A 144179-nucleotide genomic window follows, 5' to 3' on the forward strand; every position below is an offset into this window, starting at 1 on the left:
GCATAGGCAAGAGCTAAGGAGGCTTCCAAATTTCCAAGGGAGGGCTGGGATTCACAAGGCACAGAACGGTTTAAAAAAACCTCTGGAAATGAAGCGGAAGCATCAGCAGAAATAGCAAGGAATAACCTACGGGTTATTATTCCCATGTATATCTCCCAAGGAAAGCCACATGCAGTGACCAGGACAAGTGGCCATGTTGGCTACACCTGACAAGGCTTTAGGGATGGGGTAGCCTAAGTATCTGGAACTTGATCATGATGACATGGGTCCTGCTGTTCAACACTGAACAATACGATTTAGTGTTTGGTCTCAGTCTGCTCCTTCCTCTCCTCCCTGAAGCTGTTTCTCTGTCCATTTCACGTTGGAAGCCTGGGATTATAACAATTTGCCTTGGGTCTCAGAGAGGCCTTCTTTGGACTTGGCAGTGTTGAGAACTGTTGGACTGTTTGAGTTCCTTTCCCTGTTGTTGTGATAAACTACTGTGGGAAAACCAGCCTAAGGCAGAAAGGCTTTGTCTTAGATCCCAGTTTGGGGAAGATGTTGTTTATGGTGGAGAAATCCTGGCAGCAGGACCTGAGTGAGCAGTTTACACTGCATTCACAGCCAGCAGGCAGAGAGGGATGCGGCTCGCACCCAGCTAGTTTTCTCTTTTGTATGCAGTCCAGAGCCCAAGTTCAAGGAATGGCTCCATGCACTGTTGTGTCTTTCAACTCCAATTAACTTAATCAGGACATCCTCCAAAGGCATGGTCAGAGGCCAACGTAATCTAAATCGAAGCTAATCCTTCACAGGTGTGCCTGGAGACTTACAGCCTAGGGGATGCTAGAAGCTGTCATGGGACAACACTAGCCATCAGAGAACACCTGGGGAAGGAGTAAATGCATTCTTCACTATGAGATTAAAGTCAGTGGGATGAGGTTATGGTTCTTGCTGGTGGTCCTGTTTTATGAGTTTGTAGAATCTTTGGGAAGTAATGTCTATATGACATTGGTGGCCCACAAAGGGGCAGGCCTTAAAGGTGATAGGGTAGCTAATCCTGGCTTGAACTCCTTGTGTCATGGCCGTGAAGATACAATTATGCCACAAGCTCCCACTTCCACGTTGAGCTGTGCCAGCTCAGTGTCTTCTGAGTGGTGAAGCTGTGTGCCAAAGTAAACCTCTCATTTCTTATGTCACCTCTGCCACGTGTTGTCATAGCAACAAGACACCAGCCAATTCAAGTCCCCCTGACAGGAGGATCCTGTGTTGAAGGTTTGGTTTGATGCTGGTAGCACTTTAGTGACAGCTCTGTGAGAGCACTAAAGACATCAATGGAAGAAGCAAAGCATTCAAAGCTGAATGGTTGTTAGGGTTGGGAGGGGAGCAGCTTTAGGAAGTGGGTCCCCGGAGAATGCCTTTGAAGAGTACAGCCTGAGCTTGGTCCTTTCTCACTGCTCTGCCCTGGCTCTCCCAAGATGAGCAGCTTTTCTACAGTGTGTCCGTCCACCCTGCTCTTTCCACTCTGCTGCCACAGGACTAAGCAATGGCGCAGCTAAACCAACCCTGGGCTGAAAGCTCTGAGATGAACACGGAGCCTCTTTCAGTGTTTACCGCAGTGGTGAGAAGCTCACATACCTCACCCAGTGACTTGTATTAAGATGGTGGTTTCAGGTGCTCAGCATAGGCATCAGATGTTGAGGTTATACTGTTTTTAACAGTACATTCACATATCCCTTTATGATAATTTCACTTTAATTTATGTAATTAACTACCACGAAATACAATATCCACCCTTTAGTAAAATCCTACTGACCTTAAACAGCTTTTCCAAACTTCTCATTCTTCATACTGGAAACTAAAAGTTAATACAATCATCGTAAGACCTTAAACAGGGGACTTTACTGGTCCTATGATCTCGTTTGAAACAGGGATAACAGTCTGTGGCCATACCACCCTGAACAACCCCCACATCATCTGAAATCGGGGGTCAGGATACTGGGAACAAACCTTACATCATCAGGATACTGGGTCAAGTATTGTGGTCCACCCTGGTCATGAGCTTGGCTCATTCAGTAAAATGTAGAGGAGGGTGTGCTTGGCAAATTAGAACAAGAACATCGTCGGTGTCTCAGACAACATGGTGAAGGGTTCCAGAGGGAAAGCGACAGTGAGAAGTGGATAGATTAGGGGATAAAAAAGTTGCTATAACGTGAAAGGAGGAAGCCAAAGAAAGGAGTGAACAACTTAGATCTGAGGAAAATGGTGGAGGGAGTGGACATATGTGGCAAGGTGGATCTGCAAGACAAGGGCCATCACAGAGAGACCTTAGTTTGATTTGGTTTGCTTTTAAGAAAGCCCTGAATAGAGAGAACAGGAAGATGGTGGTAGGTAATTGCTTCCAGGGGGAGATTGGCACATGCTGGAGACAGCAGCAATTTCTGGAGACGTCTTAGAAGGTAAGTTAGCATTTGTTCCTGCCATCCCACTAACACGAAGCACGTCATTCTCTGCAGGATGCTTCCTTAGACTGGCGCTAAAGTGAGGAGGAATTTTGACTCTGGAGTTTATGAGTGGTGGAATGAAGCAGATACCTTGTAATAATAAAAAAAAAATGAAAACAAACAAACAAAAGAACAAACAAACAAAAGCGGTACATGGCTCAGTGCCTAGTGGAAGTGAGGTCTTGATAGCATAGCTGCAGATTATTGGAACACTTCCCTTGTTCACATCAGCACATGAGCTCTAAGACAAAACTCACAGCATAAGGGAATGAATTAAAGCATATTTGTTTCCTTGAAGCACACCTCACACACGTCATTAGTTTTAAGTTCATTATCGGTATAGAATGTGTTATCCTCATCCCAAGTGAAGAAGTGTAGGGCTAAGGAAAGTCACTTATTTAAGGTTTGAAAACCATTCTACTAAGTTTTCAATATGGCGAATGTAATGTGGATAAAATTTCACTGAAGGCTAAATGTGGCTTTTTGTGGCTTTTCGCTCCAACACAAATGGGAATCACTGTCAGGGCACATGTGACCATAAGGCTAAGAATGACAACGGAAGGCAGGCAGCTGAGCACTGTCAGGACCAGACTCCTGGCCTAGCAAGTTATTCCACGTGAACAATGCGTTGTTGAAGGAGGTACTGTGGCTGTCTTGGGCAGGTGAAGAGTTGGCTAGACCGACAGAGTGCCATTACCATAATAAGTAGAAGCACAGACAGGCATCATACAGATTCACTGACCAGTAGTTTATTTAGTTGAGAATGGAGCATTAGCCTAGGGAAGGAGAGAGAGGGGAAATACGTTAATTTTCAAGATTTATATATACTTTTTGCTACTGGTGCAATTTCACAGACTTGGGAGAGTGTCTTAGGGTTTCTACTGCTGTGACAAAACACCATGAACAAAAAACAAGTTGGGGAGGGGAGAGTTTATTTGGCTTTTACTTCCACACTGTAGTCCAGAAGGCAGGAATCTGGAGGTAGGAGCTGATATAGTGGCCATGGAGGGTGTTGCTTACTGGCTTGCTCCCCCTGGCTTGCTTAGCCTAATTTCTTATAGAACCCAGGACCACCAGCCCAGGGATGGCACCACCCACAATGGGATGGGCCCTCTGCCATCAATCACTAATTAAGAAAATACCCCACAGCCAACTCTTATGAGGCATTTTCTCAATTGAAGTCCCCTCCTCTCTGATATTGACACACAACCACCCAGCACAGAGAGATAAATTTGCTTCCTGGTTCTGGAGTGCTAGGCACATGCTGATGGCTCTGGCTAGCAGAGTTTAAAGGCAGAACAGGACATTATATTGCAAGGTGCTGTGTGTGTGTGTCTGTCTCGGGTCTCTCACTTACTATAAATCCTTCACAGTCTAATCATGCGGATTCCACCCTAATGAGCTGTCTCTCCAGTTCTAAATAGCCATTTCTACAAAACTCCATTTTCTTAATCTTGTTATTTTATGGTAAAATTTCTAGTCATTGTTTATACTTTCCCATAAAAATACAAAGGGAGACATTATTTCCTCTCTGTTTCCTTTCTTGCATAACTTGTTTCTTGGGATCAATACTTGCTTCATTTTGTGTGCTAGCCTGGCTTTCTGTGCTTGCAACAGCTTCTGCATGACGGTACTACTGTCCCTTGTATGTTCAGATACCCTATTGCTTCACTCCTCTAACCCTTGGAGATCTTTCTTTGATTTTAAGTTCCGCCCCACAGTTACCTGGCAACAGCCAGGAGTGCCTGACTCACTATAAAAGGGCTGCTTGCCACTCCTCTCTCTCTTGGTCTTACTTTCCCCTTCTTGCTCCCGCTCTGTCCCCTCTTCCCCTTCCTCTCTCTCTCCCCATTCCCTTCCCACCTCCACCCCCCATGTGTTCATGGCTAGACTCTACTTCTCTACTCTATCTATCTCTCTCTCTCCCTCCCTCCCTTTCTCTGCCTCTACTACCCTCTTAACTCCACTCCCCATGCCTTGAATAAACTCTATTCTATACTATACTGTTTGTGGCTGGTCGCTCAGGGGGAAGGGATGCCTTAGCATGGGCCTGCCAAAGCACCTCCTTCCCTCATACCTGACTACATCTCCACCAAAACATATCCCCCCTCTCTTTATTTTTTATAAACACATCATTGGATTTGACTTTGGGCATACTATGATGGACTGAGAATGGAATTCCTCCAAAGTTCTACATGGTGAAGGCTCAGCAGCCTATGCGAGATGGTAGAGCCTTTATGACTTGGGGTCTATTGGGATGAAGTCAGATCATTGGAGACATTCTATTGAAAACTGAGACACAATAGGCCATCCCTTCTAATGGCTTAGTCACAAAATGTATTTTGTCAGAACAATAGAGATCTGACACATGGACATTTGTGATCGTCCTTCTGACTGTGCTTGCTTGCATACGCGCGTGCATATGTCTATGTGCATGTATGTTGCTATTTTCTCTTTTCATTCAGGACCTGAAGAGGTGGTGCATTGTGGGATCTCAGAAAGGAGTAATGATAAACATGTGGCCAATCTATTGTAAATAATCAGTAGCAAAGAATTGAAATTTCCAAGGAAAAATGCCCAATATATTTATCATTCTTCCTCAGACACCTGTGACCCCTTGCTGTGATTGCCTGGTCCCCGTTAAGTCTTTCTAAACTTCCCGCAGCTCTCTGACCCAGAACTCTTTCATTAGCTTCTCACAATCCATTTTCCCATAGGTCATGTACTTTCCCACTGTTGTGGGATGCAGATTTTCTCACTAGATTCCACAGAGCTAATGTGGGCCAGTTTGTCTGCTCATTTAATAAAGTCTTACTAGCCACACCAAGCTCACTTGTGAGCCTCCTTTCAGCCTCTGGAGTAGTGGGCATATACAGTGAAGTAGCCGTTGTACTTGGATGGGCCTTTTACTTTGATTAAAATGTTTTATTATTTATATTTTAAGTATAAAACACATTAAAACAATTAAAAATTGAAAATGCTACACAAGTATATGCTATAAAGTTTCCACTGCTATCTCCTTTCTCTTAGCTACCTATAAGTTTTTCCGAGATGTAACCAATGCTATTGTTTCCTTGATAGTTTTGGTGGGTTTTCAAAGATAGTACTCATATAGAAGCAAGTGCATCTGGCATGCATGGGGCCCTGGGCTCCATTCCCAGCATGGCATAAAAATTGGTGCGTTAGCACAGACATCTTCTAATTCCTATCCTTGAGGCAGGAGGATCAGAAGTTCAAGGTCATCTGCAGCTACATAGTATGTTCTCAAAGGCAAAACCAAAAGAAAACGCAAATACACTTAGTACCCTCCATCAGGTTTTCATTTTCATTCTGAATTTGTGTATTCATGTAGGATCTTTGTTAGGGTTTCTATTGCTGTGAAGAGACACCATGACTGTGACAACTGTTATAAAGAAAAATATTTAGTTGGGGGCTGCCTTCCAGTTTCAGACTTTTATTAGTTTATTACACTATCATGGCAGAAAGCATGGCAGGCTGCAGGTAGCTGTGGTGCTGGAGAAGGAACTGAAAGTTCTACATTGAGATTGGCAGGCAGCAGGAAGAGAAAATGCCACACGGGGCCTGGCTTGGGCATCTGAGACCTCAAAGCGTGGCCCAATGACACATTTTCTCCAACAAGGCCACATCTCCATATAGTCCTTCCCCGAGGGCCTGTGGGGTCATTTTCTTTACAATGTCTGCATGCAGGCTGAGCTGATGTTCCTTTTCTTTTTCAAGATGTTTACTTTTTTATTTATGCTTATGTGAGTGTGTGCATGTATGTCTGTGTATCACATGCATGCAGTGCCTGCAAAGGCCAGATAAGGGCATCCAGCTACCCAGAACTGGAGTTACAAATGGTTGTGAACCACGGTGTGGGTGCTAGAAATCAAAGCCTGTCCTCTTATGCTCTTAACCACAGAGCCATGTCTTCAGTCTCCAGGAAGAACTGATTTCTTGGTTAGCGCTCCAAATTTTGTAGTGTTTTCCCAACTAAAAGAAAACATCCCAACACTATAAGAGCTGGAGTTTGGTAGAAAGACTGCTAACAATAAGGATTTTACTATTCTGACATTGCCTAGAAGCAGGTAGAAAGTTTCATTCTAGTTCGTCCCTCTGACTAGCATGTAGACGTGTGAAGGAGGGGGTAGTGGTAACTGAAAGGATTCAGAATCTTTGCACATGCATCTTCCCTCATTTCTTTCAGGATTCCAGTTTTCCACTATTAGCCATTTCACAGACTTCCTGAAGTGGCAACCTAGATAGAAAAATGCTCAAAGTTCCCCAGAAGAGTAGGTTTGCAGAGGCAGGCACCGTGATGTACACTTGTAGTTTCAGGACTCAGAGTCTGAGTGAGGCCTGAGGGTCAGTTTCAGGCCAGCCTCGGCCTGAACTTGGAGAGTTAAGGTCAGCTTGCATTAAAAAATGACCATGTCTTAGGAAAGACTCGGGGTGCCTAGTCACTGTGCTGCAGCGAACCACTGACCTGTGAAGCATCGTTCACACAGGCAGAAAGGAAGCCTGTGCAGTAAGCACTGTTTTTGGGAGTGTGTGTCTGCACTCTAGTTGCAAGGCTAGGCGGGACACTAACATGGGACCTGTTCTCTTGGCCTCATGCGCTGGCCTGAAGAATGAGTAGTAAGCCTGTATAAACCACGGAATCCTTTCCATAAGACTGTTGCATACCGAAGCTAGAAAAGCCAGTTAGTTGTTCCTACTGGGCAGGGTGCCCACAGCCAACTCCCCCATCTTGTGCATAAGCCCATTGAAGTCTTTGATATGTAAATTAGAAGGGAAGCGGAGACTCTGGTCTTCAGCCTGGCCCCCTCTCATCCTTGATGGTCAGTTTGCCATCCGTTTCTATGTTCTAAATGCTCATGCAGCCTCATGCCAGGTGCTTCCATGCACGTCGGACTTGGATCTGTAGTGAAATTCATCTTGCCTCTCTTCCCCACAGTGTGCAGCAGAACCTGTTCTGAACAGCCTCTCACTGTGTATCAGCAGAGTCAGACCTCAGCTGCAGCTTCCTCACGCTTCTTTCTACCTGGCTCCCGCTTTCAAAGATCAAACAGGTGTTTGGGTACTATTTCTTTCTTTTTTTCAGTTCTATTTCTTTTCTCCCCCCCCAACCCCCTCCCCCACCGCTTCCCCTGAAATGTACATGGGGTTGCCTGACCATGTGGCAGCTAGAGGTTGGTACTGGGCACCCCTCCCCTCTATCTCTTCTCCATCTTAATTCTCAGACATGGTTGCTCATGGAGCCCCAAACTGTATAGACCTGCTAGACAGTGGACTTAAAAGAGCCTCCTGCCTTTCTGTCTTCTCCAATGCTGGGATTATAGGTATACACCACCATGACTGCCTTTTTCCATAGGTGCTGGAGATCCAAATTCCAGGTTTCATGGTTTCCAATTGAGCCGTGCTGCTACTTCATCTGGTGTTTTTATCTCTCCTTTTAAGTAGCATTCATGTCTGCAGTCCTCTATTCCTTTGAAACCCCTCTCTGCTTTTGTCTTTCCCATTTTGCACTGCAAAATCACTGTAAAACATCACCATGCCCAGTGCTCCTGTTTATAAGATTCTGGGCAGATGGCTGTTCAGAACAACTATCACAAGGGCTGGTCAATAGCACAAGAGAACATGGCAAAAACTTAGGGTAATTATCTGCTTAGCTATTCCTTTCAGTTCTGTGCCAGACACAAAAAAGCTACTCAGTTACAAACAATCTGAGGTTTCTAATAGAGAGAAGGCAGAGGTGCTGGAAGGTGCTGGACTGTATAAAATCCCGAGTAAACAGAAAATGAGTAATTCAGAGCTACTGGGTATATTGAATGCAGGAGTGAGGTTCTTGAAACAGAGGGCCAGCACTTCTATAATGGCAGGAGACAAACATTTGCTTCAGAGACAAAGTAATCCTAGATAATTCTATTCATGGTGCTAGGCCCTGGAACCTGAATTGCATGCTGTTCTGAGTAATGAGGTGACACTGCATATGGTCCTGTTCTGAGCAACTCAGAGCATGAGTGTGCTATTTAATGTGTCATGACTGTTAGTCACTCAGGAGCCCTGTGGTTTATCAGCACTTCAAGACTGTGGTCAGTGTTTGTATGCAGGTAACCTTGGTTTTACTTAGCACGTTCAAAGCACAAATGTAGTTATGTCAGCAACTCAGATATGCCCAAGAGCAGCTGGAGAGTGCATCTCTTCAGAGAACATATGGTAAGATACTTGGAGGAAGAGACCAGAGTACTTATTTTTTCTTCTTCTGAATGGGGCCTAATTATGTAGCCCTAGCTGGCATGGAACGCAGTGGTGGCATCAAGCACACAGAGATCCGTGTACTATTATGCCCAAGTGCTGGGATCAAATGCATGTGTCATCACAGCTGGCTGTGCACATATCTTTATTATCCTACATGGGATTAGAGATGTATTGCTATCATTGCTAATGTCTTACTGTGTCTTTTATAAATCAAACTATTATAGGTATGTGTTGGGGCTGGCCTGCGGCTCTCATGTCCGGGTTTGAGCCTGGGAGGCATCTTGGAGCTGAAAGAAAAGGAATCTAGGTGGAAGAGAGAGAGAGAAATGGAACCAAGACAGGATTCTGATCAGGGCTCAACTTTAATAGCGGCAGACATGCTTTATAAGGGAGATGGGTGGCCCATTCCCAGTCAAGCCAAGTTTCTTGTGAAGTTGTCAGAATTGCCTTTTAGCAGGAACTCGCAAAATTCACAGTTCAGTGTTAACTCCAGAAAATCTTGGAGAACCGGCCTCAGGCAGGTAGCAGGCAGTGGCACATCAAAGGAGAGGGATGAGAAGCAGCACAGCGGGTGGCTCCGCCTCAGTGGCAGATGGTCTAAACCAGACTGTCTAGGCTGAAGGAGGTTACATTCCTCCCCCCTTTAAATAATATTAAACAAAACTGGACTGAGGCATAAAATTTATTTATGCTCTATAGTCCTGCCTGGGAGTTATGGTGGCTGGCGGCTCTGCCTGTCTTAGGAAATCTTAGATCCTCTCGAATCATCCATATCTGTCATAGGAGTGTACGTGCAGCTTGTTTGTGTTTATTTTACACAAAACATGGCTCTGTGGTGTATTATTAACAGCCACGGCCTCTTGGCATATACCCTTGTCTTAGATTGGTATGATTCTGAGATCCGTGTGCCCATCATTGACTGTCAGGCTCTCATAGCACACCATACTCCCAATTCAGATCAAAGCCACAATATGTACTTAGAATGCTTCTTGATGGAGATTAATAACTGCCACCTGCACTGTTGGAGGCAAGGTTTTACTCCTGCTGCAGTCAGGCTGAACGATGGCTGACCTGCTTGAGAAACAAAGGTGGGACAGTGAAAAGCAACAGTATAAAAGCTGCTTTGAAGAAGTCCAGGTACTCCATTCAGTTGCAAATTAGCAACAATCAAGCTCAGGCTCTGGCCTCCTGGTGTGGGGGAGCTGGCTTTGAGAATTAGCAGAAAGGCCAGAGATTCTCTGGAAGTGGAGGCTGAGCCCCAAATTAACTTGCTAGGTAATTAAGAATGTTAGCTATCTTCAATAGGAATCTCTAATATTGGAATTATTACTAGACCAGTCTAAGATTGAGTTAGACTAACTGGTCACATTGAAGAAAAGAGGAGAATCATTATAACTCTATTAAATGACTAATCTTTCTAAGTCAGAATACACAGTCTCTGACGCTCTTTTTACCATAAAGTTAAAAAGCTTGAAGCAAGGCATCTTCGTTTGTCCAAACTGGAAAAATGTCAAGCAAGAATGGGTCGAAAACATGTACCCAATTTAGTTTCCTTGTTACTAAAGTCAGGGCACAGAGCGAACTTACCTGCCAGCCTGTCACACGGATTAGCCATCATGCTTCTGCAGCATTTTGTGAAGAGAACCTATGCTTTTCCCTTTCCTAATAAGTTAGCTGTTCAGGATCAAGCCATATGCTAATAAGTAGATCCTTTTAAGATACTATAAGGCATTTATTAAATTCTTTGACATCTAAATTTGAAAATTCTAAAAGTATGATTTAAATAATGTACACGGGAATGCACTAAATAATATGCACGAGGATATAATTTTCCCCTTCTTTGTCTTTTAAGAAGCTAAACTTTTAAAGTTCCACAATACCTTGTCCTTGAGAATTAATAATATGTTGACAAAACATCTCAAATACTTGACTGTTATAGTCAGTATTTATGTAACATGGGCAGTGACTAATAGCACTTTCAATTGTTTCTCTTGAAGATCGGTTGTAACTAGAAAGCTTGAAAAGTTATTAATAGTCACATGTGCATAATTTATATATTTATTAATCAGAAATAGGAGCATTTATCTGCAGCAATTTATTAAGTATAAGTCCTCAAGAATTAACACTATTATGTGGAAACAAGTAGTAACTGAGGACACTAATAGCACAGAATTTTTTATAATTTGATATGCACAATTTCTAAGAATATTAAAATATTATCTTAAACCATAACTATTTTGAATATATAAAGAATGAGATTATATATCTAATCTATCTTATATGTAGGACCTATAGACTGCCTGAGATATAAATCTAGCATGGCATTGCTTTAAGATGTCCAGGCAATCTAGAACAATTTATTAAAAGGACAGCATTTTTTCTTATGAGTTGTATATGCATAAGAAATTGCAAATTTGAGAATTAATAGCATCCGAGGGATGAACAATCTTAAGCGATTGGAGCTCGAAGATATAATATTGACTATTAATCCACAAATTAAGGTTTGATTGTTCAACATTTTAAAACACCATCCACAGCACACAACTTAATTATCTGTGCTGAAGCAGGGGGAAGATCAAAAGAATAAACGTGTGATCTAATTCACATCTACTTATTTCCCATAGAGGGGTTGTTTTTAAACACAATAATTTATAGAAGATACAAAAGCATGCATAAAAACAATTTTTAACTTATCTTTGGGATATTGATTGCCAATTTTATTTAAAATGATGGTATGCAATAGATCAATTATTAATATTCTTTAATAACCAAATTAATAGCTGTTTGGAACAAGGAACAGACACTTTGTCAGGTTCCTAAGACACAATTTTTGTTATAGGTTTTCTAAAATACCCGAATATATCTTAAAATTCTTTATTAGCACCACAGTAGTTTTAATAGGGTGCTGAAACTGTGCTTTGAGGTGAGCGCCACCTTGGCCCCGCCCACCTGCCTTGTCCCGGCTCTACCGTCTGGGCCCCATACCCACTGGGCACCTCGGGAGGACCGTTTGCCATCATCCTTTTCATCCCTGCCCTAGCCGAACCTTGGTTGCTCCCATCATGGTGTGTGGAACCACTCTGAAAAGAACTCTGGATTTCAACCTGCTGCTGAGCCCCACATCTCGGTGCATGCCTTACACAGCGCCGCCTTTGGCTGCCTCCGAAAGGTGTTTGTGTGCTGAGCAGGGCCAGGGCCCTGTCCACCAAGTGTGCTGCTGTGATGTCAAGTGGCAGTGCCGCGGCCCTGGCCCTGGCAGGGGAGCACCCCGAGTCTTAGCAGGGGGGAAAATACGACTACCCTGACGGGGACAGGAGGAGTCTCATGGGGCAATGGCGAGCAAGGCCCTCCCCTGAGTTCCCTACGCACACTTTCTGGCGGCCTCCCATGTCACCATGTTCAGGGAAAGCTGTGTTCCCAAAGGCCCCGCCTGTAGCAGTCAGCAGCCCGCTGGCCAGGAGCCAAAGAATACAGAAAATAAAGGGGGTAGGAAGTTACAGCAGGCAAAGTACCTAAAAGTTACCTGACAGGAAACAAAGGAATGACTTCAAAAGGATTAACAGGAACCAGATACATGTTTACAGTAAGGATAAAGCGGCTCTGCTTAGGGTCAGCTTGATGACAGCTAAGGTTTTAAGTAAACTTCCCTTGAGAGGCATTAGCTAATAAAATACTTTCCACTTAGAAAACAATATACACTGAAAGATTCAAACTCTTGGCTTCTTGTATAGCAGCAGAAATGATAAAAATTTCTTACATAATGTAGACCTATATTTAGCCATACCTAGAGGCAACATTTCCAAGTGGTTACAAACTCACTAGAAGCAAACCCTTTACAATTATTAAGATGCGAAGGAAAAAACAAACTTTTAGATCTATAATAACTATATAAAAGGTAGGCAAGCCAGATTGTAATGCCTTTATAAATTTTACAGTCTGATTGACCCTTTATAAACTTTGAATTTGAACTTTATAAGAACAGCATCTGGCTAGATCTGCAAAAGTGCTCCTTTAGCTAAAAGAAAATTCCCCTGGAGGCAAGGAAAGCTTCTTTAGGCACCGTTTGCAAGACCAAAGAAAGTCACACAAACCTCACTGAGGCTGCTCGGAGCTTAGTTCCTCCTGCCATGAGGACAGATTTTAGAACTACTAAGTTTCTTTTGCAATATTAGACCATAACTACAACTTTGGGAAAGCAAAACCCAATTTCAAAACAATTTATCATCTTTAGAATCAATATTAGAAGCATTACTATCATGTTATGAAGTTTGGCTGCCAACTTATACCTGTGAATGCATGACAGTGTAAGGTTTAATGATTCATTAAAGAGACATGGCTGTAAAACTTATCTTTAAATTTACTTTCTAGAATAAGAATCACATTAAATATTATCTCAGCTAGAAGTATCTTAGGAGGCCCAGTTTTTTGGCCCGCTTATGCCACGTGTTTGAAAAACTCCTGAGTTGCCAATTTAAGGCTAACCTTCTGTTACCAATGTAACAGTTATTTAATCTTAACCTATAACTTATGAGCTGATTGTGAAGACACACAGAGCACATTACCAGTAAAAAAAACCAAATGAAGCAGCTACACTTAGACCAATCAGAGAATATTAATTTTTCTAGCTATAATTATAAAAGAAAAAGCACTTTGTCATTAGCTAAACGCAATAATCACGATTGCAGAGAATTTTCTTAGGAAAAAAACCATCTAACAGCTGTTTCATCCCCAAACCATGAGGCTGCAGACTTGCTTTAAAAAAAAAAAAAACAACAACAACAAAAAAAACCCCCAGCAATTCCAGCAGGGCCCCTCCTGCTGTGCCTGATCCTGGCTAAAGCATGTGGCTTTGCTTATACCAGCCATCTTTTGTTTTCTAACATGAACACAGAACATTCAGTCATTCAGACTAGACACGAACACACATGAATTGAACACGTGGACAGACCGGCACACCAGACATTAGAGAAGACCTTAGACAAAAACACAAAGAGGGCAGAGAATTTCTGCTGTAGGGCCCAGAGAGAATAAAGCAGGGCGTCCCTGATTCTCTCTGTCTCTGGGAGAGTTTTCCTTCTGCCTGATGCAGTTCTTAGACTGCGGCCAATCCGCCTGATTATTAAATCCAATCCCTTTTATCTCTTTCACCTAAAAAGCAGCTCTGGAAGCTGTGGCTGACTGCCTGTTACGTTCCTAGATCCTGATATCACTGCTGCACCTAAGCAAATCCAGCACGTGGGTTTAGCACTGTTCCAGCTTAGCCCGTACTACACCTAGCAACCTTTCTGCTTGTTGCTTCTCGTGTTCTGGTATGAATTTTCTTTAATTCTTTTCTTCTTCCATGGAACCCCAAACCAGCAGTGTTTCTTCCAAATGTCTTCTGCCATTCCCAGGCCCCGCCCACGTGGGACGCCAATTTGTTGGGGCCGGCCTGTGGCTCTCATGTCCAAGTTCAAACCTGGGAGGCATCTTGGAGCTGAAAGAAAAGGAATCTAGGCGGAAGAGAGAGAGAAATGGAACCAAGACAGGATTCTGATCAAGGCTCAACTTTAATAGCGGCAGACACGCTTTATAAAGGAGAGGGGAGGCCCATTCCCAGTCAAGCCAAGTTTCTTGTGAAGTTGTCAGAATTGCCTTTTAGCAGGAACTCGTCAAATTCACAGTTTGGTGTTAACTCCAGAAAATCTTGGAGAACCGGTTCAGCCTCAGGCAGGTAGCAGGCAGTGGCACATCAAAGGAGAGGGATGAGAAGCAGCACAGCGGGTGGCTCCGCCTCAGTGGCAGATGGTCTAAACCAGACTGTCTAGGCTGAAGGAGGTTACTGGTGTGTGTGTGTAGGATTTAATATCATCTGTGGAATCAGGTATCCAGTGAAGGTAATATATTCCCTACAGATAAATATTATTCCATTGTGCAAAGCATGGGAGAAATTAATATACACATAATGTCTGTCTGTCTGCCTGCTTATCTGTCTGTCTGTCTGTCTATCTATCTATCTATCTATCTATCTATCTATCTATCTATCTATCTATCTATCTATCCTGGTTGCTTTTGTGTGCCAACTTTGACACAGGCTGGAGTTATCACAGAGAAAGGAGCTTCAGTTGAGGAAACGCCTCCATGAGATCCAGCTGTGGGGCATTTTCTCAATTAGTGATCAAGGCAGGAGAGCCTATTGTGGGTGGTGCCATCCCTGGGCTGGTAGTCTTGGGTCAATAAGAAACCAAGTTGAGCAAGCCAGGGGAAGCAAGCCAGTAAGAAACATACCTCCAAGGCCTCTGCATCAGCTCCTGCTTCCTGACCTGCTTGAGTTCCAGTCCTGACGTCCTTTGGTGATAAACAGCAATGTGGAAGTGTAAACTGAATAAACCCTTTCCTTCTCAACTTAATTCTTGGTCATGATGTTTGTGCAGGAATAGAAACCCTAAGACTCTGTCTGTCTGTCTATCCATCCTCACTTATTTTTGACATAGGGAATTCACTATATGCCCCAGGATGGCCTTGAAGTAGAAATCCTGTAGCTTCATACTCCTGAGTACCACTGGGTTTATAGTTAGGACCCCTTGTTTGTGACTCTAGTACACTGGTTCCAGTGTGATGTTAATGCTCTCATGAGATTCTGATTAACTGTGACTCAATTACAAATACCATAGATTTTGATAGAAATTAGTTCACACACAGGATGCTTTTCTCTGTTTAGGAACACAGATACAGTTTATTCCAATAGGAATAATTTTCCTCATTTAAACAAATCCTGCATTTCCTTCTGGCTACCACTCTCTTTGTAAGACTGAGCTCACATTTCTGTCAGCAGCCTATTATAGACCACTGGCTTACATATTCTTCTTTACTCTCAACAAACATAACTATATATATATATATATATATATCATCTTGATAACAAGCGCTACAGTATCTGGCACAGTCCCCAGTGAAAAGCATTTAATAGATGTCACAGCTTTTATAGCTCTGTTGCTAGAATTTTAAAATGACTAATAGATTTAGTAGTTCCCCATCCTTCCCCTTTGAAAAGATCTTCTTGCAATGTGCACTATCTGAAGTGTGCTGTGGCAATGTGATGACCACATGACTTTTTTTTTTTTTAAAGATTTATTTATTTATTATATGTAAGTTCACTGTAGCTATCTTCAGACACTCCAGAAGAGGGCGCCAGATCTTGTTACGGATGATTGTGAGCCACCATGTGGTTGCTGGGATTTGAACTCTGGACCTTCGGAAGAGCAGTCGGGTGCTCTTACCCACTGAGCCATCTCACCAGCCCATGACTTTTTACTAAAAGAAAAAAATTTTTTTTTCAAGTTTCAAGTCCTGAAATTTGCTCTGTTGACCAGGCTGGCCTCTAACTCAGAGATCTGCCTGCCTCAGCCTCCGAGTGCTGGGATTAAAAAGGCGTGTGCTGGCACCACTTGGCTTTTCACAGATTTTTAGCTCAAAATGTCCCTTTCATTTTCTTCCCCAACATGAGGTAACAGGCATGTCACTGGTTCAGTACGGATGATGACGGCTAGGACTAAGACTGGCTAGGGGTAATGAACTCTGGAGGTAGAACAGGGACCATTTGGACATGTGGGATGGACGCAAACCAAGAAGGATTTTTTTTTTTTTTTTAATTTTCTAATTTGATGAACTGAATGGTGTTTGTAGTCAACCCTCTGGGAAAGAAGAGGAGCTAAGAGGTAAATCTATTCATATACCAATGAAACTAAATTCTCTGTCTAAATTTTATTGATGTGTTACCATTTTTAGTTTTTGCTGGTGGCACTGTGGAAGGCAGTTATTACTGATCACTTTAGGGACACCACTTGGCACTGACTATGCTTTCAGGTTTACAGTGTTTTTGTGGTCAGTGTCACCATTCATGCCCAGAACTTTTTACACTCTTACTGAACCTTGAGTAAGTCTCTGTCCCTTTTCCTCCAAATCACAGCATTCACAATTCTTTCCTTCTATAAATTTTCCTGCTTCATGTAAGCGGAATCCTGATGTTTGCCTTTGGTGTCTTATCTCATGTTCCATTGTGTCTTTGGAATTCATGGACCATCTGTCAGGCATCTCTGTTTTTAAGGTGTTTTTCTATCAGCCCTGCAGATACTGGCTTTGGGAATGATTCTCAGAGTCAGGCTTTGGGAATGATTCTCAGAAGCTGCTCTATCAACTGATTGTAAAGGTCCCAGTTTCTTTGTACCTCAGTGGCTGCTCTCTTTATTTTCAGAAAAAAACAAAATACAACAAAAAACAAAAAACAACAAAAAAACCCCCCAGCTATCCAAATGGGCAGAAAGCTGGAACCTGTTCCGATTTGTGTTTGGCTTTGTATTGGTTAAAGATGAGAAAGTTTTTTTTTAAAGATTTATTTATTTAATTTATGTATGTGAATTTATGTGAATCCATTGTTGCTCTCTTCAGACACACCAGAAGAGGGCATCAGATCCCATTACAGATGGTTGTGAGCCACCATGTGGTTGCTGGGATTTGAATTCCGGACCTCTGGAAGAGCAGTCAGTGTTCTCAACCGCAGAGCCATCTCTCTAGCCCGAGAAACAATTTTTCCTCTTAGGCATCTTCTTTGGAGAAACATTTGTTGTCCATTTGTGAATTGACTGGGCCACTGGCTTTTCATTGCTGAGTTTATAGTTATTTTGTAGTATGGAACACTTCTGGGTATATGACATATTTCCATGGAACAAGAAACAATGTATTCCTGAAAAGCGCACTTCAGTGGGGCTGCTGCCTCAGGAAAGGCATCTCCCTGGAGCTCCCCTCTATTACCTGCAGACAGCTCAGGAGGTTAAAGTCTCTTCTCTCCAGCAATCAGTACTGCTGAGATAACCTTGGGGAGGACCTGCTGAATTATTCAAGTTTCAGAAACTTTTTAAGGCTTGTGAGTTATTTATTTCCTTAGCCCCATTAAGTTTCATTTATTTCCCAAGTGTTAGGAGTCTCCCTCCAGGACGGAATGTTTGGATTTGGAGGAAATTACTATGCAGTACCACTATTCTAACCATTATTTAAGAATGTTATTTATATATTTAAAAGACCTATCTTGCCGTCTTCTAATTAAAAGAAAACACTTTCTAGTATATAATTCATATATAAACGGATGACTATTTCTATACTAAAATATAAAATTGCAAAGCATGCTGTCGTGGGCTGGAGAGATGAGATGGCTCAGCAGTTCTGAGCAATGGCTGTTCTTCTAGAGGACCCAGTTTGATTCTGTGGACAAACATGGTGACTAACACCTGTAACTGCAGTCCCAGGGGATCCAGTGCCCCCTTCTGGCCTCTGTGCACACTGCATGCATGGAGTGCACAGATACTCATGTAGGCAAAATATCCATACACATCAAATAAAAACAAAATTTTAAGGATTACTTATTATTAATCACATAATATTTTAAATTAGTATATTTAGTATTTGTTAATGATCAACTTATGAATTGCTTATGGGATACCGTTATAAGACAATAAACATAGCATAAAACTGTAGAAACAATACTTAAATGATATAATTGATAGAAAAGTGAAATAAACTTGGTATGTAAAAGGCATAGACAAGGGCTGAAGAAAAGAAATGCGTATGCAGATATGTGTGCTGTTGATTGAAGTAGCTAAAGAAAGCAGTATTACTGGCAAATGCTAACAAACAACTGTGGTGGTTTGAATAGAAACGGCCCCCATAGACTCATGTGTTTGAATGCTTGGCCCATAGGGAGTAGCACTATTAGGAGGTGTGGCCTTGTTGGAGGAAGTGTGTCACTGTGGGGGTGGGAGAGTCTCCTCCAGGCTGCCTGCAGAAGATAGTCTCTTTCTGGCTGCCTTCAGATCAAGATGTAGAACTCTCAGCTCCTTTTTCAGCACCATGTCTGTCTGCAGGCTGCCATACTTCCCACCATGATGATACTGGACTGAACCTCTGAACTGTAAGCCAGCCCTAATTAAATGTCTTCCTTTATTGGAGCTGCCTTGGTCATTTTTGTTTTTTACAGCAATAGAAACCCTAATTAAGACAACAATCAAACTCTAAAGTATTAACTGGTTTGAATTGTTCAAAATCTATTATTCTTAATAACCACTTTACTTAATCCATAGAAAATTGAAAAAGTGCTAGATTCTGAATGTCTGGTAAAACCTTCCAAGACCAAGGTTAGGTCAGTAACCTGTCCTCCAGATATAAAATGTAATTTACATATTTTACAAATATCAAGGATTACAAGTATCAAGCGTTATTTTCAAAGTTGTGCATTTGATATTTTCTATAAATATATAATCTATAGTTAAAAGAAAATACCATCTTCTAAAAGCAAGACAACTTCACTGATCTGAAACTAAAGGACGGCTTTCCATTTCTTGACAGGAGTTGTTGTGTAGACTAGAAAAAAAAACAGAAAGTAAAAACAAGAGATGAGTACATCACTGGATTCCACATTTTTTTATAGTAAGGAAAAGTGCACCTTCCTTAGGGGAATTCTGTTGATGACTAGGTAAGCAATATAGCCGAGGCTTCTACACAAAATTCAAGCTTGGGCTCACTTCTTGATTTTAAGGACTAGACTTTTATAACAATGCCTGATTTGACAAGTTCATCTATCAGCAGGAAAAAGTTACAGAACTCCCACTTTACCATCTCTGACTTCACTTAAAAGCTGTGCCTGTTCTCCACATGCCAGCACCCTTGGTCCCCCCAGGCACTGCGTGCCACTATGGCAGAAGACTTGGACCTACTTCACTGAAGGGGAGACTTAAGGGAGACTTCAGGTGAGCTCCTGCAAAACTGTTTAGGTGCCAGGAGAAAAGGCATTAATATTCAGAAGGATACATACATATCTTCCCATCTTTCTCTAGTTTTTTCAAATGAAGCAAGAGATTACGCTCTGCCATCTTATGTAAATTCTCTGGAACACCCTGAAAGAAAAACAGGATAAAAGGAGTCCCATTTAAAAAAAATACTTAATTGTTTAGAGCCTTTTCCAGCTTTCCTAGCACACACAACAGCCAAGTCCCCCTCCAGCACACATGAAGTGGGTGAGCAGCACACAGGCAGTCTCAGGCTCAGGAGGCAGAGGCAGGATGCGCAGACGGCCAAGCTCATCCTTGGCCACTGCGAGTTAGAAACCAGCTTGTCTCAATGAGACCCTGCTCAGATAATACCAACTTCAACAATTTCTACCTTGCAAATGGTCTTGTTTTAGAATACTAGTCTCTTATATTTCTATAGATAAAATAATTAAATGCCACAAATTTTGTTCACTATAGAATTCCTAGTGTTTAGCATAATGACACACAGTAGAATCTCAATATTTATAAACAAGGGAGTGAGTATAAAGATTTCTTCTCAGTTTTCAGTAATCTTAAATTGGCTTTATGCTCTTTTGGGTGTTATGATGATATATTTGCCTCTGACTCACAGCTCTCCTTTACTCTTGCTAAAATAATGTAATATTGACATGTCGTTTCAATAAAGAGAAATTTTATTATTTAAATAAGGATTATAATTCTGAAACCAATTTTCTTGACTAAACTCACTTTGTCTGTGTCCTACTTAACTTTAATTGTCATGGTGACACAGTCCTCAGACGTGTGACAGGAGAGCATCGGTTGAGGAACTGCCTAAATCAGACTGTCCCGTGGGTGTGTCTGTGGGGATTGCCTTGATTGTTAATTGACCTAGAAGGGATCAGCCTACTATGGGAGGCACGGTGTCTAGGCAGCTGGGTTCTGGGCTGTATAAATAAGAATGTTAGCTACAGCAGTTGTGCCATGGTTTCCACCCTGTGTTCTTGCCCTGATTTGCCTCAGTGATGGACTGTGACCCGCAGCTATTCACCAGCTAAGTCCTTCCCTACACAAGTGGCTTTCAGCCAGAGTGATTTACCACAGCAGTGGATGTAACCAGAATACTGTGTTTCTCAGCTTTCTGGAAATATTCTGCCAGGATTTTCAAGTTATATCAGTCAAAGGTCAGTGGATTTGTCTGTTCCATTGTACATGAAGTCAGCTGGCTCAATCCTCTTTTTTGAAGACCCATTTTTCTGTATTTATCCCACTTCATTAGCATTCACAGTTTTCTTGAATATTCTCCCTTAGGTTTACCTTAAAACATTAATATTTGCAAAGAGACACTGATGTTTACAAAGGGTTGTTTCATTGGTTCATGCTCTCTTTTAAGACAGTTCAATCTGTGTATTCACTGTTTGCAAGGCTGGCCTCAGACTCACTCTGCCTCCTGAGTTCCAGGATTGTATGTGTCTCCCTTACACACATGGGAATAATAAGCAGCGGTGATTACCAAACTGTCCTGTAAGCAGCACGACCACTGTAAGGTTTGAGATCTCACCACTTAAGATCTGTGAGTGACCATTCCCAGACCACGGGATACCATCTAAGAGTTTTAGCCGGCAGTGAGGTCTCCTTGTGATCTGATCACATGTCCTCTTCCTACCTCACTTCCGGAGACTTTCTTCCTGTCTCCCCTCACCTGTGGCATACACGCTCCTGTTACATGTCTTCTTTGTGGATTTCCAAACGCACATGGGTTTATGGCTCCTCCTAGTGTTTGAAGGCTATTCCTTTTCCCTTTTACACTTGCCTGGACAGTGCGTACTCTCCCTTTAGAGACAGCCCATCACTCTGTATCCTCACTAGGTAAAACTAACTTCAAATTTTGTGTTACCGTATGGTGTATAGAACTGAAGTTCAGCCTGAAGAAAATATGACTTGAATATTCCAAATGCCCCAACATGTGAAGCCTTTGAGGTACTGGAGTATTTTGGATTAAGAGTACTCAATCTATATAATCCATGTATTGTGTGTGGAGGCAACTGTTATGGCAGCCTGTCTTCACTAATCCTTGGCCCTGTGGAAGGCAAAGGGCTGTCTGTGGTTATGGATGTATTTCTGCACCCACTGTAGCACGTGGCATTTAACAAGTGCTGAATGACTAATTTACTCTAGGCTGTCTCATGCCAGTCCACATGCAGGAAGTGTTTCACACACGTGCATGGTGACTGCCTCTGTTATGTACACGCCCAGGGGCCACACTGAGTCTGGAGTCCCTCCTATAGAAAGTATTCTATTCATGTTCGGATGCACATTTCCCCAGTATTAGGCTAACAGTTTCCACTGCCATTACCCTTGGGTGTTTTTTGTTTTATTTTGTTTTTTCTTAGAGGGTCACACTCTGTCACCAGGTAACCAAGATGGCTAGAATAGACAGTGTCATTACTTACATTGCAGAGTTAGTAAGGGTTACAGTGGCTCAGGATGGCTATGATTGCTCTCCATGGACACATTTTTTTTCTTAACGTAAACTGTTGGTCTCAGGTGTAGACAACTGGCATTACTTAGAGAATGAAAACCCCTGGGTTGTCTTAAGTTTACCCTACAGCTTAATGAATGCTACTGTAATAGCGAGTGGCCATGTACAGAGAAGTGAAGTCACCTTGTAAATCATTGTCCTAAGTTCAGTTATTGTAAATGATTTCTCAAAGTTATCACGCAAAAATGAAATAATCTGTTCTTCTCGGTTATTTCTGTGAGAAATGTATTCCAGAATTTTAGCTTCAGCATTATGGATGACTGGGCCATGTCCTGAATTAAAAGAATAATACAAATTAGTGCAACCAAGTAAGAAACACTAAGTACAAAGCTCTATTTAGAAATAATTCATATGCTGTACTGAAGAGCACTAAGTACATACATATTCATTGCTTGGAAAGCTCACAGGTCTAAGATGGAAAGACTGCACACAGGACCTTCAGAAGTGGCCTGTCAACAGTCTGTGATGGGAGGAGGTCTCTCCAGATTCCTGCCTCTCCCTGAGGATCTGCTGTCTGTCACCAGTTGCAGGAGAGGAAGAGGCAGTTCATCTCAGTAGTGTAGCCACTGGTAAACTGCCAGTGCTCCTCCTGGGAGCAACCCTGATAAACTCATTGGCTGGCCGCAGAGAGACATTAAAGTAGAAAGGGGGGGAGGGGCATTTGGGAAGAAGAAAGGGATTAGTGGGAATGGGAGGGGGGCAAGAAATGTATTAGGTAAAAATCACCAAAACGGAATTTTTAAATCTCTCTCCATTCCACGTGTATGTGTGTCTGTGATGTATGTGGGTGCTATGGGGCTACAAGTTATACTGCCTCTTCTGGAGATGGTGCCACAGGTCCTTGGGAGCCACTGGTCATGAGAACAGAACGTCCATCCTCTGAAAGAGCAGCACACACTTAACCACTGCGCCCTCTCTCAGCCCCTCAAAGTACATTATGAACTGTCATAAGGAGACTGTTAGTTATATATAATTAATGTTTGCTAATAAAAAGCACTACATTACAGATAGCCTGGGGGGAAAATTAAGCTTTGATGGCAACGATAAAACATTCTGTATAATGCCAAAAACCTTTAGCAAATTCTATCAAATGAAAATATGTAATGCTATTATGTACCTTAAAATATAAGATTGATTTTAGCAATAACATATGCACTAACATGGCAGCCACAATAATAGTAGGTAGCATGTAAAGTGCTCTCTGGGTGCTCGGCGTTATTCCACACACTTGAAGTACCCTGTGCTTACAAGGACCCCATGAGGTAGGTACTATTACTATCCACAGGAAAGGAACATAAGCTGCCCACAGCGATGGAGCTAACAAGGGGTGGGGCTGAGATTCCCACTAGGCAGTTCTTAACCACTAAGTTCTCACTGCTACAGTGAGCTTACTAACAAAAGACTGAAAAAGTGTACAAAAGTAGGCTAAGACCCACAGTAGAACTAAAATCTTATAGCCAATGTAGCAACTCAGAATTTGTGACAAGCCAAATGCAGTTACCCTGAAATTGCCTGCTCTTTGAACAATGTGGCATGGGACAGAAGTCCACAAAAGGGATTTTTAAAATCTTTGAGAACAAAACACCCAGAAACAGGCTAAGCTAGGGTCACATAAAGAGCACTGGACTTTGTTTTGTGACAGGTTGTTCCTTTTTAGCCCTGTGAGGAAAAGTGAGTCTCTCTGAGCCTGTTTCTGCAGCTGTGTAGTGATACCAATCACCTACTTCATAGGGCTTTGTTGAGCACAGACTATATAAAGGACCCTCGATGATAGCCAAAGGGACGTAGTCTTTATTATATGGTAACTATGGTGATAGAGCATAATTTACATAAAGACAACTTCCTTGCTAATAATAGAAGAGGTTCACGGATGCAAACACTAGAGGCCCTTTGTAGGTAGCCTCTCTTGGTCTTTAGCTCGGGAGTGTCCCAGCAGCTGCTCCTTGTATCACAGAGAGCCATCAGTACCTACTCCGCCCATGTCATGGCAACCCACACGCCCAGCCAGGTGGTGCCTTTACTATTTCCTGAGCAAGGAGAGCTTATGGGAGAATGTAGGTGAACTGACAGGTCTGCCCAGGGCTGTTTTGTTAGGAGCAAGTTAGAAAATTAAACAAGTCCCCTTTCCCTTCTGGGACTCTTGCTGGATTCTTCCTTAGCTTCCGTGACAGAGAGAACATTCTTACTGTAACCAGCGCAGTGACATCTGACATATGACAGTTTCTTCTTCTGGAGATTGGATATGTACCATTTTATAGTTGCTATGGAAACCTGACATATCAACATTGGGAGTTAACAAAAAAAAGTTCAGAGGACAGGTGTTACCCAAGTTTTGACTGCTAAAATGTTGTATATGAGAGAATTCAGAGTCAGTTAACAGAAACAACAGCGACTGAGGCACTTTCGTCAATGGCTGTGTGGATGTTGAAGAAAACTCCTTACAGAAAATGCTATGGATATGCCTTTCAGCCAGGAAAGAGCCAGAGGTGGAACTTAAAGACATAGGGTGGGGTGGCTATTAGGAACTCCCTCTGTTGAGCTTTGTGGGTGAGAAGAGTCAAGGTAAAGGATCAAACTGTCCTGAGGGAGAAGAAAGGGAGGAACCCGGGAAACCAGAGAAAGGTAAGGACTTCTAAGAAGCATGGATGGACACACACAAAGGTGACACAGAGGTGGGTGCTCTTGAAACCATCTCAGTTCCACCCCAACTCCTGAGGAGAGAAGCTGATGCTGCAGCCACAGGGAAGGGAGACAGTCCTGATGGCCGCAGCCTGGTAGTCTCGGCTGGAGGAAAGGAGACCCACAGTTTTGGAAGGCCTTAAATCTGCCTTAGGGATCTGGTGTGACCAAGGCTTCTATGTCATAGCAGATGGAGAAGCACTGACCTGTTAGTCTGCTCCCTCATCTTGGAGTGCTACAGCCCAGGGCAATCTTGAGAGGGGCGTATTGCTTGAGATTGAGCTATACTGGACATGAAATCAAGAAATAACCCCAAGTTAGCAAGCTGGGGGACAGGCTACCATGGTGTCTGCCTGTGTGGAAGAAGACTGAAAGAAGCAACAGTGAAGGCAGGTATAAACTTGGATTTGCCTGGACGTTCAGAGAATAGGAAGAGACTGTTGGAGTGACTGGTGGTCCTGCTCTGTGGGGATGAGGAACTTATCGTTCATAGAAAGCTGTGGTCCCTTGGCCTTAAGAGCTGCATTTGTGCGTGTGTCCAGGCAGGACTGACAGCTCTAAGCCTGGGTCCCTCACACCTTCTCCCTGCAAGGTGCTCTAGTACTTGGCAGCATCTGGAGGCACTGAGTTGCTGAGTTCCCTAAGGTTTTCATGTCCACTGAGGGACTCTGTGGATAAGTCTTGGCTTGGAAACTTGCCATTGCTGGGTATAAAAATTGGGGGACCTCTGAAAGAAGTGAGAACCCACTTAGCTGAGACCTCGGGGCTAGCAGTGGCTCCTGAACATAAGCAGGGAAACCCCAATGGAAGAAGCAGTGCTAGCAGGAAAGAACATCAAGGACTGAAGACATTGAGAAATTATTACATTTGAATATCAGTAAGACTGAAAACAAAAACCAGAACCACAACACTCAAAAGTCTGGACCAGATGAAGACAGCAAACCTATGCATGTGTAGTGTTGAAAGGAAACTAAGACACATATAATCTACCTTAGGGATGTTACAGCAGAGGAATTCCCAAATGTAGGGAAAGAAATGGACATTCAAGGACAGGAGACATTTAGAATCCCCTCCCACCCCCCAACCCCCCCAAAAAACCAAACCATGACCAGAAAACAGCCTTTCCATGTCATACTATATTGAAAATGCCCAGAGTATGGACCAATTAAAGGATGCTGGACCTGTGTAGGTCATGTCAAGTCACAAAGGAAAATGTTAGAATAAGAGCAGACCCGTCAGCAGAAACGCGAAGGCCTGGGAACACAAACTGATGCACTTCAAGCCAGAAGACTAAGACACTGTCGACCACCTGGGTTATCACACACCCAGCGCAGAGATCCTTTACAGAGTCGGCATCGCACTGCAAGCATGACCAAAAGTAATCTGCATCTCTTCAGGGGACGCCACACAACAGGCATCAAAGTTCTACATTAACAAATCAGACAGGAGCTGGTAAGATGGCTCAGTGGACAACAGCACTTGCCATTGAGCCTGATGACCTACCTGAGTGTGAGCTCCAGAACCCACACAGTGCAAGGAGAACCAACTCCTGAGAGTGGTCCCCTGACCGCCACGTGTGTGACACACACACACACACACACACACACACGAATGTAAATAAACATTAAAAATCCAGAGATTTAGATCAAATAAACAAGTTAAGTAGCCCAACATCTTAAAATAACTCAGACTCAAGATTAATAAATAGAAATAACAGTTCAGAGGATAATGATTAAGAACTAGGGACAAAGAATACAAAATATCAACCAAAGAACTGCTTTTTTGTTTTTTAAAGGATAAGATTCCCAAACTCTTAGCCAAAAGGAGGAGAAAAAAATTTAACAAAATTGAACGTGAAAAAGAATACTGTTGGAGACCCCCGAACTTCAGATCACTGCACAGTATTCTGTAAACCCAATGTTAAATTGGAACATTGAAAAGAAATTCTAGTATATGTGACATACCACAATTGAAACGAGAAGATAGAAACAAGCAAAGCTCTGTAGTGAGAAATAGGACTGAAGTACCACTGTGGGCCCTTGACAAAGAAGAGCCCAGGACAATGACTCAACAACAAAGGCAAAAAAGGCCCATATATGTAATGAATGTCACATCAGAAGAAAAAAAAGTTGACAAATTCAGCACCCCTCCATGATAAAAGCCCTGCAGAAAGCAGGCTAGGAGTGTGGGACTTGAGAATAATAAAGGTGATGTATGACAAGTTTAGTGGCTAACACACAAACTGGGGAAAACCAAAGCATTTCCTCTACACTCAATAACAAGACAAGGATGCCCACTGTCTGTACTCTATTTCAATATAGTATTGAATTCTTTTGTTTGTTTGCTTGTTTTTAGAGAGACAGGGTGTCTCTGTGTAGCTTTGGCTGTCCTGATACTCCTACTATGGACCAGGCTGGCCTTGAACTCACAGAGATCTATCAGCCTGCCTCTGCTTCTCCAGTGCTGGGATTGAAGGCATAGCACCACCAGCGCCTGGCTACAGTGTTTGAATTCTTAGCTCGGTCAATAAGCAAAGAGAAAGAGATGCAGGTGTGATCTGAATGTGACCATTCCCACAGGCTTAGCTTGTCTGCAGCTAGTGGTGCTTCCTTGGGCGAACATAGGATCTTTCAGAGGTGAGCCATAGAGCAGAAGTCAGTCACCAGGAGTGCACCTTTCCAAGTCATTTATGGCTCCTGGTTCTTGTCACCTTTTGCTTTCCAGGTGTGAATATTCTCTGCTGTACTGTCTGGCTGCCACGGACGGAGCCGGCCCACTAGGTCTTCCCTGCCATGATGGCCTAAAACCCTCTATGGCTCTGAGTCAAAATCTTTATCTGTTGTTGTTACTGTGAGGAACTGTGGTCTCCGTGCAACATATAAGCATATGAAAGAAGATGCAAATGTAAAGAAGGACTCAGCGTACCCTTCCTTGAAGACAACATGATCCAATGCTAAGACCTAAAGGAGAAAGCCCAGTCAGATAAACAACAGGAAAATAATCTCACTCACAGTAACCTTTTCCTTGCTCTTGATCATCATCATCATCATCAGCAGCAGCAGCAACAACAACAAAGCCAACAAAACCACACCAAACCTTAGGAATGAACCTAATGAAAGATATGAAAGACCTCTATAATAAAAACTATAAAGCACTGTAGAAATAACTGGAAGAAGACATGAATCTGTGTTTATGAATTGGCAGAGGTGATATTGTGAAGACAGCCATATTACCCAAAATGATAAACAGATTCAGTGCAAATCCCTATTAAAATTCTGGCAACATCCTTTATCTATCCAGAAAGAGCAGTTATCAAGTTTATTAACAAAAGACCCCAAATAACCAAAGCACTTGAGCAGTGCTGGATGGTATCATAGTATCTGATTTCAAACTATACTACAGAGCTACTGCAGCCAAAACAGTTTGGTTCTAGCACAAAACTTGATACCCAGCCTGATGAAGGACCCCAAAGTAAATCCCATAGCTATGCTACTGAGCCAACAGAATGTTGGAAAGACAGATGCTCAGTAAACAGTGAGGGAACCTGGATACACACATGCTGAAGAAGAAAACAAAAGTGGTCTTTCACTTTGTACCAAAAAACAAAACAAAAAGGCAAAAAAACAAACCATAACACCCCAAACGGATCAAGAATCTTGTTGTACGACATGGATCTTTGAAACCACTCGAGCTAAATGTGGCGTAAATACTCTAAAAAGAAAACATGGAAAGACTTCTGAAAAGGACTCTACAGCTCAAGGAAATGGGCAAAAACTAATGAAGAGGTGCGATTAAAGCCCTCTGTGCCAGCTGGGCGGTGGTGGCACATGCCTTTAATCCCAGCACTTGGGAGGCAGAGGCAGGTGGATCTCTGAGTTTGAGGCCAGCCTGGTCTATAGAGTGAGTTCCAGGACAGCCAGAGCTACAGAGAGAAACCCTGTCTCAAAAATAAACTCTGTGCCAAGAAGAAAACACTCAGCAGTGTGAAGAAAGCCTATAGACTGAGAGGAACTCTGACAGCCACTGATCCAGCACGGGTTGGTTGGTCAATTTCTCAATCTCTCTCTCTCATATGTACACGCACAAACCCACAATAACAAAACACCAAAAGAACAAATAATGCAGTCAGTAAGTGGGAAAATGAATAGACAGGATCTTATCACATTGTCCTGCCTGGCTTAGTATCTGCTGGGTTACTGAAGCTAGCCTTGAATTTATAGTAATTTATCATGTATCTTCCTGCCTTAAGTACTAGGGTTGCAGCATGCATCATCATACCCAAAATTGCTTTAAAGGAGCAATTTTCAAAAGAGGCACAAGTAGCTAATACTTGAAAAGAATATGTAATACCATCAGCCACCAGAGAAATGAAAATCTAGACTCTACTGAGACTTTACTTCATTCCAGTCAGAAGAGCTATCTTCAGAAAAGAAAAAAACCAAGAAATGTTAGTTAGGGTATAAGGAAAGAGAACCTTTAAATGCTGCTAATGAAACTGTAAATTGGTGTGGTAAATACAGAAGTAAGATGGTCCCCGTGAACTGAAAAATGGAGCTGGGGTAGAGATTGGAGGCAGTGTACTTGCTTATCATGTGCAAGTCCCTGGGTTCCATCCTCAATACTATAAAAAACAAAACCAACCAACCCAACTGAACTCAAACCAACCAACCAACCAACCCAATATAACCAACCAACCAACCAACCAACCAAAAAAGTAAATATTTGCAACTATTTACTTGCAAATAGTATTATCACATGATCTAGTTGTACCATTGTTGGGTATATATACCCAACAAAACCAACAGTTTCATGCCAAGAGAAATACCTAAATGTCCATGTTATCTTGGCACTAATTGCAATAGCAAGTTCTAGAATCAGCATAGGTGCTTGTCAGTGGATGAAAGAAAGTGAAAGAAGTATTGATATACAGTAGAATATTACTATACTATAAAGAATGAAATCATATTATCTGCTGGGAAATGGGTGGATTGCATTATGTCAATCTCTGAAAGTTAACCATCATGTTTCACTCATATGCAGAATCTAGATTAAAAAAAAAAAAGAGCACTGAGGAGCTGGAGAGATGGTTTACAGGTTAAGAACATATAGATGCTACCATTACAGAAGACTTGGGTTCTATTTCCTGCACCCGCCTGCAGCTCCAGCTCCAGGGCATCTGACACCCTCTTCCCATTTCCATGGGCACTGCACTAATATGCATGCCCAATACACATAGTATTAAAACATAAAATCTTCAAGTAAATTAAAGTTGCAGAGAGGGATGTAGAAGAGAGTAATGTAAGCCAAATGGACATTCCTTAGCATGGTAAAAGAATGGTTTTCTAGATCAAAAGACATCACTCACCTGGATATATAATGTCAGCTTTGATTTTTAGTAAGTTGTTTAGGGAGTTCATATAATCATAGAGGTCTTCAAATATTGTCGTCCCTTCTCCTAGGATGCAGTCCCCAGAAAATATGGCATTTTCCTCTTCCAGGAGTAAAGCCATGTGATCATCAGTGTGGCCAGGAGTGTACAAAACTCTAGGTAAGAACACAAGTTATGAACAATAAATCAACAAGTATGAATTCTTACGCTTGGGCAAAATGTTGAGAAGTGAACAATTCTATCACCTGTAGACAAGACGTCAACACATGCTGCCAAGGAGGGGATTTCATTTTTTCCCAGGGGTTGCTTGTGAAAAACTGACCCCACACAAATATCTCCTATTCTTAGATCATGTTTCTTATCCAAAAGTACACATTTAATAACATATTTCCTTCTTATTTTATAAATAAGATGATTACAACACATTTGGACAACATTAAAGTATAAAAAGGATGAAAATCAAGATTACTCAGAAACAGGATTTTAGATAAGAACATAACTTTTCAGTTTTGCATGGTAACAATTAAAAAACAAAACTGTGCGCTTGAAAGTTTTCATTGACTTCATTGCATTTCTGTACATTATTAAATTTCTATAGGTAAATCCCGAAGCTCTCTACATAATAGCTGGGACAATGCTACATGTTCCACAAATAAAATTTTACTCTAATAGTATTTATATAAAAAATTTAGAGAAATAAGTGTACATACATACATGAAAGTAAAGGTAAAACACTCAAACAGATGAAACAGCATTAAATAAGGAGCCAATTAATGTCAAGAGTATTTGTAAGCCATATAAATATTTAAAACTATGTGCCTCAGAAACAAAGACAAACAAGCCTTTAGAATCAAATAAAAACCTTAACCAAGACTAACTATGGATATTAAGAACTTGATTTATGCTATTCTTTGGTAGTGCAGCCACTAATTTAGTTGCCCAAACTCTAACTCCATCACCCATGCTCCTGTAAACAATCCTAACCACCGGCCCGCCCGCACACCCACTGGGACGGGGAGAAAGGATGAGGAAGGAGGGGACTAGCTGGGGGAAGGAAAGGAGCAGCAGAGTGGGGCGACAGTGAAGGAAGGATGGAGGATGTAAGACGGTGTAAACGCCATGGTGAAACCCAGGGTGGCCTATGACTAATACTTGCTATCAAAAAGCCCTTAAACTATGAACAGATTATGATGCCTTTACATAACAAGAAATGTGTCTTTAAGAGCCTTTTATTTATATTCACATTAAGTTTTATAGCTATACCAATAGTAAATGAAGAGCTAAGTCTAGTTTGTTCTGAAAAGCACCTCTTCATGTCTCAGCTGGTGCACTCTTCTTGTTTTCCTGGTGCACTGGGAGTCACACTTGCTCTCTATGTGGTGCACCATGAGTCACACTTACTCTCCATGTGGTGCACCATGAATCACACTTGCTCTCTATGTGGTGCACCATGAGTCACACTTGCTCTCTATGTGGTGCACTGTGAGTCACACTTGCTCTCCACGTGGTGCACGGTGAGTCACACTTGTACTTTACAGCTTGCACCCTGTTTTCCTGTTTACTATTCAGGCTCCCGATGAGCAGGGCCCTTGTTATTCTCCACTGTCTCCTTGCAGTTCGCAGCTCTTAGTGACATCTGGTTTTACAACCCAGCTTTCCTCGTCTTGGCGCTGACCCAGCTGCTTGTGGGTAATGCACACCTAAGCCTGACACGGCTCCAGGGTGGGTTCCACTAACCTTCCCACTGTCCATGAGTGAATCACAGAAGACAGCAGTAAATTCTGACTAATACTGCTCAAACTTCATTTTATTTAGCTCAATTTTATTTACAAGAGACTAACTCAATTACCTTTCTCTGTCTGATTTACATAGACTGATTTGTATATTCTTGAAATATTTTAAATAAAACTCTCAATAATGACCTATTTAGGGGAATAGGGCAAATATAACTGCATATTTATATTTAATACTTAGGGACTCAATGTGGGTTCTTGATTAGAGACAGTAGAGTGCATATCTACATATGTTTTCCTTCTAAAACCCCCAGAAAAGGTGTTTGTTTTGCTTTGGTTTTTTTTTTTTTTTTTTTTTTTTTTTTTTGGTAAAGATGTAATCCCAACAGGGATGAAAAGAATGGGCAGGACAAGCACAGCTGAATGAGAGCAGTTGACAGTATTAGCAGTCACCAGAAAGCTGAGGGCTAAGCAGGCAGAGAAAGCCGGGGATCACCTAGCAGAAGCCCCTGAAAGCTGAGCATTTGGCGTATCAGGAACCTGGAAGATGAGGGGACATTAGGGGAAAGGTGGTTAAAAAATATTGGAAATGTGTTTAACAAATATTCAGGCCGTGGCTGGAGCTCAGAGGCAGAACACCTGAACACGTGAGGTCCTGGATTCAATCCTCCACACCCCAAATCCCAAACAGACAAACCCCAAGCAGAATTGAAACCTGCCACATACACAAGTTGTATTCTTCTATGAGCTGTGTGACAAGCACCCTAGGTCTGCTGATGGAACAGGCTCAGGTGGAGCAGAGATGACACGGAGAAATGGAGATTCCTGAACACAGGCCAATGCCATTTGGACGTCATTTTTCATGTAATGTTATTGAGGTCTTTACCCTTACCAAGATGTCAAAAAAAGTCTTTTCTAAGTTATTTAGTAAAATGACTTAGAAAATAACCTTAGCAAAAGCCTAAGTTGTCAAAAATGGGTCCCCAATAAAGTTCACCTTGATTATGATACCATGAGGCTCATGCCAACCACTCTCTGTCCTCCCAGTTCTCAGGACTCACAAATAGCTCTACAGTTTTCATCAGAAGAAAATCAGGAAACATGAGAGGGTAATTAAGATAATTAAAAGAAATATCTCTCACATTGCAGATGGTGGATAAGAAAAAGCAAAGAAATCTAGAAGCAACAAACCATAAATATGTAAAACAAACCTCACTGATCATAAAACCGTCAGCAAGAAAAAAGAGAAATGTCAACTAAACTCCCAAACTAGGCTGGTGTGGGAGGAACGCTGGGACGAGTGTGCGGACACAGAGTCTGCACACGGCCCAGGTGTAGTCACGAGAACCACAGACGGAAACTGGGAGGTGGACCTAAGCGATGAGCACGGCGTCTGAACAAACAACAGACTGTGAGCAAATCAACCAACCATGGAACAGGAGAGAATGCGATTACATGCAGCCTCAAGACAAGTTTTAGAACGTAAAGCCCTATTTCCAGACTAAAATGTCCTACTTGGGGTTGACCAAGGTCCTATGGTGAAAACCTTGGTCAGGGTCCCATGAATTCTTTTTCTTTAAGGAATTGTACTAGCGCCTACAGCATTCAAAACAAACAGTAGGATCCCCTAGAACTTGATGTGCAGGTGGGTGAGCTATTCTGTGGGTGCTGGGAACCTAACCGGGGTCTGCTGCAAGAGCAGCAGGTGCTCTCATGACTGAGCTACCTCCAGCATCCTGAGTAGGTAAAGCAGAGGGCATGAGGGAGAAGAGAAGAAGCAGGGAGCTTTCTCTGACCCCCCAATGCCTTCTCCCCTTAACTCGTTTTCAAACCTAGGGATGCTCTGCCTTTCCTGAGGACACCAGCTTTATACTCAGGTAAAGGTAGCCTCACTTCTGATGGGAAGTCTGAGCAGACGCTGAGCAGAACTCCCTAGGCTGACGCCCTAGCTCAGTCTTCTGTCCAGTTACACTTCCCTCTGACGATTCCACCGAACAGCATGGGAACAGGTAGTTTCTCAGCAAGCTGGGTCTTTATTTCAGAAGCCTCCACTGCCTCATCAAAACATTAACTCTGTCTTTGTCAATTCTATTTTCCAATCTAGCCGGGGACCTTACGAAGATGGAGGAGGACACCTCTCTGCTATGCTGACTTGGCCTGACTCTGAGTTTTCCTGAGTCCTGGTGGAAGCTCATGTGAACAAGACAGGTGAGAAGAAATGCTTTGCTGTTGACAGTGGACCCCCCTGTATCTCATCATTGCCATTAGCAATAATCCTGTCAAGCTGGGTTAGTTGGAAATCTCCTTATGCCTGCTTTCTTCTTAGTTACCTCCCATGTGCCGATCCTTAGCTCATGCCCCACTCAGCCTTACTAAGCTGTGGTGAAGCCCAGTCCCTCTATTCCATAGTGAGACCCCAAGAGGAATGGTCCCTGTTTCTATTTTCATGGCTTCCTTCAGTTAACGTTTGTCCACATTAACAAAGGTCATGAGTGACTTTCTCTTTATCAGGACATAGAACTACAAACTCATTAAGCATAACTGAACGTTTAGGAAAAGATGGGTAAAAAGGAACCCCCCATCCCTAAACCCCAGCACAGAAAAGACGAGGTAACAAGAAAGTTCAGGATTCAGAAAGGCTTGTATTTATCAAATATATGTATAATAGTTAAGATTAAACATCTCATTCCATCAACATGATCATTTATGGTAAAAGCATTTAAAATCCTTTCAAACACAAAGTACATTACTGCCTGTATCCATCCTGCTGAGCAACACAGCAAAACTTCATACTTCTACCTATAATGTGGAACTCATCTAGCATTCCTTAAGCCTAATTAGGTTTTAATTTCCCAAGGCCTTATGCATGCTAGCCACACCACTGACATCCCAGCCTAGAGCTGCACTTTCAAAGACATGCTTAGACATGGAAGGGATCAACAATTCACTCCATTTTTAGAAGTCAGTGAGCATGAGTTTTCTAAAGGAAGGGGTGCAGTAAAGTCGGGGATCCCAGGAAATTGAAGATCCAGCACTGTTCCCAATGTGCCGGAAGTCTGCAGTGACCTCGCAGGAGGCCTGCAGGAAAGCTGTCCAGATGACATGAAACGTACCAGAAGTCAGGAGGCTCAGAGGGAAGGCTTGTCTGGAAGCTATGACTGAGGAAATCTCTGACTCATTATACACCCTGAAAGACCTGTGTAACCAGAATTCAATTACTGGAAAGTACACAGAAAACTACTCGAGAGGGACCATGGGTAACTGCAGGAAAGAAAAGGGCAGGTCAGCATAGTTTATCAGCTCGTTCAGTTATAGTCAGTGCCTATTCTTGTAATGATTTAACCACTGAAAAAATAGCCCCTCTATCCCTCCCTCTTCTGCTTCTATTCCCCACCCCCGTCTTTATTATTTTTTTTTTTTTTTCAAGACAAGGTTTCTCTGCATAGCCCTGGCTGTCCTGGAACTTACTCTGTAGACCAGGCTGGCCTCAAACTCAAAGATCCAAATGTGCACTCCCTTCACCCCCCCCCCCTCCCCCACCCCAGTTCAAGGATTAAAAGCATGCCTCACCACCCCCTGGCTCCTCTCCCTTTCTTAAAGCATCAGGAATTTCCTCAATTTCTTTTTCCAGGAGGAAAAAGAAATTGGTGGTCTACCTTCTAACAAGCTCTATCCTGTCTGGACTGGCTTTTCCCTGATCACAGTCAACCTTGCTTCTGTTACTCTCACTTGGGGCTTCCCTCTCCACTGTTGACTTTTAAATAAATTGTATTCTAACAAATTGTTATTCTGTGTCTTTGAAGAATCTTGACTAGTATATTACCCAACTCACTAGTACTATTAGAAAGCAGTAACAGATAGATTAGCAAACAGAATAAGAAACACATTGAACCAATAAAATATAGAATAGTCCAACTGTGTCTCAGTACTGTAAAAATGCAGAAACACATTGAAGCTATGGACAAAACCAACAAACTTATCTCTCTAGAATTTGTAGGACATTTGACAAATTCACTTTTAAATACCAGTATTTAAGAAAATGAAATAAGCTGGAATTTCCCCTTTGCCAAAAAATAAAAATTAACCAAAGCACTAATATTAAATATTGAAACTATGAAGGCTTTTAAAAAGCCGGGCATGGTAGTTCACACCTTTAATCCCAGCATGTGGGAGGCACAGGCAGAGGGATCTCTGAGTTAGAGGCCAGCCTGGTCTATAGAGTGAGCTGCAGGACAGCCATGGCTACACTGAGAAACTCTTGTCTCCAAAAACAAAAACAAGACTCAGCTTAGGAGACATACTGGCCGAGCCATTTCTGCTTTCTGTTTGCAGACCAAGATGCAGGCTCTCTGTTGTCCCGGCCTCCATGCCTTTGCTCTGCCATCATAGACTCTAAACCCCTGAAAACATAAGCTGAATTACATGTTTTCTTCTACAACTTGCCTTGGTCATACTGTTTGTCACAGCAAGAGAAAAAGACAATATTTATTTCCCTTTACTATTATGAGAAAATTCACTCAATTACCTACCTATCTGTTATGCATTTTGTTGCTATTGTTTTTGTTTTTCCTGCAGCACTAGGAATTAAAACCAGAGGCATCTTAGATGATCAGCAAATACCATGCTACTGAGTCCATCCCTCTGTGTGTGCATATTTGTTATTTTTAAGAAACCTACCCCAAGCTAGCTGGTATATAAATTATAGCAGTGAGCTTTAAAACCCACTGGCACCTTGGCACAAAGAAGACACAAGTTTAGAAGAGTGCAGTGGACACTCGTTTCATTTTCCTTTCACGTTCAACAGTGCGCCACTTACCTATTTAAAGACACTACTTGTAGGATGCTCAGTGCCTTCCATGTGCTAGGGACCTCATGAGGATACAAAGGTGAATTTGGAATATGCCTGTTCTCTTTGTTTGGGCTTTATTGCTGTGAAGAGACACCATGACCTAGACAACTCTTATAAAGGCAAACATTTAATTGGGGCTGGCTTAAAGCTTCTTAGGTTTAATCTATTATTATCCTGGTGGGAAGCATGGCAGAATGTATGCAGATATGGTGCTGGAGGAGCCAAGGCTTCTATATCTTCATCCAAAGGCAGCCAAGAGGAGACTGTCACACCGGTCACTCTTGAGCATATTTGAGACCTCAAAGCCCTGCCTCCATAGTGATATACTTCCTCTAACAAGGCCACACCCACTCCAGAAAGGCCACACCTCCTAATTTGTGCCACTTCCCATGGGCCAAGGATATTCAAACTACCACACCTGTGTAAGAAGATGACTAGCTAATTATCAATCCTATTTATTTCTTCTTTCTCTTGGGCATGAAGTTAAACTACACATCCCTGAATCTCTACAGTCAGGTATGAAACATGACTGACTGTATAGCTAATGTAACAGAAAGCTTGGCCCATGAAACCTCCTACAGAAAACTTTCTCCTTGTTCTTTTCTATGTGCTGTACGTGTGTGGACCTTGGAAGCCAAGAGCATAGGAGTGTAGAATCACAAGATCAAAGCAACCAACAACCCACTCCTGCTGAGCACCTGAAGGACACTCACAAATCAGGAAGGTTTTGTTTTTTGTATTTTGTTTTTTTGACCTACTATGCCTGAGAAACGTTTTTGATATTTGATCCATTGTATTTCCTTCCTTCCTTCTTTTTTTTTTGTTTTGTTTTGTTTTGTTTTGTTTTTCAAGACAGGGTTTCTCTGTATAGCCCTGGCTGTCCTGGAACTCACTCTGTAGACCAGGCTGGCCTTGAACTCAGAAATTCGCCTGCCTCCGCCTCCCAAGTGCTGGGATTAAAGGCGTGTTCCACCACGCCCAGCTGAACCACTGCATTTCTAAGCTATCTAGCTGTGACAACTGGCATTAACTACTACTGTGACTTGTGAGAGAAGATACCTACTCACAGACACAAAGCGCTTTAATGAAACAGCAAGAATGGTAAGAGAGCTGAAGAAAGGAGGAATTCTGCTCAGAAAGGGTATTCAAAGTAACTGGTGAACCGGGAAAACAGTAGTTTACCAGGGAGAAAAGCCTGTGCAAAGGGAAGATATAAACAAAGGCAAGTGAGAACATGCCACAGGAATTTACATACACTTCTTCGGGTCTGTGAGGGGTGTAGATGGAGTTAAAACCAGAAATGATGTTTTGGGCTAGACCATGGAACTAAACATCTTGTGGCTAGTGGGAATCATCACAGGTTCTAGTGACAGGGATAGAGGGAGACTAGAAAGGGGAAAGGCTGCAGACTGCCTGTTAGCGAGGATGTAACAGCAGGAGACAGGGAAAGGAACAACTCCAGCAAGAGCTTCATTTTAATTGTTCATAATTACATGTTTATTTATATGTGGGTGCTGGGTGGGGGCATGGTGTCTGTGGAGGTGGGAGGACATCTTCTGATAGTTGGTTGCTCCTCCCATTATGTAGCCAGAGTGACTGAACGCAGGTCATCAAGCTTGGCAGCAAACATTTTACCCACTGAGCATCTTGCTGCCCTTGACAAATACTTCTGGGGCAAAATCTAACCGAGTTTAATGAGAGATCAGGGAAATGGAAAAGGTGAAACACAGTTAAAGTTTAAAAGTAATTCTGAATAACATCCCAGTGCAGAGCACAGTGGGCGCTCGGAGATCGGAAGGCGAGGCCAGACTAGGAGACTGGGGACTGTCTCAAAAAATCAGAGCAGGAAAGACCTTATCTCTGAAACACGTCGACCCCAAGAGTATTCACGTATTTTTTTTTTTCTAAAATGAGAACACTGGGAAAGGCCCTACATTGAGGTTCAGGTAGTTAGTTCCTTGATTCACCCAAGGAGGAACGTTAAGCTTTAAAATAATTTGCTTCTTTGAGACAGGATCTTCTGCTGCGACCAAGCCAACCTGGGACTTATTAGGTAATAGAGACTGACCTTGAAGTCATGGCACACGCTGACTCCGCCTCCCATGTCTATGAGCATTCACACCTGCACCCAGTCTTCTCAAGTCTGTATTTCTCAATAGAGGTATGAATTTAAACAACACCAAGAACAATTAAATAGAGAGCAGAAGGATGAAGGGTATTTGTTCCCTGGTTTTGCACACAAGCCCTTTCTTTCTCTTTCCTGAGAGCACTAAATGTGTCAGATTTCTTCTGTATTCATGATTCTTCACGCGTGCAGGCAAACATACCGACCTGTCTTCATCCTTCTTTATAACACATATACACAGGCTGTAAGTTAGGGCTCTTTAGTTACCTGAGAGTGGCTCCCTCGGTCTTAACCACGTCTCCGTTTTCTATATAAATAAATTGCTGTTCTCCATTTCCTATAATTTCTTCTCTCTGAGGATTCCGTCGAAGTTTTTTAATGCAATAGGTGGTGTCTAGTCATAAAACATGTAAATATATTAAGTCATACTCTGAATGGTTTATCTGTTTAAGAGACCAGCCCTCACACAGGTGACACCCCCAATGGCGGCATAAAACCCTAGCATCCAGATGACAGGACAACAGAATTAAAGCACTGTCCCTCTGCAATGGAACGAGTTCACATGTTCCCAGAGTGTCGTCTTCTCCATGCCCCTTTAGGTCACATAAAAGCTGCTGTGACTTTTTAGTCATTTCTATTCTGTGTACCCTGGGAGGTGACGGGGAGACAGTGTGATGGAGCGCTGAGCACCTTTCTCTAGGTGCCTGTTTAGCAGTGAACGAGTCACGGCAGCAGTTAAAACTAAGACCACCTGGCTGGTAGTGCTCAAAGGGCTCCCAGAGACTCTAACCCTGACAGCTGACATACATAAGCCTGACTCCTCACTGACAGAAAGAAACCCAATGCTTTACCACTTAGCAGTATCAGTCGTTTAACCAGGACAGTAGCTACTGTGGATAAAAGCAGAAGTCAGACATAGCTGGGGAGATGAGACTCAGAAGAAGAGCTCAGCTGGGATGAGAGGACTGGGTGTGGGGCAGAAGCTAAGACGTGACTGACTGACTGACTGGATAAGCAGTGGGTAGGTACCCGGTGAGGGCTGGCAGGGAGCAGAGCAGCATTACATTAGGAGAGGCCTGGAAGCGAGTGCATGTACGCTGTGGCTGTGACAAGGCGTCATCTTGTCTAATGAAAATGCTGTCTGTCTGGGAAGAGACACTTGGATAGGTAAGATGACTCGGCTGACAGGGGAGCGGGTGTTAAACTTGGCCACTGTGGCCTCTAGACAGTTTTTTTTCTTTCCAATTTTTTATTAGGTATTTACTTCATTTACATTTTAAATGCTATCCCAAAAGTCCCCTATACCCTCCCCGCCCCTGCTCCCATACCCACAATTCCCACTTCTTGGCCCTACTGTTCCCCTATACTGGGGCATATAAAGTTTGCAAGACCAAGGGGCCTCTCTTCCCAATGATGGTCGACTAGGATATCTTTTGCTACGTATGCAGCTAGAGACATGAGCTCTAGGGGGTACTGGTTAGTTCATCATGTTGTTCCACCTATAGGGTTGCAGACCCCTTCAGCTCCTTGGGAACTTTCTCTAGCTCCTCCATTGGGGGCCCTGTGTTCCATCTGACTGTGAGCATCCACTTCTGTATTTGCCAGGCACCGGCATAGTCTCACAAGAGACAGCTATATCTGGGTCCTTTCAGCAAAATCTTGCTGGCGTATGCAATGGTGTCTGCATTTGGTGGCTGATTATGGAATGGACCCCCGGGGTGGGGCAGTCTCTGGATGGTCCATCCTTTCATCTCAGCATCAAACTTTGTCTCTGTAACTCCTTCCATGGGTGTTTTGTTCCCAATTCTAAGAAGGGGCGAAGTGTCCACACTTTGCTCTAGACAGTTTTTAGCAAGATCAGTGACAGTATTAACAGGACCGTCAATATGGCAGCTATACATTGTGGAAGTGGGGGTGGGTGGGGGAAGGGATGACTGCCAACAGTTCGTCCAACTGGACTTTATAAAGGCTAGGGCAGTGGCACTGAGAACAGAGGGAGAAATAACATTTATCCTGACCTTTTCCTCTCCTCTGAGGCAGGGCAGCCCTGGCTGTCTTAGAACTCCCTCTGTAGACCAGGCTGGCCTTGAACTCTGAGATCCATCTGCCTCTGCCTTCCGAGTGCTGGGATTAAAGGCGTGCTTCATCCTGACTGTTTTTAATTTAGAGGTTTTGTTTTTTCTCCTATGTTTCTGTGTGAATGTACGCCACATGCGTGTGGTGCCCACAGGAGTGTCTGATGCCCAAGACACCATCTGATCCTGGAACCAGAGTTACATATGGTTGTGAACTGCCTGACATGGGTGCTGTAAACCAAACTCCTGTTCTTTGCAAGGGTAAGACACACTTTTAACCGCTGAGTAAAATTTCCAGACCTAAACTGGTTGGTTTTGAAAAAGAGTCTCTTATCAGCTGCTTCAAATTCACTCTGTATTGCCAAAGCAACTGTACAAATGGCAATTATATATTTTAGTATGGCCTTTCAAATACATGTAGCTTAAAAAAATACAGGTAGCCAGCACTGAATATTACTTGAGCCACGCTGCCCTCGCAGCAACTAAACAGAAGTACTACAAAGCAGCAGGGCTACAGTGCAACGGAAAGGAGAAGAGCGCAGCTCCCGGGACGCAGGGGAGATGCGATGCAGAAGCAGAGCGCCGTGGAACTGGATTCCTGCCAAACCAAGTCTGCACACAGCTTGTGTGGCTTCAGTCAGGCCCAGGAGGGCAGACAGCAAAAGCTTTCTCAAGAAAAGCACTAAAATTTTAGTAGCTATACAGAGCTGTGTCAAATTTCTCTTCTAATTTCTTTGTATTATCTGAATGGTAATTATACAAATATTTGCTCTTTTGTATAGAACCTACAACTGTTTTTCTCTCGGGAAACCCCAAAGGTAATTTTATACTGTTCTTCCAGGGTGTTTGTGCTTTGCCTGCCATCTGTAGCACAGGGTCCCTTCCCACCTGTGGCATCAGGCTGCGGGCTTTGCTTTAGGGGTGTTCCTCTGCTTTTGTTCACTGCTGTTGTCTTTGTGCCACACCCAGTACCTGACACACAGAAGGTGCCTGAATGATTGTTCAGTGGCTTTCTCAATCTAGAACTGTGATGGCAGAATAAAGGATTTAAAAGAATAGGAAAGATGTTAGTACTAAGTAGGTTTCAGGGGAGAAAACTGTCGATATTACTGAGACATAGCTTGGATTGTCATACGTCTTAGCAGCTGCCTTAAAGTTACCTTAAGGCTTCAGGTAATCGGCTTGGGAAGAGACCCCAACAGCATCAACCTTCCCGCACCCTTGGGAAGTGCCAGGCACAGTGCCTGGCAAACAGGAAATGCTCAACAGCTATTAAAGGCTGAAGGTGGTCGTCACAGAGCATAAAGCTTAGCTTTATCACTGGCAGAAGGAAGAAAGGATTTGAAAGAAAAGTTTCCCATGCCACCTCTGCTAAAATTGACAGTATTCATGTTGTATCAGTTAAGAAATATCAATATAGTTGAAAGCTTAAATGATAAATGATTTCTCAAGCATGCTAATTGGTTTTCTGCTTACCATTATTGATGTTTTTACAAATGTCTACTATGCCTCCAGAATGATCAGAATGCCAGTGTGTCACCAGGATTTCCTGGATTGCTGTGTCAAACTCAACCAAGGCTTGCTTTAAACAGCTGATATATTCCGGAACTGATGGCTCTCCAGTGTCAATGAGGATTCTCCTACAAACGATAGGGAAGACAATCCCAGTTAGAACCGGGAGTTCACATGAGCAGACCTTTACAGAGATAACTTGCATTAAATTAAAGAAAAAGTAAACTTTGTCTCTGAACATATTACTCCAGTTTAAAGCAATATTTTAAGGAAGTTCTTGGAAAGAAATTATAGTTAACTGTAAATGTGAACTATGGCTGTCGGGGATCTAAAGCACCTGAGTAGCAATTAACGTTGTTAAACACAGCACCATTTGAGACTATCTCCAAGGCGGGTCTTTCGTCCTTATGCTCAGAGGTTAAATAACTTGCCTAGGGTCACTCTGCAGTAAAATGGTAGGATCAGCATCCACTCTGATACACTGATGCCAGAGTATGTGCTCTTATATGCTCTGCCTTCCAGATGGATTATAAAGTCAAGGATCAGAATTTAACACATCGACAAAACACTCGTAAACTTAAGGCTCAGGGAACACTGTGGAAGACGTAGCAGAAAGACTGTAAGAGCCAGAGGACATGGGAGTTTCCTGTGAGAATTTATCTCCTAGTAACATCAGAAGCTACACCCCCACAAAGTCTCACCCACATAACCACCCAAACACGGGCTGAACAACAGCCATAAAAAACTGGATGAGAAAAGCCCATGGGCTTCAACCCAACAAAACCCAACAAAACAAGTACAGGCAAGTGAAGGAAGCTGGGAACAGAGAGATGGTCTTCTCGAGGGGAGAAAACATCAATTGGTTGTCCAGTGCCAAGCAGCCTGAAAACACACATACAAGTACAATATACAAACTGAACAGTTATATTTAGGAATACCTAGGTGTGTATACATACATATATGCATGCTGAAACAATTAGTGAAAAAAAGAGGCCACAAATTTGAAGGATAGCAAGAACGGATGTGTGGAAAGGTTTAGGGGAAGGAAAGGGAGGGGAGCAATAGAAGGAGGAGGAGGAGGAAGGAGAAGGGGAAGGAAGGAGGAGGAGGGGACGGGGAGAGAAGGAGGAGGAGAAGGAGCAGCAGCAGCTACAAAAGATGGCAAATCAGAGACAAAAACGGTGCTCTCCTGTGTCCCCACAAATCTGAAAGAAAACACCAAGCCATGACTGAAGAGCAAGATGCAAACTGTGGAAAGCCAAAAGAGGGCCACAAAAAAGTTAGAAAACAGGGAAGTCCAGAAATTATTAAACTTTAGCTTTCTAGGGGAAATGACAGGCTCTAGTGTGAGAATGAAGATCCCCCCCCCCCCCCGCCCCCTTCACTGGCTCTAGGGCTGCAAACAAGAGGAAGTTAGGCTGGAGATCTGCTTGTGAGCAGCAGACACTCTGACTGGAGATCTGTGCATGCGCAGCAGGCACTCCAAGGGCTTTGCTGTCACTGTGCCTCCTTCCCTCCTAAGTTGAGATGAAGAATCGCATCTTTCATTGCTCTTCCAGGGGAAGCAGAAAATTTGGCACTATTGCATAGTTCAAGTTCCAGAGGTGCCACCATTTACCAGACAAGCAAGGACAATCTCCATAAACTAAGGACGTTCATGACTGCCACGCCAGCTCTGCAGAAAATACAAAAAGGGAGTCCTCAACAGAGGAGGAAGGAGTTTCAATTATGAAAGTGCAGAAAATAATGAACATCATGAATAAAGTAGACTCTAATAAAATCCAGAGAATCATCAGAAATAACTTTGAAACTTGACAGAACAACACAAACCAAATTAAACCAAACAAAAAACTACCCCCAAAGCCCCCCAAAACTAAACCAACACTGTATTGGCTGGTTTGTGTCAACTTGGCACTGGCTGGAGTTTTCACAGAGAAAGGAGCTTCAGTTGAGGAAACGCCTCCATGAGATCCAACTGTAAGGCATTTTCTCAATTAGTGATCAAGGTGGGAGAGGCCCCTTGTGGGTGGTGCCATCCCTGGGCTGGTAGTCTTGGTTCTAAGAGAGCAGGCTGAGCAAGCCAGGGGAAGCAAGCCAGTAAAGAACATCCCTCCATGGCCTCTGTATCAGCTCCTGCTTCCTGACCTGCTTGAGTTCCAGTCCTGACTTCCTTTGGTGATGAACAGCAGTATGGAAGTGTAAGCTGAATAAACCCTTTCCTCCCCAACTTGCTTCTTGGTCATGATGTTTGTGCAGGAATAGAAACCCTGACTAAGACACACACACCCATGGTTAATCTACAACTACAACAAATAGATACATTCCTACACAAAGAAACTTCAGCCTAGCCATGGATACACTTAGTAGCTGAATTCTACCAAACTTTTCGAGTACAGCTAACATCAGCTGTACTCGAAAACTGAACTCCAAACTGAAAGGAAGAAGCAAACTCATGCAGAAAACCACGGTTCCTCTGGCATCAAAATCAGACACTAAACACAGTTTCTGATGTGGGAACCTAGATTTAAGTAAAAATATAAATGAATAGAGAAATATTTAATTGGGCATGAAAGCAGATGGACAACTATCTAGGGGTGATAGAGGAATGAGGGGTGAGCCAGATAGATTAATGGGGGAACGGCACACCTTTCACACACCAACGCACCAGACCCAGATGCCCCCAGGTGACTACAGAGTGGGAAGGAACTACGTGGGGAGAGATAGAGATCATCAGGAAGGCCAGAGGCGGGATAGATCCAATGGGGGAGAAATCACCCCACGGTGCAGTAAGAGCCAAGGCAATGCAGACACTGCAGTACTGGGCAGCCGACCTAACAGTAAACTATTACACTGTGCCCTTCGCTGGGAAGGACTGGAGGGAGCATGGAAAAAACACACAAGCCCGTCTGTTTCTGAGACACACCTATGGCTGCCATTTTTCAGTTTTGTATTGCTAGCCTGTGACTGTGTTCTTTTGTTATCTTTCTTCAGCAGCGAAAGGACTGACTTTTCTCTATGTTTTTCTGGAATGAAGGAATGAGGATACCGTTCTCCTCAAGGCCAGCTCACAAACTGTTTGCTTGTTGTTTGCTTGCTTGTTGTTTTTTCGAAGCTAGGTTTCTCTGTGTAGACCAGGCTGACCTTAAACTCAGAGATCACCTGCCTCAGCCTCCTGATTGCTGGGATTAAAGGCGTGCGCCACCAGTACCCAACCTCGGACTTCTTAACTCTTGGTACTTCATAGCAATGCCTCACTTATTTAGGCTGAGGAAGACTAGCCTTAGCTAGCATGACCCATTCATTATTCATCTATAACTGTCTCTAGATTAACTCCTACAGGTCATGCCTTTCATTCTTTTGGGAATATAAACAACTGCCTGCTTCCCAATGATGGGTGGAAGGGTAGCTGTGGGGGACCAAAACAAAGAAACAACATAACGTTAGCTCAGGACATTTGAATTGAGTACATGGGGAGCTGGTGGGAGCTTCAGAGGGTACCATGCTTGGTTTTCAACCATGAGGCCCTGAATCAGGATGCCCAGCACCCAAGACAAAGGCAGGCATATGGTGATTTGACCTATAACTCCATGCTAGAAGGAGGAAATAGGGGTAAGGGGAGGAGGGTAGGGGTGGATGTAGGAGTGGATCGGGAGTCCATAGATGTCAGATAGGAGGATCTCAGATCCTAGGGTTCACTGGCCAGCTAGGGGACAGACGGATGATGGGGCCTACCTGGCTAGATAGCAGAGCCAAAAAGTAGGTTCCAGGTGAGAGGCCATGCCTTAACAAAGTAAGGTGAAGAGCAATAGAAAAACACACCTGCCACACTTACATATGTGCACACCCCCAGGAGCATAGACAACATCATACACACCCTGAAAAATTGTACACTCACTGAATGACGATATATTACATTCGATGGGTTTGTCTCTAATATCTATAGCCAATACAAAAACACATCTTGTATTGCTACAGTTAGAAAGTTGGGAGCAAGAAGTTCCATGTGTTCTTATATAGCTGAGTGACTTTTAGGAACAATGGTATATGTATTTTAAAAGCCAAAAGGATTTCGAAAGTTTTCATAAGGGCTGGGGAGATGGCTCAGTGGGTAAGAGCACTGACTGCTCTTCTGAAGGTCCTGAGTTCAAATCCCAGCAACCACCCGTAATATGATCTGATGCCTTTTCTGGTGTGTCTGAAGACAGTAACAGTGTACTTATTTGTAATAATAAATAAATCTTTGGGCCAGAGTAAGCAGGGACTGAGCAAGCAGGGCTGATACACACACACACACACACACACACACACACACACACATGTGTATGTGTGTGTGTGTGTGTGTGTATATATATATATATATATATATATATATATATATATGTGTGTGTGTGTGTGTGTGTGTGTGTGTGTATATATATATATATATATATATATATGTGTGTGTGTGTGTGTGTGTGTATTTGTGTATCAAAATATGTGCTTCCTAATTTGTGTGAGCTTAATTTGTATAATTTTAAAAATAAAATTAAAAAAAATCTTGGGTGTGCAAAGTGTTTCAGCTGGTAAAAGCCCTTGCAACTGAGCCTGAGAGCCTGAGTTCAATCCTTGTCCTCACACGATAGAAGGGAAACTGACTCCTTTACGTTATCCTCTGACCCCCACACGCATGTGGTGGTACACACTCACACCATTACATACAGGAATGTGATAATCAATTAAATATATTGGGGAGGAGGAGAGTGACATTGTGATGAATCTTTACTGAGGAGACAGCTGGATAGACTTCAGAAATATACTGTAAACTCCTCTGCAAGTGGGCACACTGGCTGGAGGGAGCGGATGGTCCTACCAAGTGAATCCTTAGGGCCTGCAATGGCTTAAAGGACTTTTAGAAGGCATAAGTAATAGGACCTGCAGGAAAGGGAAAAGGTCAATCATTCGGAGCCTTCTAGGTGGAGCACTGGGTATGCCATTAGACAGGAGACAGAGAGGTTGGAGACCTTACTGTCGAAAGGGCAAGCCCTTCACTGCCTCCCACCCAAATAAAAAAAAGCCAAGAGAGGTTAGAGACCTTACAGTCGAAAGGGCAAGCCCTTCACTGCCTCCCACCCAAATAAAAAAAAAAGCCAACTGGCCTTGTACTAAGAGCCAGCCAGTCTTACCCCTTCTCCCTGTTTCCCTGCCTGTCATCCAAAATTGCAGAAAAATATCAACTCAGTGTTATTCTAAATTTGTTTAGTCAAACTTAGCCAAGGTTCCAACGCCCTACTTAAAATACAAACAGGTAGTTACCTATTCAACACTAATTAACATTATAAAGTCAGAGCCTATTCTGTTAGTGGTTTACTAAGATAATAAAGGCAGTTTTAGCCAGATACAGTAGCTTGACTTGGGCTGCAGTGAATTTGACATTCCGCATTATTTACATAACATACAGGAATACATCAATTTCCTTTCAGCACTATACAAACATGAGCCCCTGGAGGGCAGGAAGCTTGCTTGTTTGGCTAGAGGAGCTCATCGATGTATTTCTACATTTGGAAAGCTTGGCCCACTGTACATTTAGTCACACTAAAGTTAAAACACACAGAACTAGATCATGAAACACCCCCTAGGCCATGATTCTAATTTTTTTTTTCTGTCTCTGTGTGTTTTAAAATGTTATTCCAAATTCTTAGTGTTCTTTAACTAGCTTGGACTACTTTTGGTCTCTGAAGGCCTTAAGGTCTTTAAAAAGGAACCTTTCCATGCCTTGTATCATGGTCCCTTATCAACATATTTAAACCACTGCTTTGTCCTCCTCCTAAGAAGTAGCTTTGAAACATCTGACAATCTAACATTGAATTTAAAATGTTATAGTCCAGACTATATCATAGTGATCAAAAGTTATAACAAAATCAACAGAGCTAATAAACAGGTTTACACTCTAGTTAACACAGAACACAGACATTTTGGAGTGCCTGTGTTGTCTCTCTACAGATCAAAGTCTGAGTAAAAAGCCTCTGGGAGTTGAGAAAGTGGCTCCCAGGCCTTTGCAGTTTTTTGTTTGTTTGTTTTCGGTAGCCTAACCAGCTCTAGCAAAGGAAGGGCTCTTGGATAGAGGCTAACAGGACTTCTCCAAGGCCTGGCACAAACACAGCCTGCTCAGAATGGAGCAGTAACCAGAGGTTATAAATTGGAGGAAAAAAAAGGAAGAGTTTGAACAACTATTAAGGAGGAAAATATAACACAGCATTTCAGAACTAAACTCATACTTATTATAACTTACTCTTCATATCAACTCCAGGGAGTTTATTGCAATATTTTGTAGAGAACCATGGCTTGAGACAGGCTAAGTGATTTATCCCAGGTCTTTCAGGCTTATACAAGGTCCAACGATGGCTGGTATGAGAGTTACTCACTGGGACTCTGGGGGACAGCACTACTTTAGCTAGCACTGAAATCATTCCTCCTGGCATAATGCTTCAGTTCTAGATAGGAAAACTAGTTCTGGTCATTCGCTGTGTAATGTCCAAGCACAGTTACTGTGAGGTCCAGTCATCTCTGAGTGTGTGGATCATTCCACTACCTACAGTCATCGACGGCAGCCCTACCTCAGGAGGTCTCTTTGCAAATACAAGCTGTATTCATAAAGAGCTCAAGAGAACACTGTAGATGGAGCTGCAGAACTCAGTGCCTGGAACAATTCAGACACATGATCTGTTATATGAATAGAGAAATACTCAACTGAGTTAGTAGAAGCAATTGTTTTATAGGAATTTTATATTAATGAAATATTATATCAATATTCAGAGAGCTATTAACTGCCCTTTGTCCATTTTGCTGTCACTCACCCCAAATCATCCGCACTGTTGACCACCTTACACTATGAGCCTAGTGTTAATGTATTACAAGGAAGCAGAAGCTATAATCAACACTGTAATGCGCTTTCCTCAGGATTAATTTTTGTTTTTAATACTTTTATTGAGATTTCACTGTGTCTGCATAATATTCCTATGAAAAAGATCTTATGTAATTCATTGTATAGATAAAAGACCATGTTAGTGAGATAATTATCTCACTCCAAGTCTCACAAGCGAGGAAACAGCCAAGATTCTAAAGCAGGCAAAGGTGGTTGACTGGAGTGTCCAACCCTAGCTGATACATCTACAATACAACCCCAACATGTAGGGTTGGAGAATACTGAGGAAGGTGGCTGGGGAGACTTGTAAAAGCAAGAGAATCAGGATGTCTGCTCCAAGACAGTGTTTTCCACATACAACACTCATTAAATTTCAACCATATGATTTCTGGCTAAACAAGACCTGAAAAATGACAATAGCAGCTGACATGCTAACGTGGATGGAAGAAGTCTCACAAGGCTGCAGCCCTAGAGAAAGAGCTACAGGCAGTCAATGGTGCTGGGAAGAATCAGTGAATCCTCCAGGGAGCCCCCCACCCCACCCCCATAGTAAGTGGTCAGTCCTAAACAGATGCATAGGAGCAATAAAGAAAGCACTCGGCAGGTTGTGTTTATATAATTATATAGGTAACAATGACACGTACATAAAAGAGTCCACGATCGGAGAGAAGTTGGAGGAAGGACAGGGAGGAGCAAATCCTGCAAATGCAGTACTCAAAATACAAAGTTCTCAAAGTAATATCCACACCGAAAATTCTATGGCCTTTTTTTCTGCTATAGTATACAAAATTTGTCCTCAAAGTCATTTTGACAGGGAAGGTTAGAATTTCAGCTATCAGTGGTTCTTGAACAGAGAAAGACTGTTATATACTCTGGAAAAGACTTATTGAGTAAGGGCATTTTAATTGTTAGGGTAGGTCTACCAGGGATTTAGTGAACTGTGATGTCTACAAATTGACCAAAACAAAGGACAAAGAACAGCTAAAGCTGTCAGTACTCCAAGAATCAAACAAAAGCAAAAATTAAGAGAAAAAGTGTAAGCAAATATTCAGTAAGGATTCACTATGCCACTTCTGCTGTCCAAGACTTGGGGCTGGGAATACGAAAATAAACCTTGGCTCATCTTCCATTACAGTGGGATAACCAAGTAGGGAGAGATTTCATACATTACAGACCTTAAACTTAAAAACAAAAATCAGAGCTGAGACGAAAGGACGGACCATCTAGAGACTGCCATATCCGGGGATCCATCCCATAATCAGCCTCCAAACGCTGACACCATTGCATACACTAGCAAGATTTTGCTGAAAGGACCCTGATATAGCTGTCTCTTGTGAGACTATGCCGGGGCCTAGCAAACACAGAAGTGGATGCTCACAGTCAGCTATTGGATGGAACACAGGGCCCCCAATGGAGGAGCTAGAGAAAGTAACCAAGGAGCTAAAGGGATCTGCAACCCTATAGGTGGAACAACATTATGAACTAACCAGTACCCCCCGGAGCTCGTGTCTCTAGCTGCATATGTATCAGAAGATGGCCTAGTCGGCTATCACTGGAAAGAGAGGCCCATTGGTCGTGCAAACTTTATATGCTTCAGTATAGGGGAACGCCAGGGCCAAGAAGTGGGAGTGGGTGGGTAGGGGAGTGGGTTGGGGAGGGTATGGGGGACTTTTGGGATAGCACTGAAAATGTAAATGAAGAAAATACCTGATTTAAAAAAAAAGAAAATAATGATTAAAAAAACCCCAAAACCAAAAAAAGCTACAGTTGAGATAAACACCACAAAACCTACAGTGCATTATAATATTGTCTAAGAGGTCAGGGCTAACTTCCACAAGGAACTGACATTTTACGTGAGCTCTAAAGAGTGAGTGAAGTGGAAAAATCAGAAGAGAACTTAAATCAAAGTTTGGAGGGAGAAATATGCCTCATCTGGGACACTAGGAAGGCTGGCATGGCTGGACCAGAGGGTGAACAAGATGGCTACCTTTGGGAGAATGGACTGAGGGACAAAAGCAGAGGCAGGTAACCCAGATAGGAGGCTAGTGCAGACATCTATGCAAGAACTGAATGGGTTAATAGAAGTCAAAACCACATTGCCAAGATGGCTTGGATGTGTGCCAGGAGGAGAGAAATGTTAAGGAGTGTTTAAGCGTTTTGTTTGCTCAAATACAGTGATAGTTCTGTTTATAAGATCAACTCAGGAAGGCCTGTGCTTCACTTTAGTAGGGTTCAGTCTGAAGAGCACAGGTAATGGAGGAGAGTTAAGAAAACAAACACACACACACACTCGCACACATACATACGCATGCATGACACACATCTGTAACTGAATAGCATGAAGTTAGGATTGCATTTAGAGAAGTACAAAACTCTGATAAAGATGGAGAATGAGAGACCAGCAGCTAGAGAGGATGTTGTGTCAGCAAGGAGGGATTGGCCAATGAGCCCAAAGTTAGCAGAAAGAGAAGTGTAGAAATGAGTTCAATGATATAGTGCCACCTATATATCATCTTAGACCTTTTTGTGATGTGGAGCAGTGGACACAAGTCTTGAACATCTGATTTGGACCCAGTTAATATTTGTTTCTAATCACCCTTTAGTTTGAGTAGCATCATCTGCACATTAATTATTTTACCATTACTTACTACTTAAATAGCCTATAAAACTATTACTTAAGTACAATATATGATTCCATTGAACATTCGTGCTTAGTAACTGTTCATCTTAGTAACTTTTTCATCCAGTTTTCATAGAAACCAGCCATCTATTTTAACCCTCGAAGAAAAGCAGGCTGTGTTGAATTTCCTGGAACCATACAGCAAACTCCAGCAGGGCATTCTCCAGGGTTATTCAGACTATTTGCAATTTCCGGCTTAGGTGCTGACTTCAGAATGGGTTTACGAAGAGATTGTCCTGGGCTGAGGAAGTGCAGCTCAGACCATATGCTAGAGGTTAGGCACTCTGCTGCTAAAAGTGTGCCGGAAGCCTAAAGGTCCAGTACTTTCCCCTGGCCTGATTCACTCTGGGCTTAACCTTTTATGTCTACTTGGAATACTCCCATTTCCTCAGAGTCCGATGCCTGTAAATATCCTTTACTCTAGAAGGGTTAATATAATAGAGACTTTAAACGCAAACAAGATATGCTTGTCATACACGATTAGTAGTAAAAAGCAAGAGTTAGTTTCTCCTACCCACAGGCTGGGTTGCTCTGGCGGGTTTAGACTCGGGTTGAACTGGAAGCAAATTCTGCCCTCTACTGTAAGAGACTGGATTTAGTATAGTCAATTGCTTACTGTAAACTTTTGAGGGCCTGGGTGTAAGGGCCTAGTTATATGACCCAACCAAGCCTGAAAGTGGCTATGTAGCCTAGGATGGCCTCGTACTGGGGGCGACCTCCTGCCTCTGCATTCCAAACACTGGATTTCAAGTGTGCACTACCACACAGGCTAGGGTAAACTCACTCGGTCACCACCTGCGGGCAGCGAGACAGCAAGTAAACTGTGAGTCACTCGTGGGAAGCCTGTGCTTTTCTTACACCCTCTGTCCTCCGCAGAGCTCGGGGACGCGCTGGGGGCTAGCCTGGCCTCTCGCTGCCTCCCCGCCACGCGACTGCGTGAGCTGCGGGGGTTCGGGGGTGGCGTTTACCTGCTGCCGGTCCCCACCAGGTACGTGTTGGTGCCTTGCAGGGTCATGGGACCCGGGTTGCAGCCCAACACGCGCACCACCCGACTGGACAGCTGCTCGATGCGCTGCAGAGCGGCAGCCATCTCTATCTACCTCGGTGACCGCCGGCGCCCGAGTCACTCCGCATGCTGCGACCTCAGGCTCGGAGGGCAGGGCGGCGGTCTCGTGACGTCATGCCCGGCGCGGATCACGTGAGACTTCGCTCAGTGGCCCGGAGCGGATTGGCGGCCACTATCTTACGACTTGCCGGCCCGCCGGTCAGCCAAGTGACCCGGGTTGGGGGAGGGATGAGTTCGCGGTGACTGTGGCGTGAGGTGGCCTGACCGGCCCGCACTGGCCTCAGCCAGCTCCGTCGCTGAGCCTCTTGTGTCTCTCGGCCTTGTTTCCAAGTAGCTTTGCATATCCATAAAGAAGAATGGCGTTACTTCATTGAAGCTAACCTCCAGAAGTGGGGGAGGGAAGGTCATAAGCTAGGCAGGTATGGGGAGTAATTACTGAGTCACCAATTTAGGAAGAAATGGCAGGCTGGCGATTTGAAGAATAGCTTACCTTTTACAATAAATGATGCAATCAATGCCTACTTGAACCTGTGTGCGTCTAACCAAGGGCCACCTCCGAACATTACTTTTTAATCCTCAACAACAGAAAAAAAAAAAAAGTAAAGAAAAGAAAGAAAGGAAAAAGTGACTGTGCATATCTGCAGAGGCCAGAAGACAATTTGACAATTTCAGGTGACTCAGGAACTGTGCATACCCTTCACCAGTGTTGACTCGCCACCCAGGCCAGACTGGCCAGCGGTTGACAGCCCCAGAGATTCCCATGTCTCCATCTCCCCAGTACAGGCATTATAAAAATGAGACACCATGCCCCACATTTTTACATAGGTTCTGGGGGATCAGCCTCTGCTTGTCATGTTTATAAGGCAATCACTTTAATAACTGATCTATCGCCCCCAAACCCCATTAATTATCTACTCTTAAAATCCCATGTAGTTCTTAACTCTTAACAGGCACAATTTCCCCCCATTTTATAAATGTAAAGTGGAGTTTGGTAGAGCCATGCTCTGCTTCCATTTGTTTTACATGAGCACATGGTGCTATCTGTGCAGACTGGAGGGACTTGTTTATCTCCTCTCTATCCTACCCTTGCCAAGGGAAATAGGTTGATTTAGTGTCCAAGGTGAAAGTGATGTAATTGCTCTGTCTTTTCCAATTTTCTCTGTCTTTCCCAATCAGCAAGTATTAACCATTGCTTCCTACTTTAAAATTTTGAGTTATAAGATACTTATAAGAAAATGCACAGATCCTAAGATATCCATCAAATTATGATGAATATATACCACAAAAGATATGTAGAGTGTATTCACCACCTTAGCCTACTCCTTTTAGGAATGTGGCTCCTCCAGCAAATGCTGAGGCACACAACCAAGACTGAATTCGCTATGTAGAAGAAAAATCTGGGTGGACAGTCTGGGAGGACCCAGTAAGGCTGTCTTTCTCTGTGAAGTATGCAATTGCATGCTTACTTGAGTGGAGTCTAGTGCATGGATATATGTCGGTCTGCATCCACTGGGCATGGCCTCTAGGAGAGTTTGACTGTGCCTATAGCTGGTGGGATGGGTACAGTGCTGTAGGGAAGCACCAAGACACAGCTTCAGGGGTGGGAAACCACAGTCTGAGATGTGGGAAAGCTGGAACTGGTTCTGGGGTCCCTGGGCCTGTGATGAGGCCAGTGCTGTGGGTTTCTCAGACTCTTGGACATACATCCAGGCACAGCTGGGAATCAATCACAGAAGAGCCAAGAACAGATTTGGAGGCCCACAGAGTTGGGAACAGTGTCTAATGCAGGGGTGGGGGTGGGGGAGGAGAAAGGGGAGCTCTGGCTTGTTCCATGGGTGATTGTCCTCAGATTGGCAGAGGCAGGCTTCATAATGGTGGTTGTTGGAAGTGCAGAGAGGCTTTTTGCAGGAGAATTAAGTTGTGTCTCTGTAGTTGAATGCCTTTTTCATGGCTTACTATGGTAGATCTTGATAAAAGAAACAGTTCATGGTTCTAAATAGTTTATTGTCATGGAAGAAAATGAATGCACAAAACCATATCCTACTACTCAGAGTGGAACTGAGATTAAATACCTTTTCCAGGGAGGAATGTTTGGGAAGGAAAGCTTATTGGTGAAGCCTTCTGGGCCTCTAGGTACCTCATTAGCATGGAGAACTCTGCTTTGGGCCTATGTGACCATAGGACAAGTTTCTTTTAAGTGAGAAGCATGGTGGGTGTTCCAGGCCAGGGGTCTGGCAGGGGCAGGAAGTTGCTTAAGTCTCAGGTGTGTCCACTGAGTCTCTGGGTCTCAACCTGCATAGGTCTCAAACTTCCTGGCATGGTTTTATGTCCCACAGATATTAAGGTCATAAAAATTTGAAAGATTTAGAACAAAAATTGAGGTCTCTAAGAGCAATATGTAAAGAATAAGCAAACCAACACGCTGGCACAGTTATGGACCCACTGCTGTGTAGAGTAAAAACTATGCTTCCAGTCACTTGGTGGGACTATTAGTGGAGGATTAGGAGGTGTGGCCTTGCTGGGGGAGGCATGTCACTGGGCTTGAGCCTTGAGGTTCCAGAAGACTTGTGCCATTTTGAGTTAGTTTCTTTCTGCTTGTTGTGAGTTCCCATTCTGCCTCTTCCTTGTGTGTTGACTTGTGAGTTCTCAGCTGCTGCCGCAGCCACTTGCCACTATGCTTTTGGTCCACCATCATGGGCTCTAACCCTCTGGAATTGTAACTCAAATAAACATTTTATAAGTTGCTTTGGTCATGGTGTTTTATCATAGCAATAGAAATGTAACTTATGTAAAGGTTGATACTGAAAGTAAGCTCTTGCTCTGACAAACCTGGCTATGTTGCTTTTCAGAGGACTGTGGAATGCTATGGGACTCTGGGATAGAAAACTGGTTGAATACTGTAAGCAGAGCTTAGTGGGCAACTTGGTAGGAGTTTAGAAGACAGTGATGAGGGTTAAACATGGAGCTCTAGCTTAAAATGGGAAGGGAGCAATATTAGAGACTGGGCTATCAATTCTTGTGATTTTTGGCAAAGAATCTGGCTGATTTCTGCCCCCTTCCTAAGAATGAAACTAAATTGAATAGTGGACTAATTTCCTTGATGAGAGAGATTTCAAGAGATCCAAATATTGGCTCTCCCACTTGGTTATTTGTAATCACTCCAATGTCTTAGGGTTTTACTGCTGTGAACAGACACAATGATTAAGGCAAGTCTTATAAGGACAACATTTAATTGGGGCTGGCTTACAGGTTCAGGGGTTCAGTCCATTATTATCAATGCAGGAACATGGCAGCAAACAGGCAGGCATGGGACAGGAGGAGTTGAGAGTTCTACATTTTCATCTGAAGGCTGCTAGCAGAGTACTGACTTCCAGGCATCTAGGATGAGGGCCTTAAAGATCACACCCAGTGGCACACCTACTCCAACAAGGCCATACCTACTCCAACAGGACCATACCCTCTAATATTGCCACTCCTTGGGCCGAGCATATGCAAACCATCACAGTAGGTCTATGATGCAAAAAGAAAGTGAGGCAAAAAGACACACAAAATATACAGTTTGAAGAGAAAATGAGCACTTCAATTCAACGTTGGACCCAAGGTTTGTGCTAAAAGAGATAAGATTAAGGAGAGGCCTGATCCCTATTAGAAGAAAGGGAGGGTCCCCTCAGGGCAAGAAGACCCAGCTAAGACTCATTTGTTAAAGGAAAAGGCCTAAGGAATTTTCTTCTCCTAAAAACTAACAACAGACCAAAGTTGCTGCAAACTTGATTCCAGGGAACCAAGGGTTCTCCCCAGTTTGGCAGCCAACCTTGACAGTGTCAGCCAAGTGATGTTGCCGTTAGAGTCTTGAAGAATATACTAGTAAAGGGGTCATGGAATTTTCCTTCATGTTTTCAGAGAGATGCTGAGGCCAAGCTAGTAACATGGAGGGTCTGAAAGGCAGTTGAGTGGAGCCTTGGATATCCTTAATTCATCCTCATAATGGTGAAGATGCCTGAGTCACAAGACATCTGCCAAAGCAGCTGGAGCCAGGGAGTGGAACCAGCCTAAGAGAGAAAAGTATATTGCTAATAACAAAGCTGCAGTAACGTGATCTAAACCCCTTGACATTAGACATACTGCTACAGGGTGCGAAGTGTTCCCTTCTAAGGTTTGGTCTTCCTTTGATCGAGTACTTCCTCACTGTGCCCCAGCCCCTCCCTTTTCATATAATAATGTGTATTTTAATCTGTATGTAATTTGCTTTTTGACCTTACAGAGTCTCAGAAGAGATGTTAGACTTTGGATTTTGACTTTTAAGCAGTATTTGAGACTATGAAAGACTATGGGGATTTTTCATGTTGGCCTAAATACATTTTGCATTAAGATATGATAGGAGCCTATGAGGTTCAGGAAGTAGAATGTGGTGATTTGAATGAAAACTGCCTTCATAGACTTGTATGTTTGAATACCTGGCCCCTGGTTGGTGGAACTGTTTGTGAAGGATTAGAAGGTGTGGCCTTATTGGTGTAGATGTGTCACTGGGGTTGGACTTTGAAGGTCAAAGGACTCATATCTTTCTCAGTTTCTCTGTCTCCTATTTGTGGACTGAGATGTGAACTCTTAGCTGCTGCTCCCGCCACCTGCCGCCATGCCTTCACTCTGCCATCATAGACTCTAACCTTCTGAAACTGTAAGCCCAATTAAGTACCTTCTTTTTATTAAGACGCCATGATGTCTTAATGCAGCGATATAATAATAATTATATTGTAACTAATAAAAACATGAAAATATGTCTGTGGTGTGTGGACTTAGATACCTTCGGTTGAAATACCTGACAGTTGCATGCCTGAGACATATGGTAGTTTTATTTTCAGTTTTTGAGGAGCTTCTATACTGATTTCCATTGTGGCTGGACAACTTCATATATCCACTAGGGACAAGTAAGAGACCCCCTTTCCTCACATCTTCCCCAGAATTTGTTGTTATTTGTTTTCTTGGTGTGGCCAGTTCTGACTGGACTGAAGTGAAATCTTACAACATTTTAATTTGTATTTCCATGATGGATGACTAAAGCTGTTAAACATGTTTGAAATGTTTATTAGCAAGTTGCATTTTTTCTCTTGAGAAGATTCTGTTAAATTCATTAGCACATTAGATGATTGCATGATTTGGTGTGTGTATGTGTGTGTGATGTATAGTTGGTAGATTTTCTTCTTCCCTACTCAGTATTTTTTAATTTGGTGATTATTTTCTTTGCTGTGCAGAAGACCCTTAATGTCATGGAACCTAATTTGTGAATTCTTGGATTTATTTCTCGTGTAGTTCAGTTCCGAAAATCCTTACCTCTGCTTAAATCTTGAAGTGTATTATATATGATTTCCTCTAGCAGTTTAAAGGTTTCAAGTCTTATATTAAGATCTTTAATCTACTTTTAATTAGCTTTAGTGCAGAGTGAAAAATATGGGTCTAGCTTTTGAATGAAAAGAAATGATAAGGAAAGGAAAGGACATGGCTGCTTCTAGGTATGGTAGAGGAGAAAGTTTATCATAGATATGTGAGCGCATAGCCACAGGCAGATCAGACTGACTGGGCCATGTGGGGAGAAGGTGGGGGGAGGGGGGAGGGGGAGGGGAAGGGAAGAGAGGAGAACCAGCTGAGCACTCAGAAGGCCAAAAGTACAAAAGAGGGCAGGTAACCAAAATGGCTGGGATGTGTGTGTGTGTGTGTGTGTGTGTGTGTGTGTGTAAGAGCCTCTGGGGGAAGGGCAGCCCAGTCCTTGATCTGGAATGTTCAGGGAAGAATGCAAGATATGCTAGCCATACCCTGTAATTGATTGGGACTAAGGGGGACTAGGTCAAATAGGCACCTCAGCTGTTTGTCTCAGAGTTCCAGAGTTGATGAATTAATAGTTTCATCCATCTACTTGTGGAAAACCAATTTTCTCAGCACCATTTTTTCCCCCAAGACAGAGTTTCTCTGTGTAGTTCTGACTGTCCTGCGCCTCACTCTGTGGACCAGGCTGGCCTTGAATTCAGAGATCTGTCTGCCTTAGCCTCCTGAGTGCTGGGATTAGAGGTGTTATACCACCAATGCCTGGCTCAGCATCATTGTTAGAGAGACTGTCTTTTCTCCAAGTTATGTTATAACATGCTTGCTCCAGCTAGGCTCTCCTATTAGCAGTGGCCAGTCTATTCAGCCCTCATGGCTACCTAACGCTTTTCCCATAAATGCTGGGAAATGATCGCTATACACTGACCACCCCCATGGCAGGCTCTGCCGACCGCCAACGACTGCCACATGGCATCATCTCTCTTGCCCATCTGAATTGTTGTAGATGGAAAACACCAGATAATCTTAATATTTAAAATCAGTCAAATGACGCAACCTGCTGGACCCAGTCAGAATCTACTGCTTAAACTCATCAGCTATTCCGTATTAGAATACATCTGTGGTGGAGGCCAGCACCGGATCTAACATCCCCCAGGCCTACAAGGTGTCTGTGCTTCTCCCTCCAAAGCCTGGCCCAAAAACTTTCTCTATCTCGTCTCCTCCTCTTCCTCCTGGGACCGCCTCTATGTCTTCACTCAGCGATTGACTTCTGCCATCTTTACTGACATATCACTTCTTCCCCCTACAAAGTTATGCTTTTACTGTGGGTTTATTTCGAAGTTTCTACTCAATCATTGGTCTGAGTGCCTATTTTTGTGCTCACACCACACTGTTATGCCTCTGATATAATTTGAGATCAGATTTTGTGATACCTTTAGTAGTATTCTTTTTGCTTTAACTATATGCTGCCCTTTGGGCTTCTATGTGAATTTTAGGACTTTAACCTAATTCTGTGAAGAGACCATTGGGCCTTGGATGGGAGTACAGATTTTTGGTTAATATAGCCATTTTCAAATTTAGATGTTCCTATCTGTGAGCATGAACACTCTGTCCATCTTCCACTGTCTTCATGTCTTTATTGTAGAGTTCATTCAGTTTTAGTTCCTTGGTCAGGTTTGCTTCCAGGTATTTTATTTTATTTTATTCTATTTTATTTTATTTTATTTTATTTTATTTTATTTTATAGCTGTTATGAATAGGACATACTTCCTCAAGTTATATTTCCTTAACTATTAAATGGTAACTATGTTAAAGGCTGGTTATAAAGAAGGACGCATGCTTTGTCTTCTCAGTGAGGGTTGTAAGAGGTGCACTGTCATCGAGTTATACAGACTCCTATCAACAGATAGAGTGGCACACGTGACTAACAGGTGACTTCGGTTTCACTTTAGTACCTGATCCTAAAGAGTTAGACAGTGAAGAAATAAAACTCATAAGCTGAAGATTTCCAAGAAGAGACATTGAGTTAAAGAAGGCTTTTATATTTGTCACAAGTAAGTCTAGTTTTACATGAATTGTTTGTTTGATTAAGTGAAACTTTCCCAGTTTTAATTCTTTTAAATATCTGCTTTATTGAAGAACGATCGTGTACTAGGGCAAAGATTATATATTTTGGCTGGCAGCCAGCTAGCCATACAGCTGGGCTGTTCTCTCAATGAAATACATTGAACTGTCTTAATAAGTCCGTGAGTAGAAGCCACATTTTGTAAGCGGTGTTATTTTCACTCGGGTGGTATTGGAACAGTGATCAACTGTGGAGGTAAAAATGTGTAATACAAGTTATAAAACTGTAATTATTCAGAGAGTTGTGTGGTATCTGTATGCTGGCTACATTGTTTATTGTGTAGACTTACTTCCTGTTGGAATTATGTCTGTCTAACCAAATCAAGAATATGGACATTGTTATGTTAATCTATTAAGTCAAATGTTCTGGTTATAATATAGTTTCTGTTTCTTAGAAATGGCTCTACCTCGTGAAATATTAATGAAAAACTGCTGGGGTTTTACTTAATCAAGTCAGGCAAAGCAAGTTTTCTTTATGGATGGATTAATAAGTATATACACAGACTCCTTGGGTATAATAGCTTATAAGCTTGAGTAAGTTACTTACATTAAAAGTTCTGTGTGAAATTTCAGCTCAACTATTGTATTTTGATTTGATTATTTTGAAATCACCTGATTATAGTTTTGCTAGAAGAGTCTGGGAAATGAATTAAAGATTTTTACTCATGTTTCATAGGCAGAGAAAAATACCGTCCAGGATTATTCTGTAGACTCTTAAACAAAATGCTTAGAAGTGGAAAAAGTACATAGAACAGTAGGCAGTAGTTTGCATGTGTGTGTTTTTTGCAATTCTTCCCTCCCGGGCTTTTAGAGACTGAGTGTTCTTTATAGAGAACAGCGTGCCAGCTCCTGTGGTTCACAGGTAGAACACCACAGACTCATCAGATTACAGTTCATTTTATAACAGCTTTAGAGACCGAAGTCCAGGGTCAAGGTGCTGGCGAGGGTGCTTTCTGGAGATGTTCTCTCTCCTCCAATTGCAGATGGCGGTTTCTTGGCTACATTCTCTATCCTAATATCTCAAACGAAGTTACTGTTCTTTAAGATTGCATCATTTGACTATAAATAAGTGCCACAGTTCTTGAACCAGGCCTCTCATCTAGATAGCTTTCTGTTTTTTTTTTTTTTTTGATTATACAAGAGTACATATCTCTCTGCCTATTTATAAACATAAACCTAGGTTGGAATCCTGTGTGCAATTTCTAGGTAAAATGGATATTATGAATTTATATAGCTATTATTCTGTCGTTAAGTGTATTTTGATACCTTTAAATAGTCTTATATGTATTATATTATGTATCACATATTATAAATTTATTATATTTATTATTTTATATTTATTATAAAGAAATGAGGGGATTATATTTAAAAAGAGGAAGAATGAAAATATATGATGCCCTGTCTTCCAGTCTACTTATTTCAGATATGTACATGTGGGAATAAAAATGACCTCGTGAGATTAGAAATAAATAGTTGTCTCTAATTTACAAAAAACATTAGTGCTGTTCTTATGCATGCATATCATATATGCCAATCTAATTCACTCCTTTTTCTGCCTCGCCTTTCCAATTGTCCTTTTCTTGAGTATCATTTTAAAGTCTGGATTCTGCACATGAGCGAAAACATGCAATGTTTGTCTTTCTGAGGCTGCTTTAATTTAACATGATAATCTGCAACTTCACTCATTTTCTTGCAAGTAGTAAATAGTGAATAGTTATTGCACACCTTCTTTTCCCATTCACTCATTGGTAAACATCTAGACTGCTACCTAGACGAGGAACTTCCATACTGTAGTGACTACAGAAATGTATATTCACAGTCACAGTACATAAAGGGTTCTTTCATGCCACAGCCTGATGATTTAATGTTCAGATTGAGTGAGATGGACTCTCAGCATAGTTAGTTAGTTATTTCAGATCTATTCTTTATTTTAAATCGTGTGTGTGTGTGTGTGTGTGTGTGTGTGTGATGTTTGCACAAATCAGAATGTATGCCATGAAATAAGAATATGACATCCCTGGAACTGAAGTTGATAAGCAGTTGCCAGTTGCCTGATATTAGTGTCGGGAACTGGTGGGTACTGGGAATCAAACTCAGATCTTTTTTTTTTTTATGGTTTTTCGAGACAGGGTTTCTCTGTGCAGCCCTGGCCGTCCTGGAACTCACTCTGTAGACCAGGCTGGCCTCGAACTCAGAAATCCGCCTGCCTCTGCCTCCCGAGTGCTGGGATTAAAGGTGTGCACCACCACGCCTGGCTCAAACTCAAATCTGCCAGAGCAGCAATACTTGTTCTTTCTGGCTGAATTCTCTCTCTAGCCAGTCAATATAGTTTTACTGAATGTTTCTTAGTGTTTCCATAAATAAACATATTTAAATTGTTTATTGACTAGTTTTATTTGTTATTTTTGAGAGCTACCTGTTCAATTCACTTGTCCATTAGTTAGAATATTTGTTGTTTCAGTGTTTAGAGGTGTGTGTGTGTGTGTGTATGTGTGTGTTTGTGTGTGTGTGTATAATCTAGGTAACAATTGAATGACTATTTGTCAATTCTTGATATTATTTCCTGAGTTGTCGGAATCCTTTCTACAGAGTTCTTGCCTGTGCCTGTATTTTCAGTTTTTCTTCCTAAGTTCTATTTATTTTAAAGTTTCAAGCCTTACATTAAGGTCTTTGATTAATTCTGAACTGATTGTTGTAGGTGAGAGATAGGAATCTAATTTCATTCTTCTGTGTGTGGATATCCAGAGCCCCTGCGCCATGGCTCAAACAGGCCGTCTTTTCCCTCGTGCATGCTTTGGCACTTGTGAAGGATCCAACCGCTGTGTCTGAGTGGGCTTAGTTCTGGTCCTCTAATCTGACCCATTGGTATACATGTATGCGTTTGCTATTATGGCTCTGTAGTGTGATTTGGAATCAAGTAACATTCAGGTTGTTTGCATGTATATTTTTTGGCCAATAGAAATGGTCCTGTCATAAATATCCCATGAGAAGACAGAGTTTTAAATTTAAATGGTAAGTACTTGAGTTTGAGATGACATTATCAACAATGATTATATTTTTGAGACTTTTCCAAATATAAGAAGTATATTTAGTGCAGATATTATATTTAGAAACACAGGACCTTGATAACACCGTGGGCCAGGCTTTATAGTTAAGAGTTAACGACATGGTTTTTCTCTGTTTTAGACATTGTTATCTGTAATGAAGATCACAGCAGAGGAGAAGATACAGCAAGGCCTTCTTGTACCACTTGATCTGGAGTAGAGATTTTTTTTTTTTAAAGGAAGTTAAAGTTATTCACTTTTGTTTTAGTGTTCCAATTTCATAATATTTATTTATTTATTTTTGGTACTAGGTACTGAATATAGGACTGAATATAGGAATGTATGAATGTTAGATAAACACTCTATCACTGAACTATATCACCATATTCTTTTTACTAGTTAGACTCAGAGTATAAATTACAATTCAATGCTAACCCAAAAGATACACTAGTATTCATTGTGGCATTTTCCCCTATTTTTGTATCTGAAAAGGAGTAACTAGGCAATAGCCACAGTCCTTCATAATGAAATATACCAAGTGTAATTTTATGATGTCCGTTTTGGGCATTATAATCTATGTAACTGATTTAGTTGCGGACATTGTCCTATCTGTTAGGTACTTCCATGATGGACAATATGTTCTTGGTGTTTTAACCTTGAGCTTTGTGCTTTGTGGAACACTCATAGTCCATTGTTTTAGCTACTCATGGTTGAAGGCTGACTTAGAGAAAGCAGGACAAGAAAATGAACATTATTTTCTTCTACTTCATTGCTTGCAAGGAGGAGTTTTCACAAGGTGAGTACAAATCCCCAGCACCGCCATTTTATCCAAGCAGAAGGTCTGTTTTTAAATTTAGACAGTCAAGTGTGAAGGGTTCCTTATTTGGAAGAAGTGCACATAATAATTGTTTCTCAAGCATTTAGTTTTAATGTAAATCATTACTGAAGTCAAAGACCTTTTCTAGATTCTTTAACAGAGCCTTCTCTTTTCATCACTACACCCTATACCCCATTCCTCTCTGTAGTGGTTTGAATGACAGGGTTAAATATCTCTGATGTGGGATGAAGCATTCTTTGGGTATATGCCCAAGAGTGATATAGGTAGACTTATGCCCAGCTTCCTGAGGAACCACCACACCACTGGTTTCCATAATGGCATACATGTTTGTACTCCCTCTGGTAATGGAGAAGGAGATCTCTTTTCCCACATCCTTGGCAGCATGTGCAGTCATTTGTTTTGCTGATATCAGCCATTCTGACTGGTGAAAAGTGAAATTTCCATGTACATTTCCTTGACAGCTAAGAAGGCTCACCATGTCATTAAGTGCTTCTCAGCCACTTGTGTTTCATCTTTGAGAGCTGGTTACTTCTCCCCCTTATTTTTATCTTTGGTTATTTGTTTTCTTGAGGGTTGGTTTTTAGTTTTTTATACAATTTATTTTTTAACCTTCTATCAGGTGTGCATAATTTGTAAAAACCTTTTCCTTTTGTGTAGCCTCCCACTTTGCCTGAAAGGTGGTGTCCACTATTTGCCATGCAGAGTTTTAGCATCCTGAGGTCCCATTTATTAGTTGTTGATCTTAGTGCTTTGTGTTGTGTCCTGTTCAGAAAGACCTTCCCTGTGCAAATGAGTTCAAGACTGTGTCCCTCGTTCTTTCCTATGAGATTCAGAGTACCATGGTCTTCGGTTTGGGTTCTTGGTCCATTTGGAGTTGAATTTTGTGCAGGGTGACAAACATGGAAATCTTTGCATTCTTTCACATACAGCCATCCAGTCTGACAAGCACCATCTGTTTAAGATGCTGCTTTTCCTTCAGTGTGCTTTTTGGCTTCTTTGTCAAAAATCATAGGTCTGTGGATTTGTATTTGGGTCTTCAATTTGATTCCATTGATCAACATGTCTGTCTTTATCCCAATACCATGTTGTTTTTTAATTACTTGTAGCTCTGTACTACAATTTGAAATCTTGGATAGTGATACCTGCAGACATTATTTTATTATTCAGGATTGTCCTAGCTGTCTTTATGTGTGTGTGTGTTTCCATATAAAGCTAAAAATGGTTTAATTTCTGCGAAGAGTTGGACTATTTGATGGGGATTATGGTGAAACTGTAGAATGCATTTGGTAGAATGGTCATTTTCACAATATTAATCCTACCAATCCATGAACATGGGAGACCTTTCTATATTATGATGTCTTCTTCAATTTCTTTCTTCAATGTCCTAAAGTTTCTATTATACAAGTCTTTTGCTTGTTTTCTTAATGTTATTTCAAGGTATATATATATATATATATATATATATATATATATATATATATATATTGAGGCTATTGTAAAATGTACTGCTCCTCAGATTTCTTTCTCTGTTTTTTGGTCATTTGTATATAGTAAGGCTACTGAGTTTCGTGTATTAACTCTATATCCAGCTACTTTGCTGAAAGTGTTTATCAGCTGTAAAAAATTTCCTGATAGAATTTTTAGTTTTTTGTTGTTGTTGTTTTATCATGAAGGTTTTTTCCCCCCCAAAGGCCCTTTCTGCATCTAGTGAAATAATCATATTATTTACCTTTCAGGCTGTTTCTGTAATCGATTATGTTAATTGATTTAGGAATGCTGACTCTCCCTGTGTCTCTTGGAAGACAATCTTTCTGATGTTTTCAATTTGAAGGAAGTTCCATGAGGTGCTGAAAAGAAGATAGTTGTGTCTGGGTGAAATGTTCTGTAATATCTATTAGGGCTATTTGATTTATGATGTCCGCTATCTCCAGCATTTTTCTGTTTAGTGATGTCTGGATGACCTTCCTGTTGGTGAGAATGGGGTACTGCTGTTTTCCACTATCAGCAGGTGAAGGTCCATATGTGATTAAAGCTGTAGTAGTTTCTTTTATCAACTTTGGTGCCCCATGTTTGATGTGTACATGTTTATTACCACATTATCCTCTAGGGGAATTTTTCTGTTTATGAGTATGTAGTGTCCTTTCCTATCTCTTATGATTAGTTTTGTTTGAAGTCAGTTTTGTCTATTAAAATGGCTATGCCTACCCTGAGGTGATGTCTATCCTTGATGTTAAGGTGTATATATTGTCTGTAGCAGAAGGATAAATCCCGTTTTTAAATCCAATCTATTTATCTGTGTTTTTTGTTTGAGGAATTATCAGTGTTTATTGGTTCCTGCCATTCTGATGTTATGGCATGTGTTTCTTTCTCCCTGCTTTTATTTCTGTCCTGGCATTTGTCAATTCTGTTGTTATCCTCACCAGGCTAAAGTTTTCCTTTTAGTGCCTTCCATAGAGCTGGATTGGTAGATAGATACTGCTTAAATATGGTTTTATTGTGGAATGTTTTTATTTCTCTGTCAATTGTGATTGCTAGTTTTTGTGGGTATAATAGTCTTGATTGATAGACGTCTCTCAGAATTTGTAGAAAATCTTTACAGGCCCTTCCTCCTCTGCCACTGGGTGATGGGCTTTAGGGAAGCATCAATACTCCACTCATTGGGTGGAAAATCACAGTCTAGGATATGGGAGGCTGAAGCTGAGGTTCCCAAGCTCCTAGGAGTTCAGCTGACACTGGAAACTGCATGGATTTGGGAACAAAGGGTCTGGAGTCCATGGAACTCTGTCCCGAACTCCTGGACATCTAGATGCCACTGAGTCTCAGAGAGTTGGGAATGGAGTGGGCCAGTAGGCTAAGGATGAGCCCCAGGCCAGGCAGGGAACTCCAGTTTAACCCATTGATGAAAGTCCTTAGCTTAGCAGTGGTTGTCTTGGAGTGCAGAAGGGTCTTCTGCAGGAGACTTAGGCTGTGGTTCTGTAGGTGAAGACCTTCTCCATGCTCCCCAGGGTAGTTCTTGATAAAAGAGACAGTCCATGTTTATCCATACCATTTATTGACTCCTCATCGTGGAAAATGGGTGCATACCACCTTCTCAGAGTAGACTTTTACAGGAAGGAATGTCAGGGAAGGGAAGCTTATTGGCTAAACCCTCAGGGCCTCTAGATAATATTATTAAAATAGAGAACTCTGATCTGGGCTAAGTGACCAGTGTGGGTAGTGGGTAGTGGGGTCATATGTTCTGGGCTAGAAATCTGGTAGGGAACAGGGAGATGCCTACCATTTCAAGTGGGTGCCTGGGTTTCTGGGGAGAGTTCTCTGAACCCACTTAACCGTACCAAGTTTCCTGGTACAGTCCACTGTTCCACAGCCCTTCGGGCTTTTAGAGTTTCTATTGAGAAGCCAGGTGTTATTCTAGTTGTTCTGCCTTTATATATTACTTGTTCTTTCCCCTTAGAGATTTTAATCTCCTTTTCGGTGCTGTTGTTCTGTATAGTTAGTGTTTTAATTATTACATGTCATGGGAAATTTCTTTTCTGGTCCTGTCTATTTGGTGCTCTGTGTACATCTTGTACCTTAATAAGCATTTTCTTGTTTTGTTTGGGGAAATGTTCTTCTATGATTTTGTTAGAATTTTTTCCTTTGATGGGATTCTTTTCCTTACTTTGTGCCTCACCACTCCCTTTATTCGTAGATTTTGTCTTTTTATAGTGTTCCAGATTTCCTGGAGTTTTTGAGCCTGCATATATATTTTTTTTTAGATTACTATTCAGATTTCATTGATTGAGCCCTCAGTATCCTTTAACTTGTCTTCAACACTCAAGACTCTTTTCTATGTCTTGTACTTTGTTGGTGTCTTATCTAGTGTTCTATTTTTGTGAAGAGACACCAAGATCATGACAACTGTTATAAACAAAAGCATTTCACTGGGGTTTGCTTACAATTTCAGAGGTTTAGTCTATTATCTTCATGGTGGGGAACATGGCAGCACACAGGCTGATCTGGTAGCTGAGGGTTCTACATGCTTAAAGGTAGCAGGAAAGAGAGCGAAAGCGAGAGCGAGAGTGAGCCAGCGAGCGAGTGAGAGAGGTGAGAGAGAGAGAGAGCGAGAGAGAGAGAGAGAGCGGGAGAGAGAGAGAGAGAGAGAGAGAGCGAGAGAGAGAGAGAGAGAGCGGGAGAGAGAGAGAGAGAGAGAGAGAGAGTGCAGAGAGAGAGAGAGAGAGAGAGAGAGAGAGAGAGAGAGAGAGAGAGAGAGAGAGAGAGAGAACCGGGACTAGCTTGGGTTTTTGATACAACAAAGCTCACCCCAAGTGACACATCTTCTCCAACAAGGCCACACCTCTGAATCACCCTCAGGTAGCATCACTCCCCAGTGACCAAGCATTCATATATACGAGCCTATGCTGGTCACTCTTATTCAAATCATTACAGCTGGTCAGATTAATTTTGGGGGTTTTATTTGAAATCCTAACATTCTGATTTCTGGTTTTATTTCAGTTTGGTTTCTTTAGTGACTCTATTTCTTTGTCTAATTCTACTCTCAGGTCTTGCATTGATTTCATTCTTTTATTCAACTGTTGTGTTTTCACAGACATCATGAAGGAATTTAGTCATATCCTTGCTAAGTTCCTTAATCATAGTCATAATTGCTATTTTGAAGTCCTTGTCTTGTACTTCAGGTATATTGCATTTCTCAGGGCCTGCAGTAATGTTACTGTCTTCTGGTGGAGGCATCTCATCATGCTGTTTATACTGTGTTTTACATCAGATCTAGGCATCTTGAGTGTTTGAGGTATTTCTTGATGTTGATGTCTGGTTTTGTTATTGTTCAGTGGGGTTTTCAGTTGCTGTTGCTGTCTCTGGATCTTAGGCAGATGCTGTAGCTGTCTGGTCCCTGGAAGATAGTGCTTTGGCAAGTTGGTAGGTGACTGAAAGGAGCTAAAATGGAAGGAACTATAGGAAAGTGTGTGTGTGTGTGTAGACTGAGTCAGCACCAAGAGGGATTCTCAGGGAATGGAGGTGTTGTGGAGGAGAGGCTCTTGCTGGTAGGCTGGAGAGACAGGAGTGAGAGGTGCAGGGTCAGTCTGGGCCAGCATCAAGAGGTGGAGTTTTGAGTGAATAGAGTTCGGGGGATAGGTGGGTGGGGGCTCCTACAAGCTGGCTGCTATGTGAGACTGGAGAGATTTTAACCAACATTATTATTCTTTAATCCAAACAGACAGGGCCATATTTTGGAGCTGAGTACTCAAATGAGCAAGGGTACAAAGGTTCTTATTTGAAGACAGTACAAAGCTCTAGCAAAGGTGTTATTGCTGTTTCTTTGAGTCATTGCTGTACTGCCAGAATTTTCCAGATTCACTACCACAGTAGTTTAATTTAATAGGGCATTTTACTTTTTAAAAGAAAGACAAAATGTGAAATGAGAAAGAAGTTTTTTGGCTTTAGGGGACCTGGGAAAACAGTACTCCAGTCAGTTTTGGAAGTTCACATTCTCAATTAGGTGAAAAGAAATGGAGTAGAGGTTGGTGCTGATCTGCAAATAGCAGATAAGATGGGATGTGAAGCAAGAGGATCAATGAGTCATGTAGTCATATGAGGTCAAAAGACACCAGCATTGGGTTTTTTTGTTTGTTTGTTTGTTTGTTTTGTTTTTGTTTTAGAGGCTTCTTTTTAATGTCGCTCTTTTTCAACAGCTTGTAATCTAGTGCATTCCATTAGGATGTATTCATCCATGTATATTGTTGTAGTTTACTCACATACATCCTCCCTCTGCCACCCTCTCTTGTATTTCTTACTTTTCTCCTTCTACTGAGGTAGTATTATTTCTGTTTTTATGACTTTTATATGCTTTGAATTTTCACACATAGGAGAACATATTTGCCTTTCCCCACTTTTTAAATCTTTTTTCTTTCCACCCTTTTTACCTTTGACCCTTTTCTTTACCCCTTCTAACTTTATATCATATATATCTAGGATTTTGTATATTAGACAAAATATGATATTTTTTCTTTCTTGAGTTTGGTTTCTTTTGCTTACTTTATGGTCTCAAATTCCATCTATTTTCATGTAAATGGATGGTACAATTTTATTCTTTATGGCTGCTAATATATACTACATTTTCTTTTGTGTGTCTATGTAATTGTGTGTCTGTGTTTGTGGTGTTTGTATGTGTATGTGTGCTGTGTGTGCACTTGCACACTTAAGCAGCTGCATACACATGAGTTCATGCATGTAAGGGTCAGAGGAAGGTGTTGAATATCATTTTCTATCTTATTCTTTTGAGACAGGATTTCTCCCTGCATGGGAGTCCAGTCTGGGAGCCAGGAAGCCACAGTGATTCTCCTGTCTCTATCCCCGACAACCTTGGGGCTACCAGCACTCACTTGGCCATGCTTGGTTTTTTATATGGGTGCTGGAATCCACACATCAAATACTCTTATCCTCTGAGCCATCTCCCCAGGGCCCTACATTTTCTTTACCCACTTGCTTGTTAAAAGACATCTGGAGTGATGTGGTAGTTCAATCATTAATGTTTTGTGACCTCCCCATAAAGGTTTGCTCAGTGGCTACAGTGAGTTAACGATTTCCAGGGCTTTGCAGGTGTCCGTGAACCCTGCTATCTTCACCAGCATATTTAGTTTTTTGTTTTTTGTTTTTTTGTTTTTTTGTTTTTTTAAATTTTCCTGACAATAGACATTCTGACTGGTTTGAGAGGGAATATCCATGAGTTTTGAGTTACATGTACTTGATTGGCCCTTTGAGAACTGTCTAATTAATGCGTTTACTGGTTAGATGATCAATTGTTTTAGTATTCAGTTCTTTGTATGTTCTAGATATTACTCTCCTGTCAGACCAGTATTTGGCAAAGATCTCCATTCTGCATGCTGCTTTCCATTCTAGTGCTTGTCTTCTTTGTATTACAGAAGCTCTGCATCCCATGCAATCCTGTTTCTCAATCCTTGTTAGTATTTCATGAGCTGATGGAGTCCTTTTCAGAAAGTCCTTGCTTATTCTTATGTGTGGAAGCAATTTCCCTGTGCATTGAAGTCAAAAGTCTCAGGTCTACATGATTATCTATCTTGAGTGCATTTTCATATAGGGTGAGAGGTAACAGTTTTATTTCAGCCTTCTCCATTCAGATATCTGGTTTTCCCAACACCACTTGTTTGAAGAGGTTCTTTTCTCTTGGGTATGAGCCTTTGTGAGAAGTCCTATGGCTTAATTTTGACTCTTCTCGTCTATTCTTTTGTCTTTGTGTTTGTTCTTGTGTCAGCACCAATACTACTTTTGTTACTATGGCTCTGTTAAATTATTAGGTTATTATGACCTTCCCCCACCATTTTTCTGTTTAAAGTTGTTTTTGATGTCAGGGCCTTTGTGTTTCCATATGAACTTGAGGATTGTCTTTTATTTTCTTTGAGGAATGTCACTAGAATTTTTATGAAGTTGACTTTGATTTGGAGATCACTTTTAGTAATATGACTATTTCTTTTTAACATTATTAATTCTGTAAGGCCATGGATAGGGAAAGTTGCCATGGTAGTCTTCATTGTCAAACATTATGAGCTTTAGAGAATCATGGAACAAGCCTATGGGTATGTCAGGAGGGAACTTATAGGTTTGCTTAGTTGAGATGGGAAGATCTTAGGTATGAGTGGTACCATTCCCTGAGTTGGATTAAGATGAGAAGGCAATAGCATTCATAGACCTTGACTGTTGTTACAATGTGACTTGTTGCCTTAAGATCCTGTCTTGATGCCTTTCCCACTGTGAAGGGCTGCATCCCCAAACTGGAAGACAAAATATACTCTTCCTTTATTAGGTTGTATTTTTAGGTGTTTAATCACAGCACTGAGAAAAGCAACTAATATAGAAAAGTTGTCCCTGGAAATGTAGTTGTTGCTCTGATAAATCTGCCCGTGTGGCTCATAGCATGTTGGGACTGGTCTGTCGGAGGTATACGGAAGAGTTTGGAACTTTGGACTAGAACAGCATTAGAATGCTATAGGTAGAGCTTAGTGGGATTTCATGATGGGAGTTTAAGAGAAAGAATGCAGAGAGAAGTGTGGACAGTCTTGACTTGATTTCTGGGTTTGTAGGGGAGAACAGCCTTAGAGGAAATTGTGTGTAGAATGAGACGAGTAAGGGTTTGGATTCATCTGGAATTGGTAGAGCTAAAATAGCATGTTAGAAGCTGTATTTCTAGGTAGGACGCTAGACATCAGGATACACTTTATTGAAACAAACATTTAATATGTATAAAGCATTAAAAAACTAAGAAAATGAGAGGATTCCTTTATAATGTTGGAAATAGAGAAGGCCTATGGCTCAAAATCTCGGTGCTTTCAGGATACACTTTAAGTGTTAGGATGGGTAGTGCAGATTCAGCCATAAACAAGGGAAAATGCTTAGAGAGACACCTCCAAAACAACAAACAAAACAAAAGAAGAACACAAAGAAGAGGAACACTAAGAACAGCACTTTAATTTATAGCCTGAATTTTAGGGATGTGGGTTAGTAGGACAGAGCTTACCCATCATGCAAAAGGCTCTGGATTCTATCCTCAGTACCACAGGAAGTGTGGGTGTCAAGGGAAGAGCAAGAAGTGTCTAGAAGAAAGTAAAAGATATTTGATAGGAAAATAGCCAAAAATGGATAGTCTCGACTCATGAAACTCCTTGGATCTGTAAATTACTGTTTTTGATAATATGGAAAATGTGTTTCACTAATGTTTTGTTAAATTGACTTTCCTTCTACACAATGTTTTGAACTTATCTCATAGGTCCCCACCATGCTTTTTCTATGTGCTTTAGTTTGGTTTCTGTTGAGCTGTTATTACCTTAGTCTGGTGAGGCTTCTATAACATTTAAAACATACCACAGACCAGGTGGCTTTTAAGCAAAAGTAACTTCCATCTCACAGTTCTAGAGCCAGTTAAGGTCCTGGGAGGATAAGGCTTAGTAAAATTGTCTTAATCAGTGTTCCATTGCTGTGAAGAGACACCATGTCCACAAAAACTCTTTAAAGGAAATCATTTAATTGGGGTTGGCTTACAGTTTCAGAGGTTCAGTCCAATATTATCATAATATAAACACAGTGGCACACAGGCAGACATGGTGCTGGAGAAGCAGTTGAGAGTTCTAAATCCAGGTCATCAGGCAGCAGGAGAGAGAGAAAGCACTTGGCTTGTGTTTTTGAAACCTCCCAGCTCATCCTCCAGTGACACACTTCCTTCAACAAGGCCACACCTCCTAATACTTTCTTTTTTTTTTATTTTTAATATTTTTATTACATATTTTCCTCAATTACATTTCCAATGCTATCCCAAAAGTCCCCCATAGCGCCCCCCACTTCCCTACCCACCCATTCCCATTCTTTTGGCCCTGGCATTCCCCTATATTGGGGCATATAAAGTTTGCAAGTCCAATGGGCCTCTCTTTCCATTGATGGCCGACTAGGCCATCTTTCGATACATATGCAGCTAGAGACAAGAGCTCCGGGGTTCTGGTTAGTACATCATGTTGTTCCAACAATAGGGTTGCAGATCCCTTTAGCTCCTTGGGTACTTTCTCTAGCTTCTCCATTGGGAGCCCTGTGATACATCCAATAGCTGACTGTGAACATCCACTCCTGTGTTTGCTAGGCCCCGGCATCGTCTCACAAGAGACAGCTATATTTGGGTCCTTTCAGCAAAATCTTGCTAGTGTATGCAATGGTGTCAGCGTTTAGAAGCTGATTATGGGATGGATCCCTGGATACGGCAGTCTCTAGATGGTCCATCCTTTCATCACAGCTACGAACTTTGTCTCTGTAACTCCTTCCCTGGGTGTTTTGTTCCCAATTCTAAGAAGGTGCACAGTGTCCACACTTTGGTCTTCATTCTTCTTGAGTTTCATGCGTTTAGCAAATTGTATCTTATATCTTGGGTATCCTAAGTTTTGGGCTAATATCCACTTATCAGTGAATACATATTGTGTGAGTTCTTTTGTGATTGTGTTACTTCACTCAAGATGATGCCCTCCAGGTCCATCCATTTGGCTAGGAATTTCATAAATTCATTCTTTTTAATAGCTGAGTAGTACTCCATTGTGTAAATGTACCATAATTTCTGTATCCATTCCTCTGCTGAGGGACATCTGGATTCTTTCCAGCTTCTGGCTATTATAAATAGGGCTGCTATGAACATAGTGGAGCATGTGTCCTTTTTACCGGTTGGGACATCTTCTGGATATATGCCCAGGAGAGGTATTGCTGGATCCTCCGGTAGTACTATGTCCAATTTTCTGAGGAAACGCCAGACTGATTTCCAGAGTGGTTGTACAAGCTTGCAATCCCACCAACAATGGAGGAGTGTTCCTCTTTCTCCACATCCTCGCCAGCATCTGCTGTCACCTGAATTTTTGATCTTAGCCATTCTGACTGGTGTGAGGTGGAATCTCAGGGTTGTTTTGATTTGCATTTCCCTGATGATTAAGGATGTTGAACATTTTTTCAGGTGTTTCTCTGCCATTCGGTATTCCTCAGGTGAGAATTCTTTGTTCAGTTCTGAGCCCCATTTTTTAATGGGGTTATTTGACTTTCTGGAGTCCACCTTCTTGAGTTCTTTATATATATTGGATATTAGTCCCTTATCTGATTTAGGATAGGTGAAGATCCTTTCCCAATCTGTTGGTGGTTTTTTTGTCTTATTGATGGTGTCTTTAGCCTTGCAGAAGCTTTGTAGTTTCATGAGGTCCCACTTGTCAATTCTCGATCTTACAGCACAAGCCATTACTGTTCGATTCAGGAATTTTTCCCCTGTGCCCATATCTTCAAGGCTTTTCCCCACTTTCTCCTCTATAAGTTTCAGTGTCTCTGGTTTTATGTGAAGTTCCTTGATCCACTTAGACTTGACCTTAGTACAAGGAGATAGGAATGGATCGATTCGCATTCTTCTACATGTTAACAACCAGTTGTGCCAGCACCATTTGTTGAAAATGCTGTCTTTCTTCCACTGGATGTTTTTAGCTCCCTTGTCGAAGATCAAGTGACCGTAGGTGTGTGGGTTCATTTCTGGGTCTTCAATTCTATTCCATTGGTCTATTTGTCTGTCACTATACCAGTGCCATGCAGTTTTTATCACAATTGCTCTGTAGTAGAGCTTTAGGTCCGGCATGGTGATTCCACCAGAGGTTCTTTTATCCTTGAGAAGAGTTTTTGCTATCCTAGGTTTTTTGTTATTCCAGATGAATTTGCAGATTGCACTTTCTAATTCGTTGAAGAATTGATTTGGAATTTTGATGGGGATTGCATTGAATCTGTAGATTGCTTTTGGCAAGATAGCCATTTTTACAATGTTGATCCTGCCAATCCATGAGCATGGGAGATCTTTCCATCTTCTGAGATCTTCTATAATTTCTTTCTTCAGAGACTTGAAGTTTTTATCATACAGATCTTTCACTTCCTTAGTTAGAGTCACGCCAAGATATTTTATATTATTTGTGACTATTGAGAAGGGTGTTGTTTCCCTAATTTCTTTCTCAGCCTGTTTATTCTTTGTGTAGAGAAAGGCCATTGATTTGTTTGAGTTAATTTTATATCCAGCTACTTCACCGAAGCTGTTTATCAGGCTTAGGAGTTCTCTGGTGGAATTTTTAGGGTCACTTATATATACTATCATATCATCTGCAAAAAGTGATATTTTGACTTCATCTTTTCCAATTTGTATCCCTTTGATCTCCTTTTGTTGTCGAATTGCTCTGGCTAGGACTTCAAGTACAATGTTGAATAGGTATGGAGAAAGTGGACAGCCTTGTCTAGTCCCTGATTTTAGAGGGATTGCTTCAAGCTTTTCACCATTTACTTTGATGTTGGCTACTGGTTTGCTGTAGATTGCTTTTATCATGTTTAGGTATGGGCCTTGAATTCCTGATCTTTCCAAGACTTTTATCATGAATGGGTGTTGGATCTTGTCAAATGCTTTCTCAGCATCTAACGAGATGACCATGTGGTTTTTGTCTTTGAGTTTGTTTATATACTGGATTACGTTAATGGATTTCCGTATATTGAACCATCCCTGCATCCCTGGGATGAAACCTACTTGGTCAGGATGGATGATTGTTTTGATGTGTTCTTGGATTCGGTTAGCAAGAACTTTATTGAGGATTTTTGCATCAATATTCATAAGGGATATTGGTCTGAAGTTTTCTATCTTTGTTGGGTCTTTTTGTGGTTTAGGTATCAGAGTAATTGTGGCTTCATAGAATGAGTTGGGTAGAGTACCTTCTGTTTCTATTTTGTGGAATAGTTTGTGAAGAACTGGGATTAGATCTTCTTTGAAGGTCTGATAGAACTCTGCACTAAACCCATCTGGTCCTGGGCTTTTTTTAGTTGGGAGACTATTAATGACTGCTTCTATTTCTTTGGGGGATATAGGGCTGTTTAGATCATTAACCTGATCTTGATTCAACTTTGGTACCTGGTATCTGTCTAGGAACTTCTCCATTTCATCCAGGTTCTCCAGTTTTGTTGAGTATAGCCTTTGGTAGAAGGATCTGATGGTGTTTTGGATGTCTTCAGGATCTGTTGTTATGTCTCCTTTTTCATTTCTGATTTTGTTAATTAGGATGCTTTCCCTGTGCCCTCTAGTGAGTCTGGCTAAGGGTTTATCTATCTTGTTGATTTTCTCAAAGAACCAGCTCCTTGATTGGTTGATTCTTTGAATAGTTTTTCTTGTTTCCACTTGGTTGATTTCACCCCTGAGTTTGATTATTTCCTGCCGTCTACTCCTCTTGGGTGAATTTGCTTCCTTTTGTTCTAGTGCTTTTAGGTGTGTTGTCAAGCTGCTAATGTGTGCTCTCTCTAGTTTCCTTTTGGAGGCACTCAGAGCTATGAGTTTTCCTCTTAGAAATGCTTTCATTGCGTCCCATAAGTTTGGGTATGTTGTGGCTTCATTTTCATTGAACTCTAAAAAGTCCTTAATTTCTTTCTTTATTCCTTCCTTGACCAAGGTATCATTGAGAAGAGTGTTGTTCAGTTTCCACGTGAAGGTTGGCTTTCTATTATTTATTTTGTTATTGAAGATCAGCTTTAGTCCATGGTGATCTGATAGGATGCATGGGACAATTTCAATGTTTTTGTATCTGTTGAGTCCTGTTTTGTGCCCAATTATGTGGTCAATTTTGGAGAAGGTACCATGAGGTGCTGAGAAGAAGGTGTATCCTTTTGTTTTAGGTTAAAATGTTCTGTAGATATCTGCCAGATCCATTTGATCCATAACTTCTGTTAGTTTCACTGTGTCCCTGTTTAGTTTCTGTTTCCATGATCTGTCCATTGGTGAAAGTGGTGTGTTGAAGTCTCCCACTATTATTGTATGAGGTGCAATGTGTGCTTTGAGATTTACTAAAGTTTCTTTAATGAATGTGGCTGCCTTTGTATTTAGAGCATAGATATTCAGGATTGATAGTTCCTCTTGGAGGATTTTACCTTTGATGAGTATGAAGTGTCCCTCCCTGTCTTTTTTAATGACTTTGGGTTGGAAGTCAATCTTATCAGATATTAGAATGGCTAGTCCAGCTTGTTTCTTCATACCATTTGCTTGGAAAATTGTTTTCCAGCCTTTCATTCTGAGGTAGTGTCTATCTTTTTCTCTGAGATGAGTTTCCTGTAAGCAGCAAAATGTTGGGTCTTGTTTGTGTAGCCAGTTTGTTAGTCTATGTCTTTTTATCGGGGAGTTGAGTCCATTGATATTAAGAGATATTAAGGAAAAGTAATTGTTGTTTCCTGTTATTTTTGTTGTTAAAGTTGGCATTCTGTTCTTGTGGCTGTCTTCTTTTAGGTTTGTTGAGGGATTACCTTCTTGTTGTTTCTAGGGCGTGGTTCCTGTCCTTGTATTGGTTTTTTTCTGTTATTATCCTTTGAAGGGCTGGATTCGTGGAGAGATAATGTGTGAATTTGGTTTTGTCGTGGAATACTTTGGTTTCTCCATCTATGTTAATTGAGAGTTTGACTGGGTATAGTAGCCTGGGCTGGAATTTGTGTTCTTTTAGTGTCTGTATAACATCCGTCCAGGATCTTCTGGCTTTCATAGTCTCTGGTGAAAAATCTGGTGTAATTCTGATAGGCTTGCCTTTATATGTTACTTGGCCTTTTTCTCTTACTGCTTTTAGTATTCTATCTTTATTTAGAGCATTTGTTGTTCTGATTATTATGTGTCGGGAGGTATTTCTTTTCTGGTCCAGTCTATTTGGAGTTCTGTAGGCTTCTTGTATGTTCACCGGCATCTCTTTCTTTAGATTTGGGAAGTTTTCTTCTATAATTTTGTTGAAGATGTTTGCTGATCCTTTGAGTTGAAAATCTTCATTCTCATCCACTCCTATTATCCGTAGGTTTGGTCTTCTCATTGTGTCCTGTATTTCTTGGATGTTTTGAGTTAGGATCTTTTTGCATTTTACATTTTCCTTGATTGTTGTGCCGATGTTCTCTATGGAATCTTCTGCACCTGAGATTCTCTCTTCCATCTCTTGTATTCTGTTGCTGATGCTTGTATCTATGGTTCCTGATTTCTTTCCTAGGGTTTCTATCTCCAGTGTTGCCTCATTTTGGGTTTTCTTTATTGTGTCTACTTCCCTTTTTAGGTCTAGTATGGTTTTGTTCATTTCCATTATCTGTTTGGATGTGTTTTCCTGTTTTTCTTTAAGGACTTCTACCTGTTTGATTGTGTTATCCTGTTTTTCTTTAAGGACTTCTACCTGTTTGATTGTGTTATCCTGTTTTTCTTTAAGGACTTGTAACTCTTTAGCCATGTTCTCCTGTATTTCTTTAAGTGAGTTATTAAAGTCCTTCTTGATGTCCTCTACCATCATCATGAGATATGCTTTTAGATCCATGTCTAGCTTTTCCGGTGTGTTGGGGTGCCCTGGACTGGGCGAAGTGGGGGTGCTGGGTTCTGATGATGGTGAGTGGTCTTGGTTTCTGTTAGTAAGATTATTACGTTTACCTTTCACCATCTGGTAATCTCTGGGGTTAGTTGTTATCGTTGTCAGTGTTTAAAGATTGGAGCAGAAGCTGTGTTCCACTCACCAGCAGTCTCAAAATCCTGTGGCGGGGGTCGTGGGTAGCTGGCGGTACCCCGGTGTTGGTCCAGCCGGAAGAGGCCTGTAGTCCTACTCAGGCCGGTTTTCTGCTTCCCTAACTAATGCAGTCTCTGGTCCCGCGCGCAATTGGATTGGAGCAGAAGCTGTGTTCCGCTCACCAGAAGTCTTAAGATCCTGTGGCGGGTGTTGTGGGTAGCTGGCGAGTGTCAGCCGACCCTGCGCCCTAGCTACCCCGTGCTTTTCTGACCGGAAGAGGCTTGTGGCCCTACGTAGGCCGGATTTCTGCCTCCCCAACCAAAGCAGTCTCAGGTCCCGCGTGATTGGACTGGAGCAGAAGCTGTGTTCCACTCACCAGCAGTCTCAAAATCCTGTGGCGGGGGTCGTGGGTAGCTGGCGGGTGTCAGGCGACCCTGTGCTCAAGCTACCCCTGTGCTGATCCGGCCGGATGAGGCCTGTGGCCCTACTCAGGCCGGTTTCTGCTTCCCTAACTAATGCAGTCTCAGGTCCCGCGTGCAATTGGATTGGAGCAGAAGCTGTGTTCCGCTCACCAGAAGTCTTAAGATCCTGTGGCGGGTGTTGTGGGTAGCTGGCGAGTGTCAGCCGACCCTGCGCCCTAGCTGCCCCGGTGCTTTTCTGACCGGAAGAGGCTTGTGGCCCTATGTAGGCCGGATTTCTCTCTCCCCAACCAGAGCAGTCTCAGGTCCCGTGTGATTGGACTGGAGCCGAAGCTGTGTTCCACTCACCAGCAGTCCCAAAATCCTGTGGCGGGGGTCGTGGGTAGCTGGCGGGTGTCAGGCAACCCTGCGCTCTAGCTACCCCAGCGCTGATCCGGCCGGATGAGGCCTGTGGCCCTACTCAGGCCGGTTTCTGCTTCCCTAACTAATGCAGTCTCAGGTCCCGCGCGCAATTGGATTGGAGCAGAAGCTGTGTTCCACTCACCAGAAGTCTTAAGATCCTGTGGCGGGTGTTGTGGGTAGCTGGCGAGTGTCAGCCGACCCTGCGCCCCAGCTGCCCCTCCTAATACTTTCAAATAGTGCCATGCCCTGTGCATTTAAATGTTTGAACCTATGGGGGCCATTCTTATTCTGAGCACCACGTAAGTCCTGGTTTCTCATTCTCAGGGGTTTCCTAGTTGTCATCTTGTTGGTGAGAGGGTAAATACTCTTGGGGTCTTATTTATAGGGCACGAATCCCATTATTTATCTCTGAAACCCCTTGCCAACACCACAATGGAAATTAGTTTCAATATTTGAATTTGGGGAAACACAAACATTCAATCTATAGCATTCATCTTTAGTTCAATAATCTGTTTGGCTTTGGCTAAATTTGTGTTAATTCTGTCCATTGAATTTTGATTTTGTATGTTTTACTTGTGTAAGAATTCAATGTTTTATTCTCGTTTACATACCTTTTCTGTAATTTCCTACTTTCACCCATTATATCATGCCTTTCATAGAATCCTCAGCATAGTTTACTTTAGTGTTGAAGACCATGAACTGAGGTGTAGTGACTGATCACTCAGCAGACTTTGCTTTTTTTCCCTAAGGGAACACAACTTGATTCACTAGGGCGGTCAAAATACTTCCTGAGGGGCTGGCAAGAAACTTTTAAAGCCCGGTGAAAGACTCCTTGGAGGATAGTGAAATGGGGGAGGCACACACACACACACACATACACACACACTCACAGAATGGATGAGGCAAGTTTAAAGGAGCTCCAACAACTTTACACACTCCTATCCATCCATCCATCCATCCATCCATCCATCCATCCATCCATACATACATACATACATACATACACATTCACACACTGGGTTGTTGGCTTATATTTTTCTCAACCTACTTTAAAAACAGGTTCAAGCTCCCCTCTAGCCCACCACACACGAGAGGTAGCAGAAAAGAAAGGTTACTAGGATATGGGGGAAGTAGAAATAGATCTTTGGGGCAATTCCAATATTTGTTGTTCTCAGTCCAATCCAATAGCAAACACCAGGCATGAATTTGCAGCTGCAGACCAGTTCACTCCACAGGCACCACACATGAGTCAGCAAATCCAGAAGAAACTTAAAGGCTCACCACTGTCCTGAGTCCTAAGAAGCTGCAGGAACCTCACGAGAAGTTCTTTGGCAAGTTTCTCTCTATCAAGTCACTCCCAGTGAAGCTCAGCAAAGAAGTATAAAGCAAAGCAATCATGCGTGTCATCAGCAAAGAGTAGTGAGGTGGAGCAATGCAAACCAATGCTCGAGCCCCACTGTCTGTGGGATCACACTTATGTTCCATCTAAACATCACCTGTCCTTTCACATATCTGCTAGAGCAAAACATCCTTTCACCTGTGTCTGTTTCAGCAAAACATTCTTTCATGTATTTGCTTTAGCAAAACATCCTTTTACATGTATGCCCCAGCAAAACACTATTTGACATAACTGACTTTCCAGAGAAATCAGAAATTTCCATTTCATTGCGTGGATGGAGCAAAGGTCCAATCCCTTTACATACATACACATACATACATTTGGTGGATGCAGGCTCCAGTAAGCACGCTCCAACAACTTTATTTTTCTCTCACAGCTTATATATCCCACCAAAATCTTTCAAGCAGTATAAAATTACAATGTGATTACAATCTATTTTTCTCTTAGAGTGAAAAATAGATTATCACTCTTATTATCACTCTTAGTGAGTGATTATAAAAAAGCAGTATGCTCCTCAAATACCTTTACATGAAAAACCTTTTACATACTGCAGGTGAAGAAAAAACAGATCATCCCCAAGGACCAGCATAGATCCATAACTAAGCAACGGGTTATAGATTAACACAGCGTGAGCAAGCAAGGCAGTTTTCTCAGCCGGCCTCTCTTTCCCAGTAGGCTGCAGTTTGTGGTTACTGAAAGGATCAATTATTTACTATTTATCTTAAAAAGCAATCCTATAAAAATCTTAAAAGAATTAGAAACTTTTATATAAAAAACAATCAGTCATTTTTACTTTAAATCCTCAGAATGCACATCTATTCATCATCAAATTTTCAGTAACTCATATCAGGAGGCTGATGGCAAAAACAGGTACAAGAAATTAATCACACCTTGATCCCCAGTCCAGCTTCAGCAAAAGAGTCATGTCTGTCAGTGCTGTTCGGGCTGCCATTATTCTTGCTCCCTGACCTCAAAACTCCCTAGTTTAAGAGTGTGCCTTCCTGAGCTTTAAATTGTTCTCTAAGATTTTGAACATCAGAGCCACTGACAAAAACAACGTAACCTAACCACTAACAATCTACGTCTGCAAATGCTTTCTAAGGGTGGTGGCCACTGCACGATCCACAGCGTTACGTTCTTTTCAAGGGTGGTGATTCAATCACTAACCTGCTCCAGCAGCAATGCTTGAAGAAGATCAAACACTATTATTGTAAGTGCCAATTGCACTGCCCGGGGAGGGGCTGTAACCCCCTTAGAGTTTCCATACAACTCATAGATTGTGAGGGAGATGGTACGAAGGCAGGAAGCGGAGCAGAACTGTACAACAGCACGGAGTCCTCAGGACCCATAGTCCTCCAGGCTCTCCCTCCACAAGGCATGCCCATAATAATCTAGTAATCTTGCTAACTGGTGGGCTGCATCCATGAGTTCTAAAACTGTTTGCTGTTCCTCTTGTGTGGCTCATGACAGTTTCAGTCTTTGCCAATCTCAGGATCAGTGCCATGTGTTGCCGTGTGTGTGTGTGTGTGTGTGTTTCTGATATATTTCTTTTACCTGCTTTTCTTCTTTGTTTTGAGTCACATTTCCTTGTTGACTGTACGTCAAGTAATTTTCCCCCATTGTGCTGTGAATAAAAGGAGACTGATATCCTGTAAGTCTTGATTCCTTTCAAAGCAACAGGCAAATTTCCTTGATATTTTACAGAAGGTTGGTTGAAGATTACATAGAGAAAGTCTTATTTGCTCTCCCCCATGACAAACTCTCTTAGTTTTGAGATACACTTTATATTTCCATATTGTGACATTTTCTGGAACTTGGAGGGCTTCTCAGATACTTGCCTGTCACTTTTCCTTTGATGAGGTTTAAATCTGAGCTCATCTCTGATGAGATCCACTGGTGAGATAGCTGGGATTTCCTTCACTTGAGTTTTCCTCAACTTGATTTTTCAGAACAGAAGAGCAGGCAAGGGCTGGAGAAAAGATACGTCCTCTTTTCTGAAATTCCCTGAACTTCTAACTACTCTGGTTAGCTCTCACCCTGTCCTGTCATCAGGAAGACGCCAACAGATCTTGAGCTGTATTGTGTTCTTTGAACTGTGGGCCTTCAGAGGGAAGGACGAGTAAGTGCTGTTCAGGTCACACAGAGTCTCTCTCTGTCTCTCTCTCTGTCTCTCTCTCTCTCTCTCTGTCTCTGTCTCTGTCTCTCTCTCTCTCTGTCTCTGTCTCTTTCTCCAACTACCTACCTGTCGTCTATCTGTAGATACAGATATGTCTTCACAGTCACCCAGTCTAGGCTTATGTGCACACTACTAACTACATCAGGCTGAGTTTCTACTCATAACACTGGCATCTGCTTCCTCTTGCAGTCTTTGCTGCCTGTTCTAATTAGGCTCTCTATGTGCAGTTGATAATATTTCTGCAATTTTCATGTTTATAGATAGTATCTAACCTACTGGTTTATAAACAATTTCAGGAATAGCAACTGGACATTTTCTGTTATGCTAGATACCCAGAACAGAAACAGATTCAAGTAAAGTTTTCTATTATAAAGTAGTCCCAGGCAGTGTTAACTTTTCTTCTACACTATACTTTCACAGTGTGGTCTTTATATTTCTAATAATTGCTTATTTCTTTCTGCTTTATTTTGCAGCTAGTAGTATAATGACTTGGCACACCTGTTGAGTTATAAGGTCATTGAGGATAGAGTTGTCCTTGTGGTTGGCATTTCCTCTACCTTGGCATCTAGCTCAAACTGAATCCAATTTATAGATGTGAAAGTCAAGTAGAAACTTAAGTAAGTCTAAAGAGCCAACTATTAACATATTGTGTTTAGGAAAGTTCCATGTAGACTTAGTAGTGAAGACCTAGTCCTTTAAGCTGTGAAGAGTAGCAAGGAGGCACACCAGAATTGGGAGAAGATGAGAAGGTAGTGGCGGTAGTTTGTGTGGAGGCAGGTTCTGGGAAATCTTAGAAGATAAGGTAAGAATTTGGGATTTGGGGATGGATCTCTGGGTATGGCAGTCTCTAGATGGTCCATCCTATCGTCTCAGCTCCAAACTTTGTCTCTGTAACTCTTTCCATGGGTGTCTTCCAAACGCTGACACCATTGCACACACTAGCAAGATTTTGCTGAAGGGACCCTGATATAGCCTCTTGTGAGACTATGCCGGGCCTAGCAAACACAGAAGTGGACGCTCACAGTCAGCTATTGGATGGATCACAGGGCCCCCAATGGAGGAGCTAGAGAAAGTACCCAAGGAGCTAAAGGGGTTTGCAACCCTATAGGTAGAACAACAATATGAACTAAACAGTACCCCCCGGAGCTCCTGTCTCTAGCTGCATATGTATCAGAAGATGACTTAGTCGGCTATCAGTGGAAAGAGAGGCCCATTGGTCTTGCAAACTTTATATGCCTCAGTACAGGGGAACCCCAGGGCCAAGAAGTGGGAGTGGGGGGCGGGTAGGAGAGTGTAGGGGGGAAGGGTATGGGGGACTTTTGGGATAGCATTGGAAATGTAAATGAGAAAATACCTAATTAAAATAAAATAAAATAAAATAAAAAATTTTAAAAAAGAATTTGGGATTTTAAATTTGATGGAAACCATTGGAGCATGTTGGCTAGAGCGATGATGTATGGGTTATATTTAAGGAGTTCGATCTGATTGTGAAGGGAGTGGGTTATTTGAGGGACATGAATAAAATCAGAGGTGGACAAGATGGCTCAGAAGCTGGTTTAGGGTTTCAGTTGCTGTGAAGAGACACAATGACCAAGGCTACTTTTATAAACCCAAACATTGAATTGGGGCCAACTTACAGTTTCAGTTCATTATCATCATGGAGAGAAGCATGGCAGCAGACATGGTGCTAGAGGAGAAATTGAGAGTTCTACATCTTGATCTGAAGGCAGCCAGAAGAAATTGACTTCCAGGGAGCTAGGAGAAGGGTCTCAAATCCCACCCACAGTGACACGCTTTCGCCAACAAGGTCACACCTCCTAATAGTGCCGCTTCTCATGGGCCAAGCATATTCAAACCACCACAGAAGGTAGAGGTGATTGCTGCAAGCTAGATGACAACTTGATCCTTGGATCATATATGGTGGAAGGAGAGAACCCACTCCCCAAAAACTTTCTCTGAACTCCACTTATATGCTGTGTCACACTCCTGCCCCAAAGAATAGAATCAGGAAGAACAATTATGGGCTAGTGAGATAATCTGGGTCAGGTGTCACCTGATTAACTTGGGGATAGAGTGGTAGGAAGTGTTTAGAGTCTGGAAATATTTGATGTTTGAATCCAGGAAATTTGGAAAGAACTGTCACCGGGTCGGCAAATGTCTGTCTGTCTGTCTATCTATCTATCTATCTATCTATCTATCTATCTATCTATCTATCTATCTTCCACCACCTGTCTAGCTGTCTAGATTCTATGTGTGAAGAAACTGAGGGTAGATAAGGAGTTCTGGTATGTTCTGAAGTAGTGTCCTGGTTATCTTTCTATTAGCCTCAATTGCTTCTAAGTAAGAGTCAACTATTTTAAAATTATCACTTTTATCCGGAGGCTGTAGCTAGTATTTATTTAAAAGTTCTTTCAGAAGAAGGGCCTTGGCAGGGTTCTTTAAGAGTCTTTGAGAGTTTTTTGTTTTGTTTTCCTTTTATATTTCTACTATGAAAAATTCCTAGAGAACCCTTGTTGATATTAGAGATTTACTAAATTAAATAGGAAAGACTGAATCTCTTCTTGAGCCTTCACATTCTGCAATTTTCTGAGTTGTAGTTAAGAGAAGCTGATGAACACTAAATTGGAGTTGTTTTTTGGAATACAGTAGGTGAGGATCAGAATCTGGTGTGGTGCAGTGGACTGTGAGAGGAAGCCTAATAAGGCTGAGTTGGGCTTGAAACACCAGAGATCCAGAAGAGCTGGTAGGAACTTTGTCTGCTCCAGACTCCAGGCACCTGTCATATAGCCACAGTGCCTATGAGAAAATTGTGGCCTTTAGTCACATAGAGACAGCACCCATAAATCCCTCTTCATGGAGATGAGGCATCTTAGGAAGCCAATAGGAAGCACCTACTGTCAGACCCACCCCACCCCAAACTGTATATAAGATCCTATCCAGAAGGAATAAACTTGTGTGAGAATTACTCTGGCGTCCGAGAGCACCTGTCACAGAGCTGGAACACTGCCTGGGAAGAGAATGCTCTCCCAAAGCTTTTACTAGCAGAAGCTTCCCTGCAGTCCACTTGCTCACTAGCAGCCCTCTACCAGCTCAGCTCTGCTAGGCTTAGCTCTGCACCAGCAGTACAGTGTCTTGCAGCAACACTGGCTGCCTGAGCAGCAGCACGAGAGCAGCAGCGGGGGCAGCAGCAGTGGCAGAGGCATTTCCTTTTCCTGCTCTCGTCCTTTCCATTTGCTAGAACCCTCCCGCCAGGCAGGGCCAGAAGTCTCCACAGATAGCTTCAGGGACACAGATAATCTGGGTTTGGGCTTTAGGCTGGTCCACTACTCTCTGTAAAGTGTTAGTGAATCATTTAACCCTTTGAGCCTTAGCTTTTCCAACTGTGAAATGAAACCAGCTCCTAACTATCTCATGATTATTGTAAAAATGAGGTATTATCATATTTTCTTAGTAGACACATCACACAGACATTAAAATGTCATGAAGTCGAAATCTTAGTGAAGTCTCTGAAGTGATTATAAAGCAATGTACTGGAAAATATGTGTGCAAAAATTCTGTATTTATATATTACTTCAATATATACACAAATATATACCATAAAATGTCTAAGTTCTATAGATGCTAAAGAATAGTAAGAAAAAATTATTAAGGTCTGTAGTGTGCTAGGATGCATATAGATAAAAATATTGTTATCTATTGTATATTTAAAAAATCTAGAAGGATTTTTGTATATTTTCACTATAAAGAAACTAATAAATATTGCAGGTGATAGACATGTTTAACCTGATTTAAACATTGAACATATACTTGTTTTGAAGCATACATATCTCATAAATATTTAATTTATTTTTTCTAAATTATTTAAAATGAACTTACTGTCTAAACGTATACGACTGAAGAGAAATACGTTGACTTTACAGGTATTGGTTTGCCTTGAGAACGGGTTACCATGTGGTTTTCAAACACAGCGACAGGAAGAGTAATTTTATGGAAGAGCAAACGGACCCTCACAAAGAAGCAATAGACATGGCCACCGACTTGAGCATGCTCAGGCTGTTTGAGACCTACCTGGAAGGCTGCCCGCAACTCATTCTCCAGCTCTATGCCTTTCTGGAGTGTGGCCAGGCAAATTTAAATCAGTGTAAGTCTTTCTTAATACCCCAGGCTAGGTGTATGCCACAGAGATCGTATGATAACTGTATAAATCCCAGGACTGCTTTCGAATTTTTTAATTCCTAAGATTTTTTTTTGGAAGTGAAATTCAACATGTTTCAAATATTAAGATGTGTGTAAAGATATAATCTCTCTCTCTGATCTTCATGTTCTTTCCCTTGTCTGCCCCAAAGGGGAGCGGCTGATGTCAGTTACTAGACAGTTCTTCAGAGAACTTGGAAAAAGCGCATGCTATGTGTTCTTTTATTTCTTTTCCCTAAGGGTAGCAATTGGCTTGTTTTTTGTTCTGCTGTATGTCCTGAAGAACTGCCCAAATCAGTATGGAAACTTTCTCCATTTTTCTTCTCACACAAACTGTGGTACAAATGAGAGATAAACCACAGTTTACTAGCCAGTCTGTTATTTATGTTAATTTAGGTTGTTTAAAAATATCTTACTATTAAATGATGCCTCAATCAAGCTTTGAATCTTTATGCTATGATTCTAGCCTTATCTTACTGTTTTTTATTGATCTTTTTAAAAATTAGAATAGATTTTTTTCCTACAATATATCCTCAATAGTTTTCTCTTTCTCTGCTCCTCCCAGTACCCCCACCCTCCACCCCTCTGGATCCTCTCTCTTTGACTCTCCTTAGAAAATGAGCAGGCATCTAAGAGTTTATAATATAATATAATATAATATAATATAATATAACCCAAGCAAATCAGAATAGGACAAAGTAAACAAATAGAAGGAAAAGAGCCCAGGAAAGGGCACAAAAAACAGATATAGACACAGAAACCCATTAGTTTTCATACTCATTGATATCATCAAAGCACAAAAACGGAAGCCATAATGTATGTGCAAAAGACCTATAGGGTAGGAAATAAATAAATAAATGAATAAATAAATACATAATAAAGTAGAAATTAAAAACAAAAGAAAAAGAAACAAAAATTCTCAACATGACATTATGAGACAAGGAAACTCCAAAGGTGCCACTGCAGGCCCTGTGCCCTGCACTTAGTTTGTTTCAGCACTGACATTCCCTTGGAGAAAGCTAAACTTTCATTGGAGAGGGCTTCTGGGTTAAGGACAGGGACAGAGACATGAGTCTCTTATCCATCTTCATACTTCTTTTTCTTAAAGGAAGAGTTGGAAAAAAGTTAACTTGAGAGAGAGAGAGAGAGAGAGAGAGGGAGAGAGAGAGAGCGAGAATGCACTAGCAACAGAGAACTTGGTAAATAAGTTCCTGTCGATGTTTAGAATAAACTTATAGCTCTTAGCAGAGTCTTCTCAAAGAAAATTTAATGTATAGAAAAGCATTTATGAGATCACACTTAATTTTTATAAGGTTTTCCATTAGCATATTATTTTTATTTTTTTTTATTCTTTAATCTTTGTTTTTACATTCCAGTCATTATTCCCCTCCTGGTGTGCCTTCTATTCCTCATCCCATACCTTCTCTTTCCCCTCCCTGCTCCCCTCCATCTCCAAAGGGTGTCCCCATCCTACATCCCACCAGACTTCCCCACTCCCTGGGGCCTCAAGTCTCTGGAGGATTAGGTGTGGCTTCTCTCACTGAGGGCAGACCAGGCAGTCTTCTGTTGTACATATGTTGGGAGGGGGATGCATCATATCAGCTGGTATATGCTGCCTGGTTGGTGGCTCTGTGTCTGAGAGATCTCGGGAGTTCAGGTTAGTTGAGACTGCTGGTCTTCCTATGGGGTCACCCTCCTCCTCAGCTTCTTCAAGCTTTTCCCTAATTTAATCACAGGGGTCCCTGATTTCTGTCCATTGTTTGGGTGTAAATATCTACATCTGACTCTTTCTGCTTCTTGTTTAGTCTTTCAGAGGGCAGTCATGACAGGTCCCTTTTTTGTGAGCACTCCATAGCTTCAGTAATAGTGTCAGGCCTTGGGGCCTCATTTTGAGCTGGATCCCAATTTGGGCCGGTCACTAAACCTTCTTCTCCTCAGTATCTTTTCCATTTTTGTCCCTGCAGTTCTTTTAGTCAGGAACAATTCTGGGTTAGAGTTTTTGACTGTGGGATGGCAACCCCATCCTTCCACGTAATGTTCTGTGTTTCTATAACAGGCCAAAGGGCCCAAGTGAGGATGCCTCAATCCCACTTGGGTGGGAGAGGGGACAGGGAGGGAAAGGGGGAACATGATCAGGTAGGTGTTGGTGTGTTTGAGGGAATAGGACTGAAGCCCTCAGGGCCAGCAGAATGAATGAAAACGTGCAGCCTTGGGAGGTAGGAGGTGGGGGACCCTCTAGAATGTATCAGAGACCTGGGAAAGACTCTCAGGACTCAAAGGGAACCTTAGATGAAATGCCCTACTGTGGGAGAGGGAACTTGTAAAATTGATCAGTATATTCTTAAGGATACAAAGAAATTAGAAGAAAGAAACATGTTTGGATGAAAGTGTGACAAACTGGTAAGTATGGCTGCTGTTGACAGTGGAATTTTGAATGATTCTTTTAATCTTTTAAATGTTTTTTGGATGTTATTTGATAATCATAAAATTTTCAAAGTATAAAAATATTATGCTATACCATTGAGAAAATCATACACCATGACCAAATGAGCTTTCTTCCAGAGATACTAGGTTAGTTTAGCACAGTTAATTTAATAAATGTAGTATAGAAATAAACTTAAGGTTGGGAGATGCAGAAAATATTTGAAAAAGTTTAACATGTCTCCTTTGTAAAAGTAACTTTTATTTACTAGATGTTATTGTCATCTCAGAGGCTTACTGCTGAATAAGCTCACTCTTTCTACCTTTTTCTGGACTCTGACTGGCTAGTTCAACTCAGCTGTTCTGGCCCAAAATTCTCTCCAAGATTACTGATTCAAACTGGCTTCTCTCAGCTTCTGACTGAATTGCTCTGCTTGGCCTCAAACTAACTCTGGCAATTTTTTCTAATCTTCTGGCTTTGTCTTATTCAACTGCCTCTTCATGAATGCATGAATGAACTCAACTCCATTCTACTGAACTGACCTCTCTCCTTGAACTGCTCTTAAATTGCCTCTCTTTCTTGTCTGTTTTCCTGAGAGCTGGGTGAATCTTATCTCTGACCCATTCTGTCAAACCTTTCTCTGATTCATCACTTTGTCTGTCCCTCAATTGATGTCACTTTCAAACATGTCTGCTTCCTTTTACAAACTAACTTTACATTTATTGTTAGGAATTTGAGGTGTGTATAAGGGCGTGTCTGCATTTCAGCCAGATCACACAGACCTAGAAGGTCTTTGGATGTGATCTCTTGCCAGAGCAGTCACGTTGCTGGATTAAAATTCCTCTAGACTTCATGGTAAAAGTCTTGAAGAGGTTAGGAATGAATGGATCAAACCTCAAAATGGTAAAGGCCATTTACAATAACCCCATAGCCAGTATTATAATTATAAAAACTGAATGCATTACCTCTAAAATTGGGAAAGAAAACGATTTCTACTCTCATTGCTTTTATTCAGTAGAGAACTCAAAGTCCTGTTAGATAAACAAGATAACACATAGACATAAAGGGATAAAAACATGAAAGGAAGAAGGCAACGTGTCCTTAAATGCAGACTATCATCGTATACTTAAAAGACTCCAGAGAAGGTGCAAACTGAGTAAAGTACTCTCAGTAAAGCTGTAAGACAAAAATCAGTACAAAATCAGTACCCTTCATATAAACAACAAAGGACTCTCAGAGAAAGGAATTATAGAAAAATATCCCATTTATAATAGCGCAAAGAAATAAAGTACCTAGGAATAAACCTAATCAAGGAAGGGAAAAACCTTTATAGTGAAACCTTTGAGACTACAAAACAACAAACAAAACAACAGCAACAACAACAACCTAAAACCTCCCACCAACAACAGAAAAGATACTAGATGATGGATTGTAGTAATAAAGTGAAAGAACATGGCTGAAGTTATTACAATACCTGATCTCAGATTATACTATAAAGCTGTATTGATAAAGACAGCCCTATACTGCCATAAAAGCAGGCAGGTTAGACCAAGTGAACAGAATAGAGCATCTGGAAAGAAACCAATAAGCTATGGATGCCCAATTTTCAACAAAGGTGTCTAAAACATGCATTAGGAAACAACAGTCTATCCAAGAAATGGTATTGGCTTGGCCTAACTGTGCTCCCCCAAAACCATAGCTATTTAATCAACCCCCCAATACCAGCCACGAGAAGCCTTCTTTACCGTTGTCTGTCAGGGGGGAATCAAGAGATTACCCAAACAATATAGGTATTGCTGTTGTCCTTAGCTATCTCCCAGAGGTAAAAGTTAATGCTCTACTGCTGAAGACACCACATACTTTAGACAAAAAAACCAGGAGGACCTAGGCTGGATCTTACTTGAAAGCTCTCCAGTCCCACAAGAATTAGTTTTCACAGTACTAGAACTTGTTATGAAAGTTTCCAAGTGAGAAAAGCAATCCATGATCCTACCCAGCTGTAACACCTATGAACCACAATAACTAGGATGGCAGGCAAGATCCTGAGATGCAGTCATGATACCATGGTGGTAACCAACAGCTCTTTAATTGAACTTAAGGCTAGCTTAACAGAAGAAAATCATGTGTTTTACCTAATTAACTATATAGGACCAGTGAGTTCAGGGACCTTTGATGACTTCTGCCACATTACTAAGACATCGTAATTCCTAACAGTGTTTAATATTTATCTGGTGGTGGCCCAGCCTCTTCTGGGAAAGGGGCATGTGTGTAATGCAGATGGTCCTCCTTATGGCAAGGACCTGGGGAGACACTCACGCAGAATCTCCTGGCCTTTCCTGAGGGAAAGCTTAGTTTTGCCTTGCACTTGCATTTTGGGTTTTGCTATGGGCAGTTTTTACTTTCACTTTGTCTGTGACCGACATTTCCCCAGAATTAGAAAAAGAAAGCTTGGGACAAACTCTTGTTTGTCTCTGAGGATTGTGGGAACGGAACAGATCACTACTCCTCTTTGTTAATAATGGTGATTTAGTGGAGTCAACACCAGGGCCTGGCCTGGGCACATCTGCTGACGTTCAGATGTTCTCTCCTGACGGGAACTTGTTCTGACAATGGTCTGCCCACCAACTGTTCTGAACACCAGAAAATCTAGTGTGAGATGTGTTTCTTATCAATGACAGGAAAGTTTTACCCACAACACCTCACCCATATGACTGCCTAAATAAAACCTAAAGAAGTATAACACCAACAGACAAGGGAGAAATCTCAGAGGGTCCATCCATAACAAAGAACGACAAACGACTAAGGAATTCTGAGACTGGGATTAAAATAGTTTTTCCTAGGGATGAGCCCCCTTGGTTCTCTAACACCAAATGGGCAGTGTCCAATTCATATACATATAAGCAATACTAAGTGGACAGGTTATAGTTATATAGTTAGGTGTGTGTGTGTGTGTTTGTAACAGTAATGTTTAAAGAAAAAAAGTGGCGATTTTACAAGAGAAAAAGGCACAGGATATATGGAGGTGTTGGAGGGAGAAAAGAAAATGATATATTTTTATTAAAACATAAATTTATAAAAATTTTAATAATAAGAAATGGTGCAACAAAATCACATATTCACCCATAGAAGGATGAGATTAAATCCATATCTTTAACCTTGTACAGAAAAATCAATTCAATGTGGAGCAAAGACAGTAATGTAAAACCTGAAATGTAGAAACTGCTAGAGGGAAATGGGATGGCAAAGGCAAGAACTTTCTGAACAGAACTCGGCAGCACAGGAACTGGCCTCACAACCAACACATAGACCTACACAGCAAAAGAAACTGTCTACAGAGTAAACAGCCCACAGATTGGGAGAAAAATCTTTAACTGCTATTCTTCAGACAAAGGGCTAGTATACAGAATTTACAAAGAGCTGTCAAAGTTATAGACCAATTTTTCAGTTTCTGTTAGCAAGTGGGCTCATAGAATTGACAAACAGCTATCAACAAAACAAGCACAGATTTCCATTATGTATTTTATTGTTATTGTTGTTTGGTTGGTTTGAGGCAGGGCTTTTCTGTGTAGCCCTGGCTGTCCTGGAACTTGCTCTGTGTGTTCTATTGCTGAAGACACCATACACTTTAGACATAAGATCAGGAGGACCTAGAATGGATCTGCTTGCCTCTGCCTCCTAAGAGTTGCATTTAAAGGCAGGTGACATAGTGTTTGGCTTCCAGTGAGTATCTTAGAAGGTAGTCAGCATTCTTAGCCATCAGGGAAATTTAAGTTAAAACAACTTGATAGTTTATCTCTCCGAAGTCAAGTGGATATCACAAATGCTGATGAGAAGATGGTAAAAAGAGGTACACTCTAGGAGAAATCAATATAGAGGTAGCTAAGAAAATTAAAAATAGACACATCATATGACTCAGATATACCACACCCAGTCATATAACCAAAGAACTCCATATCCTAACAGGGAGATACTGACACTGCCATATTTATTATTACTATATTATGAAGGGAATTGATCAAAACTAGGTGTTCATCCACAGATGAATAGCTAATGAAAATGTGGTATGTATATATTATGGAATTTTACTTATTCATACATAAAGTGAAATTATGAAATTTGCAAGAAAGTGGATGAATCTTGGAAGTATGATATTAAATGAGATGACCCGAACTCAGTTAGACAAAACCACATGCTCCCTCCTACACAGGTTCTACCTTGTAAGGTTGCACAGATGCATATAGGTGGACATACATGGACCAGAGCATAAAAACCTGGAAAAGAGACCAACAGAGAGTTATTCAAAAGCAGATGAGGTGCTGTGTCAGGGAGTGTTTGTGAACCCCCAAAGACCACCAAGGAGCCATTTCCAGTGTTATAGCAAGCTTTATTACAAGCTTGAGCTTGGATTCTCCTCCAACCCAACCCTGACACAGCAGGAAAGGAAGGGAAGACGGAACAGCCTCGAACCCTAAGCTGGGCAAGGTTTTATAGGGAATGGGGTGAGTGAGGGGGAGTCTATCTTGGCAAGTATCTAACTCAATGTCTATTGTATTTGTTCTCCCTTCTAAGAAGCACTGAATCATCCACATTTTGGTCTTCCTTCTTCTTACGCTTCATATGATCTGCAAATTGAATCTTGGGTATTCTGAACATTGGGCTAATATCCACTTATCAGTGAGTAAATACCATGCATGTTCTTTTGTGGCTGAGTTACCTCACTCAGGATATTTTCAAGTTCCATCCATTTGCCTATGAATTTCATGATGTCATTGTTTTAAATAGCTGAGTACTATTCCATTGTGTAAATGTACCACATCTTCTGTATCCATTCTTCTGTTGAGGGACATCTGGGTTGTTTCCAGCTTCTGGCTATTATAAATATGGCTGCTATGAACATAGTAGAGCATGTGTTCTCATTACATGTTGGAGAATCTTCTGGGTATATGCCCAGGAGTGGTATAGCTGTGTCATTAGGTTGCACTCTGTCTAATTTTCTGAGGAACCACCAGACCGATTTCCAGAGTGGTTGAACCCACTTGCAATCCCACCATCAATGGAGGAGTGTTCCTCTTTCTCCATATCCTCACCAGCATCTGTTGTCACCTGAGTTTTTGATCTTAGCCATTCTGACTGGTGTGAGGTGGAATCTCAGGGTTGTTTTGATTTGCATTTCCCTGATAACTAAGAATGTTAAACATTTCTTTAGGTGCTTCTCAGTCATTCAGTATTCCTCAGTTGAGAATTCTTTGTTTAGCTCTGTTCCCCATTTTCAAAATAGGGTTACTTGGTTCTCTGCAGTCTAACTTCTTGAGTTCTTTGTATATATTGGATATAGGCTTCTATTGGATGTGAGATTTGTAAAGATCTTTTCCCAATCTATTGCTTGCTATTTTGTCCTATTGACAGTGTCCTTCGCCTTTTGGAAGCTTTGCAGTTTTATGAGGTTCCATTTGTCGATTCTTTATCTTAGAGCATAAGCCATTGCTGCTCTGTGAAGGAACTTTTCCTCTGTGCCCATGACTTCGAGGCTTTCCCCCACTTTCTCCTCTATAAGTTTCAGTGTCTCTGGTTTTATGTGGAGCTCCTTGATCCACTTGGACTTGAGATTGAACCAGTTGAACCCACACCATTTGTTGAAAATGCTTTTTTTTTTTTTTTTTTTTTTTTTGCCCACTGGATCGCTTTAACTCCTTTGTCAAAGATCAAGTGACCACATTTGTGTGGGTTCATTTCTGGGTCTTCAATTCTATTCCTTTGATATACCTGTCTGTCACTATACCAATACCATGCAGTTTTTTTTTTTTTTTTTTTTTTTACCACGATTGCTCTGTAGTACAGCTTGCAATCAGGAACAGTTATTTCCCCAGAAGATCTTTTATTGTCAAGAATAGTTTTCACTATGCTGGGATTTTTGTTTTTTCAAATGAATTTGTGAATTGCTCTTTCTAACTCTATGAAGGATTGAGTTGGAATTTTGATGAGGATTTCGTGAATCTGTAGAATGCTTTCGGCAAGATGGCTATTTTTACTATATAAATCCTGCCAATCCACGAGCATGGGAGACCTTTTCATCTTCTGAGATCTTCTTCAATTTCTTTCTTTAGAGACTTGAAGTTCTTGTCATACAGATGTTTTACTTGTTTGGTTAGAGTCATACCAATGTATTTTATATTATTTGTGACTATTGTGAAGGGTGTCCTTTCCCTAATTTCTTTCTCAGCCTATTTATCCTTTGAGTAGAGAAAGGCTATCAATTTGTTTGAGTTAATTTTATATCTGGCCACTTTGCTGAAGTTGTTTATCAGCTGTAGGAGTTCTCTGGTGGAATTTTTGGGGTCACTTATGAATACTATCATATCATCTGCATGATATTTTGACTTCTTCCTTTCCAATTTGTATATTTTTGGCCTCCTTTTGTTGTCTAATTGCTCTAGCCAGAACTTCAAGTACTATATTGATTAAACAGGGAGAGAGAAGGAAGCCTTGTCTAGTCCCTTATTTTAGTGGGATTGCTTCAAGTTTCTCTCCATTTATTTTGATATTGGCTACTTGTTTGTTGTATATTGCTTTTACTATGTTTAGGTATGGGCCTTGAATTCCTGATCTTTCCAAGACTTTTTTTTGTTTGCTTGTTTTTCTTTTTCTTTTTCTTGCTAGCGTATGCTCTCTTCAGTTTCAAAAAAGAGGCATTCAGAGCTATGAGTTTTCCTCTAAGTACTGCTTTCATTGTGTCCCACAAGTTTGGGTATGTTGTACCTTCGTTTTCATTAAACTCCAAAAAGTCTTTAATTTCTTTCTTTATTTCTTCCTTTACTAAGTTATCTTTGAGTAGGGCATGGTTCAGCTCCATGTGCACGTGGGCTTTCTGTTGTTTTTGTTGCTATTGAAGACCAGCCTTAGTCCATGGTGATCTGATAGGATGCATGGGATTATTTCAGTCATCTTGTATCTGTTGAGGCCTGTTTTGTGACTGATTAAATAGTCAATTTCGGAAAAGGTACCATGAGGTGCTGAGAAGGGTTTTTTGTTTGTTTGTTTTTTTGGATAAAATGTTCTATAGATAGCTGTTAAATCCGTTTGCTTCATAACTTCTGTTAGTATCACTGTATCTCTGTTTAGTTGGTGTTTCTATGATCTGTCCATCGATGAGTGGGGTGTTGAAGTCTCCCACTATTATTGTGGGAGGTGCAATGTGTGCTTTGAGCTTTAGTAAAGTTTCTTTTATGAATGTGGGTTCCCTTGCATTTGGAGCATAGATGTTCAGAATTGAGAGTTCTTTTTGGTAGATTTTTTTCCTTTCAAGGGTATGAAGTGTGCTTCCTCATCATTTTTGATAACTTTTGGTTGAAAGTTGATTTTATTTGATATTAGAATGGTTACTCCAGCTTGTTTCTTGGGTCCATTTGCTTGGAAAATTGTTTTCCAGCCCTTTACTCTGAGGTAGTGTCTATCTTTGACACTGAAGTGCGTTTCCTGTATGCAGCAAAATGCTGGGTCCTGTTTACCTATCCAGTCTGTTAGTCTATTTTTTTTTAAATGGGGAATTGAGTCCATTTATGTTGAGATATCATGGAATAGTGATTGTTGCTTCCTGTTATTTTTGATGTTATTTTTATGTGTGTCTATCTTCTTTTAGGTTTGTTGAAAGATTACTTTCTTGCTTTTTCTAGGGTGTAGTTTCCCTCCTTGTGTTAGTGTTTTCCATCTATTTTCCTTTGTAGTCCTGGATTTGTGGAAAAGTATTGTGTAAATTTGGTTCTGTCATAGAATATCTTGTTTTCCCCATCTATGGTAATTGAGAGTTTTATTGGGTATAGTAGTCTGGGCTGGCATTTGTCTTCTCTTAAGGTCTGTATGAGATCTGCCCGGGATTTTCTCACTTTCATAGTCTCTAGTGAGAAGCCTGGTATAATTCTGATAGGTCTACCTTTATATGTTACTTGACATTTTTCCCTTACTGCTGTTAATATTCTTTCTTTGTTTTGTGCATTTGGTGTTTTGACTATTATATGACAGGCGGAATTTCTTTTCTGGTCCAATCTATTTGGAGTTCTGTAGGCTTCTTTTATGTTCATGGGCATTTCTTTCTTTAGGTTAGGGAGGTTTTCTTTTATAATTTTGTTGAAGATATCTACTGGCACTTTAAGTTGGGAATCTTTACTCTCTTCAATATCTATTATCCTTAGGTTTGGTCTTCTCACTGTGTCCTGGATTTCCTGGATGTTTTGGGTTAGGAGCTTTTTGCCTTTTGCATTTTCTTTGACCTTTGTGTAACACAAAGTGTCAATGTTTTCTATGGTATCTTCTGCACCTGAGATTCTCCCTTCTATCTCTTGTATTTTGTTGATGATGCTTGCATCTATGACTCCTGACCGCTTTCCTAGGTTTTTGGTCTCCAGGGTTGTCTCCCTTTGTGATTTCTTTGTTGTTTCTATTTCCATTTTTAGATCAAATCCTTCACCCGTTTTGTTGTGATTTCCTGTAATTCTTTAAGTTATTTTTGTGTTTTCTCTTTAAGGGCTTCTATCTGTTTACCTGTGTTCTCCTGTATTTCTTTAAGGGAGTTATTTATGTACTTCTTAAAGTCATCTACCATCATCATGCGATGTGATTTTAAATCTGAATCTTGCTTTTCTGCTGTGTTGGTGTATCCAGGCCTCACTGTAGTGGGAGAAGTGGGTTCTGATGATGCCAAATAGCTTTGGTTTCTGTTACTTATGTTCTTGCCCTTGCCTTTCACCCTCTGGTTATCTCTGGTGTTATCTGTTCTTGCTGTCTCTGACTGTGGCTTGTCCCTCCTGTTCTCACAGGTGCGTTGGCACTCCCAGGAGGCTAGCTCTCTCCTGGCGGTATTTGGGTATGTTATCACTGTGGCACAGGATCAGCTCTGGGCACAGAGGGAAATTGGAACACTCCTGTGCCAGGCTCCTCCTCAGTCCCTGTGCCCTGAGGATTCTAGGCAGGTACCTCTGAACAGAAGCGGTGGTCTTACCTGTGCTCACAGACTTGTCCACACTCCTGGGAGGCTAGTCCTTTTCTGGCAGTATTTGGGTGTGTAGTGCTGTGGCACAGGAATCAGATAATCTTAGTTATTTTTGAGTTAATATCTTTAATCTTGATATCAATTCCTGTATTTTCCAGACATCCATGTGGGAGGAGTGGTGGATCTCTTGAAATATGTGTAGTCTCATTTCTTCTGTCATATGGGTTGGTAATCTGGTATTTTCTACCACCTGCCCTAATGTTTGGACATGGGCAAGTTTCTAGTCCAGATTATGTCATCTTTTGAATATTCAGGGTGGTCATGGAATATAGAATCTTTTAGATTCAGGGAAGTCAGGGCAAGAGGCAGTGGGACAGGCTGCTTCATCTGAAACTGGATCTTTGTTTTTTTTCTTTTTCTGCTATCTCAAGTAGTGAATGATGGCCAGCTTTTTAGGCCCCCATAGAGCCCTTACTAAGGAGAGGATTTTTTTTTTCTTGATATTCTTTTCTTCTGTCATCAGAAGGCCTTTCTCCCTATAAACAGCCCCATGTATGTGAGAGGTAGTAAAGACATACTGGCTATCAGTGTCTCTGGTCTTTTTTTTTTTTTTTTTCCCCTAGCACTTTGGTTAGAGCTATTAGGTCAGCTTTTTGGGCTGACATTCTTGTCAGGAGTGGCTCTGCGCATATGACTTTGGTGTTTGAACACTGTCTCAGCATGCCTCTGTTCATACTGAATGAGGCTGTCTGAAAATCTGGTCTAGTCCCATGGATGTGGACCAAACTGTCCAAGCAGTCATGTAGTGGTCCTTTGATGTCTGGGTTAGGCAGCAGACTAGCTGAGCTTAGGGCATCTGGAGCCTGAAAGGGGGCTTTAAGAGGAGAGACTGGTAATGAGTCATTTTGGCATTGGCTATGGTCAGGCTTTGGCTCAGTGACAGTTTCTTAGCATCCTTAAGCAGGAGGCTGTAGCTTTGTTGATGTGTAAACAGAGGGTTCTGCTTCTGGCAATGGGGTCCAATGTCTTTGACAGGGAGGCCATTGGCTGGTGCCAGGGCCCTGATCTCTCATCCATGAGGAGATGGAAAAACTAGTCACTTTTGGCAACCCCAAAGCTGGTGTAGAAATTTTTTTCGGGCCCCTGGATCTAGGGAGGTCACCTGTGGTTGACAGAATAGGGCTTTTTTTTTTTTTTTTTTTTAGCAGAGGCTACATAGTCTTAAGTTTTTCAGGGCCTCTAAGATGTCCTCAGTCTTTTTTAGACATTTTTGTTTGGTTTATGTTGTTATCAGGAGGTCATTTGTAAACTGTAAGTTTTATTAGCCCTAAGGAAGCTAGTGTGTTTTTTCTCTATTTTCAGCATCATCCTGGGCATCTTTTAAGGCCAAGGTTTGATAGGCTCCCCTTACCCCTGGGGCATTTTCTGACCCAGTGGATGCTGCATCTTCCTCCTCCTCCTCCTCCTCCTTTTTATAATAAGTACACTGTTCTTTTTCTAAGTGGGGGTGTCTTTGGTCCTTAAGGCCCCTCTTATCTTTTTTGTAGAAGTCAATTGTTTTAGACGTGCCCTGTACAGGTAGGCCATGGGCCCAGCACCAGAGCCTGAGTATTGGTTTATAGAAGCCATTTGTTTCAGCCATCTGTTAGAGTCTTTGGTTTGGCTGTGGCTGCTAAGAGAATCTTTGTCAGATCATGAGTCTGTTTCTTTTGCTCTTCTACCTGTCTTTTTTTTTTTTTTTTTCTATTTTTCTGTCTCTATTAAACACTTTTTCTTTGTCATTATCTTTTAGATTCCAGTTTCTTGTTCTTGAACCCTTTGGAGTTTCCTGATATCTGGGGTTGTCTAGTTAATAAAGACTAGAACTATTGCTGTTTTTCATTGTCTTTGGCGAAATTAGTGGCTGTCTTTCAGCTGCTTTGATATCTGCCAACAGAACCTGGAAGATTAAGAGTCTCTCTTTATCTTTAGTGGTGTTGAAGTCCCAATCTGGGTGGATTAAGAGAAGCCAGTATCGGGGGCTGGAGAGATGGCTCAGTGGTTAAGGGCACTGACTGCTCCTCCAGAGGTCCTGAGTTCAATTCCCAGCAACCACATTGTGGCCCACAACCATCTGTAATGGGGTTCTGATGTCCTCTTCTGGTGTGTCTGAAGACAGCTACAGTGTACTCATATGCATAAATAAATAAATCTTTAAAAACCCCGTGTTTGTTACCCAGAAACTTAAAAAAAAAAAAAAAGAAGAAAGAAAAGCCAGTATCAATAGCTGCTTGGTGAGTTCCTCCATGGGACCAGGAACCAGTTTCCTGGCCTCTGTCTGTGGTGAGGAGAACTACACGGGCTCTTCGGGGTGAAGAGGACTATCTCTAAGAAATTAAATCTCGAGGGTTGTCTGAAAAAGGGGGAGTTGTGAGTTCTCTAGTTAAAAAGTCACTAGTGGCAAAGGGCCAATAGTGATGAGGTTGGTTTCTTTGATCACCGATTGGCCCAGCTGCATGAAAGAGCAGGATGACAGACTCAGGCTCCAAAGTCCAATTTTATCTATAGTTCAATCTTTGGGCAGAGGGTGTGGAGGGTGGGCAGAGCCTGGAAGAATTTAGTCTGAAGTCCTCCTGGGTTGTCTGTCATCTTAACATAGTATACCATCTTGTTTATTCTAGCTCTGGGTAGTGGCTGCACTGAGTGCCCTAAGGCACACGGAAGGGAGTGGTTGTTGCTTCTCAGTTTGCTAAGCATGGCAGGATGGTGTCAGTGGAGACCCTCTCCTCACAACTCAGAGGCTATATCTGTTCAGATAGGGAGAAGGGCAGCCATTCACTGAGCAAAATGAGTCTGTTCTAAGCTCCAGCAGGGAACATCTGCCCACCCAGGACATCTCCTGCCCTGCTGTCTGGGAACTCATCTCTCCACTCAGCATGGGAAGTAGATGGGAAGTAGGCTATGAGCATCAGCTTTCTCACTTAAGGACTAAAGTATTCGTAGGCAACCCTTCCACTGAAAACATGGCATTATATACGATACTTAGAAAGACTTTCCTAAATGCAAAATATCTGAGGTAACATATGGAAGTGAGGATGCTCTCAGAAAAATATCTGATGTAATATATGGAAGTGGGAATGCTCTCAGCCTGACTAGAACTAATAAGGCGTTTGTACCCTGAGGGCTTTTCTGAGTCTCACAAACAGGAGTCATCAGTTTTGATGACTTCCCAGAGTGTGGGAGACAGAAATCAAGTGTGAAGGAAGGCAAATGCTAATTACAGGAAGCAAAAATGCTCTAAAAGAAGAAGATATAGTTTCTGAGAGGTTAAAAAAATAGCCCCAAGCCAACACAAACCCTATTGATGTCATGATTAAGTGAACATTGAGGACTTTTGCTAAACACCATTTTGTTTCTCTTTGGGGAGTTGGAGGGAGAGGGCTGGAGGACGGCCATGTTTATATGTGCCAAGCTTTCCTTTCTCTGAATGGGAAGTGAGTGAGCAGGTCCACTACAGATAAACTCAGACTGTGCTTTGTGTAGAACTATGACAGTGTGTGTCAAAGGGACAACTAAGGGAGCTACAAGGGACATCTTCTGGGGGTTACAGCTCACTGTCAATGGAGCTAAAGTGAGTGACTGCTGGGTTCTTCAGGGACTGTAGAACTTTTAAAACTATGCATATGCATTAATTTGGTGGAGATTAAAGCCAGGCATGGTGGTGTACACTTGTAATCCCAGCACTCAGGAGCAGGAAGCACACACCTTAACTTGAGTTTAAAACTACCCTGGGGGGAATGTCAGGGCCAAAAGAATGGGAATGGGTGGGTAGGGAAGTGGGGGGCGCTATGGGGGACTTTTGGGATAGCATTGGAAATGTAATTGAGGAAAATATGTAATAAAAATATTAAAAATTAAAAAAAAAACTACCCTGGACTACATAGTGGACTCTGTTTCACAAAACAAAACAAAGCAAAACACAGCAAAAATAAAGCAAAGCAAAGCAAAGCAAAGCAAAACAAAGCAAAAAACAAAACAAAACAAAACAAAGCCAAGCCCCCCACCCCAAAAAAATCCCCCAATATAAAAACACATCACATGGGCAGGAAAGATGGGTTATCAGGTAAGAGTACTTACTGCTCTTGCACAAGGTTAAGGTTCAGGTTCCAAAAGCCATGTGATGACTCATGATTATCCCTAACTCTAGCTCCAGGAGATCCAGTGTCCTCTTCTGACCTCCACGGGCACCAGGCGCATGTAGGCAAGACAGCCATAGATATAACATTGAAAAAAACAAAAACCCAACACACCAGATAATTTAGGAGAAAACAGTATTGTAATTAAAGAATAGGAGAAAAGTTAAGTCCAGATTCTTAGTGTTTTGTGCCAAAATCAAGAGAGGAGAAAGACGTTTGTAAGAAGATTCGTCAAGAAACGTCATTGGAAATCTGGCTGTACATGTGTAGACCTCAGATACTAAGTACTCGAAGGGACTCATATTCTATATTCTCTGTGACTATTTCTTTCTGTCTTTGCTTATATTTGCTTTCTTTTTAAACCATCCTCTGCTTTGAGTGAGATAGTAATGACTTGTATTTTCAGAACAGTAATGAACTTCTGTTGTGCCAAATCTATAGAACTTTGTAAATTTTGGAGTCTGTTTGTTCATATGATTTAGAGTCTGTAGGTTCTGAAAAATTATTTTGTTAATGATGTATACTTATGTTAAATTTTCTTTGTACCTGTCTCATAATCCATTAAGCTATCTCCCAGTGAATTAAGTATGGGTATAGGGTTAAAGCCAAATAGTGTAGAAAACCAAGACTTACAATTGTAGTGTTTAGCCAAAGTATTATTTATTGAATCTATTCAAGATAATTCTAAAGTAGTATGATACAGTTGATTAGCCTACCAATAAATATAAGTTCCATCACTTTCTAGTTGCACAATAAGAGTCAAGGAATATATTTCTTCAAACCTCAGCTCTACTAATGCAATGTGGGGATATAGAAGAATTAGACATATAAGCTATGGCATGTGTCTACACTGCTACAGCATGCATGGCACATGCTGGTTTACTGTTACTAATATTACTGTTACCATTTCTAATCTAGTGTGTTTTTTGTTTTTCTTTTGTAGGCATGGTCATCATGGTTTCCTGCTGTGCTATTTCTTGGTCAACTGTTGACTATCAAATAGCTTTAAGAAGATCATTGCCTGATAAAAATCTCCTCCGAGGACTCTGGCCCAAACTCATGTATCTCTTTTACAAGTTGTTTACCTTGTTATCCTGGATGCTGAGTGTTGTACTTCTGCTGTTCGTAGACGTGAGGGTTGCTTTGCTTCTGCTGTTATTTCTTTGGATCACAGGCTTCATATGGGCATTTATAAACCATACTCAGTTTTGCAATTCTGTAAGTATGGAGTTCTTATATAGGATTGTGGTTGGATTCATCCTTGTGTTTACATTTTTTAATATCAAGGGGCAGAATACCAAATGCCCAATGTCTTGTTATTATACTGTAAGAGTGCTAGGCACCCTGGGAATCTTGACTGTATTCTGGATCTACCCTCTTTCTATCTTTAACTCTGACTATTTTATCCCTATTAGTGCCACCATAGTTCTTGCTCTTCTCCTTGGGATTATTTTTCTTGGTGTTTATTATGGAAATTTTCACCCAAATAGAAATGTAGAAACACAACTTGATGAAACTGATGGAAAAGCACCTCAGAGAGATTGTAGAATAAGATATTTTCTAATGGACTAACTTGTGAATTCATGAGAATTTTTTTTTTTGTTTGTTTCATTGCCTAGTAAAGAAAATGTCTGTCATATGTATGTGTTGTTACTTAGTTTATCACCTCTGTCTGAAATGAGTTATGGCACATGGTGAATGAGAGCATAATAATATTTTATGGTTTAAAATAATTTCTTCTTTGTGTTGCTGAGGATCAGGTCTGCACATGCTATGTAAATATTCTACCACTGAGTTGCACCCCCAGCCATCTCGCTGGTTCCAAAGTCTTGAGTATTGAGATAGTTGCTTTCTGTCTGACAGAGCTGCCATGTTGTTCCTCAAGTGGAATAAACAATGTGGTCCCATAAGGCTCATAGTGAGCTTCTCTGCAGTTTTGCCATCATTGTTCCTAGGACCGCTGTACCTACCGTGGACAACCGCAAGAGGAAGCAAAGAGTAGAGCATCTTGTCCTCCCTACCCCCCAACTCTCTTCAGTCAACACAGGGCTTCTGAGTTGGAACCAGGATGATAAAGGGATGGAGGAATATGAAAACAAATTCTTAGGGTTGGACCTACTGTGCTCTCTCTGTGAACTCCCCAACTGAGAAACAGAAAGCAGAGTCTGAGAAGACTGAAAATTTGTTGTTTACTGATTGTACAGTGTTATAGACACATTTTAATGAGTCTATAGTAATTATACATAACAATGGATGTCATTATGTCATACAGGATGGAATGCACTTCAGTCATGTTCACCCTGCTTCCCCTCTTGCTCCACTATTAGTCCTGCTGACCCATCTTTCCCAACTAGCTCCCCTCCTTTTATATCTTAATTTTCTATTTTTACAACTCAATGAGTTTCAATGCGGTTGTTTACAGGAGCATTGGCAATTTATGTCTTTCCCTTCTCAGCAACCATTGACTGACTGTAAAACTTTAGTGGGGGGTGGGCCTCTCCATGCTCTCTCCTTCCTCCATAACAGTGCCGATGGGCTCACTTTCCCATACATAGCTTTGAGTTCAAGAATGCAATAGTCATGTAACTCCTGAAAGTCAACATTCTAGACTACCCCCACCTGCAGATCTTACATTCTTTCTGATCCTTCTTTCAGGCTGGTGCCTGAGCTTTGGAGGGGTGACACCAATGTCCCATTACAGCTGGGCACTCAACAGTCACTCATTCTCAGAAGTTGACCAGTTATCTGTCTCCACGGTCACCAGTGAGCACTGCACAAAGAAACTTCTCTGAGGAAAGCTGACTGCAGTGCCAAACTATCAAGATGGGGGTTTAGAAGGTGATTGATGGGCACATCACATCCAAATAGCAAGGCAGCAGTTGTAGCTTCCTCAGGGTCTACAATGTGCCCCAGCCACAGGCTTGTAACTAAGCTTTCAAAACCAGCTGCACAATCCCTCTTGTGGAACAGGGATCAAATCTTCTTGATATAATATGTCTTAATTATTATCTCTGACAACTAGTTTTAACTCAGACTTTTTCCATTAATTTATTTGGTCACTTTACGTCTCAATCACAGTCTTCCTCTCCTCCCAGTTCCCCTTCACAAGCTCCTCCCCTTCCCCCTCTTTTCCTCTGAGGAGGAAGACCCTGGGTACCAACCCACCCTGGCACATTAACTCACTGCAGGACTAGGCACATCTCTCCCACTGAGGCCAGACAAGGCAGCCCAGTTAGGGGAACATGATCCACCAGGAGGCAACAGAATCAGGGACAGTCCCCGTTCCAGTTGTTGAGGCACCTGCATGAAGACTAAGCACACATCTGCTTACATATGTGGTGTGTGTGTATGTGTGTGTGTGTATGCTAGGTCCAGCCCATGCTCTTTGGTTGGTGGTTCAATCTTTGGGAGACCCCATGGGTCCAGGTTAGTTGACTCCATTGGTCTTCCTGTAGAGTCCCTGTCCCCTCAGGGCCCTCAATCCTTCCCCCAACTCCTCAGTCTAATGTTTAGCTGTGGGTCTCTGCATCTGTTTCTATTGGTTGCTGGATGGAGCATCTCAGAGGACAGTTATGCTAGGATCCTATCTGCAAGCATAACAGAGTATCATTAATAGTGTTAGGGTTTGGTTCTTGCCCATGGGGTGGGTATCAGGTTGGGCCAGTCAGTGGTTGACCATTCCCTCAGTCTCTGCTCCATCTTTGTTCCTGTACTTTTTGTAGGCAGGACAAATTTTGGGTTGAAGGTTTTCTGAGTGGGTTGCTATCCTTATTCCTCTACTAGGAGTCCTGTCTGACAACAGGGAGTGGCCTCTTCAGGTTCCATATTCCCCACTGCTAGGAGTCTCAGCTGGAGTTACTCTCATAGACTCCCTGGAGACTCCCCTGTCCCGCATATCTAGAGATGTTTTCTGTTCACTCTCCAGGCCATCTTTCCACAGCTTTCCAACCCTGATTCCCAGCCCCGCCCCCATTCCCTTCCCCATCCTCTCTCACACCCAGTTCCCTGTTTCCATCCACATCATATGACTATTTTATTTCCCATTCTGCGTGATATTGAAGCATCCTCCCTTGGGCCCTCCTTATTATTTAGCTTCTTTGTGTCTATGGATTATAGCATGGTTATCCTGTACTTTATGGCTAATATTCACTTATTTGAGTACATACATGCATGTCCTTTTGGGTCTGGGTTTCTAGTTCTATCCATTTGCATGCCAATTTTATGACGTCCTTGTTTTAATGGCTGAGTAGTATCCCATTGTTTTAGTGAGAAGCACATTTTGGTTCTAGGAGGAATTAGGAGGATGCTTCATGAGGCTGAGTTCCTGAAAGTGTCAAAGCTTTCCCCAGTAAGCTGCCTTGGACTCAGTTCTCTATTCTCCTCCTTAAGGCTTCGTTGCCATGCGAACTAAAGTCGAAGTTTACGATTGTCTGGACAGCCTTCTGGCCTTGGCACAAAATGGGGGATCTCCTTCACTAGCAGGACTTCCCCTTCTCTGACCTTAACCCCCACGTGCCTCTACCTACAGCATGCCATGAAACCTTAACCCCCACGTGCCTCTACCTACAGCCATGAAACCTTAACCCCCACGTGCCTCTACCTACAGCATGCCATGAAACCTGAGATTACAAATTCAGCTTCTTTCTCCTGGAAGAACCTGTTCAGCTAGCACCTGAGATTCCCAGAATGCCTCTCGATGTTAATAAGGCACCAGGGCCTTAAGCCTTCATCCAACGACATTTGACCACACAGGATGTTTCTGACACCCCCACTCCATCTCTAAAGCTACATAGTCCTTGAATAATCCCAAGTGAAGTTGATCTGTCTCTCCATACTGGTCCTGGTGTGTCATCTTTACTTTACGTAATTCAAGGGCTTCCGAATCTCTGCTCCATTTGCTCTCCTCCAGCTGATAATTCTGGGGGAAGGGAGGGTCACAAGGCTTAATGAATGAATCCTTAAAAATGCATTTTCTGTTACCAATGGAAAAACTGGACACATCATACTTATTCTTATAATAATAAAAAGAACCTGTTGAATAACTCTTGAGAAGAACAAACCTAAAAGATCAACAGATCACAAGAATCAAAGCTGTTTGAGAGCATTAACTACTCTGTTGGTCATGTTGCCAGGCCCTGTTGACCCAGAACGGATGTGAATAGTCTGGTGTTTGCAAAGGTCTAATGCACTGACAAAAGCCAACAGACAAGCTTTTAGAATGTTTATTGAAATAGTAGCAATTTTCATTTCCTAGTAGTAGAGATAAATAATAAGAGGTGACTATATTTATATAATTATATAGATTTTGAAGAGTGCAGTAAAATACTCCCTGTGCTTTTAAAAGTAAACAGCCCTGGGTAAGAACTATCTAAATAAACTCTCTCTCTCTCTCTCTCTCTCTCTCTCTCTCTCTCTCTCTCTCTCTCTCTCCCTCTCTCTGTATGTGCACACACACACACATGTGTGTATTCATGTATGCAAGTGCAGATATGCATGAACCACAGTACAACTTGGAGTGTTGAACCTTGCCTTTCCTCTGTCGCCTGCCTCTGTTTCCCATCTCATAGATGTCTCATGCATCCCATCATTGCAGATGTGTGCTTCTGAACATTGATTCTAGGGCTCTGAACTCAGACAATGGTGCTACCCAGTGAGCAGTTGCCCCTCTAGAGCTGGAGACTCTGTAGTTTACCTTGGGGACACCATTCTAACATGTTTTCCATTAGACTTGATTCTTGTATGACTCTCTTGTCTGTCTGTCTGTCTGACTCTCTTTTCCAGATATAGAAGTTTGGATTGGTAGGGCATCTTTTGCCTTTACAAGTATTTATTTCATTATTCAGTAGTAATTCCATTCATTGGTGATCATTGTTCCTTTCTGTGTAATGTGTTTTTACTTTCTGGTAGTTTTTTGAGATTTTTACAACTTGTTTTGCTTTGTGCTAGTTTGACCACTGTGTTGATGAGTGTGGTTTCTTCCTTATATTGATCTCTGCTTGTGTTTCTTCAAGTTTCTAGAAAATGACATTTTTGGTTATTACCAAGTTAGGAAGCATCTGGCTATTGTTCCGATCCTGTCTCTGCTCCTGAACTGACACTGTTCACAGCTGTACTAGCCTTCTTGGTAATGTCCTACGCTTTTGTCTCCCTATAGCTGATCCCAGTGTGCCATCACTAATGTGGCACACTGTGTGTGGCTTCTGAATCTCTGCTCTATTTGCTCTCATGGACCAACATCTGAAGCTCATTTTTCCAACTTAGTACTTTGTTCCTTAGATTAGAATTGTCTAAAATGTATCAATTTATTTTTCTTCCTTAAATTTTCTGTTGTTTGTTCCACTAATCAAAATTCATATATTACATTATTATGTTCTAGATTTTCATGGTTTATGGATGCTAAGGTTTGATATAAGTCTATTCACTGTGAGCTTATTTTCTTCATATCCTTGATTGTGATGATAATAGCTCCTTTGTAATTTTTTTATTCTGATAAAAAATCAGGTCATTCTGGGAATGGTCTTTATTTGTTGTGTCTTTCCTTATGAATGGGACAAATTTCTATGTTTCCTTGTATATATACTCTAATTTTTAATTTTGTCTTGGCTTTATGAATAATCTCTTTCAGAGCCTCTCTTTTATTAAAAAAATTAATTATATTTATTTGTTTCATGTGTGCATGAAGGCAGGACAGTATCTGGAGCCAGAGGATAAGTTGTAGAGGTGGGTTCTGGGGATTGATCTTAGGCAGTCAGGCTTGGTGGCAAGCATCTTTACCTGCTGAGCCATCTTGGCTCAAATGCCAGGTTCTCTTGATTCTGTGTATTCCTCACAGTCATTTATTTTCCTTTTGACAGGCACCTTACTTGAACTTGAACTTTTGAACATGCAGTAATGTTTATCTTTAGGTTGGTTGCTTGGAGTACATTCTTCACATACACGATTCAGAAGCAGCCACAGACCAAGCACAGTTAGCACAAGGGAGCGATTTCTCCTTTCTGGTGGTGTTCCCATTTCCAAGATCCCCTCTCTGTTTTGAGTAGCTCCAGTCACTGCACATTTTGTCATTTGGGCCTTAAAGCCACCATGACTGTCGATTTTCTAGAAGTTTATTTATTTTTTAAGATTTTTATTTGTTGTTAAGTTTTATTTGTGTGTGTGTGGTGTGTTTTGTGTGTGTGTACTTGACAGTGCATATGTCTGCACATTTGTGTGGAGGACAGAGGTCTCTTTTGGGCATCTTTCCTTGACCATGTCCCAGGGTCTCTTACTGAGTTTGAGCTCATTGACTTCACCAGTCAGACTGAGTGGCCAATGGATGTGCCTGTCTCTGCAGCCCCAGATCATTTGCAAGGCTATTCCCCCATCCCCATTCTTACATAAGCCCCAGGAGCCCATTTAACTCCCAGAACTTCAGCAGCAGGCACGTTTCCAGCTGATCCATCAATCACCCCAGCTCTCTCTCTCTCTCTCTGTGCTGTCTCTTGTTCTGAACACCAACATTTTCTTGTTGGTTTTGCTCATCATTCAAGTGCTTTGAGGTAGTTCCTGAACAGTTCATAGTGGTTGTTTGTGAGAGTGGTACAGTAGTCATAATTGCATTTGTATTCATCTTAGCATTTTCTGTAATATTTGCTAAACGTATTATAATAGTACCTTAAACACCTCATTTAAACTGTTTTTGGTTAATCATTAATTCTCTATGTCCACTATTTAACTCTCATAAAGCCTTGGTGACAGGATACTGAAAAGTCTGCTAGGTTGCTGGCAGATACTAGCAGATCAAGGACCCTTAGGATGCAGTCCTCCTTCAGAGTCGGCAGCTTGGAAAACCAGGAAGCACTAGTCAAAAGGATGGGATCTGAGTTGGATCCCGGACCTGGGTGAAACTCGACAAAAGATCATCCGAGTGCCATCAATCTGGAGGCTTTCAGTAACTACTCCTCTCTATCCCTTAAGAATCAATCCAAAATGAGATTTCAAATCACCTGGACAGGAAAATCACCTCCTGGAAGTGGTTTGTCATAGAAACAAGAAATAGTGCAAACTTACCTACAAATGTGGGTTGCCATCCTGCCGTCTCTGGCCGTTGGCCACTTCACCCCGAAGAAGTGTTGCCCATGCACTCAGTGGTCCTGTTGCCCAGGCCAAGCATCCTCCTGGAGGCCGCCTGGCTTTACTGGTAGTAAATGCTTCCTGTCTTCTGTGCACTGTTCGCTGTGCTCTGGACTCCTTCCCTGGAGATCAAGAAAAGCTAGGAGAGGGTTGGGTGAGGTCCTGGGAACAACACAGGCAGTCCTGTTGGGAATCTCAAGTTTTTCACCTCAAGTCTGGTTACCTCCTATGGGGGTCACACAGTCTTTATTTGGTGAGTAGGCTAAGGTTTCTGTGAGAAGCCTAGAGCTGACACTGTTATACACGTGCTTTAAAATTATCAAATTGTTTATTTGAGCATAATATAATTTAACAATTTCTGCCCCAGTGATTTTCAGCCTTGACCTAAGATTGAACTGAACAATGCACTTAGCCATAGACTTAAATAAGTGGCTAAATCCTGGTTAGATGTTTTGCCTAGTTTCCCCACCTTAAAGATGAATTTTTAATATTTAATAAACTTATTTTACTCTGTTTATCTCTTGTTTCCTGTGTCACTCACTTATAGCTTATCCCACTTTAAATTTATTTTAAGATTTTAAAGTACTAAGTTTTAAGTCTTTTCTTGGTAACTCTGTATATATAAAAGGCTTTTTGAAGTTTGGGAAAATAGAGGCTAAAGAGATGGTTCCAGTTGGACACAGTTGGTGATGCCTGGCACTAAGCCTGATGTCCCAAGTTTCATCTCTAGGACCTAGGTGGTGGAAGGAGAGGCCCCAAACCTGAAAGTCACTCTTATGCTCTCATATATGCTTCGCATGTGCATGCGCACACACACTTGTGCACACACCTGTGGGTGCATACTAAATGCAATGTAATTTTAAAAACATGGGTGCATATTATTATTATTATTTTTAAAATTTTTAATATTTTTATTACATATTTTCCTCAATTACATTTCCAATGCTATCCCAAAAGTCCCCCATAGCGCCCCCCACTTCCCTACCCACCCATTCCCATTCTTTTGGCCCTGGCATTCCCCTATATTGGGGCATGTAAAGTTTGCAAGTCCAATGGGCCTCTCTTTCCAGTGATGGCCGACTAGGCCATCTTTCAATACATATGCAGCTAGAGACAAGAGCTCCGGGGTTCTGGTTAGTTCATATTGTTGTTCCAACAATAGGGTTGCAGATCCCTTTAGCTCCTTGGGTACTTTCTCTAGCTTCTCCATTGGGAGCCCTGTGATACATCCAATAGCTGACTGTGAGCATCCACTCCTGTGATGGGTGCATATTAAATGCAATGTAATTTTAAAAACAGAAAAAGAGGATAATGACACTAAAGGATACCACATATGCTTACATCTTTCACGTTGACTGTAAAGATGGATGCGTTCCTCTTAGAACGATGCCTCCCAAGCTTTAGCTGGTATCAGAATTACCTGGACAGCCACTAAAATAGACGGATAGTGGCACCACCAGAGACCAGTGTGAGGCTTGAGCTTTGAGGTCTGAAGTCTCAGGTGCTGTTGCTGCTAGAGAACCAACCCTCTAAGTTCTAAAGAACAGCTGTTAAGCACTACCTTAAACATAACCACTAGAGGGCGACAGAATCACAGAGAAATTGGGCCGGGCGCCCTGCTTTCCCTTCTGCTTGTTCCCCCTGCTAATTTGTTCCTTTCACAAGTCAGGAGACTATTAAAATTACACATATATTCTTACATTACTGCTCACTCCCAATGTAGTCTAGAGCAGAGTTTGTGTTTGTGACTGTGAGTGTCAGTGGTAATAGAGGACCTCTCACTCTGTCAGTGCCTATTAAAGGCCTATAATAAAGTCAAACATTTGTGCACCTATTTAGTAGTCTTTAAGGGTTAACAGAAACTATTTGCTGTTTCCAAAGATACTCCATTCTGATATTAGATCTATTTTATTGAGAGGAAAATTACATATATGTTGTGTGGTATGCATTGTTTTAAGATTTGTGCCTTTTATTTTGTGAAAATAAAGATGAAACATGTCTTAAAATATTGACTTTTATGTATAGAGAAGCCAAGTGTACAGAGGTTAAATATCACAGAAAATAGTGAGCTTGCAATTCCTTTATAGCACTTGGCTAGCAGAAAAGATGAGAGACACCGAACGATGTCTGCCAGAATGTTAAATGTTCATTTTGTCTGTTCTGAGGTAAAATTCTAAGCTATCCTACGGATGCTGTTACTCTTTTAAAATTCTCTTTTGGTGGAAACATTAAACACTTGTGCTGGGTTATATTGACTATCAACTTGACAGGATCTAGTGTCATCTGGGGGAAAGTGTCTGGTGCAGGAGAGATCATCCAGGGATGAGTGTCTGGGCATATATGCAGGAGCTCTTCTATAGTAGATGGATTGGGGTGGGAAGACTCAGTCTATTTGCTGGACAGAGCCAAAAGGATAAAGCAAACTGACTGTCTATCAGTACTCACTGATCTCTGCTTCCTGCCTGTGGGTGCGAGTGAGCGCTGCTTGCTGTTCTGCCGCACAGCCTTCTGTGTACAGATGGGCTGAGCTCTTGGGAGTTATAAGTCAAGATCAACCCTCCCCCTTTGTTATGAGTTTTGTTGCAGCAATGAAACAAGTAACTAATACAACACCCTCTTAACTAGTCACTTGATCAGCAGTTACTCTCAATTGTATTCTAGAACGCAACATTTTTATTAACATATATTTGTTGTACTTAACAGTGAGTTTCATTGTGATAATTTATGCATGTATATGATGTTTTCAACCATATTCCCCCCTTACCCTGACTGGTCCTCCTTCCATGCCTGTAAACCTTACTCTTCTCACCTGGCTCCTCCTACTTTCATATCTTCCCCCCTTCTGTATACACAATTACCTTTATTCCATAATGAGTAGTATGATGAGAAAACAGCGTACTGTGTGCCAACTCCAGCAAATGCCACGGCAATTACTATTACATGATTGTCATTAGCTGTGCTAATTTGGTGGGAATTTTGTCAGTGCTCCTCACAGGCATAACACAGTAACCCTTGAGGTATGAAGGATTCAGAAGACAGTGGTAACACTCAAATTCTGTAAAAGATGGAAATCCTTCACTTAGAATGGCCTGTGTACTGACTGGTCTCATGCCACGACCATAACCTTGTCCTAGCTCTTATACACCATTTGTTCACATTAGCTCCCAAAAGTTATCTGGGTTTTTCTGCATGACCGCAGGCCCAGGTTCACAATTCTTTCTTTCTCTTTTGGGGAGGGGATCCCTCAGCTCTTTCTTCACTGTTTGATTTATAACTTCTTAGTTTGTCCCTCTGCCATGATACCTGTCAGTCAGAGACTCCTGTGGCCAGCATGCTGCTGAAATGCTACTCATTGCTGTCCTGCGTGGACACCATCCGTTGCTGGTGCTCACATGGTAAGCTGCCAGGGAAAGGTCAGTTTATAAACAAAGAGATAAAGACTGCTGTACTGGCTATTTTTGTGTCAACTTGACACAGCTGGAGTTATCACAGAGAAAGGAGCTTCAGTTGAGGAAATGCCTCCATGAGATCCAGCTGTAAGGCATTTTCTCAATTAGTGATCAAGGGGGAAAGGCCCCTTGTGGGTGGGATCATCCCTGGGCTGGTAGTCTTGGGTTCTATAAGAGAGTAGGCTGAGCAAGCCAGAGGAGGCAAGCCAGTAAAGAACATCCCTCCATGGCCTCTGCATCGGCTCCTGCTTTCTGACCTGCTTGAGTTCCAGTCCTGACTTCCTTTGGTGATGAACAGCAGTATGGAAGTGTAAGCCAAATAAACCCTTTCCTCCCCAACTTGCTTCTTGGTCATGATGTTTGTGCAGGAATAGAAACCCTGACTAAGACAAATTGGTACCAGAAGTGGGGTATTCCTGTGACAACCTGACCATGTTTTGGGGAGGACTGTGGAAGGACTTTGGAACTTTGGGCTTGAAGATCCATTTGTTGTTAAGAGCTCTGTCAGATGTTGTGTAGGAGCTTGGAAGATAATGTTGAGAACAGTGCAGAAAATGGAGGCCTGGTTTGTGAAATTTCAGAGGGAAAATTAAAGACTCTTTTCAGGGCCATTGTTACTTTGGTTGTGAAGATTCTGTGGTTCTGGTTAGCTGGGGCTGAAGAATCAGCTGTGATTAACAAGATACCAGAACTACTAAAGCAAAAACTTTGCATTACTGGGACTATTGATGCTGGTTAGCTGGAGCTAAGAAATTAGCGGTGATTAAGAAGAGACCAGCATCGTTGAGGTGACATCTTCTGGGAAGTGTTTTCTGAAAGCACAAAGAGGCTGTGTTCCAGAGATAGGCAAGGTTGTACTCCTTCTGCAGCGGGACTTGGTAATGTGTAAGGGTCACCCAGGTGGTACTGGTTTTGAAGGCATGAAGGGGTCATGCAGAGCAGCTGAGGTTCGGCACTGTGAGAGGCCATGGAAGGCCATTGGTGAAGGTGCAGCCTCAGTTGTAATTGAAGGCCCAGGACTGAAGGGGTCATGCAGTGTTTTGGAGATGCCAGTACCATGAGATGACCACCAAGAGCAGCAGCAGCAGTGGAGTACAGGCATCTGGAGCCCAGAGGACGACGTGTGTGCTACAAAGGGCATGGCTGGAGAAGTGACCCAAGCCCTTGGAGGAGCCCAAAAGATCGTGAGTTGGATCCTAGACGTTGGACGGTTGGAGATTGATTTTTGCTTTGTATGTGACTGTGCCCTGATATTTTCCCTCTTGAAGGAAGAAACTGTTTTAGTGGAGCCCACAGTTAAGAGACTTTTAATTGTAAAAAGACTTTGGATTTTAAAAGAGATGGATATTTTAAAGAGATTGAAAATTTAAGAATATGTAAAGACTGTGGGACTTTTAAAGTTATTTAGATCTTGGGGATGAATAAGAATGTAAGAGTTGAGGCTTACTAGTGATGTGTTTGTGTGTCAAGTTGACAAGGGGTCAATTGTACTGGCTATTTTTGTGTCAACTTGACACAGCTGGAGTTATCACAGAGAAAGGAGCTTCAGTTGAGGAAATGCCTCCATGAGATCCAACTGTAAGGCATTTTCTCAATTAGTGATCAAGGGGGAAAGGCCCCTTGTGGGTGGGATCATCCCTGGGCTGGTAGTCTTGGGTTCTATAAGAGAGTAGGCTGAGCAAGCCAGAGGAGGCAAGCCAGTAAAGAACATCCCTCCATGGCCTCTGCATCGGCTCCTGCTTTCTGACCTGCTTGAGTTCCAGTCCTGACTTCCTTTGGTGATGAACAACAGTATGGAAGTGTAAGCCGAATAAACCCTTTCCTCCCCAACTTGCCTCTTGGTCATGATGTTTGTGCAGGAATAGAAACCCTGACTAAGACAACTGCTATTTGAAGGCTTCCCAAGTTGTTGGTCAACCCAGCTTTTGGAGCAGTGGCATTGGCAAAGCCACATGGAACAGGAATCAGAGAGGCCCCAGAATCAAGCTAAGGAAAATGCAGAGATATTCCTTTATACATGCTTCGTCCAAGACCCAGGGGCAGAGCTGAGCAGCCGTGTGGTTGCATGTTATGTCTTTCTGTAAATTAGCCCAGCCTAAGGTCTAGTGGAGATCGACTCTCCACCCTGTTCACTTCTGTCACATAGCATCGGGAAACCAGGGGTTTTGAGGACCATTGTTTAAAGGAGGCTGCTGTGAGGATATACTTAGCTGGGGGAATGCTGGAACACATTTATGTAATGTTTAGACATGTCTGTACAGCGTTAAGTCCATGCAAGCCTTTCATTGAAGGTCAAGCTACTACGTGCTGTCCTACCATCCACGGAGCCAGAAGACCTGACGGTCAGGAAACAGCAGCAGAGGGAGCATCATGGCAGGAAAATGCTCTCAGCCTCCAAACTACCTGTCTTGTCCTGTCTGTCCTGTCCGTCCTGTCCTGCTCTGCTTTGCCCTGCCCTGTCGTGCCCTGCTCCGTCTCCTTCTCTCCTCTCCTCTCCTCTCCTCTCCTCTCCTCTCCTCTCCTCTCCTCTCCTCTCCTCTCCTCTCCTCTCCTCTCCTCTCCTCTCCTCTCCTTTCCTTCCTTCCTTCCTTCCTTCCATCCTGATCCAGTCCAGTTTTATTAGGATTGCTTACAGATGCATGGATGAGGATTTGTATATAGGAGTATGGTCACATTAATGTCTACACCATCGAAGACAATGTTGTTCCTTGCTCCATCAACCATAACTGCATATAAACACTCAGGGAGGGGAAAGGTCCCCTCAGGCCCTTCCCAATATGATAGGATGTTGGTAGGCTACTGTGAACCCAAGAGTGCACCAGCTTTGTCATGCCTGGAAGTCAGCTTGAACACCAATTTCCATCTTTCCTCTGGTTCTTAGGTTTGTGCTCCTCCTTCTGCCATGTTCCCTAGACCCTGGAGGGGCTAGTGTAGCTATCCCATTTATGGCTGAGCATTCAATAGTCATTACCACCACGTTGACCATGTTAACCACTGCAAGAAGCTTCTTAGAGAAAAGCTCTATCAGTCTCTGGTCTATTAATATTAACAGACATGGTCACCGAGCCTCCAGCTCAGTTCTAGTTTGACTTCTGTATGCCATGCAACCAGGGCCTACGGGGTCTCTGGCAATGGGGTTCTAACAACTAGTTATGACAGAAATGCAGAAGAAGCTGCAATAGCCTGGATTGTTTGAGAGCCCAGGACTGCCCTCACCAATGAATTGTAGGGAGGCAGTTCACCCACGACGCTGAGATTTTCATTTAATAGCCAAGGCTTCTGGAAACATTTTATCTACCCATGCAGGGCACCTCCATTCCAACTTTTTCTAAAAAAATAATTTTTATTAGCTTACCAAATATCAGACTATCGTAGAACTTTTATGCAAATCCAAAACCCAAGTTTGACTCTTTGAGGTACAGTGGTTATAGTCGTAGCAGTAATAATGATAATCATTATTACAGTCATGAGAAGCTTCTGAGATACTACATGCGGCAATATTTTGAGAATTCTTAATAGTCCTCCAAATTTTCTATTTTTGAGATTTTTTTCCTTCAATGTGGTCTCCCTTTCCCCCATCTGCTTGAACCTGCTTGCTCAAGGGTGGAGCTTCCTGCTCATTCGTCCTGCCACGCCTACTGCTGGACCCTGTCGCTTTGTTGCCTGGAGGCACACACGTGTTCGTCCTGCTACTGGACCCTGAGTTACTTGGCGGGAAATCGGGTTCCCTCCCCCTTCCTTTATAACTGAGTGTCTGAAAATAGTAAAATTGAGCTTTGATCAGAATCTTGTCTTAGCTTCATTCTTTTCTCTCGCCGCCTAGCCCCTCTTCTCTTCCAGGTTTCCAAAATGCCTTTCCAGGCTAGAACCCAGGCTGTGATCTGCTGGCCGGACACAACACTTCAATATATAGTATTTTTGAGCATGGTTTTGATACCATGTTATATAGTTACAAAACTTTTGTATGAAATAATAAATGTATGAAAGTGGTAAATAAAATGACAAGTTTAATACTTTTGCATAAACATATTAGTTTTTATTGGAATGCTGTATGTGGCCTATCTTTTCTGATATATGTAAAATGTAGTATACAGCTACTTCATTTTATTATTTGAGAAATGTTCTCTCTATGTACACTAGGTTGACCTCCAACTCAGAGAGACAAGCCTACCTCTGTTTTCCAAATGCTGAGATTAAAAACATGTGCCATCATGCCTAGCCTACATGACTACTAATAAAGAAAGCAGCTCATAATGAATGAGCTAATGAAGAAAACTTAGATGCCAAGTTAGTTGCTGACACTTGAAGGATTCAAGAATGTTTGTGGTGTATGTATGCATGCAGATACTTATATGCCTACTAGATTTCTTTCAATGTATAGTGATACAGTTATTTTTTATTACATTTTTCCTGGACCATACATTTCTGGAGTTGTGGTCTCTCTAAGATTATTCACTAGAAAATGATCAACTAGAAAACTCCAATTTACATTTTATTTTGTGTCTGGTTCTGTGTGTGTAAACTCAAGGATAGTCCTCTTGAGTAAAAGATTATAATTCCACATCCCCCAGTTAACTCTGCATAGTGTATACAGGGTTGCCTATTAGTACTGGAAAGCTTTTTGAATCCCTGTAAAAGTGAAGCTGGGCTCAGTTGGTAATGTACTAGCTTGGCATCCATGTTTAACACCCAACACTATAGAAATGGGTGTAGTGAAACACATCTGTGATCCAGAACTCAAGAGTAGAGAAATGAGGAGAAGAAGTTAAAAATTAACCATGAATACTTTGAAGCAAATCTAGACTATATGAAACTCTCAAAAACAGAACAAAACAAAACAACAACAAAAATGTAATGTGTGTATTTGGTTTGGGGATTGCTGTGGTAAAACAGTGACCAAAAACAAATTGGGGGAAGACAGGGTTTACTTACTGTACTGGTTAGTTTTGTGTCAACTTGACACAGCTGGAGTTATCACAGAGAAAGGAGCTTCAGTTGAGGAAATGCCTCCACGAGATCCAGCTGTAAGGCATTTTCTCAATTAGTGATCAAGGGGGAAAGGCCCCTTGTGGGTGGTGCCATCCCTGGGCTGGTAGTCTTGGGTTCTATAAGAGAGCAGGTTGAGCAAGCCAGGGGAAGCAAGCCAGTAAAGAACATCCCTCCATGGCTTCTGCATCAGCTCCTGCTTTCTGACCTGCTTGAGTTCTAATCTTGACTTCCTTTGGTGATTAACAGCAATGTGGAAGTGTAAGCTGAAAAACCCTTTCCTCCCCAACTTGCCTCTTGGTCATGATGTTTGTGCAGGAATAGAAACCCTGACTAAGACACTTACCTTGCAATTCGTAGTCCTTCACTGAGGGAAGCCAAGACAGGCACTCAAAGCAGGAGCTTGAAGTAGAGATCACAGAGGAACACTGCTTCCTGGCTTTCTTGCCCTGGCTTGGGCTTAGCTAGCATTCTTTTTTTTTTTTTAATTTTTTATTAGATATTCTCTTTATTTACATTTTAAATGTTATCCCTTTTCCTATTTTCTCCTCTAAAAATCCTCTATCCCCTCCCCACCCCTTCCTTGTTCCCCAACTCACCCACTCCTGCTTCCTGGTCCTGGCATTCCCCTATACTGGGGCATAGAACCTTCACAGGACTAAGGGCCTCTCCTCTCATTGATGACTGACTAGGAGGTCATCCTATGCTACATATACAGCTAGAGCCATGAGTCCCACCATGTGGTTTCTTTGATTGGTGGTTTAGTCCCAGGGAGCTCTGGAGGTACTGGTTAGTTCATATTGTTGTTCCTCCTATGGGGCTGCAAACCCCTTTAGCTCCCTGGGTACTTTCTCTAGACCCTTCATTGGGGACCCTGTGCTCAAAACCAGAGACACTGAAACTTATAGAGGAGAAAGTAGGGAAGAGCCTCGAAGATATAGGCACAGGGGAAAAATTCCTGAACAGAGCAACAATGACTTGTGCTGTAAGATGAAGAATTGACAAATGGGACCTCATAAAATTGCAAAGCTTCTGTAAGGCAAAGGACACTGTCAATAAGACAAAAAGGCAACCAACAGATTGGGAAAAGATCTTTACCAATCCTAAATCTGATAGAGGGCTAATATCCAATATATACAAAGTACTCAAGAAGTTAGACTCCAGAAAACCAAATAACCCTATTAAAAATGGGGTACAGAGCTAAACAAAGAATTTTCAACTGAGGAATACCTAATGGCTGAGAAACACCTAAAATTTTTCAACATCCTTAGCTAGCATTCTTGTGCATCAAAGATTATTTGCTCAGGGATGACACCACCCACAGTAGGCGGGGTTTTCCTACATCAATCAAGAATCCAGCAATTGCCCCACAGATATTTCCACAGGCTGATGTGATGGAGGCAATTCATCAGCTGAGATCCCCTCTTCTAGGTTTGTGTCAGGTTGACAGCAGTTGTGGCAGGGGCAATGAAGTAGTCTAACCGTATGTTAGGGCTGACTATAGTATTCAAGACAGTGTTAGGCTGTCTTAATAAATGTTGGTTGCTTAGCTAATAGACCACTACTCCAGAGAATGACTTGTGTTTTCTTGGTGGTTGTTAGATTAAAACCTAGCTTTTAAAGACCTTTAGGTGACATACCATTTTGACATTCTCCAGGAATATGAAAATGGCTGCTGTGGTCCGTTCTTTGCCTAAATCAGCTTTATCAGTATGTAAGCTATGCACCGCACAGTTCATCTCTTTAGAGTCCTTTGCCTTGACCTATTTTTGAACTTCAGCCATCCCTGAAGTCAATCTGAGAATAATTTGCCACCTCAGAAAGAAACCCTTAGCATTAGCTATCAGGTATGAGATGGTAAAATTTACATGTCAGCATAGCCCAGACCATCAGGGACACATGGTCAAACATTATTATTGTTTTTGTGAATATTTTTGGATGACATTAACAATTAATGAATTTGAAACACATCATCTTCCTTCTCTTAATGTGAGCGGGTTGCATCTAATCAACTGGGGGAGGGGGTTAGGTGGATAGAATATTGATCTGTGTTGGACAAGAAAATATCTTTGCATCCTTGCTCCCTTCAGCGATAGACTGTGATTTCTAAGTGTAAGCCAAACACACCATTTCCTTCCCAAGTTGCTTTTGGTTATGGTGTCTTTTATGCCAATGAAAAGTGATCCAGGAGAGCTGCCTTTACACTATTCATAGATGTGCTTGACAACTGTCTATCAGTCTGGTACTATGAAGATTTATGTAACATATACCATTACATTCTCCTGTTTGTGAGAATTCAGGGACATTCAGGCTCCTACTGAATCAGATTTTTTTTTTTTTTTAACTTGAGATTATCCAGGTGATGTATAATAAAAGATGCCCTGAAAGACTCTGGTGGTTTGAATATGTTTGGCCCACAGGAAATGGCACTACTAAGAAGCATGACTTTGTTGGAATAGGTGTAGCCTTTGACCACTGTGTGGGTGGGCTTTTAGAGCCTCCTCCTGGATGCCTGTGGAAGACAGTCTTCTCCTGCCCTTTGGATCAAGATGTAGAACTCTCAGCATCTCTAGCACCATACCTGCCTGGATGCTGCCATGCTTCCTGTGATGATGATAATGAACTAAACATCTAAAACTGTAAGCCAGTTCCAAATAAATGCTGTATTTTATGAGTTGCCTTGGTCATGGTGTCTTTTCATAGCAATGGAATCTCAAACTAAGACAGACCCAGTTTACAGTTTAGATATTTTTAATATTGTTCTAGAATTCAATTTCTGGAAGTTTTTTGTCTTGTTTTGTTTCCCTTTCACAACTAACAACTGTTTAAGGCATTTTTTAAAAAAGGTTCAAGATTAGGGTATCTTGGGCTCATTTTTAAGTAGACAGATTTGCATCTGGACTAATCAAGCAAGTGTCCCCCACATGTAGAGCTCAGCTACCCCTCTGTAGCTCATCTGCAAGACTAACTGGTGATAATAATGTAAGAGGTCAAATGCCGACTTACAAACCTAGCCACTAGGGTATTTCTGATTGGCCTTTGCCAGTTGTGGTTGTTTGGGCATGGTTTTGCTGAGATCTATCTAGCAAGCTGCTACAGTCAGGTTCCTTCCATCTCATTAAATAATGATATACAAACAAGAAATGCAGAGCCCTATAAAACTTTACTATATATAAGATAAACTTTCTATTTTCAAAGGAGAATTTACTCAGATATTTTAAGGAAGTCATATTTATTATCGTCTTAATAAATGCATCCATTGCCTTCAAAGGAAACAAAATGAACTCAGTTAAGGAATTACAACAGGAAAAGCTCTCCAAGAGTCTCACTGAATAATTCTGTGGGCACCAAGGGAATTTTTATGCTGTATTTTATTTGTGCTGATTACTCAAGTGTGTTTGTCTCCCCTAAGATAAGATGTGGAGGACCCCTTCACTTAGTTATGATCTGCAAGTGCATCTTTTTTTTCATTAAGCGCCTTATCCTCTCCCTTTGCATGCCTCACATTACTAGGACTTCAGGAAAACTTTCAAAAGCCTTTCGTTTTGTTTTATTTTGCTTTAGACACTGAATCTCATGTAGGCCATGCTTGCCCTGGATTTGCTATGTGGTAGAGAATAACTTTGAACTCCGGATTCTCATATTCATGCTTCCCAAAAATGCCAGCTTACGGGCATGTGCCCAAAGTCAGTTTAGTAAAGCATCCTTGCAGTTTTGTATTGGAAATGCATTTTCTGCTTTGCAGAAATTGTCTTGTCAAACCTTCCTACATTTGCTGTTGAAGAATATATGCCTTTGTTAAAGAAATTTTCAAACAGCTCAGGTTTATGCACTATCCATCTGCATGTACCTTAGGCATTATTATTTATTTATTTATTTTTGTTATTTTGAGACAGGGTTTCTCTGTGTAGCCCTGGCTCTCCTGGAACTCACTCTGTAGACCAGGCTGGCCTCGAACTCAGAAATCCGCCTGCCTCTGCCTCCCAAGTGCTGGGATTAAAGGCATGAGCCACCATCGCCTGGCTTTTACCTTAGGCATTATTAAGAGTAACTTCTTTAGGAACTGGCAGAATTTTAAAAAGGGAAGGAAGGTGTGTGGGGTGAAAGTAATTTAAAAGGAGAAAGATAAGAGAAAAGGGAGGAGAAGGAAGAACAAAAAGAAAAAAGAATAATTCTAAGAAAACAGTTCAGTTGTGGGTGTATGCAGACGAATCACTTCCCATCATAAGAGATGTCTGACTAGTGTGTGCTGTGCCTTGGCATTTGAATCTAACAGTAAACAGAAAACAAATTCTTTACTTCCCCCTTTAAAGTTGTGGCAATGATACCTTGCAGAAATACTTTCAGTAAGTTAAATAAAAACTCCTAAGCCACTTCTTTCTGTTTTGACTACTGTCTTTGTGTAGGAAAGGGGCAGCATTCTGTGGGCTTGTTTTAATTACCCCATTGCTATACACTGTAACATCACGTGGCATTGGTAAGCTCGCCTGGTGCACCATGAAGATCTCTGATTTATGAACCCATAATTGGATTTCCAATAAACATTTGTCAAAGTAATGTATTAGTGCAAACCAAAGCCTTTATTTATTCATATAAAAGAGCACTTAACTTTCAACAAAGACTTGCCTATCTTCAAAAGCACTTTATAAAGAAATCACACTGATGAAGCCTTGTTTGTGGCAGTGAGGGGGCTCAAAGGCCGAAGCCCATTTTAACTCCTTACAGGACTTGACGTTCTAATTGGCGTGTCACACCACATCCTACTGTACTTTCATCTTGAAATAACATGTAGTTAATATGATCATCCAGTTATTGTGACTCAGTGAATTCAATGGTGCTTCAGATACTTGCTCAGCCATTGAATGCCGGCTCCGGTCTGCAGCTCTTCCAAGTCTTTTAGGATAACACATGCTTGCCACACATGTGTTGCCTTTCTTCTGCTTACTTTTAAGACAAATAGAACACCTTGGCTTGCGACGATTTTGTAGGGTGGCAAGGCCACTGATCGTTAATTATTGATCTTTAAGTCAAACATCCAGCTGCTTTAAATGTTTGCTTAATGATCGGCTAATCTTCATTTCTCATGCAGCAAATGAGAAATACCACATGCTCCACGGCATCTTAGCATCAGTCCCCTGCAGGGCACAAAGTACTTTATGGGATATTAGTTTAATGATCAGTAGTTACTAGCATTTTTTTTTGTTCTGGAAGTAATATATGATTTGCTATTTTTAACCATTTTCAGTATAGAATTCAATAGCATCAGTTATACTAAATATTAGTTTATTACTGCCATTGTTTAGTCCCTGAGTGTTTTCAACTGCTGTGAACAGAACTATGTATCCACTAAACACCAGCTTCTTACACCCTCCCTCTCTAACAGACCCTGGCAACCTCTCTTTGACTTTTCATCTTTTTTTAATTTAACCAGTCTGGGTACCTTGTATAAGTGGAATCATAGAATTGTCTTTTTATTTCCGACTCATTTCACTTACAGTGCTTTTAAGGCTCACTTACACTGTACCACATGTCAGAGTTTTATTGCTTTTCATGGTCTCCTTTCTATCATATGTATATGTCACTTTTTATTTTTATTAAAGTAAATTATTAAATTAAAATACCAATGGATCACTGTATTGCTTCTGTCTGTGGAGAATGCTGCTATGAATATTGGTGAACGGGTCCCACTCTGAGTTCTTTTAGGGTTGAATTGTTCAATTGTGTGGTAGTTTTATGTTCAGCGTTGTCCTCTGTGTTCACCTTTTGAAATAATCTCACGAGCCTGCTTAAAAGCTTTATTGAGTCATTTTCTCTGTTTTATATATGAGCCTTCCAAAATCTTCCTCTCCTCCCTCTCCCCTGACAAGCACACTTTTGTTTTTTGTTTTTGTTTTGTTGGTTGTTTTTTTGGTTTGTTTTGAGTCTTCCTATGCAGCCCTGGAACTCACCATGTAGACTAGCCCGGCCTCAAACTGACAGAGATCCGCCCATCTCTGTTTCCCAAACACTGGAATAAAATTAAAATTGTGCACCATTATGCCTGACTTCAAAATAGTATTTTTGGAAAATGTTTCTACATGGTAATGTTAAGTATAGTTATTCACATTCCTGAATATTTAAAGAAAACTAGCCATGCTCCAGGATCATGATAGCCACTGACACTGTGAGGAGAAGTGGGAGAACGTCGTCAGGCTTATGTGATCGTCACAGTTCCTGAGACTCAAGAAGTGAAAAGAAGAGTTTACTATATAGTGAGTCCCGCCCCTTGCACTATCTAAACGGAAGTGAATTTCAACCTGGATCTTTGAGAAAGAGACTAGAGGAGGGGCAATTATGGTCTCTAAAGCACTTTTAAAGATTTCTCTTGCCCTAGAGAAAGTTCAAAACATGTAGTGGTAGAATTCTTTCCCAGAATTCTGTGTTAGAATTCTGTCAGAGAACTCAAAGGTATGGGGAGTTTATCTTCTGTTGCTTTCACCTTTTCTAGGGGTTTGAGGATAGGATCTGAACCCCTTGTAGGTGCTGGAGATATGTTTCAGTGTAGTATGGATTCAGCCCCAGCATATTTACATATGTATGTACATAGACATAGACATACACAGACACACACAGAGACACATAAACACAGAGACATATGTATATATAGACATACACACAGAGAGACTCATAAACATACAGACACACAAAGAGGTATTTATATTGACATACACACAGAGACACAGAAATATACAAATATACAGACACACACACACACACAGATACACACATAGGCCCCATGCATGTTTAATCTGAATAGAATTTGAGAATTCATAGCTGTTGCTCTGGTCCTTGTGAGTTCTCATTAGTATATCCTTCTATTTATAGTACATAATTTTCATAAATAATAATGCAACATTGAATATATACTTGTATGAAAACATCCTTAGGTATAATTAGTATTAGACTATATTTGATGCAGATTTAAAACATACTCTTGTATAAAAAAATAATACATACATTCAATTAACTTAAACTTTGTGTCCTAAAAAAAATTTACAGATTTAAAAGAAGATCTGGAAGCCATTTCTGAAAACTTGCTTTCCCTCACTCATCTTCCAGTATATGTAGTCAGTGATTTGTTCCTGTTTGCTTGTAAAAGTAGGCATGGAAACAGTGGCTTTGTTGTCATCATCGTCGTCGTCGTTGTCGCCGTTGCCCTCCTCCTCCTCCTCCTCCTCCTTCTCCTCCTCCTCCTCCTCCTCCTCTTCTTCTTCTTCTTCTTCTTCTTCTTCTTCTTCTTCTTCTTCTTCTTCTTCTTCTTCTTCTTCTTCATCATCACGTTCAAGTATCTTAGGGAAGAGGGTCTTATACCTTTGTGCTGGTCTTTGAATTATGCACTGGTTGATAATTGGTGAGTTAGCTTTGTGGGCTGTATCTGTAGGCAATAAGTTGACATTGTCTTATAGAGTTTATAAATGATATAATTCCTGATGTGAACCTAGGTGCAGAAATTTCAAGAGCTGTATATGCAGCTGTCTGGCATGTCTTTATGTGAACTCTCTATTATGCTATATTTGTCTCAAGTCTCCACTGTCTACTGCAGACAGCTTTGAGCCTACCCCCTGTCTTCCATAACCTTTTCCATGAGCTCTAACCCTTTCCAAGAAGACCCCATGTAAAATGTTGCCATGTCACCTGATTTGTCCCTTGGAAATAAGTAGAGAACCTTGGGCTTACTCCACCAAATGAGAGCTTGGAAATGATATTAGGCCTTTGTTCTCCTTGCTTGTACTTTTTTGGGGGAGGGGGGTGCTGTTTATTCTTCAGGGCAGTGGGACTTGTGTATTCTATAGCTGTTTGGTTCTGAGAACCAGTGGGCAATGGAAACCCCACAGCACTAAGACTGCCTTCCTTCTTGTCTAAAAGTTTCTCTTCTCAGAGAGGATAGGGTAGGTCAGAAATCCTCTTTCTTCAGTTCCCCTTTCTCTGTCTTCCTCCCTATCCTCAAAATGTATTGGTCAAGAAAGAGGTAGACTTTCATAATTTTTTGTCTTTAAAAGTTTTTTTTATGAATATGGGTGTTTTTTTTTCTGCAAGTATGTCTGCGTACCACTTATGTGCCAGGCAAGTAAGGATTTTGAACTACCATGTGGGTGCTGGGAATTGAACCTCTATCCTCTGAAAGATAAGCCAGTATTTATAACCACTAAGGCATCCTTCCAGTTCAATTTTTGTTGTCCTATCTGGTTGTCATCTGTGTAAAAATATATGAATATATTTTTATTAGGTATTTATTTCATTTACATTACCAATGCTATCTGAAAAGTCCCCCACACCCTCCCCCACCCGCCCTGGTGTTCCCCTGTACTGAGGCATATAAAGTTTGCACGACCAATGGGCCTCTCTTTCCACTGATGGCCAACTAGGCCATCTTCTGATACATATGCAGCTAGAAACACGAGCTCTGGCGGGTAACGGTTAGTTCATATTGTTGTTCCACCTATAGGATTGCAGATCCCTTCAGCTCCTTGGGTACTTTCTCTAGCTCCTCCATTGGGGGCCCTGTGATCCACCCAATAGCTGACTGTGAGCATTCACTTCTGTGCTTGCTAGGCCCCGACATAGTATCACAAGAGACAGCTATATCAGTGTCCTTTCAGCAAAATCTTGCTAGTGTATGCAATGGTGTCAGCGTTTGGAGGCTGATTATGGGATGGATCCCCGGGTATGGCAGTCTCTAGATGGTCCATCCTTTTGTCTCAGCTCCAAACTTTGTCTCTGTAACTCCTTCCATGGGTATTTTGTTCCCAAATCTAAGAAGGGGCAAAGTATCCACACTTTGGTCTTCCTTCTTCTTGAGTTTCATGTGTTTAGCAAATTGTATCTTATATCTTGGGCATTCTAAGTTTCTGGGCTAATATCCACTTATCAGTGAGTACATATCATGTGAGTTCTTTTGTGATTGGGTTACCTCACTCACAAGCTTGTAATCCCACCAACAATGGAAAAAGTGTTCCTCTTTCTCCACATCCTTGCCAGCATCTGCTGTCACCTGAATTTTTGATCTTAGCCATTCTGATAGTTTGAGGTGGAATCTCAGGGTTGTTTTGATTTGCATTTCCCTAGTGATTAAGGATGCTGAACATTTTTTCAGGTGCTTCTCAGCCATTCGGTATTTGTCAGGTGAGAATTCTTTGTTTAGCTCTGAGCCCCATTTTTTTTTTTTTTTTTTTTTTTTTTTGGTTTTTCGAGACAGGGTTTCTCTGTGTAGCCCAGCTGTCCTGGAACTCACTCTGTAGACCAGGCTGGCCTCGAACTCAGAAATCCACCTGCCTCTGCCTCCCAAGTGCTGGGATTAAAGGTGTGCGCCACCACGCCCGGCCCATTTTTTTTAAAAATATTTTTTATTACATATTTTCATCAATTACATTTCCAATGCTATCCCAAAAGTCCCCCATACCGCCCCCCACTTCCCTACCCACCCATTCCCATTCTTTTGGCCCTGGCATTCCCCTATATTGGGGCATATAAAGTTTGCAAGTCCAATGGGCCTCTCTTTCCAGTGATGGCCGACTAGGCCATCTTTCGATACATATGCAGCTAGAGACAAGAGCTCCGGGGTACTGGTTAGTTCATCATGTTGTTCCAACTATAGGGTTGCAGATCCCTTTAGCTCCTTGGGTACTTTCTCTAGCTTCTCCATTGGGAGCCCTGTGATACATCCAATAGCTGACTGTGAGCATCCACTCCTGTGTTTGCTAGGCCCCGGCATAGTCTCACAAGAGACAGCTATATTTGGGTCCTTTCAGCAAAATCTTGCTAGTGTATGCAATGGTGTCAGCATTTGGACGCTGATTATGGGATGGATCCCTGGATATGGCAGTCTCTAGATGGTCCATCCTTTCATCACAGCTCGAAACTTTGTCTCTGTAACTCCTTCCATGGGTGTTTTGTTCCCAATTCTAAGAAGGGGCATAGTGTCCACACTTTGGTCTTCATTCTTCTTGAGTTTCATGCGTTTAGCAAATTGTATCTTATATCTTGGGTATCCTAAGTTTTGTGAGCCCCATTTTTTAATGGGGTTATTTGATTTTCTGGAGTCCACCTTCTTGACTTCTTCATATATATTGGATATTAGTCCCTTATCTAATTTAGGATAGGTAAAGATCCTTTCCCAATTTGTTGGTGGCCTTTTTGTCTTATTGACGGTGCCTTTTGCTTTACAGAAGCTTTGCAATTTTATGAGGTCCCATTTGTCGATTCTCGATCTTACAGCACAAGCCATTGCTGTTCTATTCAGGAATTTTTCCCCTGTGCCCATATCTTCCAGGCTTTTCCCCACTTTCTCCTGTATAAGCTTCCATGTCTCTGGTTTTAAGTGGGGTTCCTTGATCCACTTAGATTTGACCTTAGTACAAGGAGATAGTAAAGGATCAATTCATATTATTCTACATGATAACAGCCAGTTGTGCCAGCACCATTTGTCGAAAATGCTGTCTTTTTTCCACTGGATGGTTTTAGCTCCCTTGTCAAAGATCAAGTGACCATAGGTGTGTGGGTTCATTTCTGGGTGTTCAATTCTATTCCATTGGTCTACTTGTCTGTCACTATACCAGTACCATGCAGTTTTAATCACAATTGCTCTGTAGTAAAGCTTTAGGTCAGGCATGGTGATTCCACCAGAGGTTCTTTTATCCTTGAGAAGAGTTTTTGCTATCCTAGGTTTTTTGTTATTCCAGATGAATTTGCAGATTGCTCTTTCTAATTCGTTGAAGAATTGAGTTGGAATTTTTATGGGAAGTGCATTGAATCTGTAGATTGCTTTTGTCAAGATAGTCATTTTTACTATATTGATCCTGCCAATCCATGAGCATGGGAGATCTTTCCATCTTCTGAGATCTTCTTTAATTTCTTTCTTCAGAGAATTGAAGTTCTTATCATACAGATCTTTCACTTCCTTAGTTAGAGTCACACCAAGGTATTTATATTATTTGTGACTATTGTGAAGGGTGTTGTTTCCCTAATTTCTTTCTCAGCCTGTTTATCCTTTGTGTAGAGAAAGGCCATTGACTTGTTTGAGTTAATTTTATATCCAGCTACTTCACTGAAGCTGTTTATCAGGTTTAGGAATTCTCTGATGCAAATTTTAGGGTCACTTATATATACTATCATATCATCTGCAAAAAGTGATATTTTGACTTCTTTTTTTCCAATTTGTATCCTCTTGATCTCCTTTTGTTATCGAATTGCTGTGGCTAGGATTTCAAGTATAATGTTGAATAGATAGGGAGAAAGTGGGCAGCCTTGTCTAGTCCCTGATTTTAGTGGGATTGCTTCCAGCTTCTCACCATTTACTTTGATGTTGGCTACTGGTTTGCTGTAGATTGCTTTTATCATGTTTAGGTATGGGCCTTGAATTCCTGATCTTTCCAAGACTTTTAACATGAATGGGTACTGGATTTTGTCAAATACTTTCTCTGCAACAAACAAGATGATCGTGTGATTTTTGTCTTTGAGTTTGTTTATATAGTGGATTACGTTGATGGATTTCCGTATATTAAATCATCCCTGCATCCCTGGAATGAAACCTACTTGGTCAGGATGGATGACTGTTTTAATGTGTTCTTGGATTCGGTTAGCTAGAATTTTATTGAGTGTTTTTGCATTGATATTCATAAGGGAAATTGGTCTGAAGTTCTCTATATTTTATGGGTCTTTCTGTGGTTTAGGTATCAGAGTAATTGTGGCTTCATAGAATGAATTAGGTAGAGTACCTTCTGCTTCTATTTTGTGGAATATCTTGTGAAGAACTGGAATTAGATCTTCCTTGAAAGTCTGATAGTACTCTGCACTAAACCCATCTGGTCCTGGGCTTTTTTGGTTGGGAGACTATTAATGACTGCTCCTATTTCTTTATGGGATATAGGATCATTAGCTAATTTAGTTTAGATCATTAACTTAATCCTGATTTAACTTTGGTACCTGGTATCTGTCTAGAAATTTGTCCATTTCGTCTAGGTTTTCCAGTTTTGTTGAGTATAGCCTTTTGTGGAAGGATCTGATGGTGTTTTGGATTTCTTCAGGATCTGTTGTTATGTCTCCTTTTTCATTTCTGATTTTGTTAATTAGGATGCTGTCCCTGTGCCCTCTAGTGAGTCTGGCTAAGGGTTTAATCTATCTTGTTGATTTTCTCAAAGAACCAGCTCCTCATTTGGGTGATTCTTTGAATAGTTCTTCTTGTTTCCACTTGGTTGATTTTTGCCCCTGAGTTTGATTATTTCCTGCAGTCTACTCCTCTTGGGTGAATTTGCTTCCTTTTGTTCTAGAGCTTTTAGGTGTGTTGTCAAGCTGCTACCATGGGCTCTCTCTAGTTTCTTTTTGGAGGCACTCAGAGCTATGAGTTTTCCTCTTAGAAATGCTTTCATTATGTCCCATAAGTTTGGGTATGTTGTGGCTTCATTTTCATTAAACTCTAAAAAGTCTTTAATTTCTTCCTTTATTCCTTCCTTGACCAAGGTATGATTGAGAAGAGTGTTGTTCAGTTTCCACGTGAATGTTGGCTTTCTTTTATTTATGTTGTTATTGAAGATCAGCCTTAGTCCATGGTGGTCTGATAGGATGCATGGGACAATTTCAATAATTTTGTATCTGTTGAGGCTTGTTTTGTGACCAATTATGTGGTCAATTTTGGAGAAAGTACCATGAGGTGCTGAGAAGAAGGTATATCCTTTTGTTTCAGGATAAAATGTTCTGTAGATATCTGTTAGATCCACTTGTTTCATAACTTCTGTTAGTTTCACTGTGCCCCTGTTTAGTTTCTGTTTCCCTGATCTGTCCATTGATGAAAGTGTTGTGTTGAAGTCTCCCACTATTATTGTGTGAGGTGCAATGTGTGCTTTGAGCTTTACTAAAGTTCATTTAATGAATGTGGCTGTCTTTGTATTTGGAGCATAGATATTCAGAATTGAGAGTTCCTCTTGGAAGATTTTACCTTTGATGAGTATGAAGTGCTCCTCCTTGTCTTTTTTGATGTCTTTGGGTTGGAAGTTGATTTTATTAGATATTAGAGTGGCTACTCCAGCTTGTTTCTTCAGACCATTTGCTTGGAAAATTGTTTTCCAGCCTTTCACTCTGAGGTAGTGTCTGTCTTTTTCCCTGAGATGGGTTTCCTGTAAGCAGAAAAATGTTGGGTCCTGTTTGTGTAGCTAGTCTGTTAGTCTATGTCTTTTTATTGGGGAGTTGAGTCCATTGATATTAAGAGATATTAAGGAAAAGTGATTTTTGCTTCATATTATTTTTGTTGTTAAAGTCGGCATTCTCTTCTTGTGGCTATCTTCTTTAAGTTTGTTGAAGGATTACTTTCTTGCTTTTTCTAGGACGTGGTTTCTGTCCATGTATTGTTTTTTTTTTTTTTTTCCCTGTTATTATCCTTTGAAGACCTGGATTCTTGGAAAGCTAATGTGTGAATTTGGTTTTGTTGTGGAATATTTTGGTTTCTCCATCTATAATAATTGGAAGTTTGGCTGGGTATAGTAGCCTGGGCTGGCATTAGTGTTCTCTTAGTGTCTGTATAACATCTGTCCAGGATCTTCTGACTTTCATAGTCTCTGGTGAAAAATCTGGTGTAAGTCTGATAGGCCAGCTTTTATATGTTACTTGACCTTTTTCCCTTACTGCTTTTAATATTCGATCTTTATTTAGTCCATTTGTTGTTCTGATTATTATGTGTCAGGAGGAATTTCTTTTCTAGTCCAGTCTATTTGGAGTTCTGTAGGCTTCTAGCATGTTCATGTGCATCTCTTTCTTTAGTTTTGGGAAGTTTTCTTCTATAATTTTGTTGAACATTTGTTGGCCCTTTAAGTTGAAAATCTTCATTCTCATCTACTCCTATTATCCGTAGGTTTGGTCTTCTCATTGTGTCCTGGATTTCCTGGATGTTTTGAGTTAGGATTTTTTTGCTTTTTTCATTTTCTTTGATTGTTGTGACGATGTTTCCTATGGAATCTTCTGCACCTGAGATTCTCTTCTTCCATCTCCTGTATTCTGTTGCTGATGCTCGCATCTATGTTTCCAGATTTCTTTCCTAGGGTTTCTAACTCCAGCGTTGCCTCACTTTGGGTTTTCTTTATTGTGTCTACTTCCCTTTTTAGGTCTAGTATGGTTTTGTTCATTTCCATCACCTGTTTGGTTGTGTTTTCCTGTTTTTCTTTAAGGACTTGTAACTGTTTAGCAGTGTTCTCCTGTATTTCTTTAAGTGAGTTATTAAAGTCCTTCTTGATGTCCTCTACCATCATCATGAAATATGCCTTTAAATCTGGGTCTAGCTTTTCGGGTGTGTTGGGGTACCCAGGACTGGCTGAGGTGGGAGTGCTGGGTTCTGATGATGGTGAGTGGTCTTGGTTTCTGTTAGTAAGATTATTACATCTGCCTTTCGCCATCTGGTAATCTCTGGAGTCAGTTGTTATAGTTGTTCCTGGTTAGAGCTTGTTCCTCTCGTGATTATGTTAGCCTCTACCAGCAGACCTGGAGACTAGCTCTCTCCTGAGTTTCAGTGGTTAGAGCACTCTCTGCAGGCAAGCTCTCCTCTTGCAGGGAAGATGCACAGATATCTGGTGTTCAGACTTGCCTCCTGGCAGAAGATGAAGGCCTGAAACAGGGCCTGTCCCTGAAGCTGTTAGCTTCTGTAGTCCAAACTCTCACCTGTGTAGGCTAGTCTCGGCAGGATCCAGGAACCAAGATTGCTCCCTCAGGTGCTCTGGCAAAGCCCTCCCAGGCAAGGCAGACACCTCTCCTCTGGCAGGGAAGGTGCCCAGATGTCTGGAGCCCAAAACGGGGTCTGCCTCAGAAGCTCTGTGGCTCTGGCCTGTCCCAGAAGGTGTTAGCTTCTGTAGTCCACACTCTCACTTGCGCAGACTAGTCTTGGCGATGAACATATTTTCAAGTCTGTTACATTTGTCTCTTCATTCATTAAAGGATAAAGGAAAATTTTGAAAATTTTTGAAAATTCTTTGCAAAACTATTTTAATTCTGGTTGTCTTCAACAAGATGTTCTGTGATTCAACTGACTATTGTGCATGCAATAACACCCTTATCTCTTGCATGGAAAGAAAATGCAATTCAGTTATACATTTATAAGCTGCAGGCTTATATTGGGCAGATATGTCTCCATACCACTTTCTTCCCCAGCTATGAAATCCCTGCTATTTGAAGTTTCTGAAGGCCATGTGCTTCTGCTCCATCTTCCTTTCAACTTCTCTCCCTCTGTCCTCCTCAACATTGCATAATGGAATGGTTGCTCAACCTCTGTTGTTTCTTTAGCTTTGAAAGGACCGATATTATCATCCTACTTAAGGCTGATGACTTAACAATTATTTATTCTAATTACCTTAATCTCATAACTCATTATTATGAGTTTCCTCTCACTGCAAAAAAGCCTATCTGACTAAGGCTGAGAGTAGCACTAATCTGCAAGTACAAACACAAATATTCAGCAGCTTGATACCATGTCCATTTAGCAAAACCTCCTAGGACCTAGGATCTCACTAGCTGAGGGCTTTTGACCAGTTTACTGTACAAGGCATGATTTTTCTCCAGTGGAGAGGGCCCAAATTCTAATCAGAGAGTGATTGCTTACTCCATTACAATCATGCCACTAGTATGCAAGTGGGTGTAACTTGTTTCACAGCTTGGCACTGCAGGATTCAAAGTTCATAGCTCTGACCACTGATGACTCTTCTCCCAGTAGCTTTCATAGCTACATAAAACTACTTCTTTACTTCATCAATCCTTTGTAGCAACGGGGAGGGAAGAGAGACAATGGGAGACACAGCAGGGTGTAGGTGTGGGCCCCTACTTCACACCCTGCTCTGAGAATAAGGTTCATATGGCCATATGGTGTGATTCTCCTCTGGGAGTGATTCCCCCTGAATTGGGACAGGATTTCATGTCAAAAGTTTTCAAACCACTACTCCATTCTGACTTTGTCTGCTAGCCCTCGTCTCAGCATCAGTACTGTCACCACAGACTACTGCCACTGTGATCACAGCCACCAGACTGGTTCCTGGCCCCATAGCCTCTAGACACCCTGAGCCCCGGCTCCCAGAAGTTTAAGGGGGATTGGAAAACATGACTTACGTCAGACCTCCAAGTATGTTGCCTGCTGGTGGACTAGGCGGTTCCTCAAGGACTTGATTCCAAGGGGAAACCAACATAAATGTTTTCATTTGCTTAACTTCTTCCCTGACCTTACGTGTTTGTTTGCATCTATTTATTCTGGATTTAGCTTGCTCTTGTTTTTCTAAGGCTCTAAAATCTAGTTATTTATCTGAGATGCTCTGATTTTTTAAATTTAACTATGGTTTTTTTTTTTTTTTACTTACTTATTTACTTTACACCCTGCTCACTGCCCTGATTTTTTTTAAAATATAGGAACATAAAGCTATAAACTTCCTTCTTAACTGCTCTGATTTTATCCCATGGTTCTAGTATATTGTGCTTTCATTTTCATAAACTTCGAGAAATCTTTATTTTTTTGTGATTTCTCTGATAACTCATTTATTATTCAATAGTTTTGTTCAATGTCCTTGATTTTGCATTTGTTCTGTAGTTCCTCTTGTTGATTTCGAGTTTTACTCCTTTGGAATCACATAGAATGCAAGACATCATTTTCATTCTTTGTGTTCTAATATCTATTTTAAGGAAGACTCCATGAACTCCTGAGAGGAATGTGTGCTCTGAGAAGTGTTTGAGTAGAGTGCTCTGGTGACATCTGTCAGGCCCGCTTGATCTCTGCTTTTCTTTAAAAGAGTTACTTCTCTAATTTTGTCAAGATGAACATCCACTTTTGAGAGTGGAGCATTAAAGCCGCCCATGACCACTGTGTTTCAGTTAATCTGCGTTTCTAATTAGTAGTGTTTGCTTTATGAAATTGGGTACACCTGTGTTTGATGCTTGTCTGTTTAAATTTATGGTGTTGTCCTGAGGGATGATTTCCTTAATCCTTCTGAAGCACCCTTCTGGCCAGTTTTGGTTGAAGTGTATTTTATCACACATGAAAACAGGAATAGCTGCTTCTTTGTTAGTTCTATTCACTCCACAAGCCTTTTCCCACTACTTAGACCTAAGGTTTAATCTTTGATGGTAAAGATACATTTCTTGAGACCACAAATAAATGGGCCCTAATTAAAAATTATTTAGCATGTGTGTTTGTGCATGTGCACATGTGTGTGCATGCATTTGTGTGAGTGAAGTTGTATGCATGCCACAGCAAGTGTGTATAGTATGTCAGTGGACAACCTCATGTATCAGTTCTTGCCTTCTACCTAGTTTGAGACAGAGCCTCTCTCTTGTTGTTACATCAGGCTAACTGACCTGTGGTCATCTAAGAATTCTCTGTCTTGACCTCCCACCTTCCGGTGGGAGTGCTGGGGTTACAGTCAGGCTCTGTCATGGCTGGCATTGTACAGGCTCTGGAGATACTGACTTTCCTCTCATGCTTATGTAGTGAGGATTTTACCCACCAAATCATCTCTAGCCTGAATCCTGTTTTAAATCTGCTAGTCTATGTATTTTGATTAAAGGATGGAGAACAGTTGATATTCTAGGCTATTGGTGGAAGGCACTTATCAGTTCCTGACATTTTCTTGATTGTGCATCTTTTGATTGTTCATTTGCTTAACTACTATTCTGCTGTGCTATAGTCTTGTTTTATATTCTCATATTTTAAAAAAATCTTTCTCATCAGTTATTCTAGTATCTTCTATATACTGGCTTAGTGGTCATAAATTCTTTTAATCTTCTCCACCATGGACAGCTTTTCTTTCCCTTCCAGTTATTATGGGTATCTGGCTGTGTCCAGCCATCTGGAAGGGTGGCTCTGGTGTCTTAGAACTCGAAATGTTTTCCTTTCTTCCTTTTAGTCTCTGACTTGAATGGGTCTGTGTCACGTGGAGCTTGGCATTGCTCGTTCATAGTTCTGAGTCCTGCTTTGTTCTGTGTACTTAGTGTTCTGACTATATATAATACAATATAATCTGATATTCTACCTAAATGCTTCCTGTGCCTCAATGGACGTCTCTTCTTAGATTTGGGGAAATTACTGGTATAGTTGTATTGAAAATCTTTTCTATACATTTAGAATAAAGTTCTCCTGTGCCTGTGATGAATGTATTTGACCTTTTCACTGTCCCATGGATGCTTATACTTCTTATAAATGTATCTTTTTTTTTTTCTATTTTGGTTTTTGAGACAGGGTTTCTCTGTGTAGCCCTGGCTGTTCTGGAACTTGCTGCATAGAGCAGGCTGGCCTCAAACTCAGAGACAAACCTGCCTCTGCCACTGAGTACTGAGACTAAAGGTATGTGCCACCACACTTGGCTTAAATTTATCTTTTTTAATGTGCTGAGGTCTCAGTTCTTCTGCCCTGCCCTGCTGTCCTGATATTATGTCCCCCCCCCCTTTCTATTGATGAGACTTTCAGTGGGGCTTTTAATTTTCATTTCCAATATTTTTTTTATCTCCTTTTGATTTCCTTTACTGTAGCCATTGCTGAATCCTCTTCGTATTCTACATCAGCTTTCTCATTGCATTCAACTGCTGGGTTGGGTTCTCTTGGGCTTCCAAATGCCTCCTTTGGTTGCTTTGGATTCTTGTTTGGAATTTCATCTGCCTCATTCTTACTAGATGAATTTACTGTGGGGTCAGTGATTTCTGGAGGAGTCATGTTGCCTGTACTTTTGCATTTGACAGTGGGAAGAAGCTGTGGGGAGAGGTAGTTTATTTAAATGCCTGCTTGTTGTTTGATCACGCATCTTTCAATGGTTGTGATATTCCAGAGCAGCTGTGTTTATTAGGGTTGAGGTGTCATTTTTATTACTAAACTTGTGTTCAGAGGGCCAGTCTTCTGTAGTCCCTGAAATGCAGACTATGGTCTTACAAAACAATTTTTACCCCAGGGTAGGCCTCCAGTGAGCACGCAGTCATGCCAAGTAACAAGAAGCCGTTCCACTCCTTCAGCTCTTGTCATTTTAGTAAGGAAAGGGGGCTGTGGTACAGTGTGCACTGATGTGCTAGTTACTGTGAGGAGTGCGAAGAAGGCAGGCTGACTGGTGACTAAGGCACAGTTTGCAGAGAAAGAGGAGACAAGTCAGTCCAGGGACACACACGAGGGGAATGTGGGAGGGCTGAGGCAGCTGTGGCTAAAGGTGGAATGAAAGAGGGAGGGAAGGAAATGCAGATAGTCAAAGAGAGCTTCAAGATTTTGGGAGCTGACACCCCTAGTCATTGCATACTAAGCTAGCAGACAGTCTTTGGAAAAGGAAAAAAAGGGGGAGGGAGTGGGAGGAAAGAATAGAGAATAAAAAGAAGATGAAGAGATAGGTTTATAGAAAGAAGAAGAACAGAAAAAGAAGGAGGAGAAGAAGAAGGAGGAAGAGGAGGAGGAAGAGGGTGATGATGATGATGAGGACACGATTAGCCTGTGAGGTTAACATTGGTTGTCAATAAAGGGGAAATAAACACAAAGGCCTGAGAGTGGGCAGGATATTGTCTGAATGGAGTCTTCCCTGTTAAAACCTTAGTTCAGCATTCCTTCCTGGACTCACAGAAGACTGTCACATGTCTTGGTGCTCCTTCATGGGTCAGGCTGCAGACGGTGTTCACAGCTCTGGATGGTCTTATTTACAAGGTCAGGTCACAGATGGTTGTCCTGTCAGTGAGTCATCCTTCATGGGTTGGTCACAAAGATGAGGAGTTCATTATTCCTCTTATCTCCCTTTGGGCAGCTTGCTATGCCAGCTCTAGGGCTAGAAACTAGAATAAAGGCCCCACGTGTTCATCCTCTCATGGAGTAGTTTAGACCCTAGGGAATGGGGAAGCTGATGTTTCTATGTCGAGTACTGCCTGGGAAATGGGACCTGAGGTCAAAGGCATCCATAGCTCCAGGCCATTGTGGCAGGATTGGCAATTTTAGGATCTCCTCCACCTGGTGAATGGTAGCATGTGCAGCTGTGTTCAAGACAGAGAGCCCAGAGGAGCCATGCTGTATCCTCAGGAACAGATCTTTTTTTTTTTCTTTCATTTTTAAAAATCTTTTCTTACAGTCCAGATTTTATCCCTCTCCTAGTCCACCCTCTGACTGTTCCACAACCCATACTCCTTCCCCTTATCTCCACAAGGATGCCCCAACCCTTACCTACCACCTCACCAGACCTCTCCACTCTCTGAGGCCTCCAGTCTTTTGAGGGTTAGGTGTATTTTCTCTGACTGAACCCAGACCCGGCAGTCCTCTGCTGTATGTGTTTTGGGGGCCTCATATCAGCTCGCATATGCTGCCTGGTTGATGGTCCAGTGTCTGAGAGATCTTGGCGGTCCAGGGTAATTGAGACTGCTGGTCCTCCTACAGTGTTGCCCTCCATCTCAGCTTCTTTCAGCCTTCCCTAATGCAACCACAGAGGTCAGCAGCTTCTGTCCATTGGTTGGGTACAAATATCTACATCTGACTCTTTCAGTTGCTTGTTGGATCTTTCAGAGTGCAGTCATGATAGGTCCATTTTTATGATTACTCCATAGCCTCAGTAATAGTGTCAGGCGTTGGGGCCTCCCCTTGAGCTGGATCCACTTTGGGCCTGTTGCTGGACCTCCTTTTCCTCAGGCTCTTCTCCATTTTTCTCTCTGCAGTTCCTTCAGACAGGAACAATTCTGGGTCAGAGTATTTGACTGTGGAATCGCAACCCCATCCCTCACTTGATGCCCTGTCTTTCTACTGGAGGTGGGCTCTACATGTTCCCTCTCCCCACTGTAGGACATTTTAAAGAAAGGAAAAACTAAGGAGGAAGTGAGAGAAGGGCATGTGCAGCAGCAGGGAAGGTAGCACCAGGAAGCACTTGCCAGGGCAGAAGTCAGCTCTGAAGTTTTACACACGCCAAGAACTGCACTTTCAGGAAATAAGACAAGTCCTGCAGCATCATTTGTGGAAACCCGGCTTAATGAATGCTTCTAGATTGTGGAGAAGAAACCCTGAGCTGGACCTCTACTGTTCTCACCGAAGTGGAAACCCAGTAAAGATATGTCTATGAAGAATCTTCACGGGGGCTGGTGAGATGGCTCAGTGGGTAAGAGCACCCGACTGCTCTTCCGAAGGTCCAGAGTTCAAATCCCAGCAACAACATGGTGGCTCACAACCATCCGTAACGAGATCTGACTCCCTCTTCTGGAGTGTCTGAAGACAGTTACAGTGTACTTACATATAATAAATAAATAAATCTTAAAAAAAAAAGAAATGTACTATGTTCTCTTTGTTCCCACTATGTTTGTAGTGTGAACACAGTTCAGTCATTTCTTTGAAAAAAAAAAAAAAAAAAAAAAAAAGAATCTTCACACAGGTTCCAAATGGCATTCCCAGTATCGGTAAGGAGCCAGAATCTACAGCCTAGAGTTCTAAAGGGTCTCCCCAGATGCCCCACCTTGGTGCAGCCATGTGTAGAGGAGTGTAGAATTTCTGCCATATGGTTTGCCTGAATTCTCAGTTACTCAGGAGGCATGGAGGGTGGGGATTGGAAGTGCTATAGCTAAGGATGGGGCCACGGGGTAGAGAAACCAGCTCCCTTCTGATTTCGTTGGAGGCAGAATAGAAACAGTACGCTCGTAGTGAATGGTCTTCTCTAGCTACACTGTTCTTGGAACTGCAGGGTGGGGGATCTGTCTGATGTCCTTGGCACATGTCGATGTCTGGGGGGGGGGGCAGGATCAGCTGCTTTTCCAGGAGTTCTATAGCCTTCCTGGAACTTTGAACAAAGTTTAGGGCCTTGGCTTTAAGTGGATGAGTTCCTTTAGTAACAGTTTAAAAAACTACACTACCACATTCAAGAGACCATTTCTGATATCATTGACCCACCTCCTGCAGATATTTTTTCTGCTTAGTTATGTGGGTAAAAATGGCTTTAACATTTTTATCTGATTAAAAACAATTCAAAATGATAAATATGTCCTAGTGGATTACTATCCTATGAGTTTCATCTCTCAGTTTTATTAAAGCAGAACCACATTTATTTGTTTATATACTGTGTGTGGAGCTTTTCATGCTCAGCTGTCAGAGTGGAAGGGCTGTGAGGAAGACCGTATGTGATGGCTTGTTGCTTCCCATTGCTGTTAGTGACTGCGGTGTGCTGATGCAGTTATCCCTCAGTGACATTTTACTAGCTGTGCATCATTGTGGCATGACATTTAATTTACTTTTTAAATTGCCACTACATCCATATCATGTCAAAACTAGAAGAGTGGAATTTGGATAGCATGCTTTGAAGGCACTGTGAGGTCTGGATTGTTTTGTTAGCAAGTCAGCTGGTGGAACAACATGTTTCTTATGCAGTTACACTGTAGCTGCACAGACAGAACCACATCACTCACCATAGTACTTCAAGCTCAGGAAGCAACTGTGATAAAAGACAGAAAATTCAGCAGAGGCTATCTCATCACAACAGCCTTTCTTCTCAGAAATAATAAAGCCGGCTTTGCCCGAAGTAAGCGCCTGTAATGGTTCGTTTGTTAGTTAAGAAGGATTACTGCGGATGAATTAAGCAAATCATGTTTGATTATAACAGGCAAGGAACTATGTCTAGAGAAAATACATTTTAAGATCATTGGCCTTTTGGTTAGTTGAAGATATTGGAGCAATGATAAACATTAGTAAAGAACAGGGTAACAGGCTAGGCTCCCAGTGGTAGGACTGGAACACCAACCAACCCAGCCAAAAACCCTACCTAACAGTGGAGTGGGGGTGTCTCTGACTCTTTTGCCTGCTCTTGGGACCCCTTTTCTCCTGGGTTTTCTCACCCAGCCCTGATATGAGAGTTTGTGCCTAGTCTTATTGTAACTTGTGATGCAGTGCTTGGGTGATATCACTGGGAGGCCTGCTAGTGAAAAGGGATCTGAGGGAGAGGGGAGGTACAGCACTGGGAGGAGAGGAAGGAGGGGAGGCTGCTGTCAGGATGCATTGTGTGAGAGAAGAATAAAGAAGGAGAGGAAGGAGGGGAGGCTGCTGTCAGGATGGATTGTGTGAGAGAAGAATAAAGAAAAAAAAGGAGCGTGATTTCAAGTGGGTTTCTTTGGATTTTGCTAAAGTCAGACACGACACTGAAACTTTTCCATTCTTGTTTATTTGAAGGATGAATCTCAAGTCTGAGGTGATAAAGTGTTGCCATAATGTGCAGTCTTCAGACAAAGACTGCAGATGAGAAGGCTCGCCAATAAATTGAGATGGCACTAATTTATCTGAAGTGGATTTGCTAAAACGTGTCATCACTGGAATAGCAAAAATATATGGAGCAGAACTGACTCCATTGAAAACGTAAACAAGTTTCAGTGGGTACTCGTCATAAACTATTTAATCTGTCCAGTGTTATTGAAAATTGTACTTTCGGAACTGTTACTGTCGGGCCTGGGAATCCATCAGTTCTGTGAAGCACAAGCACAAAATCCTCGCTTGCCTGGCCACACAGCAGATCCATGAGTTATCAGTGGTCGAATGTCATTGGATTTTGTTTAAGCTCATAGGGAAGACAATTTCCTTCCTTCCTTCCTTCCTTCCTTCCTTCCTTCCTTCCTTCCTTCCTTCCTTCCTTCCTTCCTTCCTTCCTTCCTTCCTTCCTTCCTCCCTCCCTCCCTCCCTCCCTCCCTCCCTCCCTCCCTTCCTTCCTTTCTTCTTTTAAAAATCTTCCTTAAATTACTATTATTAAAGAGTGGAGGTGCTTGAAGATCAACTTTTACTGTGCTGCAAGAATTAATCTCAGCCCCAAATTACAGGGTAAACAGTGCTCACATGAGAAAATGATACAGATAGGCTGCCATGTGGCTCTTGTTTGAATTACTGACAATATTACACTGCTTTCTAGTGTTGCTGGGCTGTCAGTGCTGGGACTGTATGAAACCCACACTCACATGGGAGTTTGCAACACTATTTTTCAGCAGCATTTTTTGTTGTTGTTGTTGTTGGTAAAATGATGCAAATAGAAGGGAGACTTTATCTTTGGATC

General features: G+C 41.6%; 2 protein-coding genes across 3 annotated transcripts; one reads left to right on the plus strand and one right to left on the minus strand.

The window, feature by feature from the left end:
* Positions 1-17097: 17097 nt before the first annotated feature.
* Lactb2 (lactamase beta 2) lies at positions 17098-53217 on the minus strand. Its single transcript, XM_021159551.3, has 7 exons — positions 52991-53217; positions 42406-42569; positions 39122-39248; positions 30124-30302; positions 22203-22351; positions 19585-19666; positions 17098-19133 (listed from the first exon to the last, which is right to left on the minus strand). Exons 1-7 carry the CDS (start codon positions 53110-53112, stop codon positions 19090-19092), a joined length of 867 nt encoding a protein of 288 aa, XP_021015210.1. The 5' UTR covers positions 53113-53217; the 3' UTR covers positions 17098-19089.
* A 7095-nt stretch (positions 53218-60312) lies between these two features.
* Positions 60313-109933, plus strand: Xkr9 (XK related 9). Of its 2 annotated transcripts, none has more exons than XM_021168640.3 (4): positions 60313-60455; positions 63712-64365; positions 87771-87991; positions 104568-109933. In XM_021168640.3, the coding sequence occupies exons 2-4, from the start codon at positions 64094-64096 to the stop codon at positions 105194-105196; spliced, it is 1122 nt and encodes a 373-aa protein (XP_021024299.1). In that variant the 5' UTR covers positions 60313-60455; positions 63712-64093; the 3' UTR covers positions 105197-109933. The 2 variants fall into 2 exon arrangements, with proteins under 2 accessions (XP_021024299.1, XP_021024308.1); XM_021168649.3 differs by lacking the exon at positions 60313-60455 and adding an exon at positions 60491-60721.
* Positions 109934-144179: the final 34246 nt, after the last annotated feature.

The sequence above is a fragment of the Mus caroli genome, unplaced genomic scaffold, assembly GCF_978045245.1.
Source record: "Mus caroli unplaced genomic scaffold, Mus_caroli_1 scaffold_1, whole genome shotgun sequence".
Classification (NCBI taxonomy): Eukaryota; Metazoa; Chordata; class Mammalia; order Rodentia; family Muridae; genus Mus; species Mus caroli.

Excerpts from the sequence above, each read along its gene's own strand:
- Xkr9 (XM_021168640.3), top strand. The coding sequence starts at position 64,094 with ATGAAATATACCAAGTGTAATTTTATGATGTCCGTTTTGGGCATTATA. Across the intron at positions 64,366-87,770 it reads CAAGGAGGAGTTTTCACAAG|GTATTGGTTTGCCTTGAGAA; the intron begins GTGAGTACAAAT and ends TTGACTTTACAG. Across the intron at positions 87,992-104,567 it reads CCAGGCAAATTTAAATCAGT|GCATGGTCATCATGGTTTCC; the intron begins GTAAGTCTTTCT and ends TTTCTTTTGTAG.
- Lactb2 (XM_021159551.3), bottom strand. The coding sequence starts at position 53,112 with ATGGCTGCCGCTCTGCAGCGCATCGAGCAGCTGTCCAGTCGGGTGGTG. Across the intron at positions 19,667-22,202 it reads TTAGGACAATGATTTACAAG|GGTGTTCCAGAGAATTTACA; the intron begins GTGACTTCACTT and ends TTTTTCTTTCAG. Across the intron at positions 19,134-19,584 it reads AGAGAAAGATGGGAAGATAT|TCTACACAACAACTCCTGTC; the intron begins GTATGTATCCTT and ends TTTTTTTTCTAG.